This window comes from Cyprinus carpio, chromosome A25, assembly GCF_018340385.1.
Source record: "Cyprinus carpio isolate SPL01 chromosome A25, ASM1834038v1, whole genome shotgun sequence".
Lineage (NCBI taxonomy): Eukaryota > Metazoa > Chordata > Actinopteri > Cypriniformes > Cyprinidae > Cyprinus > Cyprinus carpio.
The window spans coordinates 3,470,284-3,607,877 of record NC_056596.1 but is presented as its reverse complement, the minus strand read 5'-3'; the positions used below and the strand labels follow the sequence as shown (position 1 = coordinate 3,607,877).

At 35.8% G+C, this 137,594-nt stretch overlaps 2 long non-coding RNA genes, 1 other non-coding gene and 1 pseudogene across 4 annotated transcripts; 1 reads left to right on the top strand and 3 right to left on the bottom strand.

The window, feature by feature from the left end:
- Positions 1-21,576: 21,576 nt before the first annotated feature.
- On the bottom strand, positions 21,577-102,091 carry LOC109075544. 2 transcript variants are annotated; one of them, XR_006153583.1, is made up of 5 exons: positions 102,010-102,091; positions 78,805-78,953; positions 68,732-68,771; positions 25,503-25,669; positions 21,577-21,633 (listed from the first exon to the last, which is right to left on the bottom strand). It is a non-coding gene; the product is annotated as an uncharacterized LOC109075544 (long non-coding RNA). The 2 variants fall into 2 exon arrangements; XR_006153584.1 differs by lacking the exon at positions 21,577-21,633 and adding an exon at positions 22,369-22,755.
- A 4,656-nt stretch (positions 102,092-106,747) lies between these two features.
- On the bottom strand, positions 106,748-109,022 carry LOC122135718. The gene is made up of 3 exons (XR_006153648.1): positions 108,879-109,022; positions 108,293-108,582; positions 106,748-107,036 (listed from the first exon to the last, which is right to left on the bottom strand). It is a non-coding gene; the product is annotated as an uncharacterized LOC122135718 (long non-coding RNA).
- A 1,008-nt stretch (positions 109,023-110,030) lies between these two features.
- Positions 110,031-110,171, top strand: LOC122135740. Its single transcript, XR_006153662.1, has one exon. It is a non-coding gene; the product is annotated as a U4 spliceosomal RNA (small nuclear RNA).
- A 17,009-nt stretch (positions 110,172-127,180) lies between these two features.
- LOC109071573 lies at positions 127,181-129,300 on the bottom strand (annotated as a pseudogene).
- Between the last annotated feature and the right edge of the window lie 8,294 nt (positions 129,301-137,594).

The following is a 137,594-nucleotide window of genomic DNA, read 5'->3' as shown; positions in this document are numbered from 1 at the left end:
TTGTTAATATATAATTATAAAATATACAATTAATGATAGATTCAATTCTACTAGTAATACACATTAATAAATATATTGAAATATTAACTACTGTTGCTAGCAAAATATGATTTATTGTTTATACACACACAAACATTATTTTTATAATTACTAAATTTCTTTTTATACAGAAATTATATATTAAAATGTATTATACATGTTATTGTGTTATTTCATATTATATGATAGGACCTCCTTTATTATTCATGTGATTATATGTAAATTTGGAAGAGCTTATATATATATGTAATGTAATGATGTAAATTATTATTATTATCTTTTAGTAGAAGTAGTAGTAATTATAAGTATTTCTATTTTTATTATTATAATTAAATCAAGTGTGTACTGTTATAGTTACAAGTGTCTGCCCACCAGACTTAGATAAAACTATCAAGACCCTTGACCTGAACCTTAAGTGTAATAGATTTTGCTATGAATCATGGGTAATGTTCAGTCCAGATTCATCTGAAGCAGATATAAGAGCTCTTCAGGAGATTCTGCAGTTCTACAGTGAGAGTAACAGCCCAACAGGACGGTTTGCTGTGTGTCAGACTGATCTTTTCAGCTCATACACAATCACAGACAGTACAGTATCTGAGGCGAGCACCAATGTCTTGACCAAACAAACTTAAACTGGCATGTCCTGCTGCAAAGTTTCCAATTATGGGGATGAAAAATGGCTGGCTCTGATTGTGTCGTGATCGATCGTGACCTATAAATCTTCTGACCTACATACAGCCGTAGTGTAATGGGGTTAAAAGATCCACTTTCCCTTCAACCAGCCGGCTCTAAGTGCTTGATTCAACAGTTATCTACTAGCATATAATAAAAGATACAATGATTAAATTGTATTTTTGATGCCTTTAGCATGCAACATAAGGATTTCAAGACATTAAGCCTTGTTTTTGCTTGTGTTAAACATTAATCTAACACAGTTAAGTGAGGTTTATGCTTAAAACAAGAAACAAATGCTGCCTTAAGGGTAAGAAATGTACATTTAATTCAATATATATTTGCTGAAACTTTTTACATCAAACAAACAAAGCGTTTCAGCAGTAAACGTTGTAATGTGAAAGAGCCCTCAGGGGAATCAAAAAGAGACAGATTTGAGACTTCAGGACGACACATTCAGTTGATGAACTGAAATTAAGCTTTTCTGAAATGCACAAGAAAACACTACATTAACATTTAAAAAAAAAAAAAGTTGAGTTTTCTTTTTATTTCATACAATTGCTGAAATCAAAAGAATTATGAAATAAACAAAAAAATCTTTTGCTAAAATTAAAAGACTTTAGTAAATGTTATTTTTTTTACTGTTTGAGTGACTGTTGCATAACTTGATAAATTTTGAGCACATGTTGCATAACATGTTTTTGCACAAAATTTACAAAGAAAACAAAAACAAAATTTGCATTTTGCAAAAAAGTAAATGTTGGACTTTTCTTTTATTTAATTTAATTGCTCAAATTAAAAGAATTATGAACAAATTGCTCAAATTAATTATTTTTAATAATAAATGTTGGACTTGTCATTTTTAGAGTAATTGTTGCATAAAAAAATATGTGTGTGTGTGTGTTATATATATAATTTGAGCAAAGATTGCATAAAATATTTGTTACTAAAACCTTTAGAACTATAAAAAAATGCAAACATTTTACAAAAAGAAAAATTTAGTAAATGTTCTGCCTTTTATTTCAAATAACATGCTGATGATTATGAATCATGACATAAATTATGATTTTTTGCTGAAATGAAACAAATTATGAAATCAAAAATTCTATTTTAGTAAATGTCAGTAAAAGAGTAATTGTTGCATAAAGAAATCTTAACATGTACATATACAGTTTATTCAATCAAATGTTGTGTAAAATGTTTTTTTTTTGCAAATGCTGTGTGAAATACTATAGAATTTATACAATGTACATTATAAATTATTAATTATCATTATTTCATTATTCTATTGGAGTAAATTGACTAAAATTGACTTAAAATGCATATTTTATGCAAATAAATAAATACCAATTTAAAAAAAAAAATTATTTGTTTTAAGTATAAATCATGGAACAAAAACTTGTTTAAGGGTAATAAAATGACATTAATCCAAAATCCATATGTTTTTTTTTTTTTTAAAGTAAAGAGAATCCAAACTTTTTTCTAAAAAAAAAAGGCTATTCAGCAGCATTCGCCTTAGTCTGAAAAGGCCCTCAGGGAATAAAAACCCTGAAGCAGGCAGATTTGAGATTTAAAGGAAGGGGCAGGTGACAATGCATTCAGTTGTCAAACATGTCGCAGCCTCCAGAGCCGGTGGTAAAACACTGCAGAAACTCAAAGCACAAAGGGTGAAGGCAAAATAATTTCCCGTTATTATTTATGTTTTGCTAATTTAGAAGCTACCAGGGAGGGGATCAAACTTAAAGCACCACTGCAAACCAGATAAGCAGCGTCCTCTGTGATTCCAGCGCTCAAGAGGCCTTATCTCATTAACATTAAACCCTCTCCAGAATAAAACTTCTAAAAACACCTGTTTCTGCATTTTCCGAGCCCGTGACAAACACATTAAAAGTGAGATTCGAGGTTTTAGGGCAACCGAAGACCCCTGTGTTCAGATCTATCCTCTCCTACAACGGATTCCGCCAACAAATACAGTGAAAAACTCTCCTGCTGTGCTTCCTCAAAGATAAGATGCATGTTTTATAACATCTCTGTCAATGTCATTATATAAAGCCTGCGATAACAATGCAAAACGCCAAGGGACTCTACTCAAAGTTGTGGAAGGTTCTCTCAGGATTTTCAAGAGGTGCTTGGAGAAAGCGTGGCAATTGGGGACGGGCATCCTTCCTTGAGAAACGCTTTGTTTGTAGTCTCGCTGCCATTCAAAATTCATGCATGCAGAAGCGCATGCCACGCAGGGGCCTGATTATAGATGTTTAACTTCAGTGTTTAGCATATGGAAATCAGAAAGATCCGCATACAAGATGCAGGGCTCCCTCAGGACTGCACCAGTACTTTACTGTTACTTGTCCTCTAAAGATACCTGGCTCCGACCCAGATAAAACGTGGAATCGTCCTTCACCCCCCACGCCTGACTGAGGTCGACTGGAAGAGGAGAACGAATGTCATATGGAAATCAGATTCCTTTTTGGACAGCTGTACAGAGTAAGAATATATTTGAATTTACACCATTTAACACCATTTTTACCTTTTCATGCTACTTTTTTATTTACTTATTGTACAATAAAAGTGTAAATGTCTCCTATTTTTTTTATGTGAGCAGAGCAGAACAACTGAAATTTTGAAATTACAATTTTTTTGGGCAAATGTTGAACAAAACATTTTATTGCGCAACATTTATTAAGAAAATTTTATTGAGAAATTTAATTTTTTGAATTTAATTTTTTGTTGAATTTTTTATGTTGAATTTTTTTTATTAAACTTACTGAAATTAAAAGAATATGAAATAAAAATGTTGTTTAGTAAATTGTCCCGCATTTAAATAAAATTGAATTGTTGTGTTTATATATATATATATATAGCTATATATATATATATATATATATCTATATATTATATATCTATATATATATATATATATATAAAAATGTATATATATTGCACAACAATTTAACCAAAAAAAAAAAAGTAAATGCGTGAACCTCGAAGTCTAAATGTAAACAATAATGATGACGTAAACAAGTGTTTTTTTGAATACGATTTCTACAATTTACATACTACTTAAAAGTCAACGCTTAAGGGTTATAAACACAGTCACTCAGACAATGTACTCATGCATCTTAGTAATAATGACACAAGAACAAGTTGTTTTCCCCGGCCCTTGAAAAAAATGTAAACACGTTGATTACTGTGAAAATAGCAAGCACACACACTTGTGCGGTCCACGTGTGAAAAACGCTCAAAGAAAAGCAAAGCAGGCGGGTTAGTCCAGTTTGTCGTTCAAAGATGCTTTATGAAGCGCTCTGAAGGGGGGGACAGCGGATGAGATTTTTAAATCCTCATCTCACAGTGAGGTTGTAAAGACTACATCCTGGAGGGGGATGAAAGGATGGAGCGGGTTAGTTTTCTCCACGTTAAAACGATGGCGAATGAGGAGGGCGGGAGGGGGTGATTCGGAGGGGGAGGGATGGTAATCTCGAAAATACTGGAGGATACTCATAAAAACAGGAGAACAAGTCGAGAGAGTCGAGAAGCAGTATTTGCAGAGAAGCGGGGGAAGCTGATCTAAATCGCGAATGCTGTAGTGTGCTGCGGGAAGCTCTTACATTTGAAAAAAAGGTCTTTCCGATCGTTGTGAAAGTTTGAAATGCACACTGCATTTTGGAGTTTTTCCAGACGTTTCTAATGATTGGCGACATCAGTGGCGAGCTCTGGGCCGTTCAGAGACAAACAGAGGACGCATGAACCTTGAGCGTCGTTTGATATCTCACAGCTCTAATAAGCACACCAACACTAAACCAAAGAGTCTTATTCCACAGAGAGATTTGTAGTATTAATAGTGCTAAAATCTGTGGCCAAATGAGAATATCTGGGTGTGTTTCATTCATTTTCAGTATACCTATGGGGGAAAAAGAAAAACAGGCTAATTGAATATGAAATTGGTCATAACTCAAATGCAAAAATACACTTTGCAGAAAAACATCACTAGATGCAAACAAATAATTCAATAAAAACAAACCAAAATGAGAATGACCCACAAAGTCAACAACATGAAAAGGCATTAACCAACCCATTTTTACTTCCACAAATTAGTTACATATAACAAGCAATGGAAGAAGCATCGCTACATTTCTCCAAATCTGTTCCCCATAAAGAAACAAAATCTGTATACATCTTGGATGGCCTGAGGGTGAAGAAAACTTTTTCAGCAAAATTGTCATTTTTTGGGGGTCTAAGAGTTAAGAAAGTAACAGAGTCGTTTGTCTTTGTACAGTCATTTTCATAATCATTTCATTAATGTCTTTATTCCCACTAACAATAATATTCCTATCCCCCGACATGGCGCTTTGTCTTAATACATTATTACAACATGCTTTTGGTAATCATAGTTTTATCGAGGAGGTTAAGCATTAAAACCTACAAACAGAAAGGCTCCGTGCACCAATCACGCGGCGAGGCGGAGGAGTGGAGCTCATGCACTTCCTGCTGTCGTTCTGCCGCCCCACTAATCTGCTGTCATGTAGTGTGGTTGCCAAAACCACGTTCGCTTGAATAAATCCACATTATTTCACCAGCGGATTTAGATTTGGAAAGATTGCAGTTGCACTGTGTTTTAATATCTTAACATCTCTGTAAATATCTTCAATTGTTTCTGTGAGACGGCATTGGAGATTAAAACAGAGAGCAAATGAGGACTGCCTTGTCTCCTGATGTTACAAAAAAAAGATCTCAACAGTTATCAAAAACTGGCTCAGATTGGTCAGGATACCAAAGGTGTGTAAACATCTGAGATCTCAATATATCTCAAGTATTTCTCCTCCACACAACAAACAACATCTATGATATTCTAGGTCCATTTATTTTATGTCTCACCTCATCTGACTTATAGTTGATAGTGGGTAGGTTTTTGATAAATCTTTTCTGATTATTTAGATTCACAAGTTCTCAAACTGATTTCAGTTCAATTCTGATTTATTATACTTATAATGATCACTTTGCTTATATATAAAGAAACTCTCAACTTGTACAAAAAAATTGCTAAGAAAATACACAAAAAATAAGAAGGTCCAACAGATAAATAATTTTATAAATTAATAATAAAACTGCATTTTTTGTCATTCAAAATGTTATGATAACAATGTGTAAATGATCACATTATAAACTAATGAACCATCTTCAGTTAAAATCATTAATGTGGTGAATGAGCGTCTCCTGTCAGTGGGATTCAAGTCAAGTTCAGTCCAAGTGAGCTTTATGTCATTCCGCTTCCTGTGGGGACATTCATGAATCAGACTACACCAGTATGATTTTTTGATTTCACTAAAATGAACCAGAGTTCATAAGAGTCATGCGTTCATGAATCAGACTTACGCAAGTTGTTTTTTATGTCACTTACAAATGAAACCAGTTCATATGAGTGTCGAAATGTGTTTCACCAATCAGGAACTACCCCATTGAATCGTAAACATGTATGTTTTTGCTGTCACTAAAATGAACCAGTTGTCATAAGAGTCATGCGTTTCATGAATCAGACTACCCACAGTATGTTTTTGATCACTAAAATGAACCAGTTTATAAGAGTCATGAGTTCGTGAATAAGATACACCAGTATGTTTCTGATTCACTTGAAAAAATGAACCATGTTCAATTAAGAGAGTCAATACATTCATGAAGACTAAGACCCCAGTATGTTTTTTTTTTGAATCACTAAAAACATGATAACCAGGGTCATAAGGAGTCATCGCAGTTCATGAATCAGTCTACACCAGTATGATATGGTTGACTTTCCCACTGCAAAAATGAACCAGTTCATAAGAGTCATGCGAGTTCGTGAATCAAAGACTACACCAGTCATGGTTTTGATTCACTAAAATGTGAACAGTTCATAAGAGGTCATACATTCATGAAGACTTACCACCAGTATGTTGTTGACTCACTAAAATGAACCAGTTCATAAGAAGTCATGCGTTCGTGAATCAGATTACACCAGTATGTTTTTGATTCACTAAAATGAACCAGTTCATAAGAGTCACGTGTTCACAAATCAGACTATAAAAGCTGCGTTGTATGTTTTTGATTTACTAAAATGAACCAGCTTATAAGAGTCACATGTTCACGAATCAGACTACATCTGTTGAGCTGTAATGAACCAGTACATAAGGGTCATTTGTCCGTGAATTGAACTACTATAGTCCTTGTGCCTATTTTTCGAGTGCAACTCGAAGAAGGACAAAGACAAGAAACCGAGCGAAGAAATGTTTTACCCTGCCATTATTTCGCAGTACACAGCCTTTTTATACAAATCACATTCAATATGCCCCACAAACTCAGGCCAAATATGACTTCTTTCCTGTTGGGATTTATTAGCAGGGGGTGTGTAGACGAAAAAACACTTAGAATATGTCCTATGAAGATTGTGATTAATCGAAGGTAGATGATACTTGACCCGCCAATAACGGATAGACGCGACTAATTATAACAATCTCTGAGCTTTTCCTCCGCCGATAATAAATACACACTCACATATCCTCTAAAGAAACCATCTTGAACACTCATCAGTACACTTGTGTTTTGTTCTCTCACAGTCATGAACACTCATACAGACTCTTTGACCTCACAAGGAACACAGATAATCAGCGTGTGAGTGCAGCTCTTAAAATCTGAAGAGCTTCTGTCAGTCAGAGCATTTCTCCAGACCAGCATCTCTCCTGCGGTGAGCTTTATTATCATTCTTTTCCATTAGATGACTCATTTACTTTCCATGCATTTGAAACGAAGCTTCGCAACGACGCAAACGCAATCCTCTCATAGATTAGTCTGTCAGGGGTTTAGAAGTTACCACCTCGGAATTATAAGAGAACCTATTTATGTTATTCATAAAAACTACGGAAGTCAAGTATACAGTCTACTTTTATGATACATGTCATGATGGTCCTTCTGACATTTTAAGCTCAAAAGGTCCATCATTTCGATTATATGGAAAAGCACATTTCAGTACATCTATCCTTTTATGCTCCACAAAAGAAAGTCAGTAAAACAGCAGAAAGTGAGTAAATGAATTGAGTTTCCTGGTGAAATACTAAAGCATGATAGTGTTTTCTACCAAAGGCATATTTTTACTGTAAAATTACTTAACGCACAGCCTTGACTGGATTATTTGCTTTTAAAATGACTGCAAGCATGCTGCAATAGCAGACTCTATGTTTAATGAATAATAACATTTATTATTAGCTAGATATTTTAATAGATTTGTTTTCCAAAGAAAATGTCAGGTGTTTGAACAACTTGGTATACACAATATTTTACAGTAAAAATATTAACTAAACTAAACTAAAAAAAAATCTATATTTTATTTTAACCAGTGGCCAAGGCATCATTTCTAAAAGAATTAAAACTAAATGATTATAAACATATTGGGATTTGCATGTGCAGTTTTTGTCTTGTTAAAGTAATTACACACACACACACACACAAATAATTTTATATATATGTTATTATTATTTTATTCATAAAATAAATTATAATTTTCAATTAATTTCATTTATAATGTATAATATAATAAATTATTAATACACACACACACACACACACACACACATATATAGTAATTAATATTATGTAATAATTAATATTAATATTAGTATAATTAGTAGTATTATATTATATTATATTAAGTATTATTGTTATTATTATTTTGTTTTTAACATGGTATTAAATATGAACAAATAAAAATTGCATGTAAGTATATAATTTATATCTGTACCTGAAAGGAAACCCAACCTACAGCATGATATTTAGGATTTTTTCACCTATGTAATCGTCTTTTCATTCAAACTGTTCAATTGCTTAAAGTAATATCACAGCTCTCCTCAGCAAGACTCAAAATTAGACATATCATTTAGTGCAAAGACGTTACACACCAAAATCTTGAAACTTGAGGTTAGAAGTAATCGTCTTTTGAATTCAATGGGTTTAGAGTTTCCTAAGATTGTATTTTTGGGAGATGTTGAGGTGTACAATCAAGCCAGTAGAGCAGGAAATCATTTGACAGTGACCGAAATGTTTAGAAGATCAGCTCTGTAAAGGTCTCTGACCCCTAACCAGCAAAACTCTCCATCCAGACCCCAAAGTCTCCATAAAAACGTCTGCTGAGTGCTTCTGCTAATCTGTTCCTCTGCTCCTGATAAAACCCCCATTTTTCCACCTGAGCAATCCGAATCGCGGACCTGCCTGGCGTAAGAAGCTCTCGCCACCAACCTCGGAGCCTCTGCCATCTTCAGCACCCAGTGTGAGAAACACGCACGTTAGCGGGCAACATTCACGCGGGTCCCTATTCAAATTCAGCTCGGCGCTCAATCACCCTGTCTAACATCTGAACTCCCATTTTCTCTGCAGAGACGCGGCAGGAGCGTGAAAGCGTGTTTCTGACAGCGCAGACGACAGCTCTACTTCAACAGGGAGCAGAACTCATCCTTTCGAGGGAAGAGCGCTGATTCTCTGGAGGAGCGGCACATCAATTTCCTGTCAGAGACGCCTGTGGGCCTCCGTCGCAAGAGATAACGCAAGACAAGCAACTTATAGCCGCCCCTCCATGCCTGCAGAGCACAAACAAGAGATGAGAAGCTGCAGTGAGGGCGCTATTGAGACCGCCATCACTTCCTGTGAGCACACACTGCGGGCGCTGGGTCTGCCACAAAACATGTGGCCAGCCTGCTGCATGCTGGGAGCAGTTTACGGTTTTCCCCACTTATAACATCAGATGAGGTTTCTTGCACAATTTAACATGAGCATTTACACCCCTTTAGAATCAAGAGGCTGTTTCTGACATAATTTAGGCAGCATATTCTATAGATAATGAAGATAATAACGAATTATTTAAGACTATTCTACTATATGCATATGGATGGAGACTTACAAATTTTTGGTGACATTACAATGAAGTTCAGTTTGTTGACTTTAATGCAGTAAATAAATAAGAGTTAACTCAGTTCATCTTAAATGAACTGAAAAAAATACATAGATAATCATTATTATAATTAAATTATAAATACATAAATATATAGTTTTAATTTAGTTTATATTTAGATGTATTTAGTATTATATTTATATATATATATATATATATATATATATATATATATATATATAACGCTATTATTATTAATGCAATAAATAAATACACATTTTTTAAAAAAAGGTCTGAATATCTTATTAATAAAATCTTTCTTGTAATTTAGTTATATTTAAATCATTTTCTGTTTATTATATGTGATTTTTAATGTTATAAACATTTTTATAATTAAATAACATGCCTATTTTTGACATTGTATCTTTAAAACTTCTATAGGAAATTAGTTTTTTTTTCCTCACAATTTTCACCTGAAAAACTTAATTTGCCATTAATTTTCTTCTTTATTAATTAGTATGCAGGTTTTGATTTCAGAGGTGTTCAAGAAATCAACAGATATGTCTGGGATCGGCTTCACTGCTCAATGCAAAAACACGTTGTAAATAGAGATTTTCGAAGCTTTCCAGAGCGAAAACCCAAATATGCACTGGAGCAGTATCCTATTATTACAGTTTGCTGAATGCATGAGAGTCGGCAGCGCTGTGTAAATACCATGATATAGGAACATGGTTAACATTCAGTAGCATGGCAAAAAAAGTACTGTGGTCTTATCACTGAATACCATCACTGTACCATGGTACACTTTTGTAAGTGAATATGAAAGCAACATAGTATTACCATCTGTTACTACTATTGCACCACGGTACCAGCATGTCTTTTTTGTAAAAGAATGCTAACATCCCATCTGATCCAATCTTTCCACAAACAGGATGTTTGTCTGTCAGTTCTTTGGATACGCTGTCACCCGTAATGATTCGTTTTCAAGCCCTCATTCAGACTTCTGTGCCTTTTCTGCCCATGTTTAGAAAAGCTGTCAAAGTTGGAGATTGACAGGACCATCTCTCCAGCTGTCAATCAAACGGAAACCCATTTCCCCACCGCCGCGGCTTGCTCTGCTATTTCACAACGCTGGAATCATTGCACCAAATTGTTCTGCCAAAAACAACTGTTGTTCAGCGCACTCTCTACCACCACACTCCATACGGATGTCATACTGCTCACGTTTATCTCCGATTGGGCCTCCTTTCAGGCTCTTTGGCATTTGCAACAGATTGCCTCTCTTTTCCTTGTGTGTTTGTGCTCTCATGGAATCCTGGTTTCTGCAAGTACATGTCTGCAGACGCTGAGTGACTGCTGTACTGTCTTGTCTCTAGTTGACTTGGTTCAGCAAACATGACTGTAGAGCCACTGAAGTCGACACGTGTATAATATGCCATTCAGAGTATGTGAAGTCATTTTAGGTTAAGTCAGAAGAAACTGTCGTCTTTGGAATAACAGACTGAAGAATCATGCTCACAAATGTGCATTTGGAAGGTAAATAAGTCCATTTTGATTTCATGTTTGACTTTAAAGCTTTCTCAGCCATGAAGCACAAGCAGCAGAGAGGCGACTCGAGAGCCATATTAATCACAGAGCAGTGCGCTCTCTATTAAAGTTAATGTACGCTTAACACTTTTACATTTCGGTCACAGAAACAGCACCTCTAATGAGCCGCGACGCACTACACAACCGGCTAACTGCACACAAACCAAGAGAGAGAGCGAGGGATGAAGAAGTGAAATTGAGTTCTTCTGAGAGGTCTGAGTGTGAAGTTATGTAAAAGAGATGGTTCACCCCAAAAACGTCAACTCTGTCATCATTTACTCACCTTCAGACTTACACCTTCGTTAAAAACAAAAGGAGCTTCAAAAATGGTGATAAAAGTAGTTCATAAGACTCATATTCCAAGTCTTCTGAAGTCATTCAATAAAGAACAGGCTGAAAATAAAATTTAATTGTTCTTTAAAAAATATATATATTATTTTTATATATATATATATATATATATATATAGCAAGACAAAAACACAGACACATATTATACTGTATATATAATTTATGTGTATATACACATACATATAGAGAATCTTTTTTAATTGAGAACAAGACAAAAGAAGATTCAAAACAGATCATAAAAGTAGTTACATATACATATGCAGATGGCGGCGCGTCCACACGCAGCGGCTTCTCTCTGTCCCGACAGAACGGTGTTTTCGTGTTTTTTGTCTTGTGAGTCGCAGTGTTTTTTGTACGTCGTCATCGCGTCTATCTGTCTTTAAGCGCGCATACAGTCGTGAGTTTCTGCTGGATGTCGGCAGAGCCGCATTTTTAGAGTTAAACTCCGTGCACGCGGAACTGCTGCGAGATCTCGGACTTCTCCGGAGGCCTACATCATCACCGACCCCCCCACTACTGCATCTCGCCCACAGCGGAGGCGCCACAAGCGGCGTGAGAGGAAGCAGAAGAGGGGTAAGCGCGGAGGTATCCGAGCTAGGCTAACGGCTAACCCACACAAGCCATCTATCCCCACCATGGTACTGGCTAACGTACGCTCTTTGGACAATAACTGGACTACATCCGATTACTACGTTCAACTCAGAGGACTGTAAGAGACTGTTGTGTGTTTGTATTCACGGAAACATGGCTCAGCGACAGCGTTCCGGACTGCGCCATTCAGCTCGACCAGCTGACGTGCTATCGAGCAGACAGAGCTCGCGTCGCGGGAGGAAAAACCCGCGGCGGCGGGCTTTGTGTTTACATCAATGACGCGTGGTGCCGCGATGCTGTTGTGATCTGCAAACACTGCTCACCCCTGGTGGAGTTTATGATTATTAAGTGCCGGCCGTTCTATCTGCCGAGGGAATATACTGCCATACTGCTCGTTTCGGTTTACATTCCCCCGAACAACAACATCAGCAACAGGAACGATGCACTAAACGAACTGCACCAGCACATCAGTGATCAGCAGACAGCACACCCCGATGCTTTTTCTCATCATAGCTGGGGATTTCAACCATGCTGACTTAAATGTGTGTTTCCAAAAATACACCAACACATTAACTTTCCAACAGGAGGTAATAACATTTTAGATTTTGTTTATACCACACAGAGAGGAGCTTACAAAGCCCTCCCCCTCCCCCACAACGGTGCCTCAGACCACATCACTGTCATGCTAATGCTGCACACAGACCGCTCGTTAAAGTCGACAAACCAGTTCAGAAACAGATTCAAGTGTGGCCAGAAGGATCGTCAGAGGCTCTTCAGGACTGCTTTGATACAACTGACTGGAATATGTTTAAGCAGGCTGCCACTTACAATAACTCCACTGACCTCCAGGAGTACTCGGAGACTGTTACTGCCTACATCACCAAGTGTATTGAGGATGTAACAGTCACAAAAACCATAACTGTTCGGGCCAACCAGAAGCCGTGGATGACAGGGGAGGTCTACAGACTCCTGGAGACGCGGAACGCTGCCTTCAGAGCTGGAGATGAGGGGGGCCTGAGAAGAGCCAGGGCCAACCTATCCCGCGGCATCAGAGAGGCTAAGAGACAGTACTCCAGGAGGATAGCCCATCAATTCAGTGACAGCAGAGACACTCGGAGCCTGTGGCAGGGGATACAGACCATTACGGACTACAAGCCCCCACAGCGAACCTGTGACAGCAACATCTCTCTGCTGAACGAGCTGAACACCTTCTTCGCTCGCTTTGAGGCACAAAACAGCTCCACTGCACAAAAGACTCCACCTCCTCCCAGTGACCAGGTGATGATGCTGACCCCCGGACAGCGTGAGGAGATCCTTCAGCAGGATAAATGCACGCAAAGCTCCCGGTCCTGACAACATTCCTGGGCGTGTACTGAGAGACTGTGCAGCAGAACTCACTGATGTCTTCACAGACATTTTCAACATCTCACTTAGTCAGGCTGTTGTTCCCACATGCTTTTAAAACTACCACTATCATCCCAGTCCCGAAGAAGCCATCTCCATCCTGCTTCAATGACTACCGTCCTGTTGCACTTACTCCCATCCTCATGAAGTGCTTTCGAACGGCTAGTCATGCACCACATCAAGTCTGCCCTCCCCCCCTCCCTGGACCCATTCCAGTTTGCATATCGGTCCAACCGGTCGACCGATGATGATGCCATCTCAACTACCCTCCACTCAGCACTCACACATCTAGAGAAAAAAAGACTCATACGTCAGAATGCTGTTCATAGACTTCAGTTCAGCATTCAACACAATCATCCCTCAACAGCTCATTCACAAACTGGTCGAGCTGGGGCTCAACACTTCGCTGTGCAACTGGCTGTTGGACTTTCTGACTGGAAGACCTCAGGCAGTACGTGTCGGCAGCAACACATCCAGCACCATCACACTGAACACTGGGGCCCCCCAAGGATGTGTGCTGAGCCCCCTCCTCTTCACTCTGCTGACACACGACTGCACACCGTCACACAACTCCAACCTCTTCATTAAGTTTGCGGATGACACGACTGTGGTGGGTCTCATTAGCAACAGAGATGAGACAAACTACAGGAGCGAGGTGAGCCGCCTGGCCGGGTGGTGCAGTGACAACAATCTCTCTCTGAACGTGGAGAAGACGAAGGAGATTGTTGTTGACTTCAGGAGAGCGCACACTCACCTTTTTCCCTTGACCATCAACGGTGCGACTGTGGAGAGAGTGAGCAGCACCAAGTTCCTGGGTGTGCACATCACAGAGGACCTCTCCTGGACCGACACACCGCAGCACTTGGCCAAGAAATCACAGCAGCGTCTCTACTTCCTCCGCAAACTGAGGAGAGCCAGAGCCCCACCCCCCATCATGTACACCTTCTACAGAGGCACCATCGAGAGCATTCTGACCAGCTGCATCACTGTGTGGTATGGCGCCTGCAACGTGTCCTGCCGGAAGACTCTGCAACGCATAGTGAGAGCAGCTGAGAAGATCATTGGTGTGTCTCTCCCCTCCCTCCAGGACATTTATGGAACCCGTCTCACTCGCAAAGCCCTATGCATTGCAGGTGATCCCACTCACCCGTCACACAGCTTCTTCAGTCTGCTGCCATCAGGGAGGAGACTGCGGAGTCTCCAGGCCAGGACCAGCAGACTGAAGGACAGCTTCATCTATCTGGCCGTTTGGAAGCTGAACTCACTCCCGAACTTGCCCCCCCGTCCCCCTTCTGCCTCAGGCACCACTGAACTATGACCCCCCCCCCCCCCCCCAGGTCCCACATCCCCAGGTCCTTCCACCCCCCCCCTCCCTCTAACATACGATGTCATGCACCAGTCACTTTGTGCAGCAGTGGTCTGCTCACTACCTCATTCACCATGGAACTGACGTCATTCTACCTCCTCATCAGTCAGTTTAATAAAATAACTGCTCTTGAGCCCTTTGTCACTTGTCACTTTTAATCAGACTGAATAAGCTATTTTTTTTATGCACTAAAAAATCTTTTTATCTGCACTGTTTTGTTCACTGGTTTGCACTCTATCTGCCACGTGCCTTGCGCTGCTTTTATTTAACCTTATTTTTATTTTATTTTTTTTTCTATTATGTCTTTTTTTACATTTCTTATTGTATAGTTTTATCTTATATTTTATATTTGATCTAGATTTTTAGGCTCTACTGTTAGTGTTATCTGTATGCACCGGGGGTCTGAGAGTAACGCAATTTCGATTCTCTGTATGTATGTACTGTACATGTGGAAGAATTGACAATAAAGCAGACTTGACTTGACTTGATATGAAGCATACTCTATAGACTTAATACAGAGTGCAATTCTGTTCCCTTACATAGTAGACAAATTTATTAATTTCTTTATTGTTTGTTTGTTGTGTATATTTAGTTGATGATGTGTAATTTATGACTGAATGAATGAACGAAACTGATCTTTTCAGTTAATTGATTCAGTTCACAAAACTTAATGTGTCTTAATTATTTATTAAATGAATGAATCAGATCTACTCAATAAATTTATTTCGTTCACAAAATCACTCTAATATTTTAATTCAATAATTTGCCCGTTCATTCGTTTGTATATTCATATATTGTATGAATTCAACTCATGTTGTATATTCAACTCAGTGATGCAATGATCACTTTTCACATTACTCAGTGGTTAGGGCTGTGTGATATTGAAAAAAAAAAAGAATGCGATATGCGATGCCTTGTTAAAAAATGTGATATTCGATAATATATTGCTTAAAGTGTGAAAAATCTATTTCAATTATATTTTGAAATGAAAATGAAAATATAGTTTCACATTCTTTCTTGGAAATGAAAGAATCACTATAACCTCTGAAAGTGACCAGCAGTGTTTTAACATTACAAAAAAAGTAAGTCACAAATCAGAAAATGTAATTTTGCTATCAATGTGAACAAAAAAATTAATGACACTAATTTTACACCATTGTGACTTTGCTTTCCATTCACTTTAAGTACTTTTTCATATACTGTACCACAGCAAAAATTATAGTCTGAGAAAGTTCAAACATGACTAAAGGCAAGTGAACAGTCAGTAAAAAAAAAAAAAAAGAAAGAAAAGGGTGGGGGGGGGATAACAAATACACAATTTATAAGCATAGATAAAATAAACAATAGTATTCAGGTACAGAAATGTAATAATTAAGTGTAAAATAACACTGTATGAATTAAATTTAGATTAATCTTTGTTATAGCTGTTTTGTTGTTTGATTAACATTAGTGACATTCAGCAGCACGTACTGTATTTATAGGCTGCTGTTCCTTTAAATTACTGCACGAATCCAGTATAATGATACACATCCGATTCCTCTCTCAGCTGTTTACATTAATTTAAAACATAACCCACTGTGTTTATGAGAATGATCGTCGAGAGGGGTACTATTGACATAATTCTGTGTGTATGTGTCTGTTCATAAGGAGGAGATGTGAAAGACAAATCAACTCTGTGTTCGTGCGCCATCTGAAATGCGAGTATGTGTGTGTGCGCTTTGCACGTGTGCGGCAGAACTGAAGAGACGCTGTGTGAGATGCAGCTTGTGCGTGCGCTTCAGGTGTGAGTCAGACAGCAAGACCAGACGTCAAAGAGTTGTTTTCTGCAACTTATTATACTTAATAACTCTTTTTAACGTCAAGCAATTCTCTGCTATATACGTCAAACTAAAACGTTGACCTTTTGCAACGTTTTGATTTAAGTAACCTATTATTAAAATGATTCAATATGCAATATGCATAACACAATATTTACATTTGCGATATTTCCATATATTGTGCAGCCCTATCAGTGGTCTTTGCGTCACACAAAGCTATCGTATTACTTCAAAGTCTTTCTTGTTTTGTGTTTCACGGATACAGTTTGGGAACAACAGGGTCAGTAAATGAGGACAGAATTTCCATTATTTGGTGAATGAACTCTCAGTTTATGATAGCACACACATTGCGTACATTCACTGCAATAATTCAGGATATCTACCCCGTCATGAGAAATCTGGCATCAGCAGCATAATGATTTTCTCTTAATCTCGCCATCCATTTGAATCATTCTGTCATTCTCTCTTTCTCCACCCACTGCTGATGGTTTAATCATGACAGAGAGAGAGAGAGAGAGAGAGAGAGAGAGAGAGAGAGAGAGAGATCTTTTATCAGGAGCCTGTGTGGATTATGTGAGATTCTCTTTTCCTTCAGGTCTTTGGACTTTACATAACGCTTGACATTGTTTAAACAGAAGGGATGACATCAACATGATTATCACTAATTCAAGATGCTGAAAATCACCGATAACCCCTGACAAGTCGAGGATTGAGAACCGGTTTTTGAAAGCAGCTGAATCTAAAGCAGCATGGAAAAATAAAATGATCCTGATGAGTTGTGAGTTTGCTGTCTGAATCTAATGTGATGAGAGAGAAATAATGAGCAGCACAATGTAATAAAATACAATTAAACAAAATAAACAGACTATTTCTATTGCACTGTTCACAACAACAAAACATAGATCATGTCAAGTGTAGTCCCATTCCAGAATGAACGACTCAGATCTTTTTAACGAATCAACTCACAAACTCAATGTAAAATGATTCACATAATCACTGAATCAGTCTGATAGATTATTGATTTACTGAACCACAAATCATTATTTTCATTCATATTCAAATCAAAATATACAGTTACTGTGTTATTTGCACTTAAGTTTGAGACTTAATGGGCATAGCTAAAGTGATTTTATGCAAACAAGATGTAATTAAAAAAGAAATTAGGAACAGAGATTGTGTTTATTAAATATAACACTTAAAATTACCAAAAATGTATAGTTTATATTTTATATACAGTTTTATATAATATTTTTATACAGTATAGTTTTATTGCAAGTAAAATATTACGAAACTAATGTCTATCTATCTAGTTAAAAATGAAAATTAATTACCAACACGACGTATATATAGTATTTGGTTTATATATATATACTTCATATATAAATATAGATAGATAGATAGATAGACACAATTATAATTTTATATTTTTATATTTTAATATATTTATTAAAATGTATTGTATTTATTATATGTATTTACATTTACACACTTTCTAACATATATTATATATAAATAACAATATATATTATTTATAAAAAAATATTTTAATTAGAATTTATTTAAAAAATATATAATTCTATAAATCATTTTTTTTTAATTTATTGATTTTTTATTTTCAATTATTAAATAAACATTGTTTATATATATATCATATAACACAGAATAAAGGTAGCAATAATCATACACACACACACACACACACACACACACACACACACACACATATACCAATATATTCATATGTACTGTATACATATATATTTAATATTTTATAATATGCATGACATAGGCATCGATCTATATTTCTGCCAGTGGATGCCCAACCTCCCCTCCAGCGAGAGACCTCCGCTCTCCTCGGCATCTGTGTTCAATCCCACGGCTGTGAGCAGCAGATGTGATATCGGCAGGGAGGAGACGCTCGGATGTTGTTTAAACACAGAAATGAGAGACGCTCCGTCTCGCAGAATCACTGAGCAGACGTCACCCACATCTGCCCATCAGGACACGAGCACATGACGCGAGATGAGCAGCAGCTTTACTACTAAACAAAATTACAGCAGCTCTTCACTTTCCCCAGCTTGTTTAACCAACAAGACTCCAGGCAGCAGCCAGAAACCGGAAAAAAAAGTGAGCTTGGAGGGTTTCTAAGCCTTCTGGGTGAATAATTTACAATCACTGAGGGTCAATGGAATTAAACGATGGTTCTACAGTAAACACACTTCTGAGGCCACATGCTCACTTACTTCCTAGTCTTAGAGCACATTTACACTTACATACGGCTATAAATCATCTCGATTCAGTCACATTTACTGACAGAAAGCATTCCTCCTTTCTGAAAACATGTAATAATAATAATAATATGCCGCTAATGTTGCAAATTATACAGGTTAGTGTTTGAGACTGATTCAAACCAGTATCTCGCGTTTTCATAAGAGTCATTTGGTCATATCTAACTCATTTTGAAAACTTTGAAAAAAAGGAATTTCTTTCATAATTTGGAGTGAATCCCAAATTCAGTGTGTTACTTGCTGTTATTTGTGAAATTTACTAGCAATCTCCGAGTTAAAAGTCATACGCTACACAGTTGTTTTTTTTCACCCTTTAAAAACATAAATATACGTCACTTACACATTCTCTGAGATCTCAGTCACACAGTCGCAAAACGCAATGCAAGCGGTCCAAAAGCATACTCATGACAGATGTGTGGTGTGAATCTGAAGTGGGCTGTCAGGCAGAAGCTGCTTCCAGATGGCCGACAGACTCCTGCGCCCGCGACACTTCATATGACGGACCGGGAAAACAGCGCCAAGTCTGTGAACCGCTTAGCAACAGGGTAAATCCTTGACATTTTTAAAACGCTTTAGCTGAAGAAGAGAGAAATAAAGTGAGAGAGAGAGAGAGAGAGGTGCCTTTTTAAGACTGTCACAGTCTAATTCTGCACAATACTTGCTGCCAACAGACACATGCCCCTTTTCAGCCCAGATTTGGGGATAAAACCAGCGTCCTCCACTGAAGCAGCTAAATTATTTTTAGTATTAAGAAGGGAAAGAGGAAAAGGAGAGGGAGGGAGACAGAATTGTGTAGTGGGCCGCAGATTTTGCAGCGGTTACGGATTACTGCTTGCTTGTAAATCCCATCAGAATGGATTGAGAGAAAATGAGAGAAAGACAGAGTAAACAGTAGAGCTCCAACCTATCCGCTCACAAATCTGTGTGCCTCGACTTTAAGTGAGTCTCGCTCTCCTACAGCCGATCAAACTTTGACCTTCAAAGAAGTTGTTTAGAGGTTGCTCTTCTTTCTTTAATGTTCAGAATGTGAAAAGAAGACGAGAAGTGTCTGAGTTCATATTGAGGTCTCTGGCTTTGGTGTCTTATCAAATCTGAGCACAACTTGAGACATTAAGGAGATCTCTTCTGAAACTGTAGGGTAGGGGTGTACGATATCACGATTTTGATTAAAACGGGCGATTAAAATGACTCTACAATCTACTTTTGAGAAATATTGTAGTACTGTGCTACAGCGCACATTTTGTCAGTTGCAGTTCTGGCGCCTCCGTCTCAATATACTATATATAGTTTCTTTCTTGTGCTGTATCTTCTATTTAATTAAACACTTACTATATATAATCTAAGTACATTAAAAATAAAACACTAAAATTAGTTATATATATATATATGAATCTTTTAAGACAGTGTACAGCAAAATAAACATTTTTGTTGTATATATATATATATATATATATATATATATATATATATATATATATATATATATGATGCATTATTTAAATTACAATTACATTTAAAATGGAATATATATATTAAACAAGTGATGAATTATAATATGCATTTCATATTATTATTATTATATATTGATTATTTTTTTTTTTTTTATTTTTGCTTTTTTTGTTTATATAATATAATTTTTTTTGCTTATCGCATAGAATTATTAATTATATAAGCAATTTTGAGACTTCTCATAGCAACTAAACTAGATATTCATAAGCAAAACTGCATTGGACTCATATTCTGTGGAAGAACTGGTACTTGCGTGCTAGTCTATTATGACCAAAACACCAATTTCAGATATACTGTACCTGCTCCTGAACAACACGTAAGAAAGCAAAGCGCTGTTGGGCCAGTGCTGATCAGACGCTCTCTTCCACTGTTAATGGCCTGAATAAGCTACATATAAGCAGACCTCAGACGAGCTACCTGCTTTCACAGTCACAAACAGCATGTCCCGCACTCATTCAGCGGTAATCAAGCGCTCTCCTGAGGATTTTACCCAGCAGAAACATTTCTAGTGAAGCTCTGCCATCTCTGACAAGCAGCCATTTCCTCTCGTTGGTTTTGGAGTCTGAAAGCGACATACACAGAGTTTTTATGAGGTGTGAAGATGGGCTATATTTGATCACACACTGTGGCCCAAAAGGACTCTCGCTGTCTGTCTCATTCTGTCTCTGTGTGTCTCTCCGTGGGGCGCGACTGCAGCACGACAGAAACTACTGAAGCTTTACATGCTTCACTTTTACCAGCACATTAAAGGTTTGTCAGTCCCTTGAACCTGAAACCAATCACTCTTAAACAAACTGAAGCGAACCACACTGATGAACGACGATTAAACGTTTCTTCACCATTCGTTCCACAACTCACCATGATGACTTCAATCATCACGTATGTTTGACTGTGATTCATATTCAGAGTTCACTTATCAAACTGATGAAGATCTTATCAATTCATCTCCAAGCTGGTTAGAGTTACAGCTCAGCTTGACATCTACACTTTCATAAAGATTAGTCTAGACCTGAGAATGTATCTTTTCAAGCAACGAGATTTGAACAAACCTTGTTTATTGCTAATTAATGAGGCATCCAGCCACTCCTGTCATCTGTTTATTAACCTGTGCACAGAAGGAAGGAAAAATTTTGTTCAGACACTCACAGCTGTACATTCCTGAGTCCATTTATACAAAACATGTTAGTGAAGATTTATCAACTCAACTCTCCAAAATAAAGTTTTTTTTTTTTTAGCCTGATGATAAGAAGTTGCTATCAATTTCAAAAGTGGGGTTTTGCAGTAATGCCATAGAACAGCCACTTTGGGTTCTCCAAAGAACCTTTGAATGAACAGTTCTTAAAAGAACCATTTTCCGTTAAACATTTCTTATTGGCATTGATGGTTCGATGAAGAATCTTTAATATCCATGAAACCTTTCCATTCCGCAAAAGTTTCTTAATAATGGAAAATGGTTCTTCATTAGAAGAGGTTGTTGAATTTTTTTTATTATAACTGTTATAATTCAAGCCATAACAATACTTGTCTTTTATAATTTCTTTTTCTTGGTATACATATATCAATTTATTATACTTTAAATAATTGTTTCTAATTTTTCAATGATTATTATTTATTATTATTGTAGTTATTGTTATTGTATTGTGAAAACTAGCCATTGAGCTAATTTGGGTACATTACATTTATGAATGTTGATTAATGTACACTGTCCCTTTTTTTGAACTAAATACACAAAAGTTTTTTTTAAATAAAATAAAAAAATAAACATTTCTCCAAAGTTCAAACAAGCCTTTGTCAAGCCATCAAGATTCACAGTTTTTGTCTCGACTAACTTTGCTTATCTATTTAAAAATGACATAAATTTACATTAGTTTAATTTCAGTTTATTTTTACTTCCTTGCATTCAAATTGCAATTCTGCATCCTGTTTCCAATTCAAGAATTCAACTGCAATTTAAAATGCATTCTCAGTTCAGTTCCAACAGCAGCGTGATTTGAGGAATCATCTGTGTCTGTAGCACAAAATGTTATTAGTGTTAGGGATTTGAACAATAAGAATGAGAAACAGTGATATTGATGCTTGGCATACCGAGAGCTGCCCAGACCAGTACAAGAGGTTTGAGAACGTCCTCCTAACTTCACATGAAGAAGCACGTTAATGCTAAATCTCACCAGTGGCCTGAACTCAGATCAGGGCGAGGTGAGAGAAAAGCCAGATGAGAGGAGAAGATCTGAAGAGAGGGAAAGAGAAAGAAGGACATGATGAGATAAGAGTAGAGATGGAGAAGGTCTGGATGCCGCTGGTTTTTTTTCACTCTGAATCTCACTGAACCAGAGAAGAAAAATCAATCACTGATACCTGCACTGACCAAACATATCGATGGCTGACAAGATTAGCAGGGATCAAGCTCACCGTGTATGTGTGTGTGTGTTACCGGCTCCACACATTCAATCATCGCCTCGTCCTGAACTCCCAGCAGAAGAACAGCAGCCCTGAATGCCTCCAGCGAACAGATAATCATTTACCATTTCTAAAACAAACGCTGCTAATTAAGTGGCTGTCCTCTCTTTAGTTGAACTCAAAGCTAAGTGAATGCACTGCAAAGGACAGTCATTTTAGAGTGAGTCAGACTACCTCTTGTTCAAATTACTGCATGCTGGTAATCAACAACAAAAAACTTTCTCCTCATCTGCACTTTCCACTCCTGTCGCCGGTGGAGAGTGTGTTGGGGAAGATACTTTAAAACTGCAGTCTGTCAAGCTACTCATTATCTGAAGTGAACGTCAATTGACATTTGCAACCCATTTAACTTACATAATGAGATGTGTGACTTGACTTTATCCATCTGGAATCGAATGGATAGTGAAAAATAATCTTTCTTTATCCATCTGGAAAATCTTACCAACTATATAAAGGGGTCATTTACAGCTGTTTATCATTAAACCAAAAACATACTACAATAATTAAACACTACCAAATAAAGAACAATTTTTTTAATGACCTTTAAGCTTCTACATTTATTTTTCCAGATTTTTTTATAGTTCTGAAACCATGGAATATAATTTGAGTCAATATTATGTTAACACACATTCATTTTAGTCTATTTTACACTGACAAAATGTCATTAATGTAACTTAAACTTTAACAAACTAAAACTTAATTAAACTTCCAAATATTTCAACCAACAACTTTTGAACATTTTAAACAAAAAATAAGTATTATTAATATTAAAAGTGTATGAAATAAAATAATATAACGTTCAAGAGATGATGGCTAAAAACTTTCTATAATGTTTTTTTTACCACTACAAACTCACTCTGACTCCATTCTTATGTGAGATGCCCACTTTCCAGCATCAAATCAATTCCTAATGAACCTAATGAAGTCCTATCCTACATACTGTATCAGAAATAAATCACACAACAAAAATAGGTTGCATATGCGGTTTCATACTGACTTTAACCACTGAACCCAGAGCTCAAAACGAGCATCCCACCTCCAAACTAACAAGCCATTGCCTGAAGACAGTGCGCTTCCTGACAGAAACCCTCACTGTGAGAATCACTCCAGACGGCCGACAGGTGTATCACCTTGAGACCCTGAATACAGAGTGTACGGGAGGCAAACAGACAGACTTCACTCTCACAAGGCGTCTGAAGCGTTTTGTCTATGATGCTCTCGTTCCTCTCGCTCGAGGCTGCTGGACTGTACCTGAGAAACAGCTGCGGAGCCTAGCCTGAGTCAGCCCTGATCCGCACAAATAAAACACAAAGCCAGCACATGCAAGCTTATCGATATTACAAAAAAAAAAAATATAATGATATGAGCAAGAACTATTTCTCATTTCCTCTCTGAGACCCCAGGAGTTTCGTCCTGTGACTCCCGTCAGGGAGATCGAGCGGCACACGCGATCAATAAACAAAATCCCCATGGACATCTGTTTGGACAGGTGCACTGATTAAGAGGGGCACGTCGATGGGCATCTCCGATACAACACCAGAGGAGACGGCATCATGGGGCCACGGGCCAGATGGTCAGAGTAAACCAGGTGCACCTGAGGCTGAGCAATACAGTGATTTTACCATGCAGGGCTCAAATGAATAGTTCATGCAAAAATGAACATTTGCTGAAAATGCACTCGACCTCAGGCCATTGAGCATGTAGATGAGTTTGTTTATTTATCAGAACACATTTGGAGAAATGCAGCATTACTTTTACATCACTTGCTCACCAGTGGATCCTCTGCAGTGAATGGGTGCCATCAGAATGAGAGTCCAAACAGCTGATAAAAACATCACAATAATCCACACCACTCCAGTCCATCAATTAGATTAGATTAGATTAGATTAAAACTTGGTTCTGACTAAAATACAAGTCCATAATCCATAATATTGCTTCTTCCTGTGCAAACAAGGAGAGAAATATGCACTGATCAAGCACTGTGAAAACAGGCCAAAATAGTTCTAAAACAAAATGATGATTTTGATGTGAGAGGAAAACAGCGGGTGGACTTTTTTCCACTGAGGGTTAGCATTTTATGCATTATGAACTCATGGATGGATTGATGGATGGATTTGTTCCTTGAAAACACACAGCTTTTCTCTTCACAATATGTTAACTGTTTTTTGTTTAATAATTCAATCAATTAGATGTTTTCATCAGCTGTATGGACTCTCATTCTGACGGCACCCATTCACCGCAGAGGATCCACTGGTGAGCAAGTGATTGCAATGCTACATTTCTACAAATCTGTTCCTAATAAAGTAACAAACTCATCTACATCTTGGATGGTCTGAGGGTGAGCACTTTTTAAGCAAATTTTCATTTTTTAGGTGAACTACTCCTTTAACTGGTGATGTTCAACTGTGAGTGGTTTACTGCATTATAAAGATAGAAAGACAAAAATGTTCACTAAAAAAATGAAATTCAGAACAATAAATAAAATGAGCAATGAGCAAAGTATAGCTCATTGTTTACCTGCAGGTTGTTTGGTTGTGTTGTAAAGGATTGAAGCAATTTGGTGCATTAACATAGAGCTCAGGTGGAGACGTCTCGAGGTGAATTTGAGTCCAGATTCTGTTGTCTTCTGGCCCTGTTCTCTTCTCTTCTCTTGTCTTGTCTTCCTATCGTTGGTCTCAATATATCTGTTGATCAAAAAGACATCAAACCAAAAAGAAATATATTAGCGCTCTAAGCTACACACAGGCCAGCGATGTAGCGCTATTTTGTTCAAACGTAGCTCAAATATGATGTTGGTGAATTTAAAAACATTCAGTGCATCCAGTGTAAACCAACCGATTCCTGAACAAATGACTCTGCTAAGCCAGTTCTTCTAAGTGAATCTAAACACATACAGCACAAAAAGTGTTTCAGACCAAAAAAAAATCATTCCTGAACAAATAACTCTTATTAACCAATTCTTGTTCTCTAAATCAAAACAAATATTGTTCAGCATAACCAATGCAGACCAAATGATTCCAAAACAATTGACTCTTATGAGCCAGTCCTTTACAGTGACTGAAAAACACACACAGTGGTAACCCAGTGTAGACCAACTAATTGCCAAACAAAATTAACTTTCTTTTGAAAGTCAATGAAAAAACATGACTCTGAGTCGTTTGTTTTAGTAGTGAATCAAACACATACGTCTTACAACTGACTCTTTTGTACTTAAGACTTTTGAGAGACTTAAATCATGTGTGTACCTCATGACTGTTAATGTAGTTGATGGGAAATTTATTTCCATCATTTTCCAATTGAATCACTTTGTTTCCAAAATATTTCTTAGACTCATTAAAGGGATACTCCATACTTAATAACTTACACCCACATCGTTCATCTTCAGAACACAATTTAAAAGATTTTCGATGAAAACCGGCAGGCTTGTTACTGTCCCATAGACTGCCAAAGTAAATAACAGTGTCAAGGTCCAGGAAAGTATGAAAAGGCATCGTCAGAATACTCCATCTGCCATCAGTGATCAACCGTAACGTTATAAAGAATACTTTTTGTACATGAAGAAAACAAAAATAACGACTTTATTCAACAATCAATCGTTTTCACATCCAAAATATCTTAAATTGTGTTCCGAAGACTAACAAAGTTTTACAGGTTTGGAACGACATGGGATAAGTGATAAATGACTAAATTTTCATTTTGTGGGTGGTGTAACCCTTTAATAGAACCACTGAATGGTTAAATTTTAAGAGTTTGCCATTTCTAATCATGAACATGCAACATGACTTAAAGGCAGAGCCTGTTTCTGATTGGCTAAGACTTCTTGGCCACTCCCCAAATCGTTTTTTAACATCTGGTCACAGCATCTTGATCTGTCACAGAGACGGATCTGATGTCTCGACACACCTATTTCAGCGATGTCTATTGTGGCATCACCAATTTCAGATATAATAATTTCAGATCAGGTAGTGGAGAAGCTTTATCTGTGACATTAAAGCCATTCCTTAAAGCACCTTCAATAGGGCAAAAGCATTATGAAGGATTGTTTGAAGACACTAAAATTATTTGCAGAAGTCATATCTCCTCTCTCGAAGTGTCAATCATACAATTCTTCCTATTTTTTCTGCACATACCCATAAGAAACATCACAATATTGTATATTAGTGTTGTTTTATACGGTGGTGCATTGCTGCCACATACAGTACATATCACTTGTGTCATAACAACAAGATGTTTATAATTTTAAACTTTATGATCTCATAATAATAAGATGCTACTGTATGTCATTAAAAATTATGCTATGTGTTAAAATGAAAATTTTCTTGCTAAAAAGACATTTTCTCATAATATTTTGTCATTAAAACAACCATATTTTAACAAAATAAACATAATTTCTTATTTACAATGAAATATTTTCCTTGTAATCATGAGGACATTATGTTTATTTGTTAAAATATATTTTCTATAATGTTTATATTTTCATAATAATGAGATTAATTTTCTTTTTAAAACAACATATTTTCCCATATAATCAATGAGATGCTATGCCATTAAAACAATATATGTTCAAAATAATAATGAGATTTATGCAGTTAAAACAATATATTTCTCTAATAACATTTAAATGACATTTTCTCATAATATCAAGATATTATGTTGCTTAAACAAAAGATTTCTCGCAGTACTTCCTAGGTACAAGGTAAAAAGGTATTTCATTTAAATGATATATCATACAACATAACTGAGCATAAAAATATATATGTATGTGGCAGCAATGCATCACTTTAATTTTAGTATCACAGAGATACTCCGTTTTTATTTTTTGTTATAGTTTTTTATATTTCGTGTGTTTTTTTCCATTTAATTTTTTTTTTAAAACAATTCTATATTTTTTTTTTATTAATATAAATTTTTATTTCAGTTTCAGTTTTAGTTATTTTTACTACAAAGTTAAACTAAATGAAAATAAGAAAATGTTGCATTTTGGTAACTAGCTTAATTAAAAAAGTTTTTTTTTCACGTTTGATTTTTAATTCAGTTAACATTTATTTTATTTCAAGTAACATTTTTTAAAATTGTTTTAGTTTTAATTATAATATCCTGCTGTATATAAACTACAAGTAGACCAGAGTCTGAGCAAAATGCTCCTTCTGATCTCTTTCACAGCCCCTCACCAGAAGGAACAGGAACGTTGGTACGCGTTCGATCTGCGTGATGGGCCAAGCTCACGCTACCAACCGGTGCGAGGAAAGGAAGCGCTCCCATGGCTACACAGGATGAGATTGGTTTGCTTAGCCGCCGCGTCCGGTCCACTCACGCCCTAATGTAAAGAGACAACATGCTGGAATTAATCAGTGTGTCAGAGAGGAGGGAAAAGTCAGGAGAATTTAATTTGAAGACAAAAGAAATGAAAGCCATTTCTTTTTTTCCTCCTTTAACACACATATCCCCGAATCTCCAGAGCTCAGAGGACACGGAGTTACACCAGACGGCAACACGCAGACATTTCTCAGCGAAGAGACAGCGATTTTTTACCAGAGACGGAGTGAATGTGGGTGACAGAGAGTGACAGAACACAGCAAAAGAGACAAAAAACTCAAGGCATCTTCTCGCTAAATGTTTCCTTTCAGCTCTGCCAGAAAGACACACGTCAGACTCCGTCAAAATCCATCACACTTTAAAACAATCAAGTTTTCGTGTCACAAATCCTTTCAGCTGCTCTGCTACATGAATATGCTTTCTGAAGGCATGAGTAAAAAATTACTGTTATTTTACAAAACCAGGATCATATTCAAACTCAAACTTCCAGGTTAAACCTCAAAACAGGCAATTCACACATACTTTTAAGTATTTATTGAATATATATTGCATAAAAACTGATTGGATTTCAAGCCTAAACTATAATATCATACGTATAGTACGCATATTTGGATACTTTGTCATGATGCTACTGATGTACAGACGTGTACATTTTTATTTTGAATTCATACATTTTAATGTGGTAGACGCCGATTGCAAGATTTAGCATTTGGTTGAAGTTAATTTTAAATTGTATTTCTGTTTAATCATTGACGGACCCCTGTGATACCGTTGCGGCCCCCCTGCTGAAAACTCCTGTGGTACACCAATATTAGTACATACTGGCCACAGCATAATGCATTTGATATCTCAGACCCCCCATGTTGTGCTTGTATGTAAACATTAGCATCTATCTAAATTCCCCTGTTGAAAAAACAGCATATATGCTGGTTAGGTATGTTTTGAAGCATGGCAGCTGGTTTGAGCTGGTTTAAACTGGTCCTTAGTTTGGTCACGAGCTGGTTCTGAGCAGGGGCTAGGTGATTAGGACAAGTTTGTAACCAGCTTAAACCAGCAAATATGCTGTTTTTTTAACAACACTAGTCATTACATGAAAAAAAAAAAAGACTATTCGGTCTTGAATCCACTTCACTTTACTTCATCTAAACAAATAACTCTTATTAATCAGTTCTTGCTGGTGAATCAAACAGATACAGCCCAAACAGAGCAGAGCACTTGATTCCCAAACAACTTATTCTTTCAAACCAATTTTGTTAGTGAATCAAAACACATAAAGCAAAAAGAACAAAAGACTCGCAAACTGGTTCTTATTATTGGATCAAATGCATACAGCACAGCCAGTTCAGACCCAAGAATTTCCCAAAAATGACTCTTTCAAACCAATTTTGTTAATGAATCAAACCAAATACAGGCGTAAAACAGTGCAAACCAAAATGATTCCCAGCACAAACAAATCCTTAAACCAATATTTGTTAGTGAACCAAACACATTCAGTACATCACACATAGCGCAGACTAAACAGTTCCCAAACAAATGACTCTTTTGTATCAATATTCATTAGCAAATCAAACATATACAGCACAAACAGTGCAGACCAAATGATTCCTGAACAAATGACTCTTTAGAACAGATTACTGTTAGTGAATCAAACATGTACAGTACAGCACAAACAGTGCAGCATAATGTTTCCCAAACAAATGACTCTTTTAAACCGGTTCTTATTAGTCAGCCAACCAAACACATAGAACACAAACAGTGCAAACTAAATTATTCCCAAACAAATGACTCTTTTGAATCAATTTTTGTTAGCAAATGTATTTTATGCACCAACAGTCTTTTTCAAACCAATTCTTCTTAGTGAATGAAACACATACAGCACACATAGTGCAGACTAAATAATTCCCAAACAAATGACTCTTTTGAACTGGTTCTTGCTAGTGAATCAAACAAAGCAGAAACAGTGCAGACCACATGATTCCAAGAAATGATTCTTATGAACCAGCTCTTCTTAGTGAATCAAAAACATACAGCACAACAATCAGTGTAGTTATAGAAATGTATCTTCAGTTGAAACAAACACATATCTTGCAGCTTACTGTATTTTGTTTTTAAGTCTCACGAGATCAGTTTGCTTATTCTTCTTGTAGTTTATGGGAAATTATCCCATTATTTCGCAAAGGAATCACACGTCTTGTTTACAAATATTTCTACCTCAAAAGCACTACAAAAATCATTAACAGAACCATTTTAGGAAATGGAATCTGAATCCCAGAGGAAAACACTGGGAAACCTTTAGAGCACTAGTTTTGAACATACTCTGACTTGAGATGTGCTAACCTCGCATACTGTTTGAGTGCTGGTTTATGTATTATGGGATTCAGCGTTTCCCCTCAAACAATGTTCCTGCTTGATTTACTCTGAAACTGCCAACATAAAGATAGTTTTGGTCTCAGAAGGGAATATAACAAGACATATAATCCAGATTCTGGCCTGTTTCTCGTTTGTTTGGTTTTACCTGAGGAAACGCTGGCCAGTGATGCCGGGGTGATGTGAGATTCAACACTGGGTTCAAACACCAAAGGTTTGTGAGGTGAATGGCTGAGCAGAGACGCATGGTGCTATAATGCCACTGCTGGAAAGTGTGTGCTATCACAGATAGAAACCCTATACTCTATTCTGATCTATACAGCACAACAGAAAATAACACTCTGGTAACTCTTCAGATAAAGTCTTCACAGAATCTAAAATTAACTTTGCAACACCTGCTACTGGCAGGTGAATTTACAATCCTTATAAAATATTTCAGAAATTCAGTAGTAAACAAAATGTAAAATTTATTTCATATATAATATTTACTATAGACTGTACATTTTCTCAGTTCACCTTACCTTCATGGGTTTTACTGGCAAGCATACTGAAAATAGTGCAATCAATCAATAAAACATTTGTTTAATTTAAATGTATTTGATTTTATTTAAAATATCATAAAAATAATAAATATTAGGAATACAAATAAAATAGAATAATTTATTTTATATATTCATATATTTCATAAATAAAGTATTTATTCAATAATAATAAATAAATAAATATTAAACAAATATAATAATTTATTTGTATATTTATGTATTTATATTAATTTATAAACAAATGCTTATTTAATAACAGTTATAAATAAATAAATACATATTAAACAAAATAGAATTTATTTTTTGTATTTATTTTTTATTTTTTTTTATTAATTTATTATATTATTTTTAAATATGATTATTCAATCAAAAAAAGTAACAAATAAATAAATAATTGAGTTCTGGAGAAAAGTACATCCTGGAAAATTTTTATTGTGTACATTTTCTACTCAAGTAAATGTTGTTAATTTTACTGGTAGTTTAACTACAAGTATCATGTTGTCGTTCTTAATAAAATTAACTGTTGACTGATGGATTATATTTAAAAAATGTTTTTTTAAATATACTAATTCATATTTCTGTGATGGACTTTTATCATTTAAGCAGGTTTTTTTCACAACACCGTTTTTTGACAAAAAAAAAACATCGCCATCTACTGGCCTGGCATGATAATACAGCGTTTTTAGTCATTTTCGCGAATCCATGTGAATTTTGACAACACTGTCTTCTGTATGCAAAACTTTCCAAATGCAAAAGAAAAATTTTACATTTTAGGACAATCGCTGTCATTTAAACATACCCTAAATTTGAAAGTCTGAATCTGGAATGCAGCTAAAACTAAATGTAAGAAAAAAAAGAATATGGAAGTAACAGTAAAATACTCCTAAATAAGGTTAATAGACTTATTGAAAGTTTTCAAATAACGTTATATCACAAAGAGCTTCAAAAGCCTTTAACCAGTGCTGGCTAATTGAACCTCAAATCTAAACATGCCCCTTGTTATGCGTATATTTATGGAATAAATGTTCAGCCGTATGTCAGGACAGAAATCCAGCAGATGGTTCATGTTCTTTCACAGTTATACAAGCAGCAGAAAAACTCACTCACTGCTTGGAAAGTTTGTGTGGGAATGAGTGTGTGCAAAGAAACAAATTCCCAGCGCAATGTTCGGCGAGAGTTTCTGTTTCATTCCAGCCCATCGGTTAGGATATCTCCTGCATGAAAAACCATCGGACCCCCTGCGGCCTCCAGTGAGACGAGATCACTCATCGTGTCCACATGGGACTCATCAAGTTCCCCAGATGCGGCCCTGGAGGTGACGGTCTGGCGCCTTCTCTTACTCAGCTACTCAGCGTAAACAGTCAAATCTTTTCTGCTAAAAAGCAGGCGGAAGTCCAAAGGCAGTCAAAACACTACAGCAGCTACTTCCTGCCAACAAATGTCTGGCTATAACTGGAAACACACTGGCGCTGAGGCTCTGTCAGCTGATGTGGGCCTCGCCGAGGACAAGAGTTCACTGAGAGTGCAGGAGAGAGAGAGGGAGACGTGAATAATTAGCAGTGTTTGCTACAGCTCATGCTGTGGGTTAGAGATCACAACACACTCCTAACACAAAGTGTGCTTAACTGGCATGTGATTCTCCATACACAACTTCAGAGCCAATCATTAATGTATTAACTGCTATGCAAATAAATACAATCCATTAAAAATTAACAAGCAAACAAACAAACAACAACAATTATTATTATTATTGTTGTTGCTGTCTTTGACGATGATAATAATAACAATAGTTTATTTTGTATATATTATGGATATTTATTATTTATTTGTTTATTTATAAATAAAAATAATATAATTAGGTGATTTTGGGATATTTATTATAATTTATTTTGTTACAATTTTAGTTAACAGATAAACATATATACATATCTCATTGTAATAATAATAATAATAATAATAATAATAATAATAATAATAATGTTTACTTTTGGATATTAATTATTATGTATAGTTTATTTAGTTTTTTACCATTACTATATAAGATAAATATATACATATTATTGTTATATTACTATTATTAATCATAGTTATTTATTTGTTTGTTCATTTTGTTACTATTACTATTATCACCAACAAACAAACAAAAATTAATGTGAATGAATGAATAAAGCCTAATAAAATATTTATAAAATAAAAATATAAAGAATAAAAACAATAATTTGTTTCCTATGCATTCCTTATACTTTTATAAACATAAAAATCTAACTAAATAAAGTAAATATTAATTCACTAAAATGATATATTATTAATTAACATAAGGAATAATATAAATATATGTAAATATTTTTTACATTAATTCCATCTATTTTTAATAAATATAAAAATGTAAAATAAAAGCAAATACAATAGGTATCGTTCAACAACATTTAATATTATTAATAAATATAAGAATTATTTATACATTTATTTTTATAATTATTCCTTCTATTTTGAATGGCTTCATGTGAGTTCAGAAGAAAGCTACGTCTTACAATTTTCATTGAAGTTAAATTAGTTATAGTAGTAGTTTATCTGCAAGTATTATGTAAATAAATAATTCCATAGATGACTTCAGAGCCAATCATTAACAAACAAAGAGCTACATAAACAGAATTCTGTGAAGGGAAACTGCAACAAAAACATGCCAAATTTAGTTAAATCTTAATTAAAATGCATAATTATGTGCATCTAATTCAGCCACACGAGTGAGAAGTGTGTGTGTGTGTGTGTGTGCTGAATCTGATCCATACTTAACGCTCTGGACGTGGCGGGCACAGACTGCACGCCTGAGATCTTTTTTTTGTTCCGCTGTGTGTGATTTTGGCCGCTCCCCAGAGATGAGCGACGGACATCAGCGCTCTGCCAAACGGGCGTGGCCTTCATTACCCAGCAGCCCTTTTGCATCTAAACAAACTGTAGAGGGCAGAGCGAGAGAAATGCAACAGATGCCCACTTCACCAACATCCGGGCTCCTGAACGCAAATGAATAAACAAACAAACCGAATGCTGGGGCTGTAAGTGCGGGCAGAGAGAAATCAGCGCTTGGCGGCACTCCACAGATCCGACAGCTGGCACCGACACCCTCCACAACCCTGGCAGACACCGCCCCCTTCTCAAGAGACCGCGGCCGAAAGAGAGAGACAGGAAGTAGATAACATTTCTGTGTCTCTCAGCTCCAAGTCTAATTAACACTCAAGCACATACATGTCGGCTAAAAGTGTGTGTGTGTAGGAGGTGACTGTCGGAGAGATGGGTGGATGAGCGCAGCCTCGTCTGGAGGTGAAACAGTCTGGCGGGTGATAAAGATGGATGAGAGGACGGCCGGAGCCAAGAGAACATGGCCAATCGGGTGGCGGGTACACATGGCCATTTCTATTTCTCACACACGCTCATTTACTGTTGCACTTTCGGTTGACATATCAAATATTTGTCTTCCTGTTTCATTTATTCGCCCTGCTAATTATTAATGAACTGCAGATTGCACTAATTGCTTCATCACTTAAAAAAAATTATCTCTCAACGCCAGAGTAATGAGGATCATCGTTTCGGCAAATTTATCGTGAAATATGAGCTAGCTACAGCTTGAATGCAGTGCAAAATAATTTAGAAAACATTAACATGCCCTTCTAGTTATCAAAAGTGACTCACCTTAAATGTCAAAACATGAAAATACATCAGTTTTTGGGAAAATTACACAAGATATGATCAAAACAGGGCTTCAATAAACCGCTTCAAATATTATCCAAAAACTATCCAAACTTACTCAAAACAGTGTGAAAATACACTGCCCGTCCAAAAAAAAAAAAGTCACCACCTGGATTTAACTAAGCAAATATTTAAGATCTTCCCATTGGATAATTACTGCATGGAGGATTATGTTATGTGCCCAAAGAATGAGGTCAGCTGACTACCTGAATATACTGAATGACCAGGTTATTCCATCAATTCATTTTTTCTTCCCTGATGGCACGGGCATATTTCAAGATGACAATGACAGGATTCATCAAGCTCAAATTGTGAAAGAGTGGTTCAGTGAGCATGCAACATCATTTTCACACATGGACTGGCCACCACAGAGTCCAGAGTCAGACCTTTACCCCGATGAGAATCTTTAGGATGTGCTGGAGAAGACTTTGCGTAGCGGTCCGACTCTCCCATCATCAATACAAGATCCTGGCAAAAAATTAATGCAACTCTCGACGGGAATAAATGTTGTGACATTGCAGAAGCTTATCGAAATGATGCCACAGCAAATGCGTGCCATAATCAAAGCTAAAGGTGGTCCAACGAAATATTAGAGTGTGTGACTTTTTTTTTGGATGGGCAGTGTATATAAATATGTAAAAATACATTCATATAAAAGTCTTTTGTCAAAATTAGATGAAAATAAAGAAAAAAAAAATAGAGATTTAATGCGCAGGTTATGTAATTTATAAAATATTAACAAACACTTCCAACTATTAAAAGTGACTCAAGCAAAGTTTAAAATTCAATAGACTTGAAAAATTCTCTTTAAATATGACATTTAATTTGTAAAATATCAATCCAATCCAATTATAAAAAATGTAATTCAAAACTACTATAGATATATATATATTATATATATATATAGATATATATATATATATATATATATATATATAAAACAGATTTTCTAAAAAAAATTACTTCAAACATGAACTAGCTATATCTTGAACAAACAGTGAAGAATTCAGTTAATTTACTTTTGATAGTTGCCAAAAAGCATCAAAAATATGTAAATCCTGAAAATATGTAAAACTAACTAGTTTTGGGCAAAATAATAAAATATGAGATAGCTAAAGTTAATATGAAAATATGAAAACTGACTAGATTTTCTGCAAATGTATTTTCTGCAATTCATATACACCAGTGTTATTTTAGTATTCAGTATTTAGTATTATTAATTTTGAATATAATATAATATTGAATTAGTGTTCATTTGTATATTTTTCTTTTTCATTTTCATTTCAGTTAACATTTTTCTAATTTAGTTTTTTTTAACACAACTAGCTGAAATAAATATATACACAAATATAAAAATCTATTTACAAATAAAAATACATTATATATGTATACACACATATACATACAGAAATAAATATTCATATTTTTTTAATAATAATAAAAAAATGTCAAAAATATGTAATAGGTAATATAAATTTGTCTAAAAAAAAAAAAAAAATTCACTTCAGGCACTTAAGCAGAAGCCTTAACGTCAAAAGTTTTTTTTCTTTTCTTTTTCTTTTTCTTTTTTGAAAAACATGAAATGAAATGGAGTGAAATGAGTCCACACATGCCATGTGTGCTAAAGGACATTCTGGTCTGTGCATGACACGACGCACAAATCAAGCAGATCCCAAGATGCCATGCAATGAGATCACACGGCTTCTGTCATTTCTTTCAAAGCTCGTTTTTCTGGAGGTTTTACATAATATTAGTGTCCACATTGGGTTCTGCCGCCTCTATCATTTAGACCCAGGCTGCCTGGAGATCTACGACATCACTATTAGACTGTGAGCCAATTAATTTAATCTCTTCTCCAGCATTCAGATATGAAAGAGCTGCCATCAGGAGAAGGGAGCCACGATTTCTACATCTCGCCACATTCCAGCATCTGCCCCCCAAAAATGCAATTACACGGCTGCAAGCGTGCGAGCAAGACTGGGGGGGGCAGATGGGCGAGCGCATGGCGGCCTGGTTTCTGCCTCTGTTAATGGCTAAGTTGTTTTCTGGCTCTCTCCACCATCCGAGAGGGAAGAGCCCGGCTCTACAGCAACTTCAAAGCAACGGTCAACAGTCTCTCCATTTCTGCAGCTGATTGCTGAACAACATCCACACACACACACACACACACACACACACACACACACACACACGTCCTGCACAGCAACCAAGATTTTTAGAGCAAATACACACATAAAAAGGCAACACCCTTCATTTTTTTTCTTCCCCTGAAGTCAACTTATAATGTTATTCAAAGTTTCTTGGACCAAAAACTGCCATAATTTACTTAATTTAGTGTTGTTTGCCAAGTTAAGCATCACTCTTGCAGGTGCTCATATAGGGTTAAAATTAATATGTATTAATCTTTGCCATATTTCTCATGCTGCTCTGTTTGAAACACAAATGAATCTGAAATCATATTGCTTGGTAACAAAAGAGTGAACTTTTAGTTTTCTCTGGGAAAAAAAAGTACTATGGAGAGAGTCAAGTCATATTTATACTGTAAAAAATGATTGTGATTTTAACAGTAAAATACTGTAAAAATGCTACAGTAAAAAAACTGGCTAACAGTAAGTTTCCATACTATATATGGTGAATAAATGTAATCAGAATCAGAATCAGAATCAGAAAGAGCTTTATTGCCAAGTATGCTTGCGCATACAAGGAGTTTGTTTTAGTGACATAAGCTTCCAGTACACAGAGACAACAACAACACAGAGAGAAAAAAAAAGTAATTACATCCAAATAAATATATTGTATGAACAGTTGTGCTATAGATGATAAGAGTAAGATGCAGAGATGTACTTGGATGGAGGGGTAACAAATAAATAAGGATATTGCACATTTTTATTGCATAAGTGGGGGAACATTTTAACTGTTCATAAGGTAGATTGCCTGGTGGAAGAAACTGTTCTTGTGCCTGACTGTCTTGGTATTTGCGGCTCTGAAGCGCCGGCCAAGATGGCAAAAGTTCAAAGATGGGGTAACTTGGATGCGAGGGATCCAGAGTGATTTTCTGAGCCCATTTCCTCAATCTGGATGTATACAGTTTTTGAAGGGTGGGCAGGGGAGCACCAATAATCCTTTCAACATTTATGTAAGGACTGTAATGTGTAATGTTAGAAAAACCACAGAAACGCAGTTACGCTGCAGTAAAGCACTTCATTGTAGGCCTACAACGGTGATTATCTCTTCAGCGAAAACAACAATATAGAATATTAATAACTATGACTGGATGTAACGATTAACCGCGAACGGTTGAAAATCGATTCAAATATGTGATGATTCAAATTGGTTGAGATGCTAAACAAATCACGATTCAGTTAGGGGCAGGAGTTTATATGAATGTATGTCTGAGCGATTCAGTTAGGGGCAGGAGTTTATATGAATGCATGTCTGAAGTTATCTTTAGAAAAGTTTAGATGTTAGATAAAGCATATTAAAGTTCATAAGTGCAGTGCTACTTCGTTTACAGGGGTAACCAAGGAAACGCTTCAAGCTCCACCTGCTGGCAGAGAGTGTATCTGTGTCTCGTTCAGCTCATCTGCTGTTTCTGTTTCATGCTGACATTTTTATGTATAGTTTGACAAAACTTAAGTCAAACCATTCTGTTTTTGCTTAAAATTTCGAAATGATACAATCTCATTTAGATTAAAAACTGCTCATTTTTCATGTATGCAGCATCTTTTTTGGATAATGACTAAAATACAGTGGTTTCCTCTAATTTTAAATGGAAAGAGCACAGACAAAGCCTTATTTTGTTTATATGAAGATATTTCTTTCATTTGTGTTACTTTTTTTTTAATTTGGGGCTTGTTTTAAAATTTGAATTTAGTTTTGTTATTCACATTTACATTCTATTTAAATTTTGTCATTTAGAAGACCAAATGACATTATCCAAAGCGACTTACAAATGAGGACAAAAGAAGCAATCAAAACCAACGAAAGAGCAATAATATGCAAGTGCTTTATTAATATATTATTATAGGGTTATATTTCAATTTCACAAAGAAATGTGCAGCATTTTGTCCAAGCAATAATAAAAGGACACATTTAATTTATAATTTGTCAAATCTCATTTTGTAAAAAAATTAAATAAAATTTGTGAATTGAATCATGAGTTGAGTGAATCATTACATCCCTAGTCATATACATAACATGATAATGAGAACACTATTATAATAAAACACTGTGAATTTTTAGAGTTTAGTTGCCATGTTTCGCTGCCCGATTGTGGGCATTATGCGTAATTCCACACATTCCCACAGGTTTCATGATTATAAAGCGGGAAATTCCCGCAAACATTTATGCACTAGAGCATGTAGGTAGAATCCAAACAGATTATAAGAGCATTTTAAAACTTTCTGTGAGACAGAATTTCACAAACAGTGTGAGTGATTGCAGGGATTGAGTTGCACCGCGTTTTCTACTGCTTTCTTAATTTCTAAAGATGTCTTAAAATCCATAGATGGAATATCATCGATGATATGCACGCTGAGATGCAGGATTAGATAGTTGACTGGATTGTTGATAGAACATCATTTAATGTCATGCCAATTTAAACATTCAAGCTATTTTAACCGATAAAGTAGCCGCGCACTCTCTGAGAGGAGGCCTTCAATGCGCTCTGAGCCAAAGCGATTTTGATTTTAATTTTATTTGATCAAAATAATTTCCTTATTGTCCGATTATTCCATTTTATTTATTTATTGGTGGATGATTTATTATTTTTTGTATGATTTATTTTATGTTGTTTTGTTGTATGATTTGTTGTTTGTATTATTAAGGTATTATTATTATTTTTTTTTTTTAAGGCAATAGATTTTTTGGAAACATATTACAAAGCAAAAAATAAAAAATAAAAATGTTTGTGGGCTTTTCGAACTGAAGTATGTCTACAATACATCAAAGTCTTATTTCAAGCCTGAAAAAACCTGATTTCCATGACGCATCCAACACATAGGCTCATCTCTGCTTCATTTCTTCATCTAATCAGGACGCTTGACTGATTCTAATAGGTTTTAAGAGAGAATCTGACGGCACAGCACACAAAGACGACTGACCACTGCTGTCTCCTTCCATCCTAAGGAGCTTATCAAGGAAAAACACATTAAAAATGCAAGTTCTAACACGTCTGACACAGGGGTCAGTGCAGCTGAGAGTCACGAGCTGTTATCAGGACATGTGTGTCAGGGTGCCAGATTATGGAGATTATTTTAGCCGCTGGTTGATAGAAATATAAACATCACGCCAGTCATCTTCAGGGTCTAATCTGCTCTCGGGACGGTACAACAACGGACCAATAACCAGACTATCAAACATCTGCTATTACTCAGCAGGGCTGGGTATCAATACAGATATCTGAATTCAATTCCATTTAATTCCATTACGAATCATTTGAATGTATCTCAGTTAAAATGTCCATTTTGCTAACATACATGTGAAAAAAATTATCTCAGCTACTGTAAATTACACAGAAAACCTTTAAAAAAAAATCATATTTTTTTAACAAAAATATTAATAAGGTAAAAAGTATAAATTATTATTTAAAAAAATATTAATTGTTAAGATCCCATAAAAGAGTATAAAATGGGTCTAATGGCTCCAAATGGATCTATATAATGATTCATTAAAAAAATCAGCTCAAAATAGATATTTGTTTGTAAATTGGACAACATGTGCTTTTGATTCACTAAAAGAATCGGTTCATAAGAATCATTTGTTCATGAATTGGACAACACTGACTGCAGGATATGTTTTTGATTTACTAAAAAGTACTGGCTCATAAGAGTCATTTGCTCATGAATCTGACTACACTTGTTGTTTGGTACGTTTCTAATTCACTAAAAAGAACCAGTTCATAAGAATCACTTCTCGTGAATTGGATTACATTAGTTGCCTAGTATTTGGTTCATAAGAATCATTTGTTAGTGAAATGAATTGTTTTTTTTTATATAATCAAAAGATTTACTTTGAACTACAATGGTTATGTTGTATGTTTTTGATTCACTAAAAGAACTGGATCATAATAGTCATTTGTTTGTGAAATGGACTACACTGTGTGGTATGTTTTCAATGTAATAATAATAATAAAAATTGTGAGAGTTGGATTGTAGTGGTTGTTTTTTTGTGAAATGGACTACACTGTGTGGTATGGCTCTGCATTTAACCCATCCGAAGTGCACACACACAGAGCAGTGAACACACACACACTGTGAACACACACCCGTAGCAGAAGCAGTGGGCAGCCATTTTTATGCTGCGGCGCCCGGGGAGCAGTTTGGGGTTCGATGCCTTGCGCAAGGGCACCTAGTCATGGTATTGAAGGGTGGAGAGAGAACTGTACATGCACTCCCCCCACCTACAATTCCTGCCGGCCCGAGACTCGAACTCACAACCCTTCGATTGTCTGGGAGTCCGACTCTCTAACCATTAGGCCACGACTTGGGTTCCATTAGGCCAACGACTCTCTAACCATTAGGCCACGAAAGATGGTTCATAAGTGCCATTTGTTAGTAAATTAAACTACACTAGTTATCTAGTAGGGCTACTCACTGTTTTCTTCTACTAAAAAGATTTTGTTCATAAGAATCATTTGTTTTGTGGGTTGTGCTCGATGTTTTTGAAGAATCATTTGTCTTTAGTTGCCTTGTGTGTTTTTTTTATTCACTAAAATGAATCAGTTCACAAGAGTCAGTTGTTTGTGAATTGGACTGGGTTGCCCTCAATGTTTTTGATTCATTAAAAAGAACTGGTTCTTAAGAGTCATTTAATCATGAATCATACTAATCTAGTTGATTTGGTCGATAAGTTTGTTCTTGGGATTTTAAGAATCAATACCAGGTTTCAAATGAAGATTAATCAGAACAATCTATAATATTTCCCACCCCTACCAAGTTAATTTGCTGTCAGTGCAAACGCACCTTCAGACAGAAGATTCATGAACATCTGATGCACATTACACAGAAAAATGACAAGAACTTCCTTCTTTGAGAATAAACTCCTTAGTGGACTACACTAGATTAGATAATTCTAGTCAAGACTACCTCACTCATATCTGGTCTTCCTTTGCACGCCTTGCGTCTCCATAGACAGGTCAGGGTGCAGAGCTTCAGGGACATCCGACAGGAGCGCCACTCTCTGGGGTGCTTAAAGAGGCTGCGAGATAACGAACTCTTTATTTTGGAGTCTGCAGTCGGAATCCTCAAAGCAATATTCACCCACGGTTCCCTGCTCACAAAAGAAAGGACAGGCGCACTGCAGCCGCACACTAATAAAAGACTGAATTTAACAAACAGATGCAGAAGTCCACCTTCACAGCACTGACACCAGAGGAGACAAAATACTTCAATCAACAGCTCTCTTCCAGTGACCTCCGCGAGTCACGGTATTATTTCACACTGCCTTATCCATTTCAGACACGCAGGACACCATGAGAGAGAATGTATTTCCCTTTGAGTGCTGACGGATAGTGTTTTTACAGGGTTCACACACACAGAAAGCATTTTATGGATGAGGTCTGGAGCTGAAAGACCTTCGACAGTGGTTTTCGCTGTGCGGCCCTCCGTTGGCCCGTAAGATCGGTTTCCACCCTGTTACTGCGCTTCAAGTTCAGTCGGTTTTCTTTATTAAGTCACAAAATAAAAGTGAAAAAGTGCTTGAAGAAAACTAATCTGCACTGGAAGAGAGAAAGATCCAGAAAGAGTCTTCATCTTAAAAGTTTGGGTCTGGTAAGCTTTTTTGAAAGAAGTTTCTTCTGCTCACCATGGCTGCATTCATTTGATAAAAAAAATACAGTAATATTGTGAAATATTATTACTATAACATAACTGGTTTATATTTTAATATATATTTAAAATGTAAATTATTCCTGTGATGCAAAGCTGAATTTTCAGCATCATTACTCCAGTCCTCAGTGTCACATGATCCTTCAGAAATCATTCTAATATGCTGCTGAAGAAACATTTCTAATCATTACGAATGTGGAAACAGTTATGCTGCTTAATATTTTTGTGGAAACTGTGATACTTTTTAGGATTCTAGGATTCTTTGATGAATAGAAAGTTCAAAAGAAAAGCATTTCTTTGAAATAGAAATCTTTTGTAACATTATAAATGTCTTTACTGTCACTTTTGATCAATTTAATGCATCTTTGCTGAATACGATTATTTTCTATCAATAAATTATACACACACACACACACACTTCTTACTGACCCCAAACTGTAATTGCTTCATATTAGTTTTGTGAAATGTTTTCAGTAGATTTCAAGCATCTAAATACTTTTTGGGGACACTTGATATATATATGATATGAAATATTAAGTGACTTATTAAATGTTTATATATCACAACATCCATCTGCACTACTAAAACAGAATTAATCCTAAAAACCTGTCATCTGCTCAGGTCATTCATAAAAATACCATTATTTTATTTCGTAAAAATCAAATTAATTGAATTGCAGATAATAGACATCCCATTTAAAAAGTCAATTTCAGCTGTTTTTTCCACTGTGCTGGTCTCTGCTGTCTGTAAAATCCTTTTCAGTGTCACTGCATCCGTTTACTGCATTTCAAGTGCGTCTTTGCCACAAGACCTCATTATTAAGTCACAAATAAAAGTTTAAACATCATAACTATCAGTGCCACTCAAAAAGAAAACTAATTAAATAGCATCTCAAAGCCACCTCACTTAAAAAGTCATTTTCATCAGTTTTCCAATGTGTCTGTCTGATGGTCCGTGAGATGCTTTTTTTTACCCTGTTACTGCATCTGTTTACCAGGTTATTCATGCATAAAACTGCCACACAACATCTTTAGAAACAGACAGTTTTCTTTTAAATCACTTGACTTGCATATCACAACAGCTATCAGTGACAAAAAAAGAAAAAAAGAAGCAATATTAAAACCAGAAATCTAATCATAAAAGGCGTTATGTGATCAAGGAGAAAGACACAGAGACCATCTTGACTTCTAGCTGTTATTCCACAAGCTGAAATCTTTAATAAAATCACATGAATTTAAACAGCATGTCAAAGCTAAACATTTATGAAGTCATTTACAGTGGTGCTTTCTACTGAGTGACTCTGAGGTGATAGGTAAGATCATTTTCAACCCTGTTACTGTGAACATAAACCACCGGAAAACCTCTATGAAAACCGACATTGTTCCTGTTATTTAAATAACATGTCATTGATACCCATTTGGACAGTCATTTTCAGTGGGGATTTCCACCGTGGGACTCTCCGGTTTTACGCAAGATCTTTTTCAACACTGTTACTGCATCCATTTGCTGTCGTTCAAGTATAAACCACCACAAAACCTTCATAAATACAGACATTGTTCATTTTTTAAGTAACCTTTATGTATGAAAACAGCTAAAAGGAAAAAAAAAAAAAAGAGTAATATTAAAAACTCTTCATCTCCCATGGAAAGTGAAACAATGGCAGCCTTGGCTCCTATTGTCATTTCCACACACTGAAATCTTTAGTAAAAATCACATGAATTTAAACAGCATGTCATAGATACCCTTTAGACAGTCATTTTCAGTGTTGATTTCCACTGTGTGACTCTCCGGTGGTACGCAAGATCTTTTTCAACCCTGTTACTGCATCTGTTTACCTTCATTCAAGCATAACCACCACAAAAACGCCATAAAAACAGACATTGTTACTTTTATTAAGGCACTCTTTACATATCACGACAGCTATCAACGGGCCCTTACAGAAAACGAATGGTAAAAAGCTGTCATGTGCTCGAGAAGAAAGACATTGAGGCCGTCCTGTTTTCTAGTTGCCATTCACCTCCACATGCTGGCAGTTTTATTATAATCAAATGAATACAATAGCATCTCATAAATACCCCACTTAAAAAGTCATTTTCTCCGGCTGCAACGTGTTTTGCTGTCCATCGCGGTGAGGCGTGAACGAGCAACATGTTTAATTCAGATGCAAAGCAATTTGCAGGCAGCTCGTTCCCTCACACACACACTTTGTGAGGACACAAGCATCTTAAAGTCTTCTGCCAATGGGATACTAACCCACAGACTTTTTACAAAAAAAAAAAAGAAAGAAAAAATACTAGCAGAGGAAAAAAGTCTCACACTTATGAAATGGAGTTTCATTTACTGTACGCGAGAGTCATTTCTCCATATTTATCCCAGTGAATCGTGTCGCATTTATTACCGCTACGCTTGCCGGCACTCTATTACAGCAAGGTCCAGATTCAGCTCTGGCAGGAGATCGGCTCGATGATAGAGAAAGTTATTACAAAGATTTCAGGCGTGGGGGCGGCCAACCCCCAGTGTGGATGGTTATGCTGGACCGGAGCATCGGGAAAGAGCCCGGGGGATGAGAGAGAGCTGAGCGCACACAAGGTCGACGATCCGGGCAGGTGACAAATAAGAGGAACTCACAGCGAGAGGACAGTAACGCAAAAGCCATCATTCTTCACGATTAACATTCGAGGCACACAGCGGTACGCTAATGGTTCGAAAATATACTACCGCTGTCTTCACTTTAAAAAGGTCAGCGGTTGACCCCTACATGCTGAATATTGAGAGGAGGGAGGGTTAGCATGCTACTATCACCAATGACATATTAAATGGACTGAATCCCACATACTACACACAGTAATAGTGGTGCGCCATTCAGAACTGAATTAACAATGGCTTCTACATTGCAGGTCAGTTCCTCAAATTGACCTGAGGTTGCAAACAAGATGCAGAATCGCAATTTGAATTTCAATGTCAGGAAGTAGAATTCTGTCAAAAGAGACAAATAGACAGACAGACAGACAGACAGACAGACAGACAGACAGACAGATAGATAGATAGATAGATAGATAGATAGATAGATAGATAGATAGATAGATAGATAGATAGATAGATAGATAGATAGATAGATAGATAGATAGATTGATTGATAGATAGATAGATGTACGGAAAGGATAGATACACGAATGGATAGATAAAATGATAGACATAAGGAGAGACGGGGGATAGATAGATAGATAGATAGATAGATAGATAGATAGATAGATAGATAGATAGATAGATAGATAGATAGATAGATAGATAGATAGATAGATAGATAAAATGATAGACAGAAGGATAGATAGATAGACAGACAGACAGACAGAAGGATGTACGGAAAGGATAGATACACGAACGGATAGATAAAATGATAGACAGAAGGAGAGATGGGGGATGGATAGATAGATAGATAGATAGATAGATAGATAGATAGATAGATAGATAGATAGATAGATAGATAGATGTACGGAAAGGATAGATACACGAATGGATAGATAAAATGATAGACATAAGGAGAGACGGGGGATAGATAGATAGATAGATAGATAGATAGATAGATAGATAGATAGATAGATAGATAGATAGATAGATAGATAGACAGACAGACGGATAGATAGACAGACAGACAGACAGACAGACAGACAGAAAGAAGGATGTACAGAAAGGATAGATACACGAACGGATAGATAAAATGATAGACAGAAGGAGAGACGGGGGATAGATAGATCGATAGATAGATAAAATGATAGACAGAAGGATAGATAGATAGACAGACAGACAGACAGATAGACAGATAGATAGATAGATAGATAGATAGATAGATAGATAGATAGATAGACAGACAGATAGACAGATAGACAGACAGATAGATAGATAGATAGATAGATAGATAGATAGATAGATAGATAGAATGAAATACCAAAGGACAGAAAGACAAAAGGATAGACAAATGAATAGATTGAAGAATGAACTGATGGACGGACAGATAGATCGATAATTTTTTACAGGGACAAGTTAGTAAAAGATTACAAAGCCAAAAAAAAAAAATTGTTTAATAAGTAAATCAAATGATTTTTGATTTGGAAAGGCATCTCCTGCACAAAACGACTATCACACTGTTAAATTCCAACAGAGGGGCGGCAGCGGTGTCAGCATCCACCTCTGGATCTACACAGGTCTACAGCTCATCTTGTGGGCCTGCCCAGTTAAAAGGGTTCACAACCTCCACGTAATCCTCAGCACAAGCAGGTTCAGTTCAGCACAGGTCTCTGTTTCACTCTGATAGCGGTGGAGATGAGTAGGTGATCACCGTGTGTGTGTGGATGTGTGAGCGAGCCGAGGGGAATTCAATCTCCCTTGCAGGCACGAGCAGACAGGCAGGCGGATAGAACAGTGGCATCCCAGAATAACCCCGGAGGTATCCATGAATGAAATGACAGGATTACACAAGCATTCGAAATCCCGCTGAGATCCCAGATAATGCTGTTTACCACTGTGTGTCACACCCGTGACGGTGGGAGGAGTCAAACTGTTTGGCTAATGAAAATATGGAAGAGCTTTTCAGAGCCGCCGAGCAGAAAATTCAAACCTGTGGGTCGAAAACGTTGGCGCGAGAGAGTCCAGTGCTGCGGTTATTGATGCAGTGATTTCCTCTGGAAGCCTGCTAAATGAGGGCAGCTTCATATGGCTTTACAAATACCAATAATCTGGTGTCAACAGGACCCATCGCTGACAGTAATTTGTGCTCATGCGAGACTCTAGCTCTGAGAATAAGACATCGTCAGACCATAATTACTGAAAAATGGCAGTTACAGAAACCGTTCATTTAATGCTATATTCGAACACATGCAAAACAAAAACACATGTGAGACAGCGGAGCCAAGATACATCTGAGGAGAAGACAAAATGTGTGTGGGTGCATTTATATCAGTTTGCCAACAAACTGAAGCCACTGTTGGTCTATATTTCTACTTTTACCATGTTATTACTTTTTGTTGGTGTTGTTGTTTTGGACATAGTATCATGGAAAAACACTTGCACTTAGAAAAAAGTATCACTGTACTCCTATTTTGGGCATGCAATTTGGTAGCATCATGGTATTCTTGGAAGTACCATAGTAATGCCATGGTACGTGAAGTTCTGTACCCTTACAAAAGAGCAGTTTATAGTATTGTGCAGTACCATTAATTATTACTTCCTGTCAACCAACAGAAAGTCATCAAATAAAGAGGAAGTTGAGCGACATGGTAGTCTTCCAATATGTGTTGTCCTTCCATGAAAGACTCAAAGATTTCAGTATGTTGACAAATAGATGTTAATAACCACATTAGCACAATGCTAAAATGTGGAAACTATGCCCAACTATTGCGTCCTGAGGGCAAGAACTTGGATCTCATCAAACTGAACAGGAAGCTGAGAAAATGTCTTTATGTCAGCTGAGATTTGTCAGAAAACGAACAAACCTTTGAGTCTTTTCCTAGATGTTAACAAAAAGTTCAAACATGAAAAATGTTAAAGTATCGCTTCCAATAGGAAGTCATCAAATGGAAGAGGAAGTTGAGTGACAAATTGAGGGAAAGCACTGATGGCTTCCGTTTTACCACCTTTCAGGAAATAACAGTTCAGATTTGTCAACATTTTAGCATTAAACGTGACCTTTTACATCCATTTGCCAAAAGCTGGATACATATGAGTATGTATTTGAAGGGTATAGTGTAGGGCAAATCTCCATTGACTTCAGGAATGCCCCTCAACTTCCTGTTGAGCCTGATGATTTCCGATTGGACCCCTGTCAGGAAGTGATAGTTTAGCTTTTTTTCTGCCTGAAATGAGTGTATTTACATTCTCTCTGGTAACGCTATATATTTGTCCTAAATGCTCTATTGCTGGAGGGATGATTTCTGTACAATAAACCTCAATGGCTCTGAATCACTCAGGCATAGAGGTAATAACAGCCTCTCATATCAGCCCATGGAATGCAGCGACTGGAGAAATGCAGTCATGTGAGCGCCCAGACAGCGCCTGCAGTGAACAGACTTGTCATTCAGACAGAACCAGAAGCCACAACAAAAACAGAACCTGGTCCTGATCCAGAGGGACTTTCTACTCACTCCAGCTGCAGATGTTTCCCATCACAAACTCTGTCTGAGAGAGAGGAAAACAGCAGAATGTGACTGAAGCCTAACACACTAGGACAGGACCCTTTCATGATGTTAAATCAAAATCATCCACTTATGCATCCATATTACATGATCTTACGGTTGCGATTTGTTGGTGCATGTTATTCTAAATAAAAATAAAAAAAAGTCAGAATTATTTAATCAATCAATATGCCTCTGAAACAACTTTGTTGTCTTTGTTGCCCTTGTTTTTTTAACCCCTCTCCAAATATTTAGCCTTATTCTGGTACGTAAATAAATAAATGAATACACCTAATATTTTGTAAATAAATAATTAATAAATAAATACATATTTATTACAATTATTTTAAATGAATGTATTTTTATTTTATTTTAAAAATACAATATATATATATATATATATATATATATATATATATATATATATATATTATATATATATATATATATATATATATACTTACATACACACACACACACACACACACATATATATATGTACCATAAATAAAAAATGACCATACAATTAAATCTCATTGAATAATATCTATATAATAAATTAATTTCCTATTTAATAAATTACAAATACATGTTTATTTAAAACATTTAAATAAATATATTATTCAAAATAAATAAATAAATAAATAATTTCACAATCCAATTTAATCTAAATGTATAAAATTGAAAGTCAGTTTATCTAAAATGTAAATACACTTCTTATTTCATAAATTAATAAAAACATTTAAACTATGTATAATTAATATTTTCAAATAAATGCATACATACATAAATTAACAATCCAATTAAATCTCAAATGATAAAATCTACTCTACATTATTCTTTGATACATTTCATTTTCATTAGATTATGCAAGTCGAATTTTAGGGTTGCAGCTTATTTATAGTAATAGAGCTAATATTGATTATTAGCTCTATTACTTATTAAATTATATTATTATATTATTAATTATTATTAAATTATATACGATTTTGTCTAAAAAACACTAAAAGCTAAAATACAGCTTTTTAAATGCTAGTGTTATTGAATTATTAATGTGTTTCAGTTTAATGTGTTTCATGTGTTTCAGTTTAATTGAGTGCAAGATGACAGCAAAAGCAATTTTTCAAAACAGGGAAACACAAGCAAGCACAATTAAACATCCAATAATGACAAATACTTAAAAAAAAATCTGGAATATCATCTAATAACCAATATGGTACCAATATATTGTGCATCCCACCCAGCCTCTGATCAGCCACGTAAAGCACACAAACCTTAAACGTGCAGAAATATACAGAGGAAATGAGAAAATTCCAGCTAGAAAGTATGTGTGTGTTTGTCTCACTTGACTTTGACATGAAAGTTCTGTGCCGCTGCTCTAGGCCGTCAACAGATGATTTTGGAACAGCTCAGCAATGTCCTTTTGTTTCAGCGCATAAAAACACAAACCTTTCCATTTTCATGTCCCTGAATATTGCTGATCTGAGAGGAAGTCATTTACAGCTACAGGATCTGGATTATGTAAAGGATATAGAGCAGTGAAAAAAAATCCTCTCAGCTTCCACTGGCAGACTGTCACTTCACAAGCACAAAAAACACACAGAGCAGGAGATTAACCATCAGCAGACGAGCCGTTTTCAAGCTCTGGCCTCAAAACTCAACGTCCAGAGCTGTACTTTAGTAGAAAAGCTTGTCCTTGTCTTAAAATGCTTTGATACCGTACTTGCTTCTGATTCAGACAAATTCCAAGGATCAGAAGTGACATGATGCTTTACAGTGAAAAGGGTAAGGCCCGACCGATATTGGTTTTTTGAGGGCTAATGCCGATACCGATATTGGGGAGTTAAAAAAGGCTGATATCGATATATCTGCCGATATTCTTTATGTGTATATTATAGTATAGTATAGTACCAGTCAAAAGTTTGGACACTTTCGTGTGTCCAAACTTTTGACTGGTACTATATATAGAATGCAGTATATACATAAACAGAATATATATACACATAAACAGTTTTTGCAGTGACCACTCAAATGTGGTGATGAAATACTTAGAATGACATTACAAAGATATGTAATGGAGTCAGGGTATTTAACAATTTAACAATACACTTTATTATCCAAAATGAGTCTGACAGCAGTGCACTGAACAGTTGAAGTTCATTCAACTTTATTTGTACTTTTCTGTGTTTTGTTTTTTTCTTTTGATGTTTTTTTATTTTAGTTAATTTCATTGACGGATTTGCGCTATGCCACTGTCTTCACACACTGACGAAAGTGTTGAGTGTGACATAATATACCTCAGTAAATAAATACTATTTAAATTCACGTCTCGCACACTTTAATGACCTTTGTAACTCCCAGACTCCGGGGGCTATCGACATGGGGGAGGTCTCATTTGAATCGGCAAAACGATATATCGGTCGGGCTCTAGTAAACAGCACAAGCCACACAGTTTGTTAATGAAGATGCTGTATTGATTTTGATGATAAAAAAAAATATTCAGACATATAGGAAACTGAATTTATATTACCATTTATAGTTTTAACAAAAGTATAAATAAAAATAGTAAACATACCTTTCAAATGTATTCTATTAGTATGTATTACTTGTTCCTGATAGCTCTTAAAAAATAAATAAAAAAGAACTAAAATTAAAAAAAAATTTCCAAAGGATATTTAATTTATTACCATTTACAATTTTAACAAAAGTTTTTTCCAGTTTATTGTATTAGTATTTATTAATCGTTCCTGATGCAGTCCTTAAATAAACTATTTAGACATATAATCTACATATAAATCTGTAATAATTTGATTATTTTATGCATAATTTTTTCAATGGAAGTTGCATTTATTACCATTAACACTTTAACAAAAATTCTAAATTAAAATCAATAAATGTCAGTTTTTCCAATTTATTGTATTAGTATTTATTGCTTCTAATTTATCTTTGATACAGTTCCTATTTTCCATAATCATATTTCCATATTTTTCGAATGAAATTTCAATTTATTACCATTTACAGATTCATAAAGCAACGGTAACAAGATAAATTGATATGTAAATTTATTCCACACTACTTCTGTTTATGAAGGTTTCTTATTTAATCAATAAAGGTAAAATGTAATATTATATGACTTACTAGCTATATTCTGCCTTACAAACTAACAGAGCAATCAAATTAGATACAAACCAGTAGTGGCTTAAACATATAACAGCCAGAATATTATAGAGGCTCAAATATGGGCTTTTTTTATTTTTTATTTTTTAAATGGACCACCTGGAAACTGCCTCACAACACTTCCAATTGTGTTGGTGTTTTTGCCCATGTAAACCCCACTCATTTTACCTTAGAGAAAGTAAAAATTGTGTTGTTCTCGTTGAGCGTTCTTGCAAAACTGTGGACATAAAAGTGTCAGTCTCATAATCAAATTCAAGCATATCAAATCTCTCCCCCAATTAAATTTTCCTTGAGCTGCAGCAGAATCATTTTGTGAAGTGCTAAAAGCTCAGGTCAGGTCTGGATGTGAGCCGTACCATCTGCTGGCAATGTGCTTCAGCAGAACCGCAGAGCACACCACCAAAACTAACACTCACATTGTTAATTCAGACGTGACAGCTTGACTGTTCCTCGTGCTTGCTAGGTATTACACAGTTTAATCGCTTCGCTCTCAAAATGACAAACCTGTCCTCGCTGAAGCATCCTTCCGGCTTGCGGCAAGGCGCTTAGCATACATGGCAGCTTGGAGGAGGAGGAGGAGCCGGTCGCCCACCGGTCAGATCCGGTCCTGCCGCGCCCTGGCACAGCCACTCGCGGCCCATCCTGCCGTAACAGCTTGGATAGTCACAGGGGGTGATGGGATACTGGAGGGCCTGGACTTTGTGTCGGGGCTGGGGGGAAGGAAAGAGGTGTTTTCATAGCATCCGCCCTGCAGAGCGCACAGTTGTAGACGGAAAACTGCAACAGCTCATGTGATAACCCTCGGACTGCAGAGCTAGAAGGTGTTTTCTTACAAAGTTGACCCATGGTAACCTTAGTTTCGGTTAAAACGCCATACTTAATATAGTTATTACTCTTAGCAATCATACTTGTGATCGACAATAAAACGGGCAAGAAATCCCACCGACTCAAGGGTGGGTTCTTTTGACTCGGACCAGTAAGAAACCACCTAGCAACCACCCAGAAGGCCTTGGCAACCATGCAGTAATGTGCTAAAAACCACACAAAACACCTTAAGCAATCAGAGTTTAACAACATGGCAGCAACTAAAACAGAAACGATGTGAATACAATCACGTTGACTTCAATAAAAATAACTGGGAAAAGCTGGAACTACAGTAAAATATATTTTTATGACTCCAAAGCTAAACTAAACTAAATTAAAATAAAAAAAAATGCCACAAAAAATGCGAAGTCAGAAAAAAAAAAATCTAGAATCTAGGCGGGAATTCTAAAATAAGATAAATTAAGTATAATAATAAAATAAAATAAAAGTAACAACTGAAAACTAAAAAAAAAAAAAAAAAACTAAAATATTATGCCTTACAATACTAAAACCAAAATAAAAACTAAATAAACAAACTAGAAAACAGAAAAAAAACTAAAAAGGAAATAAAACAATGAAAAACACAATGATAGACTGAAAAAAGAAAAAATTTACTAAATTAAAATATTAAGGTAAAATTCTAGTTAAATTACTTTGTCCTAAAATACTAAAATCAAAATAAAAGCTAGTTAAACGAACTAGCAAAAAATAAATGAATAAATAACAATGATACTGAAAACTGAAAAATCACACAAAATTAAAGACAAATTGGGGGGAAAAAAACAGAAATAAAAACTAAATGAAAAATTCTAATAACCCTATATGGAGGACTTATATTTTTCTTCTAAGTTTAGCTTAAAAAAAAAAAAAAAATATATATATTATATATATATATATATATATATATATATATATATATATATATATATATATATATATATATATATATATATATATATATTTATAAGAATATATTTTTATCACAATAAAATAGGGATGACTTAGCTATAGTGCACATCAATTTTCAGCTAACAGAAATAGAAATAAAAATTCTTGTAGTAACTGTGGGATTCAGGGTGAAAATATGGTTACCATGGTAAATCGTTTGTAAAAAATTAAATAACTACTGCAATCATGAGTGCAATTAATATTCATACACAGCTAGCAGAAAATCTGTTAAATGAGGTGAGGCCAACCGACACAGTCACTGATCAGGGGTCGAAGCATGATAGAAATTGGTTCATAACGCAAGAAAATTGGATTAATTGCATTCAAAAGGTTTCGTGTCACAATTACCTTCACGGATACATTTGAAAGCACATATTACCCATAAACAAGACCATTTTCACTCAGGTAACCTGAACATACTTCAGAGTTGGTCTCCGGGCTGCAACTACAAACCATGTTTTTCATGAAGAATATCAGGCGCTGGGAAATGATTCATTTTTATAACCACCGACAATGATTTGGTTCCCTTTCTTGCACTCAAATGAAGTGATGGAAACCGCTCTATTAGGCCCTGAATAAATGAGGTATGGTAATATTCGTTCTGGTTTTGCCGGGGGGCAAATCGTCATTCACCAATTAGCCGAACAGCAGGACGAGGAGCCCGCTAGGGGGGTGGGGGGTGGGTCTAACCTGTTATGAAAAAGGAGAAAGTCTGCGAACGGTTTTCATTCCTGTAGGTTCGAGAGCCGCGACTGACAGCAGGGGGAAACCAGGCTGCATCAACCTCTGTGCAAAAATGATGAAGGAACAAAGAAGGGGTGGGGGGGGGATACATGCTTTTAAATCTATGACGCAGATTTCACATGCTTGTGAAATTAAATGCTTCTGCATCTGAAGTGAAGCTTACGCCATCATACTCTTTTGTTACAGAACATTATGTCTATAAAACAAGAGCTTCTTTAAGCCTGCTACTGTTATAATGAATATAAACAGATTTACATGTCCTAACCGGGCGCAAAACAACATTTCGATTGACAAATAGGTCGTCTGTCCACATTATAATACAAAAATGCTGCACAATGTAACAAAGTATAGTGTTTAGTATACAGTTACAGTATGTGGAGTGGAACTCTGGACCAATGAGATTCTGCTGTGGGCGGGGCTACACAGTGAGGCAACCTATAGAAATGGAACCCAACTGGTCAATAAAACGACCTCTTTTGGATTCCTGTGACAAAAATTCTGATTTGGAAGAGATGGCATTTAAAATTGCTCTGTCACAGTGCTGGACTGGTACTACAGGAAAAATGGGATCCTCTCAAAGAGCTTATGTCAGGAAGACTGGTTTGGACCGGTTTTACGAATGCCAGGGAGATGCCAGAAAACAGTTCAAATCGGCAAACAAAAGCGAAAATGGTTGGCATTACATATCATAACCAGTTGCAGCATGGCAAATTTTCCCAGCCAAGTGTTTTCTATCTACACTGAAAGTGAAAATTCTGAGAAGCAGCAAAATCACAGATTATCAGAAAATATTTGATGTTTTATTTAGGTTTAATAAAATAAATTATGAAAATAGAAAAACTATTAAAAGAAAACAGAACAAAGTTGCAAACCATAAAATGTTGTCTTGTACTTCACTACAGTGTACTAAAGTATAACAAATAAAGTAAAATGTAAATATGAAATGAAAAAACTTATTTCAGTTATTTGCCAAGGCAATAATTATTTTTTAACATTTTAGATTAGGTTGAAGTACTACAATTACATGTTTAAGCTTTAGTAATTTTGTTATATACTTTTGTTAATTTTGTCATTTTATAATTTTTATGTTATTTATATACCATATTTTTTAATATTTTAATTAGCTTTATATTTACAGTTTTCATTTTAATTTTAGTTTTATTAATTTAACTGAAGTAATAATGCTTCAGTAGTTGGTACAAAAACTTAGATCAACATTATCCCTTGTCTGTTTTTCACTTTGTGCCTATTAAGACTTAAATCACTGGAAGTCGACAAATCGAAGTCAATAAATGTCATTTGTAACACATTTTGCAGAATATTTACTATAAAAAAACATGCAGGGCGGAACCTAAGAGTGGGAAAATGCATTAAGACAGTAAACAGGGTCAATTTTGATTTGATTTGTTGACATTTTAAACCCTTAAGTATGAAAAACAGCTGCAATGGTCTAAAAAGGGAAAATACTGGGTACCTTTTCTATTTTACATCCAAGGTGTCATTGGTTACAAGGTAGACCGCACAGCCAGAGGTTTTTGAGATTCATACCCAGTGTATTTTGGGGCCGGCGTCCAAGCTGCATAGTGATTTTTCTAGGCCGCAGGGAAAAATAAAAGAATATAAAGCTAAGAGATTGAGTGAGAGATGTGCTCTGAATGAAACAGGTCACCATTTCTCCACACCCCCCATCCGCGCTGTTTCCCTCAGGATGTGACAGCCAAACAATAGCAGCAAGAAACGCCTTAACGAGGAGAGAGAGAGAAACGGTGAGAAAGAGAGAGACGGAAAGAGCGACTCGGCTAATTACGGTGCACCTCATTTCTCTGACCCCCTCTCAATTTGTGTCTCTCTCACTCTCCACGTGTTGGAGAAATGCAGCCAGAGGAGACTTGACAGTGGCAGCACTCCAACAAGCCTGTGGAAATCACTCAAGCACAGTGACAGAAAGAAACTAACTAAAATTAGCACCAATACTTATCGAACTACATTTTTTCAGTTGCTAATGTCTTTTCACAGTAAATGACGCTTTTCAAGCAGGTCACTTTTTCCCATGTGTACTAGCAGCAAAAAACAGCAAAAAAATATTTGACTCAAAACAACAATTCATACACAAACCTTCTGCCTGATTTGTAAACAAATCATCCTTTTGAGTTGAATCTTTTCAATGAATCAGCTGAATCATTCACTCACGAATGAGACTAATTTGCTTTTAGTTCTTGACACAGTGATTTAGTTGCAGCAGCTGCTCACTGGAACAGCCCATGACAATTTTAGATCAAAAATTGATTCCAATTTCAGAATCAGAAACTATAAGGTCAAGAATCAGATACTTTTTGTAAAATTAAAATTTCGATTCCGTCTATCGATTCCGGTGTCTATCCATCTATTGATTTTAAGCGCTCCAGTGTTTGGCTACACTTGCGATCAGCAAGTAACACTAACAGCTAACTATAATATTTGTGACAAGCCAACACGTTGTGTGAGAGGTGTCACCACCAACATGAAAAAGCACTTTAAAGGGGTCATATGATGCGTTTTCAATTTTTCCTTTCTCTTTGGAGTGTTACAAGCTCTTGGTGCATAAAGAAGATTTGTAACGTTGCAAAGACTAAAGTCTTAAATCCAAAGAGATATTCTTTATCAAAGTTAAGACTCTGCCACACCCCCTAAAACGGCTCGTTTAAACACGCCCCCACATATCTATGTCACTGTGTGGGAAGATTTGCAAAACGCCGCCCAAATGTTCACACAAAGAAAGAAGGCGTACCTTTTATTCTCGCTGTTGCCGCCGGTGACATTTCATGGAGAAGCTGTGGGTTTCATTGTGATAGTGAAACTGTTTTGTTTGGCCTTCCAAAAGAGGACAATATCTGCTTTGTCATGCCTAGAGCTGATCCATGCTGGTTGCTGAGGAAATACATCAACTTCGTGCTCACCGTGGACGAAGCTGAGTCCAGTCCGGGGTCGTCACATGTGGTTGCCGTGAGCACCGGCAGCTCCTGTGTCGAATCCGCCGGCCGTTCCTCATAATTCACTCACATTTCACTGCTTATATAATCTATATAATCGTGTATGTGACGAATAAAAATCTTGACTCTTATAGCCGCTGGCTGCGGCTCACTCAAGCCGCGGGCTGCTTGCTGTTTCTGTTTGTATGTTAGTCTGTGAGTTTGTGAGTAAAGTCTGGAGCTTCTGACTCAATGTGTGTAGGTTTTTTTACTTATGTTTAGGATTTGTCTTTTTTTTAGTGAGTGGTGGGTATTGTTTTTTGTTTTTTATTTGTTCACAAATGCAGACAGGGTTTTATGTTTACACGGCTAAGCAAAGCAATGTGTAAAAATACAGTATAAGTCATTATAATCAGTAATTATGTCCCCAGTGGATACAACAACTGCTTCGTTTGGAATGGATTTTATTGTTTTTGTCCGGTCATGCCGGTGTTCTGACTGGGACACGCCATAACAGTATATGTTGAGGGGCGTAACATTTCCCTCAGACACTTGAAACATTTGGCCAATCATAACGCACTGGATAGCTGGCCAATCAGAGCACACCTCACCTCACCTGAACTTTTTAAAAATCGACACGTTTCAGAAGGCATAGTGGAGAAACAATAATGTACATTATGTGGAAAATAACGTGTTTTTTTAACCTTAAACCGCATAAACATTTAATTACACCAAATACACAAAATAATGTTCTTTTTAGCAGCATCATAGGACCACTTTAATTAAACAGATCGCGAACACGATTCAAACACCAATGTGATCTTATTCCTAAAAGCCAATGATTCAGCTGTTAAACCTTTGACGTGTGCAAACACAATGGTGTGATGCAATCAACTCTCTGTTCGTCTCTGTATGATCTGAACATTAAAATCTGCATTCACACTGCCGCTGACCTGAAGAGAGCAGCTGTCAAGTATATGTATGAAACAAAACAGTCTTTTCAACCACACAGTATCATTATTTCTATGTTACAATCATTCAAATAGTCACAGAAGTACAGGGATAAAAGTTTATAGTTTGGATATAAACACTGATGTGTAAGGTATTAATTCAAATAGAGTAAACCACCTTTTGAAAGTAATTTGAAATTTCAAATAAAGCTTTATCGATTATGTTGTTACGCCAGTAGGTGGCGAAAAGGAGCTGTTAAACATGTATCTTTGAATCATTCATTCAAGAGATTGTTTCAAAAACACTGATTCATCCAATAATGAAACAAGTTAATCTTAAGTGAGTCATTGAATCATTCATTCAGAAATTAAAATCGCATGTAATTTATGATTTTTCTTTTTTAAAAATCTAAATTTGTAAAGAATTGTGCAGCTCTATTTTGCACACAAACAGCTCTTAATTGAGTCCAGTTTTTATGTAGCCTGCTGATTTTTGTTCATGGTATTCAGTTGCAACTAAATGTTTTGCAAAAAGAGACACAGAATAAATATGTTTGATATCTAAATGTTTGAATTTTTTTTTATCCACATTGGAATCGAAACTGGGAATCGATAAGCAGAATTGGAATCAGAATTATTAAAATTCAAATGATACCCAATCCTTTTTAGAAGACTTGAAATATAGCAGATGATTCAAATGGACAACTTTTACTATCATTTTATGGTGCTTTTACTTTAATCCCCATTCATTGAAGATGCTCGAAAAGCAACCAGCATAGTTTTTAAAGTTTTCTTTTATCAAAGAATTTTAAGGTTCCACTGCAACAAAAAAAAAATTCATATGGGTTTTTACCAACACATATTCAACATTTTTGGGTGAACTATTTCTTTAACTAGCTTGTAGCTTGGCAAGCTCCATTTTCAAACTAGCATCCCAACATTGCCAAATCCCACACACCCCTGAATGTGTGCATTTGGAAGACAAATGGAAAAGCTAGGTGGAAAACAAGATTCAACTCAGAGAGAAAAAACGATGCTAAACATCAAAACAGTAAAACACATAAATGAAGCCAAAGTTGGGGTCTGTTTCAGCCGCCTATATTTTCCGAGTTTGCCAACAGCGAGCATAAAATTAGCATTTCAATACCTCCAAGAGATATTCATTACAAAAGGCTGAAACCTACCATCACTTCTCATTTTTATAACCTTCTCTTTCATTCTTCTGCACTCTGTCTCTTTGATAAGCACGTGGAAAAGAGGGGGCGTGTGGAAGAGCAGAGCTGGAAGGGAAATGTTTAGGAGAACAAGCGGCACTTTGTTGAAGGGGCGCTGCTGTTTTGCTGACTCACGTAATGATATCAGCTGACTATCAAACACAAATTGGCTGGAAAATATCATTACAATGAAACTACTGTGGAAATGAATGTCTAAAGTGGACTGTTTCAATGAGTTTAAGCCATTGAGAGCTTTGAGCTGAGAGTGATTTCTTAATAGAAATTCAATGGCTGAATATCAACAGACCATTCGGATGTAAAGGGATAATTCACCAAAAATTAAAATTCTGGATAAACTACCCATTTAAGACAACAAAGCAGCAACAAAGTAACTAGAAGTTCTCATTTTGAATGAAGGTTGGCTATCTGAGGCAGTACATGAGCGACAGCAACCTTTGATGATTCAATAAAGCTGAGTAATGATCAACTTTATGCAAAAAACGTGTGCTGACTGTACCAATGATTTACAACTTAATGCAGTCAGAAACGGGAATTTCAAAAAAAAAAAAAGAGAGAGAGAATTTAATCTCACGGGAATAGATTTATTGATGCATAAAGTGAAGAAACCCACAATTTGCGATTCTTGTGACGCTTTGAGAAGGTAAATTTAAACTACAATATGACCATAACGATAAACATGCTATATGTAGCCTATGGCAAAGCTGTCAAGCTTTTAACAAAAGCTACACTCTAAAAAATGCTGGGTTGTTTCAGCCCAACTTGGAGTCAAATATGGACTAAACTGTTGGGTTAATTTTTTCAATTAAATTTTTAACCCAAAAATTTGGGGGTTAGCCCATATTTGACCCAAAGATCGGTTGAAACAATCAGATTTACCACAGTTTTTCTGTGAAATTACGCAAATGATTTCAGTAGAAATATGCACAGAAATTTCCCATGCCAGATTTCACACAAGGGATTCAGATCACGCAAAATTCCAAGCTGCTTGGTTTTAAAGTGACTACTGACAATAGATAATTGAACTTTTTTCCTGCGAAATGACAGAAACTTCTGAAATTTCTGAAATGGGACTGCACCTGAAGGCTGGAATACACTACACAACTTGCAAAACTTTTAAAACACTAGGCATCACGCACTTCCGACTTTATAAATAGTTACAGAGGAATAGCTTGTCATCATATACTAAACAACTGAGGATCACCAGACTTTAAAGATGTTCTGATCACAACAAACTCACGCAGAAACGTGCCTTGTTGCTAGGAGACACCTGACAATCAAAAACAATGTGTGTTCTAAAATCTGCTCAAAATATCAATGTTTGATAACCTCCAACAGGATGGTATAAGTCTGAAGCTAAAAAAAAAAAAAAAAAATCCAGGATGGTATCAAAGTCTGAAGCTAAAAAGTTCATTACCATCATAAACTACATGATTTTCTATGAAATCTATCTGTCAAATCAAATCTGCAGACTGGTTCTGACTTTCGCGCAATTAGCATCAGTTTGTCCAGACTGTAAATTGGGAGGAAAAATCGGGGGAAAATCATGTAGTGTATTCAAGCCTTTAATTGTTAGATGTTCCTACTCTGACTGTATAAGAATCAATATCTGCATTTCCACTGGTTGTAAGGCCATCAAAGGCCGTACAGTAAGTGAAAAAATAAACAAATACAAACAAAGCAGAACAGACACATTTGCACTAAAATATATCACGTTTACTCATAGTTCACTGCCTCACACAAAGCTTTGGAATCATTCAAATCCACAAACCGTTGTGAATCCACCAACTATTTTCCCTCCAAAGCACTCACTGTAGCAGCTTAGGACTTTGAACAGACTTTGTGGAGAATCTGTGAGTGGTCTGCGGTCTTTAAGCTTGCTTTCAGACTTGGTTCGTGCAAATATGCATCATCAACGTGAGTATGCACCGTCAGCTGTTCGCAACATGAACTACATAATGATTTAGTTGAAAAGATGACATTTGCACTGTTTTATTCATGTGTTTGTTGAGTCGGATATACCACTAAAACTTTACACCGGCTACACAGAGAGAGAAAGAAGGGCACTTTTGGCAATGTGTTGCAAGAGACGTGAAAACAGTGAAGGCAAATGTATTCAGATGAGAACTAGGCTACTCTTTAATATGACTAGGAGCATGGATGCATATTTTAATAATTAAATTATGACATTCAAGATTGATTGTGTTCATATCAACCTTTTCAAGCAGAACCAAATGAACCGAACTCTGACAAATGGACTGCGTCAAAATCTCTAGTACGAAAGCACTGTAAATAAAAGTACATAAACCGTGTCAGATCAAAATGCCAGGAGTTTGACTCTGGTTGTCTTATTCTGAATCGCCGCTTTCTGGTGAATATTATGAAAGAGTCCAGGCTGAGCAGTTTGAGCGGTTCAGGAGCTTGTTTGCTGTTTAATAGCTTGTATTTGTTTGTGTTTCTTTTCTGAGGTGAAACACAGGAGGAACTGGCGCTTCATTCACACACAGCGCTGGCAGCTCCACCAATTAGCTGCTCTCTACCCTCACACACACACACACACACACACAGAGTCCTGACCCTGGCTTCATTATAGCAGAGGGTTGTGTGACCAGACCCCTCACACACACACACACACACACACACACACACACAAAAAATACTACGATGGCAGTTATGATTTTGTGGGGGGTGTGGAGCTGATAAAAAAAAAAACACACACACACACACACTATGCTAACTGCAACAGGTGCAGTGGACCACGGCCATACAACCAATAGACAGATGGAATGAGAAGAAAGGAGAATGAGAAAAGGATGAGAAGAGTTGGGATGAGAAAACAAGAGCCCAGAAACAAAGACAAGAGAGTGGGACATGAAGAAGCAAGAATGAAGAGGTGAGAAGAGATGCAAAAGAATTAGATGAGAAAACATGAGGATGAGAAATGAATATATGAGCACATATAATGACAGATGAGAAGAGATGAAATGAGAAAACGAGAGGTGAGAAGAGCTGAAGAGAGATACAATGACAAAATGACAGATGAGAAAAGACAAGGGGAGCTGACCAGACAGGAGAAAAGATATGGGAAGCGATGAGAAAACAACTGAGAAGGCATGAAATGAGAGTATGACTGATGAGATGAGAAAATGAGAGGTGAAAAGAGATATGAAAAAAGAGAGAAATAGATGAGATGAGATAAGGACATGAGAAGAAATTAGAAAATGAGTTCAGATGAGAAAACAGGAGAAGAGAGAAAAGGGAAAAGAATGTTGAGAAGAGGAAAGAGAAAAACTAGAGATAGAAATAGATAAGATGATGAGGTGACAACATGAGGAAGAGATGAGAAAATCAGGTGAAAAGAGATGCCAAAAACGAGAGCTGAGATAAGAAAAAAAATGAGAGGTGAGGCGAGATGAGAAAATGGGATGGAAATTAGAAATAAATCAGATAACATCATGAAAAGAGATCATGATCAGAACGAGAATGAGAGTTGAAAAGATAAAAAAATCAGAGATGAGAATACGAGAGTTGAGAAGAGATGAGAAAATGAGAGGATGAGAAGATGGGAAAATGACTGATGAGAAGAGATGAGAAAATGAGAGATGAGAGGATGAGAGGATGAGAAAATGACAGATGAGAAGAGATGAGAAAACCGAGAAAAGAAGAGATAAGAAAACAAGAGTTGGGAAGAGATTAGAAAACGAGAGATGAGAAGATGAGAAAATGACTGATGAGAAGAGGTGAGAAAATGAGAGATGAGAAGATAGGAAAAATTACAGATGAAAAGAGATGAGAAAACAACTAATGAAAAGAGATGAGAAAACAAAGGTTGAGAAGGGAAAACGTGACAAAAGATGAGAAAATGAGAAATGGGAAGCTTAGATGAGAAAACAAGATGAGACTAAATGAGATGACCAAACGACTGAGAAGAGATGAGGTAAGACTAGACCAGAAAAGGGATGAGAAACCACGAGATGACATGAAAGGAGATAAGATAATTGAATGAGAAGTGAATGAGAGTCCTGAATAACAGAATGAGATGACCGGATAGAGACAAGACGAGGCAAGATCAACGAGATGAGAACATGAGAAACTAATCAGGTTGAGGACCAAAGAGACGGGATGAGAAGAGAATGAGAGATGCAACACGTCCTCTGGCAGCAGCGTTAGCGCTGGACTGAGTGTGTGAGAGACAGAGAGAGAGAATGGAGGAGGATTATTATGGAAGGCTTAATTAGTCCAAGCATTAGAGTATTCACATGCCAGAAATAGACAAAAACATCTGATTAGCATTCACAATTTTCTTTTGAAGATTTCTGAGAGTGTGTGACGCTGTCTGGAGATTTGTGATCACACATGCTGTGTGTGTGCGTATGTGGGCGAGTAAATCTGATTGTGTTTGTAACCAAATCTCTGTTCTGTTCCAGTGAGGGTTGAGATGAGAGCTCATCTCCCATTACACTTTTATTCCGCGATCAATCCCTACAGCTGGAAACACTCTCACACACACACACACATACTCGCAGCACATCTGAGCTTTTCTGTGTGCATTCGAGTGTTAGTAATTGAACAATGATGTGTGAGAGTGTGTGTGTGATTGACCAGCGATCACATGCGCCCTCAAATAAGACCTACACGACCACCGCTGACATTCATGTGAAGACAGAAGATTAGAGAGGAGAAGAAGGGCCAGAAATGATGAGACTGGAAAAGAAGACATGAAGAGATGAGATCAGAAAACAAGAGCTGTGAAAAAACAGGCAGATACAAGACGAAGACATGAGAAAAGCAACAAGATGAGAAAACAAGAGAAAATAATGAGAGCTATGACAAGTGAGAAGTGTGAAGAGAACATGAGATGTGAAAACAATGAGGAAAATAACGAGAGTGATGAGAAAATAAAGAAATGAAATGAGAAAAAACATGAGGCCAGAAGACCACAAAATGAGTGAAAACGAGGAAACAATGAGATGAGAAAAAAACAAAATAAGATGAGATGTGAAAACAGGAACAAACAATGAGAGTTGAGACGAGTGAGAATCGAGTTGAGAAAGGTGAGATGAGAAAAACACATGAAATGAGACAAGAAAAACAGAAAAGGCAAGAAGATGACAAACTGGAAAAGAAGAGAGCAGGAAGAACTGTGACAAAACAAGCAAAGACGACAAGATGTGAGAAAAGCAACAAGACAACAAGAGATGAGATGAGATGTGAAAACAAGAAAAAATGAGACAAGATAAGTGAGAAGAGCAGAGACGAGATGAGATGAGATGAGATGTGAAAACGATAAAATAATGAGTTGAGATGGGTGGAGAAATGAGATGATAAAAAGGAGATAAGAAAAGAAGTGAAAAAACAGAAGAGAAGAGTGAGAAGAGACAAGAAATTTGAAAATGGTAGCTGAGACGAGCGAGAAATGAGACGACAAAAAACTAGATGAGGAAAAAATGAGATGAAATGAGAAAAAAAAAATTAAATGAGGCCAAAAAAGACCACAAAATACGAAATGATATCAGACTAAAGAAAAAAGACCTAAAAACACAAGCTGTGAAAAACAAGGAGACAAGAAAAGAACAAACAAGATAAGATGAGATGAGATGAGATGAGACATGAAAAAAGGAGTTGAGAAGAGTGTGAAATGAGATTAGAAAGATGATGAGACGAAACAAGATGAGATGAGAAAAGACAAGACTATACATGAAAACAGGAGTTGAGAAGAGTGTGAAATGAGATTAGAAAGATGATGAGATGAGATGAGATGAGACAAGACGAGATGAGACAAGACGAGACATGAAAACAGGAGTTGAGAAGAGTGTGAATGAGATTAGAAAGATGATGAGATGAGACGAGATGAGATGAGACGAGATGAGACAAGACGAGACAAGACGAGACATGAAAACAGGAGTTGAGGAGAGTGTGAAATGAGACTAGAAAGATGATGAGATGAGAATGGGTTGGGTGGGGATGAGATGAGACGAGATGTACATGAAAACAGGAGTTGAGAAGAGTGTGAAATGAGATTAGAAAGATGATGAGATGAGACGAGATGAGATGAGACAAGCCGAGGCGAGACGAACAAGATAAACAGGAGTTGAAAAGAGTGTGAAATGAGATTAGAAAGATGATGAGACGAGATGAGATGAAACATGAAGTGAGACCAAAAGACCACAAAAATGAAATTATATGAGACTGGGAAAGAAGAGATGAAGAGATGAGACCTTAAAGAAGAAGAAATGAGACTAAAAGACAAGCTGTGTCAAAACGAGCAGAGACATGAGCAAAAGACATTAGAAAAGTGTCAAGGCAAGAAAATAAAACATGAGAAGAGACGAGATCAGACGAGTAAAATGAAATGAGTAGAAAAAAGAGATTAGACAAAAATGTGAAAATGAAAAAAATAAGGGGGTGAGACAAATGAGAAACAAGATGCAAAAAGAAAAAAAAAATTCATGAGAAAAAGATGAGACGAGAATTGAAGAGATGAGAAAAGCAGAGACAAGAACAGATGAGATGCGAAAACCAAAAGACAGAGAGATGAGAGGAACAATACACGAGACAAGAAACTTACAGAGAGATGAAGCAGCAAAAAGAAGACAACAAAAAAAAACATTATGAGAAAAAAAGATGATAATTTGATAAGAAATATAAGAGGTGAAGAGAGACGAGAAGAGCTGAGAAGAAATAGATGAAAATAAATGATAATAAGAGCCAAGGCGAGAAAATATAAGTACTGGGACACATGGTAAGAAAAGAAGAGAGCATAAGAAGAGATAAAAAGAGCAGAAGTGAGACGATAAACAATGTGAAGATAACGAGACGAGATTGGACAACAAGCAGAGGTAAGGAGACGAGCAAAGTAACATAATAAGAGACAAAAGTGAGATACGATATGACAAAAGTATAGCAGATAATGAGAGACCAGATGGGAAGAGAATGAGAGATGAGACGAGACAAGAGCGACTGAAGGAGCCAAAGCGGAGCAGATGGAGAGAAGTAAAGTAGAAAAGGAGAGCGGCAGCTCGGTCTCACTCATCTGCTGCTAGTGGTTTATTGATCGCAGACAGCGAGTCTCAAAGTCATTTATCATCAGCTCCTCAAGCCCCTGTATGTGTGTGTGAGGGAGATAACTCCTGCGATTGCGGCCATAGCATCCATTATTCCTCACAATGGGCTGTGCCTGGACCTGCCCGACAGCTTGACACACACACACATACACTCGCTCCCCCCGACACAACGACAAACGGCCTCTTTCTGAAAATAATAAATAAATAACAGCACATATTGTTTCCCAGGCTTGGCCGAACAGCGAGAGTGAAGCTGCTCCACTGCTGATAGCGAAGCAGAAGCCTGAAATACAGCCAGAACGCTGGAAAGTGCTGAGGTTGTGTGTGTGTGTGTGTGTTTGAATGTTTTACACACTCAGGTTATAGTACATCATATTGAGCCAAGCTTGCTGAGACAAAGAAGGATTAAAGTTACAAAGGAAACAAGTCAAAATGCACTTGATTTGTTTTCTTAATAGACGTTCCTGGTCTTAATGTGAATGATTCATTGGTGCACATTCTTCCAAAGAATCTAGTTGTCTTTGTAATCTTTCATCACAATCTAACAACTTGCTCCGCCTCAGAAATGACTTTTACAGGCATAATAATGTTAATTAATTACCAAATAGATACACTAGAATTCAAAAGTTCAAAAGAAATTAATACCTTTATTCAGCAAGGATGCATTAAATTGATCAAATTTGACAATTTCCATTTTAAATAATTGCTGTTCATTTTAACTTTCTATTCATCAAAAAATCTTGAAAAACACACAAAAAGTTCCTCAAAAATATGAATATGAATTTCAACATTGATAATAATCAGAAAAGCTTATTGAGCAGCAAATCAGCATATTAGAATGATTTCTAAAGGATTATGTGACACTGAAGACTGGAATAATGATGCTGAAAATTCAGCTTTGCATCACAGGAATAAATTACATTTTACAATATATTCAGATGGAAAACCGTTCTTTTAAATTGAAATGATATTTCAAATATTACTGTTTTACTGTAATTTTTTTATCAAATAAATGCAGCCTTAAAGAGCATTTATTTTAGCATATAAAAGACTTTGTTCAAAAACTTCTGGCTTATTTCTAGAATGTATTAGCCACTTTTCATAATCCAAAACAATTAGCAATATATAAAATAAAGTCCCACCCTACATTTTCTTCCATTTCACTTGGAAATTCACCACAATCAAGAAGTAAACACATTCAATTATGCATGTGTGGCATATTTCTAGGTAAATCAAAATACCTAGTAGTAAATCATTAACTAAACAAAGCCCCGCCCACATAATATTTGATTGGCTCTCGGAATTCAAGGTTTTGAGGTTATTGGATATGATTTTTTTCCCCACATGTGCAAGCTTGATTCATGTCAGTGGGGGAAAAAAAAGCCATTTCAGAGGCTGATATGGTCATTTCTAGTTTAGAAATCAGAGAACCTGATAAAAAAAAATGTACAACAAGACCAAAGACATGAACAAAAAAGAAAGCAAATAGGGTCATCTTAAGGAAGAAACCTGATTTCAGTCACTTTAGAAAGGCAGTTTAGCATGCTGTCATCCTCCACTACGCTGACTAATCAAACCCTCAGCTCAACGCTGAGAGAGCCAGTAAGGATGATTGAATGAGAAGGGAGGGGGAAATGATAAACATTTGAAGCAATCAGACACATTCTCGTTTTCCTTCCAGCAGCTCTTCCCGCTACGATCCAGAAGCCTGATGTGTGTCAGAATGAATAAAGGTCGTGCTGGAACCTAACCAAGTGCTGCATAGCCATTTCAACTAGAAACACCGGACGGGCCACCAAGCCGTGGCTCGTCTGCCAATAAGATGAAGAGCACATCTGAAAACAACCATATTCCTACCTTACAGTTTGCCGCCCCAGAGGAAGATGAGTGGGAAAATCTGAAAAAAAAAAATAAATAAAACATTTCTTAATCAGTATTTGTCTTGCTTTCCGGTACAAATGTCTAAACATCAAGGTAAATTTACTTTAGAAGCAAGATTGCATTGGATATTAAGATTTAATTCAAGATATACTCTCTTAAAAGTAGTTTAGTTTGTCTTACCCCAATGGCAAACTAATTTTAAGCATAAACTTGCTTGCAAAAATTGGATCGTTCACCTAAAAACGAATATTCATTATTTATTCTACCTAATAATTTTTCAGTGAACTACCCCTTCAATATCTTCCGCAATTTTGCTTCTCAAGTAAATTTATCTTGCCAAACAATGAGAGAAACGAAGGAAAGAGAGAGATATGTGAAAAGGGATAAATACAGGGTAAAACAAATCAAGAAAAAAAGTTCTCTCACACCATATGCGCCATTGATTTCCTATTCTCTCGGAAACATTTAATGAGCTTAAGGGGAGAAGGAGAGATTGAGGGAGAGAGAAAGACACAAGGAAGAAAACAGATAAAGCCTCACAGAAAATTCCCTGAGAGAGCAAATCATTCAGGAAGACAAGAAGGTGCTTAGCAGAGGAACAGGTGTTGGATGTGACGATTCCCACGCTGGTATCGGAGCCAAAACAAGCGGGAGTCCGTCAACAAGGAGCAACGCTAGACCACATCTGTCTGCAAGTCATTCCCAGAGCGTCAACACATCTCGCAACAATGGAGAATGAATAGAGCAAGAGGAATATGACTCTTTAAATACTTAGGTGAGGGATTGGCTAAGGATTAATTGCACCTGCTAATAACATCAACACACAGTCTGCGTTGTTTTTGCACCCAATTCACTAAACGAAATTACGCAAATCAGTTACGGTACAAACACATTAAAAAAAGTGAAAAATGCAACTTGAAAGATGCAATTCCACCTTTTCCAGGCCAGTTAGTGGTTTAACCAGCATCTGGTTAAACTAGAATAAACGGGTTAAACTTCTTGAACTAAACTTTTTAGTGAACTGACCCTTTGTCTCACTCAGTGTAAGCATGGTTTTAGATTTCAATGTTTCCATACAAAAAACAACACAGACAATCATTACAAGTCCGCTGATGCCCTAATCAAGGACCCGCCAAGAGCTTGTTTTAGCTGTGAAAACGATTTAAAATGTTGAAGAGCCATTAGAGAGGCAAATTGTGAGTAATGTGAGATTCAAGCATTCACCCAAACGCCGCCCCATCCTCCAGCAGTGCAACAATATGAAATCTGCGGTACATGTAGCCATTACAGTGTCCCTCAGGGCTCGGTATTGGGCCCAGTGCTGGATTTCAGTCATGTGCAGTACTGCTTCATCCTTTCATTTGCAGCCCCAGTGAAACCGCATCCATGTCGCGCTAAACGTTATCAATCAGCTAACAGCAGCCTGTTTACAATCACTCAAGGCTCAAATGGTATTAAAAGCTGCCAATGCAAATGCTTAACAAATACAGTTTCAACTTGTCCCTTATCTACAAGCGTCAAGCTGTCTAAAGTAGATCTCAACCAGGAGTGGGCCGTGTGAACATAATTTTAGTGTACAAGTAAATATTTACTACATTAACGATATGCGTCACAATACTCACTACAGTTCAAAAGTTTGGGGTCAGTATGTTTTTTGTTTTGTTGTTTTTGAAAGAAATTTGTATTAGTATTCAGTCAAGATGTGACAGTAAATACATTTGTTACATTAGATTTATATTTAAAATAAATGCTGTTCTTTTGAAATTTCTATTCATTAAATAATCATGATAAAACATATATTTTCCACAAAAATATGAAGCAGCACAACTGTTTTCAGCATTAGATTTGAACAACATGAGCATATTAGAATGATTTCTGTGACACTGAAAACTGGAATTATGATGCTGAAAATTTAGTTTTACAACACCGGAATAAAATACATTTTCAAATAAATTCAAAGAGAAGACAGTTATTTTTAATTGTAATAATATTACACATCATATTTGTTTTATTTGTATTTTTGATCAAATAAATGAATCTTTGGTGAGCATAAAAATCTTACTGATCCCAAACTTTTGAACGGTTGTGTTGTTTTTGCTGGAATGTGAAAAAAATTAAAATAAAAATAAAAATCCTAATCAGTATTTCGTGTCTTAAAAGAATACATATTAAAATATTCAATGATTTTCTCATGCTACTATAATTTTTCTTCTGGTATTTATCATACCACCTCACTACTTATTTATTAGATTTATTCATTCAAATTGGATGAGAAAAATAAAATAGAATTCAATATAAAATCTTCCAAAACAAGGTAACAAGTAAATTTATCTTCCAAGGATGATTAAATATTTTTTTAACCAAAAGTACAGAAGACAAAAATACTGATTGAGAAAATGAGGTTGAGATTACACTGCAAAAATTACGTTTCTCACACAAATGTGAAAAATGATGCGAAGGAGATAAAAAGGAGTCTTTAATGATGCGATGAAGAGAATTATACAAAGGGAAAAAATGCGATGCAGTCTGCAGGCAAATATCCGGATAGAGTGGGAATCCACAGGAGACGCCACTCTAAAGAAAGTCAAGTGAGAGAGAGAAATTAGAAGGTGAGAGTACAAGTGAGAAAGGCGAGCGAAAGAGGGATCAAACCTTACTACTCACTGGAGTGTCGAGTGAATTCGCGGATTCACAGTTTGGGGTCTGTGAATGCAAGCCTGTGAATATTTATAAAGGAGAGTGAGCGAACAAGCCTGAAATGAGACGAGAACATGAGCCGGAGAGACATCGTTTTCTTAAGTGACATGATTTCTCCTCTCGATCATGAATGAAATTTCTTGAGTGTATATATGTAGCTGAGAGCTGCTGCCTTCGGAGCGAATCTTAGAGGATTTCTAAAGCCGAACAAGCAAGGAGGTAGCAAAGGGCATCCAAGAGAGAGAGCCAGAGAGCATTTGAAGGAATATGAAAGCCTTGCGCCAAGTGTTTTTTCCGCCCAGACACTACAATACACTGAAGCTTCATGTAAATGCATGATCCCACAGTGGGGAAAACTCTCACCCTGCAGCAAGAGTTTCCTGTAGTTTACCAGCCTACGCTCAACCCACCTGAATATTAACCTGGTGTTTGGATTCGCTACACTCGCAGAACTCGTTCCTCCATCAAGATCCTTTCAAGTTGTAGATGTCAGGAGCTTTTGTTCAATAAAGACTTCTATCGGCCAGTCAGTGAATGCCGCTTTCACCAGAAATCAGTGCAGACTTAGCTTGAAAACATAAACTTGTGCTTGTTCGACAGACACTTCAATGGCCCATGAAGGATAATTCAGGAGAGCTGTTGGGACACCTGCTAACACTATGGTGACATGAACAAACCAAAATCAAAGTGTTCTTCACAGCTGGAGAGGGTATGAGGAGGAAACAGACCCTTCAATGAAAAATTAATGAGAGAAACTCTCAACATGGTGGCTACAGAAAAGGAGGAGAGCCAATCAGCTTATCAGCCATTTGGTCACAAGCCAACAGCAAGGTGTTGTTTTGCATTGAACAGAATACTACAATACTATTACTGAATACTGTGTTTTGTTCACTGTACACAGCTCAAGTATTAAGAATTATGCCATAGGTGTGCATGCATTAAGTATTATTATTATTATTAAAGTATTAAGTGAAATAGAAGGTATGTAACGCTATATTGTAGTCACATGACTTCATATTAAGTGCAGTGGCATACTGCATATTTGTGCATTATAAATACATTTATTCATAAATTTCTACACATACATTATAATTATTTATATATGCACATATAAAATACATTAATAATAATAATAAAAAAGTGTATATAAGTCTATATTAGTTTATATAATATATAATGTACATTGGTGTGAATGTATAAATGTATGTTATTTATTTATTAATTATATCTGACACTGTGCTTTGTGGTATACTGAACATTTCGGCACATATTTTGCATTCACAAAACATGCATACTGTGCATATATTATGTCATTGTTAATACAGTATGATGCATGCCAAATAAATAGTTCAATATATAAATATCATACTATTTTTCTATAATATTTCATAGTAAAAAGTAATTCATTCATAAATACATATATTCATTAACTTATGTATACACATACATTATTAATATTTATATTACATAAATATTATACTATTTTACTATAATATTTTACAGTAGAAAGTATAGTAAAATTATATTGACTATAATATAGTAAAATGATAATAATAATAAGATTAATTACTTAGAGAATGACATAACTGCCTCTCTCTCAGTGTAGCCACACAAACACGATCACCTGAGGAAAACAAACCTCCCAGCAGAGTCAAAATATCGGCATCCAAAGAGCTCAATAATGGTTTTGAGGGTTTGTGCCACTCATTAGCACTGCGCTAGTGGTGGAATGTGAAGATAAGCGCTGGATCGGTGGCCTGTGACACGCCGCTCCTTATCTGACGGACCCATCGAACAACTATCAATACAGGACCCAGAAAAATCCGCAAGACCAACACCTGTTCGATCAGCCAACAGCACGCGACAACCTGATGACCTGCAGGACGGCAAGTTAGACAGCCTATAAATACACAAAGCAAAGGATGAGACATGGACGAGCACACACAGAGACCTCTGAAAGCAGATCAATGCCCTGTGACCGAGGCATTATGCTCTGAAGGAGAAGCACACAACCTTTCTGCTGAGAAACGCAGGTCGTTTGCACACTAGTAAAAATCCCACGCCACAGAACGCTGTGAATCCACTTCCTATGCCAGACGCTCCATTACAGCTGCTTCTAGTTTAGTTTTTTTACTTTAGTTCCAGCTCTGTATAAACACGCTCTCTCATTTTCAATTTGAACCACTAGACCTTGATTAGGACAGGTGTTTGATTAGCGGTGGAACTAAACTCTGCAGGAAACTAGCGCTGTGGTCCAATTTGCATAATATTTGCCCTAAAATAGTATTATACAATAACAGTTCAGAACAGTATACTACTCTTACTATTTCTGCAGTATACAGTACATATATTGTGCAGAATGTACTAACCCAGTTTATATAAAAAAGTGAAAATAAATTGATTTATGCTAATGAGGTTAGCGAAATGTTGTGACTAAAAAGGTTGCACTTCAACATGTATTTTTCATGTACTAACCTAAATGCTAAGTATAAGTATTACATTGGATTTTATGGTAATGGATTTAGCTCATGCTAGCCTTGCAAAAAGGCTATGCAAAAAGAAACAAACTATAATGTTCTTTTGCTAATGTTCACATGAAAACAGAGACAAAATGCAGTAAGGTTGTTTAATGCTAGGGTTCAAATCCAAATGGAAACAATTTTACAATAAGTTAATTTGGCGAATGCTAACATTCACATGCAAACAGAAACAATGTAATAAGGTCGTTTAGCTAATGCTAATGCTCGCATGCATGGAAACAATATACAATAAAATCACTTAGCTAATGCTAACGCTCAAATGTAAAAAGAAAATTTGTAATAAGGTCGCTCTGGTAATGCTACATTCACATGCAAACAGAAACATTGCTATAAGGTCAACAATTTCAGTAATGCTACTGTTTGCGTGCAATTTGAAACAATATGCAATATATTTGTTTAGTAAATGCTAACATTAACATGCAAATGAAAACAATTTGATAAGTTTGTCTAGCTAAAGCTACCGTTCAAATGCAAACAGAAACAATATGTGATAAAGCCATTTAGCTAATGCTCACGCTTACCTTTACCAAAAAGTAGTATACTTCAAGTTTATTTTATTAAGTATACTTAAGTAAAGTTCAAGTATATTTAGACTTTTTGTAAGTATAAGTCAAGTATACTTAAATGTCATTTTAAGTATATTTCTGAGAAGTACATAAAAAGTAAACTAAAAGCATACTTTCCTATTTTTAGTTTAAAAGAAGTATACTAATAGCACACTTGAATAAACTTCTTTTTCGTAAGGGTAAATTTAAACAAACAATTTGGTTTTGTTAATTCTAACGTTCGCATGCAAATGGAAAAATATGCGATATGTTCATTTAGTGAATGCTAACATTCACATTCATATGGTCATCTAGCTAATGCTAACGTTCACATGCAAACAGAAACAATATCCGATAAAACCGTTTAATTAATGCTAGTGTTTAAATGTAAACAAACAATTTGTAATAAGGTTGTTTCAATAATGCTAATGCTCACATGCAACAAGAAACTATATGCAATATGTTAATTTAGGAAAAGCTAACATTCATTTGCAAATGGAGACAATGCCATAAGATCGTCTAGCTACATGCAAACAGAAACAATATATATGATAAGGTAATTTAGCTAATGCTAATGTTGGCGTGCAAATAGAAACAAATAAAATGGTCTGTGACACTGGTGTACAGTCTTAAAACATTCAAAAGTATGTATGTACTTTTAGTGCAAGTATGCAAATTGAGACGGTGCTGTTGATTAGCTAGTTCAGGTGTGTTTGATTAGCCAGATCTGAACTCAGCAGGAAGGTAGATCTCCAGGAGCAAGTCTGCTCTACAGCATTGTTCAAAAATAGACCATGATTACCGCCAATGGTGAAGCAGATTTGCTGTAGGCTACAGTGTTTGTTTGAAATAAACATCAGCTTGGAGGAATCCGCCCGCATGAAAGATGCTGTTTCAAAATGACTGGAGCAACAGATGCATGCACACTTATGGCACAAATGACTCTGGGTTGTTTTGAATAAATCAGGTTATTGATTTATTGACTTGTGATAGTTTTAAAAGGATTGCATAGCTGATGTATTAAAATGTGTAAGTATCCATTACACCTAATGGATCACATGCTATTCGGGTGAAAATAAAGAGGCTGGGTGTTTACAGACACACTCAAACCCAAACATCTTGTACTTTTATTATTCCTGGCGGGGAGGAACTTCTTCCGCTCATGGCGGCGGAGTATTCTGGCCCCGAAAACTCACCCGGTTTCCTGTGAGAGCCCACAGTCGGCCGAAAAAGAGAGAGAGAAAGAGAGCATGTCAAGAAGTGGATTTTTTCTGCTGAGCGCCATCTGGAAAAGGCGAGCTAGATAAACAAGAACGCCGCTCGTATCCCCTCCTCACACCATGCACACGTACACACAAAGCCTTTTGGATCGTCGGGGATTCTTGCTTATCAATTTCCAGCCAGATACAAACCCAAAGATGAGAAAATGCACAATAGCAAGAGCAGACGAGCGAGAAATAAATGAGAAATGCAGGTTTTCAGGCAACAATGGCCCGACCTAAAGCGCTGATGGCTTTTTTTTTTTTTTTTTTTTTTTTTTTTTTTTACAAAGACCTTTTCGGATTTCAGTCTGGTCAAACTTTAGCCCACAACCCACATGGAAAACGATGAGATCCAACATAGTCTCAGACAAAAGAGGCCATAAAAATGAGACCTTGATGGCGTGGTGCAAATCACACAGCAGAAAATATCACACTGAAGAAAAGGGTTGGTGTGAACCTGAAAAAATTGAATATTTGTATTTATTATATTATTGTTTATAAGATGATATTGTCATTTTTTTTTTTTACAAATTAAATACATATTTATAGATTTTTGTTTAGCGTAATTTCTCTTTTTAACCAACTTGCCCAGAAATTAATATATAAAAATATATTTATATAAAAAAAGTAATAATTTAATTAAATAATTATATTTTGGAAATTTTAAAACTATTACTACTACTTATAAAAAAAATAAGAAAAAATAATTTATTAAAATATAATACAATTATAAAATAATACAATTATCAATTAAAAAAAAATTAAAGAAATTATCAATTTAAAATAATAAAATGTATATAATAAAATTAAAAAAATACATTGTTGGGAATCAGTATACTATAAAACTACTACTGCTAATAAAAATAAGAAAAATTTGATTAAATGATTAAAAATGTAAAGACATAATAAAAAATAATAAATATGAAATAATAAATTTGAAGTTGAAAATCAGTTCACTACATAACTACAACTGCTACTACCACAAAAAATACATACTTTAAAAATATAAAAATTGTAATACAAAAATTATATTAAATGATTAATAAAAATAAAACATTAAAAAAATTACTAATCAGACAGACAGACAGACAGAGCACACTGGCCATTGAACTAAGGAGCTGATTGAGAAACCACCAAACCATTGTATTCCCACTTTATCCTACAAACTCAACTCTTCCTACACCTTCAAAACAGATCTAACGGTGTAAGAAAAGAGATGACACACCTCCCTCCAAACACACACACGACCACGTTCTGTATCATCAGCTGACCTGTACTGTTCAAGCATTGAGGGGCTCAGGTGGCAGGTGAGATCTGGAGGCGTTCGACAAATAAAGGCAGTCAGATAATGGCAAGCCAGCATCTCCCAGAAGAGGACGTGGACATGGAGGAACAGGGCAGCTGTCCATTTACATTGAATCACAGCTGAAGAGTTTGACCTGATTACTAACCTGCGTGTTCAGCCAGAGCTCTGAGGACATGTGACGACACCAGAGACGCCAAAACCACGAGACAGTGAAGGCCAGCGACACGGAGCTGCAACTTTGTATGCATATCTTTAATTGAGAAGATCAAAAACGGATGATAACGTGAAATCACAGAGCTTGAGGACACGTCTGTTGTCTACCAACGGCGATTCCATCAATCTCCAAGCAACTAAAAACTAATTATAGCTGAACACACACAATGGCTGGATTCCAATTTGCATACATCCACCAAGTATGAAAAGTATGTACTTGCTGGTCAGATTAATATCCAATGGAAATGTAATTGTAAATAAAACCTATGATTAAATATATATTAAAAATATATATATATTAATTTAAAAAAAACTAAAATAAACGCTTAAAATATCATTATAATTAAATAATAAGATGTAAAATTAATAATAAAAAGCAAAATAAAATACTACATAAATAAATAAATAAATGCTATATAGCTTCACAATGTTGTATTAACATTTTTAGGTAAATATAACTTTATTACTGTATGCAGGTATAAATAAAAATAATGAAATATCATAATATCAATAAATAACATCTGCAATTGCGTTCTGTTTGTTTAGAAGAAAATGTGAAATTTTGTTTATAAAAAGCATCAATGTTTTACTTCTTGTGTGTAAAAAAAAAACAACAAATAATGCTTTTAAGCATTTTTCTGAATATAAAAATATTGAGATGAATATCATCACAAAAATGATTACATTTAAGCCCTACTATGAAAAGTATGTACTATGCTTTTCAGATTCATATCCAATAATTATAAATGAAAATAAAATAAACAATAAAATAAAATAAACAATAAAATAAAAAATAATAAAGGTTAAATAAATAAATGCTTTATTGCTTCCCAATGCTGAATTAAAAATATTTGAGGTATATACTGCTGTTTATTACTGTGCACAGGCATAATTAAAAATTATTAAATATCATATCATCAATAAATAGCATACTTCTGTTCATGTAGTGGAAAGTGAGAAAAAATCTGTTTGGAAAAAAGACTTATGTTAAATTTTTTGTTTTATGTCTTGCTTGAAACAAAATAAATAAATAAATAAATAAATCACATGTTTAAATATTTGTCAGAGCAAATACAAAAGTATTTAGATGAATATCATTAAAAGAATGAAAAATGTCAAGATTAAATTTACAGTAAACCCTAGTAATTCTTATCTAGAAAGCATGGAAATAGTATGCAATCTGACCAAGATTTGGAAAGCACTAATCCTAATCTTAATCCTAATCACTAAAAAGTATGGATAGTTTTCAAACTGGGATTGAGCCACACACACCCACCGACCTAAAAATCATGTGGTGTTGATCTCATTTTTGTACATATTTTTGTTGTTGTTGAGGAAAGGTCCATAATAACTCCACTGTGTGGCATTCTGGTTTACACAACATCCTCTAACAGCATGATATTACCAGAGAGATAAAGAGCCGGCATTCATTTTTAATGTCAGAAATGTAATGCATTATGAAGAGTCTAAACACAGAAACACACACCTCATTAAGCCATGCAGGAAACTTCTCTGATATCCCTGAGCCCGTGTAAGATCCGCCGTGCCACGAGACTAATGCCACTAATCGTCTGTCTGGAAAGCTCACCGATACCCTCAGGTAATGGGGCAATACCTCAGGAGACAGCAGCCCTGCTGGAGAAATCATTTGTGGAGGTCATGGTTAAAATTCGGCTACAATGAGAGTGATGCAACCTGACATGAGGCGACAAAACCAGACTGACTGCGATATATAATCAAAGAGAAACTGCAGGCATGTGATGCAGTTCCTCACACCTTGATTGATGAATGCTTTGGAATCCTGTTGGAAACAATTTTTATTAATCAAATGAACATTTGCAAAGCCCCACTCCCTTGATTACTGCTACAAATGACAAAGCAAACCATAGGAATGAACTATTATGACACATTAGTTTGATCCACAATTTGAACTTCTCAAGATTTTTTTTAAAAGATATGGAAAAGGAAAAAAATCTGTAAATAAAATGAAATAAATATGTTAATAAATAAAACATGAAATATAAAAATAATATATAAATAATGAACAATAATCAATATATATTATAAATGGTAATAAAATTAATAAATAAATAAAAAAGGAAAAACTAATTATTGATTAATATATAATAAATATATATTTAATACAACAAAAGTGGAAATATAAGATTAATAAAATAAAAAATAAATTAAAATATATAATTAATATAACATTAGAGGAAATATAAAAAATTGTTAAAAATAATATATAAATAAAACAGGAAATATAAGTAAATGATAAACATTTAATATTAACGAAATAGTGAAAATATAACAAATAATACAAATATATATAACTAAACAAAATAGGAAATACAAATTCATAATGAAAATACATTGTTTAAAACAGTTCAAACACAAATATCTTCCATAGAATGAAAAGCTTGTCTCATTGTGGATGGCAACGGTTGCTAAGGTAGGATTGATCAGCAACATTTTTAAGGCGGGGCTTAGCAAAGGGTAAATTCCATTAGGTGTCACTAAAGGCAAAAAAGTGACACTTCATCTCGAACAGCCATGAAATTTTCAGTTCTGAGGGTCATTTGTGAGACATTCATGTTAAAAATATGATCAAACTGAGATTTTATCCATCGCATGCAAATATATTTAAGTACCACAAACTACAAAAACAATCTTCCAGTAAAAACCTCATTTAAAACATAAAAATGACAATTTTGTTAGATTTGAACTTAAAACAACACTATCTTATGCAACTTTGCTTCTCAACTTAATCATCTACATATTTTCACTTTGAAAACAAGGCTTCTATTAAGGAGCACAACATCTGGAAAGCATCAGCTTCTATTCTGAGCACCATATATGCATAAAAAAACATCTGATAAACATATTAACAAGTCACAAATATTCAAAAGCATCTGTTAAATGTCTTTCTAACAATCTACAGGGAACCTTTCGAGGTGATGAGGCTTCGAGGCTTCGTTAATTACAGACGTGCTGTTGCATTAAAAAAAAAAAAAAAAAAAAAACGCAGCACTTTAATCCTGTTGATGGTATTATAAAAACATATAGAAATGTCGGGGCCTGTCGACATGGTTCAGTGCCCAGGTGTCTGGAAAAGTGATTCTTGTCCTGACTGAAATGATTTCTGCACAAGCTAAATACATTGTACTCGTGCTTCTCTTCAGAGGGATTTGGGAGTTTTAACTTGGTGGCAGGTGGCAGCGGCCGTCGCTGGCAGCCTGTCGAAATCTTGCCATGACTGATGGCATGTAATCCCAGTACAGCGAACACGTTCTTCTGCATCTGGAGACAAACAGGTAAAGATCTGCTCGCCTCGGAGCTGCTTCAGGATTTGCAGTGACATCAGAATGAGTTAAAAAGGCCAAGTGTGCTATTTTTTGGACGTTAAAATACTAAAATACCATTTAAATGTGAGAAAACAACTACAAGTAAATGATTCTTGGCACGTGTGTTTAGGGCGGAGCTATCTGTTTGTCCAACCAATAGGAGATGTTTGGGAAAACAATTTTGAACCGTTTATTGCATTTTTTATCAAATATATTTGGTGAGCAAAAGACTGGTTAAAAAGCATGTTGTCTGGAAAGCATCACAATGTATTTTTAAAGTCATATTGGTGTACAACCATCAAATCAGCAACTGTTAATGTAACTAAGCTAAATGTTGTTCTAACATCCAAAAGGGACTGTTTTAGCAATGAAACACTGATGCAAACATTTCTAAAAATTAGAGATGCACCGACTGCAATTTTCTTGGCCGATTCCGATTTTTTTGTAAGTGTGATCTGCCGATACCAATTTTTGCTGATTCCGATTTTCTTTCTAAGAACTATAATTGACAGCATATACAAACAAAAATGTACTTTTCTGCAAAATTTTAGTTTCATAATAAAATAAATTATTAAACACTATAACTTCCCAAGTTACAGGATCTTCTCTCACTTAAACAACTCTCAAAAAATAAAAGTGCCTTGTTACTGGAAAGAAGTATAAATAACAATTAACTGAAAATGAGTTGCTCTATAAAACACAACAACTTTATAAATTTACCTTTTTCTCTTTTTTACTTGTTTTACAAAAGTCAAAAGATCCTATGACTGAACAAAACTGAAGGGTACAATACTCTTCCAAATAATAATAGTGCAGTAAGTGGGTAATAATTGTTGCCAGCTTATAGGCAAAATGGTACTTGAGCATTAATGGCAAGTGGTTCCCCTGTGGATTATTTTAGCCCTTCAAGTTTCACAAATAGCAAACTTAGTGTCTTCTTCACTCAGAGTAAAAAAATATCCACGCCAACAACATGTTTGCATTAGGGCTGGGTTTTGACCGAAAGTTCATGATTCGATTCGATCCTCATTCACAAGCTTTCGATTCAATTAGATTACCGATTCAATTCAATATTGATTATTTTGGATATGTATTGGATATACAGTACTTGCCAAATTTTCTCAAGGAAAAAAAATGTCTCAACCAATGCTGTAAAATATACATGAGAGTCATTTTGTACTACATTACTATAATATTGCATGTTCAAATTGACTGATTTATAAGCTATAGCATACAACTTTTAAAATTACACAATGAATTTTTTAAAATAATAAAGTTACAATTGCATAATAATATTTCTAATTCAATTCGTATTTTTTAAATATAAAATTGGTGGATGTCATAAAAAAATTGATGGATTTATTCAAACATAAATTAAGCATAAGAACAGTAAAAATTATAATGAATATGTTATATGGTGCATATATTTAGCAAGATGACCCTCTCTACAGTTTATTTTTCTATCTGACTAATGAGTTTATGGTCACCGAATATGTTTGTTTCTGAGGTAAAGGTGAGGTTACGTGACATCGTTTACAAGCTGTTATACTACGTCTTTGCGCGGCTGAAACACTGATTGAGCGATTACATGAGACAGGATACACGTATCGTAAAATTGTACTCTTTCTTTTAACTTCCCTTCGGATGTTTAGTTGTGACTCATGAGTTGTGACTCATGCTTCTGCGTCTTTTGAACTGAGGCGCTACAGCGATCTGTCACTCCAGATTAAACAGTGCCAAAACGGCATTTATTGTTTGAATACTGCAATAAAATGGACATAAATTGAAACCTGAGACTTTGTTTCGTATTAAAAGCACCAAACCACAATGCTTATTGCAATTTATTGGATGGGAGGTGCGCTTCAATGTTCCATGCATTAACTGAAAACAGGCTAGACTAATTGATTCTTGGGATTTAAGAATCAATATTGTTCCATAAAAAAAGAGAAGCGATTATTATCGAGATAGCGATTTTTTTACCCAGCCCTAGTTTGTATTCGGCTGTGAGTGCGAGCACGGCTGTGTCGTCAACGTTGCGGACAAGCTCGCGCTCACATGTAGACATGTAGACGGATCGGCTCAAAATCAGAAAGACGTGAGACTGATCGGTGCATCTCTACTAAAAATCGTCAAAATAAATGTGCACACATTAAAAACATGTCTCAACAAGATGCATGTGATATAAGAGGTGCTGAATTTGTAAAGCCATCATAGAACTCCGTTAAATGTAATTCAGAAATATCTGTGAAAACCATTATGCAAATAAAGGATGTTTTTTTAATGCACTGCCATTTCTACACCTCAGGTGGCACCAAACGGAGCTGGAAAGGGTTTGTTTGAGCGGTACGACTGTGCTGCACTGGAACAAGTGCCATGAGTTTGGGGTAACCGGTTTGATTAAACAATGGAAGAAACTATTTTTAGTCCTTTTTTACAGGTCCACTTGATTCTTTTAGAAAATCACATACTTCACCCTTAAAATGTGTTCTTTATAACACAGCCTTTTACCTGCTTTAAATGACTTTTGTATTTAAATGCATTTTCCCCTCCTGAGATGTTCATTTCAGCACAAAGGCCATTATACCATCCGTTTTGTAATTTCTGCAGCTGCGTCTAACAGCCGGCCATAATTAACTTCAGCATCCAACTACTTAATTCTCAGAATGAATCAGCATTTGATCATTACAGAACACATTCAATCCAGAGACGCCTAATAATGACTCAGCTTTCTACAGAGATAACATTTATAATGAAAACATGAGAGCTTCATCCCCACTCTCCCATGGTTTGGGTGGTATAGGGTGAGCCTGATACCCGCCCAAAATTCCACCTAAAGGAGTTGAATCACAGAAATTAGGATCTTTTATTTTGCTCTTTTGAAGGAAAAGAAAAGAATGTTCTATGCAGACATATTCTGATGATCAACACTGCAATTGTGGAAGTTGCGAAACCACAAAGTTCCACAAAGGCAGACTTGAAAAGGATGCTGTCTGGAGAGGCATGAAAGAAGCTCTGAAATCACTCTCAAACGGAAAGGAACGAATCAGGAACACAGCATATCAAATCTGAGACGAGATGGCGGCATGACAGAAACGTGCCGTCAAACAAAAGCCAATTGGATTTTTGATTGGCACATAATGCGCATTATGGCGACTGTAGGAATGGAAGCCCCGCCTTCTAGTTAAAAGAGCCAATCACATTTGTTTACTCTAGAACACACATGCAAATTACCTTTACCAGCATGAAAACTATTATTTTGTGCATAATTTTGTTTTGCATAATGCACAATTTATGTTTTTTATTCCAAACACATGTGACCCATTGCCATTTTTTACGTTTGCAATGAATATGTTTTGATATGAAAAAATTAACATTATGTTAACACCCAAAATAATTATCATAATCACACAAAAGTTTGCATCACTACGGTGATGACCAAAATGAATGTTCTACAAAAAGTAACAACATTTTTTTTTTTACTTAAAAAAAAAATAAAAAATTAAGGAAAAATTAAGAAAAATATCAGAGAAAAATCAGAAGATAGAAAAATTAAGAAAAATATAATCATGTTTTCCTAATTATAATTTTCTAATTAAGAGAAAAAAAATTATAAATCACAATAAATATTAAGAATATATGTATAAATTGCATATAAAGCATTAAAGAATCCAAAATGTCTCAGATTCAGATTATTATCTCATTTTAAATGTTTTTTTTTAATGTAATTTTGTAAAAATCCACAGAACGCTGCAGCAGGTTGTTAGCCTGTCAAATGGTTTTACCCCATTTAGACGCAATAAACATTTCAAAAAGGACATTTTTAGAGTGCAAACCTTTTTTATTTTTCATTTATAAATTTTGACCAAAAGATAATAAGAAAATATAGGTTTTCCTAATTATAATTTTATTACAGATTCTGATTTTTTTCTTCTCATTTGAAATGTAATTTTGTCCACAGAACATTGAAAAATCCTGTCAAATGGTTTTAGTTAAGATTCAATAAACATTTCAAAAAGGACATTTTAAGACTGCAGACCTTGTAACTGTAACTCTGACCAGGAACAGGAAACAATTTGGCCACTGACTGAAATGACTTGACTTACATACTGATTTCATTTTGCATTTATCTTCTAATAAGTTGTTTTCTAATAAATAAATAAATAAATAAATAAATAAGTAGTACCAGTTCCATTTAGCATATTTTACTGCCATATCAAATCATTTTCGTGGAATTTTGTTTATTTTGTTCAAAAATCAGTGTAGAATTATTAATACCCTTATTAACATGCACACACAGTAGGGCTGCACGATTAATCAAACCTGATTTTCTTGCGCATTTAGTCAGTAAAGCCGGTTATAATCTCCATCACTTGCTTTCAGGTGGAGCAATATTTACTACACAGAGCCGTAGTTCTCTGACAAGCTATGCAAAATCGCATTGATAATCGTAAGATTATAAAATCGATGAAATCGTTCACGATAATGACAGCTGTTTGCGTATCTTCTCAATGAACTACGGCTCTGTGTAGTAAATGCTGCTCCATCTGAAAGCACGTGAAAATACCACATTTAATAACATGTTTTTACTCCAAATTCACTTCATAATGTCAGTCGAGTGTTTGAAATAAATCCTCAAAGAATCAACGAAAGCATTTAAATCTTCTGTTTATTCAGCTGCAGCTATAGACATTTCTTGGATTTTCAGCATGAGAGCACCCTCTGGCCTTCGGATGGAGATTTACTACTGATCACAGAACTGAAAGATAAGCATGACAAAAGCAGCTTCTGCCTAATCGTGATTTTCTGCCTTTGCAATTTAATTTCTATTAATTGTGTAGCCCTAACACACAGACAAAATCAACCTTCAGCTGTTGTTTTTTTTTTTTTGTGGTTTTTTTTTGCAAATAATGTGTAGGAAACCCTGTGCAATATGATTACAACTTGAAAAATGGACTTAAACTTGAAAAAAAAAAAATATATGCTACGCAGTGCGTAGTGTAGACTTTTACTAGCTAAAACTATTATCAAATTATCCAAAATATTTAATAAACAAACATGAGAAGAGCAGACATTTTTGAAAGACAGCAGTTCCAACTCTCTCAGGTCCAGATTCCTGTGCTTTCCTGAGTAAGACTGTCCGTGCATGTGTCATGGCAGTGCAGTGTGAAACAGATCTAACATGTACTGAGGATGACAAGAGAGACAGAGATGCCAGACCAGGCTGAGGTGTTTTCACTGAGATGTTTGCCATTGTGAGTGCCTCTCATCCTAGCGCTCCTCACGGCAGAAATTCATTCCGAATGCAACAAGAGCCAGGATTCAGGCAGACTTTCACCCTCACCTCTCATTAGAGAGGCAATATTGTTAAACGAGAGAGGCGTCTTTGCAGCATTAATATGAGGAGAAATAATCTGATTTATTTGCCCACAGCTACAAATTTATCACCAGCCAGGAACACAACACAAATCGCTATTTCAGGAAGGAGTAGGTCACACACACTGACAAAAAACAGTCTAATTGATATTCTGAACTGACTTTGTTAATTAAAGCACTGATTATCGTGCCAAATGGGTCATGACAACTGGAGGCGATGGCTTGTCCTTTAAAAGCAATTGTTAAATTTTTAACAAATTGTCTCCGTTCCCAAGAGTCCTTATCGGCGGTGACGTGACAGAGTAAAAGAAATACCGTGCTCTCAAAAAATGGCCAGAAACCCACCTTAAAGAATTCACTCAAAAACCTTAAATATCACTTTAATGTACCATAAACCAACTTCATGTTCAAATATGCCTATGTTCCTAGTATGCCTAAAGTATTACATCAAACGACTTCAGTAGTATGGTATTGGTGGAAAAAACAGCACCAGACATTTTATGTCACATGACAATGTCATCATGGCGAATCTAGTACATTTGGACTGTGTTCATACTGCACATCTCAATAATTTTTATTATTAACAGTAGAAAAGAATGTTTTTCATCAAACACAGCACATACTCTGACAGTATGTGACTGCTCAGGTCTCATTTCTAAACTTCTTTTAAAACGTTTTATTTAGAATTTAGTATCTAAAACATTTCTTTGGTATTTTTTGTCAACTAAACTAAAAGTCGAATCACATAAAATCTAAATTATTATGCATATCCATTCCCATAAATTATTATGCATAGCATAACTCAAATCAGTTTAGTTTTCTGTAGTATGAACAGGAAAAAAAATGACTTAAGATATTGAAAAGTAGGATTTTTGTTATGCATCTCAGTTTGAACAATCAAGATTTCATCATTCCATGTATGACAGGTTTCACCTTAGTGTAAAAAAAAAAATAAATAAATAAATAAATTTTCCCATAATTGTGACTTTATATGCTAAGTAAAATGCGGCTTTATTTCTTATTTTTATTCTGTTGCAGAAACAAACATTCCAACATTTGCCACCCTTTCCCATTTTTATGTTTACAGTGAATGTGTTTGGAAATGAATACTGACCTCATGGTAAACATAAATAGTGTCAAAACATGTACCGCTTATAAAAAATAAAAAAACTACACAAATTTGTGGTATTAATATGATACCAATATGAATGTGCTAGCAAAAGTGATTGAGGATTTAAGGTTTTATTTGAATCTGTAGCACAAACAACCTGAGACTTGTTAAATATTAAAGTTTACAAAAAAAGAAAAAAAAAAAAAAAGAACACTAACATTGTGATTCTTGTCATGACTAATAAATATATAAAGGTTTCCAAAATTCTAGAGTCAACTAAAAGCAAAGATGAGCATCTTCAGTTTGAGGTCTCTAATGGAGTCAGCAGGCAGATGATGTACAAAGACTCTCCTCTCGCGCTCATAAAGCGTTAGTGAGAGAGTTAGTATTGGGTGGCCTGTCTGCAGTTTGGCCTCCAGCCTTTCTTTTATAGTCACAGAGAGAGCGAGAGACACAGAAACAGGCTAACGCTAAGATAAAATGTTGTGTTCAGAGCTTGTTTTTGAGGCCGAGTGACACAGAGGACATTCAGAGAGCTTAGTTTGTGCACTTGACTTAAATAAAAAACACACCCGGCTTTTGATAAAGCCACTGGACGCATGTGGATGCAGATGAGAGAGCGGTGGTTTGATTTGAAGCGGGGGTATCCGTGCCCTTGTCCTATGACCGTGACTCTCTGCGGTCATCACTGGAGGAAACAGCTCCCCACTCGTTGCTGGAAAGAGATGAGACGGTCGCCGTCAGCAGGGGTCCGGAACCCCTTCAACCGACTCTACTAATCACAATGGCTAGACTGACACCTCCACACATCCCGTACCTGGTAATGAGATCACTTCCTTTGATACGCCAGCGTGCCCGTGGGGAATGTGTGGAAGACACAAACACGCTCTAATGTGCTTCTGCACGTGCTCGGCTCAAGGACGGTCCGCCTGGTTGAGGCGAGGGCCACAGAGACGCAGGTGAGATTGGATCGAGACTGAATTATTGATCAGCTAACAGATTTAGCGATGAGGAATTCATGGATCTGTCTGCTACACAGTCCCCCCCTCGGGCTGGGGAACAAAAACCCTGGACGAGGAAAGAATTCGCAGGATTTATAAAAGCAAAAAGAAATTGGGATTGTGAGCGTGTAAGCTAATACTCAGGTAAACAAAATCGATCAGTGTTGTTGTGAATGAAAACAGCAGCCTGAATGTTTGGCTCCAGCTTTCAGTCAGAGCTCTTGTCGGTTGAAATCGAATCCCCAGGTCTTAAAACCTATCAGTGAGAGAAAGGTCTTGCCGCTGGGCTCGACAGGGGGGCTAGCCACACCATTAGCCTCTCCACCGCAATTACTTCTGGAGTTGCAGCGTTATTTTTAGTTAGTCACTTAAAGCGTGCGCTTATAGAAGCCATTTAACCCAGCAGGAGTTTTGACCCTTGTACTTAAAAGACAGGACATTGCGGTAGAAATCAAAAGTGCTTCACAAAGCACCCGTTTGTCTGGGACTCTTGAACAAGACCTCAGGATAAACTCTGGTCACTCTCTCAGTCACTGACTGCATGTCACACAGCACAAGCGTTTTGTTTAATGAGCTTACAGGGAGATTTCTAATGAGATCTGGTGTCACTGAGGAAAGTGGCCAGCACAGACCCAATTTGGAGCTTGAATTTGCGCCACCAATCCAGCCGCTGCACTGTTTGGATGCTTTAAATTGGAGTGGAGTTTGTTAAAAGTGCCTATGGGACAGAAAAAAGCACATGTAATCTCTGTAATTTCTCTGAGATAATGCATAGAGCAAATGGACATTTTTTATGCTTAATCTTACGTTTTCTTCAGACGAGATCTGAACAACGTGAAAACTTTTCCAAGAAGAAAACATCAGAGATCTCAACATGAACCCAAATACTTCCCATCAAACCCAATACCAAATGATCTCAACATTTCCAACAAGCAACTGTCAGTAATGTCTCAAACCCAATAACCAAACAATCTCAAACTTTTACAAGAAGCAAATGTCAGATATCTCAATATAAATTCAAAACAAGTCTCAAATCCAGTACCAACTGATCCTAAACTTTGCCAAGAAGGAAACATCAGAGATCTCAATATGAATTCAAACAGTTCTCATCAAATTCAATCCCAAATCATCTCAAACTTTTCCAAGAAGTAAATGTCACTGATCTGAATATGAACTTAAGTCCCAAATCCAATTCCAAATGATCTTAACTTTTTCAAGCAAACATCAGATATGAACTCTGATACAATACCAAATGATCTGAGCTGCTATTTGTATTCATTTTAACTCTAAACTCATACTGTATGTCATTAATGGTCTCAATGTGACCTTTAAGGAGAAACATCTCAGACAGAGCTGATATTTAATGAGACCAAACTAAGAACTCCATTAGTACTTACAGTATATGTGTACATTGAATACTCATAACAGGCATTTTTCAAATCTACAGATTCATCTCAGATTCAAGTCATAACAATATTTTTTTTTGTCTTGTCAAATAACCTGAAGTCTAAGAACAGCAGTGAAGAACCTCTCAACTCTGAGAAAAAACCCCATAATCAACTCAGATTCAAATTTCTCACACTAAAACCCTGAGCATGTCTGAGAGGAGACACAATATATTGTGGATTATGGTGAAGTATCATCCACCCCCAGACCAATAAAAGCATCTCCGCAGGAAAACTGAAGAACTTCAGGTGAAGCTTCTGACTTATGTTCACCAGCAGCATTCAAGAAGTTTTCAGACTTTACTTTTCAAAGGAAAGTTAACAGAATCGTTAACAGAATGCTGATATGAGCCGTAAATGTTCTGCATACATCCATAACAGTCACATTAAGGATTGAATGTCATTTTAGTTTTTTTAGTTTTTTTTAGAGGTTATGCAAATTAAGGTAGTGAAAGTACATGATGAAAACCAGGCTGTTTTTATTATTACTGCAAATAAACATTCAACATTCAAGCATTCAACTCAGTATGATCAGTATCATATATCATATCGAAATCTGATCGGTAGGCCACAATATGACAAAACTGATTTAGCCGTTTTCGCAGACAAACAAGCTAATCTCATGCAGACCAGCCTGCCCGCATTTCCTAAGAGAGCATCTGGAAAAGCAAAATGCTTATTTCCCATTTAGCCATGTGTTAGCTTAGCGCCAACAGCGTATGATAGCTGCTTTCAGGAGCCAAGAGCTCAGTCGTAATGCTTCCCGGACCCACCACAGCCCTTCTAAAGCTAATCACGATAATTAAATGTCTGAACAGCGACAGATTAAAATGATGCTAACCTCAAGCACATGCTAACACCTTAACTATGAAGTAGGAACTGTCTGTGTGTGGGTTTGAGAAGTGGGTTATTTCCTGGATTTATGTGTAAAACTATGTGGTGTTGCATCAAAAGCGGAGTGGAGTGTTTTTAGCATCTGTGAGCGGTTGTTAGCATGTGTTTAGACATGTTTATGGGGTCTGCGGCACAGACTGTGATGTCATTTGCTTAAAGGCAGCCGTTTGTTTTAGTCAGGAAGTCAGGAAACTAGTCCAAAGAGACTGAAGCTTTGCTAAATGTTAAATCGGAATTCTGAAAGCTGCCTAAATGCAAAGGATTCTATAGCATTAGCAAAGACCTGGGATGTGAAATACACAAAAGAAAAGAATAAATCTCACACATCAAAGTGACACAGAGATGCTTGTGTATTCAGCATATTCTTGCAAAATACCCTGATATTACAATGGTGTTTTGGGTATGTACAAAGCTAAAAACAAAGCATGTTGACATACTTAGCAAGCATTGTTTAAAAGTATCAGTCTTACTTTGCTTATGGTAAATCCACATATGTGCCATATCAAAAAGATTGTATCAGAAATATATGGTAACAAAAAGGTACAATGGCATTACCATATTTTGTGCACAAATACAAAGCTACTACCATAGCATTTTGACATATTTAGCATGTATCATTTAAATTAATATTGCGCCATTCCACATAAAATACTGTTTTGTGTCAGATGGTAATAATATGGTACTTCGAAATACATCATGGTACACATATTCATGTACTAGAGTATTTACCAAAATCTAAAACTATATGTTTTTGGACATATACCAAGTTAATTTTGTACCATTCTCACACAAATACTGTAAAGGTATCAGATGGTAATACTATGACATGTTGAAATATACCATGGTACTGAAATTCATGTACCATAGTAAAATCATGTTTTTGGACATATGTACCAAAGCAATGTTGTACCATCGTCACAACAATACTGTAGTGGTATCAAACAGTAATACTATGATACCCTGAAATGGTACTGTAATTTATGTACAATGGTATTTGCTAAAAGGTACCATGGCACTACTGTTTTTTGTTTGTTTTTTACATGTACTACAGTAATTCTAAGAATATCATGGTATTTGTTCAAATTATTATAATAGTACCATGGTACATATCCAAAAAACATGGTACTTTTTTGTATCCAACGCATATTTAAAGTACCATGTAAATACTATGGTACACAAATTAGTGCCATGGTAAATTTTAAAGTATTTACAGTACCTGTAGCACTTTTGGTAAACAAGTGTAAACAGGACAGGCATGAGAAATGTGTGTTTATATAAAGAGCCACGGGTCAATGTGGCTGAGTCTCGACCCAGATGAGTCAGATGGAGTGGGGTGCGTGTCCAATCGGATCAGGCTACGCACACCCGGACAGCTGGAGACACACTGAAGACGCACAGCTGTAACGACACCATCAGCCAGCCACGGATTCGAGAACAGATACTGAGCCCGAGGCACCGCGACAGTCAGATAAGGGAGGGGGAGAAAAATACAAACAGAGAGCATTACAAAAGACTGAAAAAGAGAAGGGAAGTGAAACCGTGGAGTTGTGAGGAACAAGAAAATTAGGAAAAGAATATGAATAAAGCAAAAAGGCCAGGAGGAAGTGTTTTTGACTCATTTACATGCTTCTCTTTCATTTAAAGCTGAAGTGTGTAATTTTTTTGGATGTTAAAATGCTTCCTTCTGTCCCAGTTTAATATGCTGAGATGACTTTAAGCAAGACAAAAGTCTGTTGGTTTGAACATCAAGAGCAGCACTGGCTCAACCAATGGTTAGAGCTGGAGGCGGGGCTATTCATTTGTCTGACCAATGGCAGTCAGGGGCGTGTTCAGGTATAAAATTTAAAAATGTGTAACATATCAAATTTGCATTTTGATTACACAGTTTTAACAAACTAATAAACAATGTGATGCATATGTGTTAGACAAAAATTATAGTTTTTGACAAACTAATAAACAATGTGATGCATTATATTTATTCAAAAAATAAAAAAAAATAGATTAGAAACAGCATAAATCTATTGTGAAACGATTAAATTTATTTAGTGAAAAAAAAAAAATCCAGCTAGTTGTTGAACAAGCAACATTTAATTAACTAAAATGTATGTGATTAAAACAAACTGTATTAATGAAAAATATATATAAAACTGATTATTGTGCTTTTAAAAAAACACTGAGTTTATTAGTACTATCACAGAAACCTCACCTGCTTCATTCATATGACTGACAAATATGCATCTCATCTAGTATATTGGTTTAATTCAAGTCTTAAATGTATGCCTAAATACTTTTGAGTGCATATACTACACTGTTTTTCTTTAACAACGTTATAAAGAAAAGGCAGGAAGGAAAAGAGACACTCAGATGCCAGTGCCGTTAAAGAGATCAGGAAGCAAAACAACAAACACGAAAATCAAAGGCCTCGTAGTCTCGGAGCGGCCTCTCTGTCTCTCTGGTTTCATGCACATAACTGGAATTCCTGGACGAGAATCAGCTCTGGAATGTTTCCGCAGAGAGTCCCAGAGCAGCACAAGTCTTCCCCTCCAGCTCCACGAGCCCGCGGCCTGCTGCTAAAGCCGTCAGGGTCACCTCCAAACACACGTCTGGGTCCCCACACATGCTACAGGCACCAGAACCACTACTAGTCTGAAAGTATTGACTCATCTCCCCACATTACAAATGACTGTCATCAGCGTTATCGCATATAAAAGGTCATAACCTCATAGAAAGGGGAGATTAGAGGTCTCATTTCAGAACAATGGTTTCAATTACAGATGGATTGCAGGTCTATTTTATAATTCTAAAAGCAAAAAAGCCAGAAACCTTATTGGCAAAGCCACAACATAAATATTCCTTTTGAAAAGTTACTTTATATATACACATACATGATATATTAGGGCTGGGTATCGTTCAAAAAAAATTTCAATATCGATACCAATACCTTGACTTCGATACCGGTTCCTGAACGATACTTTTTTCGACACCAATTTTATGAAATCCATTTCAACAAAATTACATTACCTCAAAAAAATAAATTAATAAATAAATTTGTAGAGGTTTTTGTCCGCTTTTTCAGGAGACAGACAAGCCTTCTCTTCAATGATGATGTCCTCAGGACTAATGTCCCTATAGGCTACGTTAACACTAGTGTGTTTTTGTTTTAAAACGCATAGCTTAGATGGAATCATTTCTATTCACTTTCCACTGATTTATGCAAACTGATTAGCTGCCTGTTTTTTCTCTTCCGTGATCGCTGTTCTGACACAGAGGAAGCTCATTCGCTGCTCATCTGTCATTCATTTTACGCATTCATAACCTGCCCTCTCTCCGACGACGAACATGCGTTACTGTGCGTTCACACCAGACGCGACTTGCTTGGATAATTATGCCTATTTTGATTTAGTTTGGATATTTTTTATTTTGGGTTTTGGTGGGTTCATTGGAGAGTGGGCTTGTCTTCATTCGCGTGTGAAATTCACTTCACAACAGACGCAAATTCACGTCATTGGAGGGGCTTCTGCCAGTTGAGTTCACGCAGCATTGTGATTTCAACCACCATTTATTTGGATAATTTTCCAAATATTACTGTTATAGTGTCATGTAGTTTTAATAGTATTTCAGGCGAGAATGTAGTTGTTTAAAACTCAAATATGCGGTTTATTTATAAAGACAGCGCCTATTTAAAAATGTGTTTCGCCGATTTCGGAGACGGTCAGCTCCACGTGATCAGCGGGAGCTCAGTGCTCATGTTTATCGATGAGAGCAGTCTCGACTCGGCTAGTCCTTCTCTGACATTTGCCGTTGTTGTTTTGGATTTCTGCCTCAACTCGCTACATCATAATCACGTCACTACTAGAGCAAGCTCCTGATTGGTTAACACGGCATGAATTTTTAGCCAAAGTTCAGATTTTTCAACTCCAGCAATTCACACCCAGTCAAATGCCCGAAGCGCTCCATCCGCGCCGCAGGATGTCTATCGCGTCTTTGCATTGACTTGTATCGAACACGATTCCCAGCCCTACTATATATACACACTCAGACACGTATATTTTTACAGTCTATATATAAAGTTTTCAGATATATAGATAGATAGATTAAAGTTATAAAGTATAATTTATGGAAATGTATATAAAGATATGTGATTTTTTGGTTTTCAGTTTATATTAAATATTACAAATTTAAAAATAATTAAATATTAACAAATATTAAAACAATTTACATAAATGTATATAAAATATATAAATGTATGTTTTATATACATATTTATTTATAATTTATACATGTATAATATGTAAATATTATAATATATTATAAAATGTAAAAATATATACAAATTATAAATAAAATCATACATATTTATACATATAATAATTCATTATTACATACAATACATACAATTATATTTCCAGTATTTTTTATTTGTTTTATATAAAAAAATCTATCTAAAAATATGTAATTTATGCAACATAACCATAAAATACAACATTAAAACATATATATATATATATATTATAGATAGATTTATATATATATATATATATATATATATATATAGATATATATATACACACACACACACACAAAATAAGGTTAAAGTTATTGTATTGATACAGATACTTATGTCAGTGGTTATTTATCTGTGAGAAATTCCAATATTTTCTAATAACAAAATATTCCACCCCGAGCCTGTTGTTTGGGTTTGGTAACACACACATCTGCTGTTGCTTATGTATTTACAAAAATGCAATTTTCCTATTCAGCCTATGGCTTGTTAATAATTTAGCACCAGGCCCATGCAGTTCATAATCATATAAAAACCATATATTAAAAAAAGAGCATTTAAGGATATTCATGCTGGCCTGAGCTGGTCTATTCAATAAGGATGGAAAAACAACAGCGTTCCCATGATACCGCGCCATGCTTTTAAGACATGCTGAAAATACTGTGTGAACCAGTTCTGCTTTTCTTTGAGTGTCTTTCACACTTGAGTCCAAGGAAAGCCACCGTAAAGCCTCGGATTAATGTCTGAAATAAAATATTGCAACCACCTCCTCCTTTGGCAACCGACTCAACTCCTCACAGACTTCTTGCCAGGTTGCCCCTCCTCATTTCCGTCTTTTTCGCTCAGGTTGCCATGACCTTGGTTTCCAGCTGTTTGGCAAATATCTGACCCTTCACTCATGCGTTTTTGGGTCCACCGGGACTCGTCTATTCCTTAATTAACAACCTGGAGAGTTTCCCCCTCCTCAACACCCTAAGAAACCCCACAAACATCGCCCGCATCGCCGCCACATGGAACCCCACATTATGAGAAGTATAGCGTCAGTAATTAAAAGCAATCTCCGTGTGAGGCAAGCGCTTTTGAAGATTGAACAAGACATAACTCAGATCTGTAGAAATGAATTACACCCTTCAGTGCCCAACTGAACTCCTCGCTGGAATAGAAAAAAAAAAACAGAAACAAAGGTGAAGGGAACGCCGATGTCACGCACATCACGGGGATCTATCATTTTGCACTTATCCGTTTGACTGAGATGGGTTCAAGCGTAAAATCTCTCCCCGTGCAAAGATAAATAAAACACGCTTCAGTTCACCTGAGCTTATGAAATAATACCCCAACCCCCCCGTTAGTTAAACTGTGCTGGAAACATTTTGGCAGCCTTAATATAACATCAAACTGTCCGACAAGTCTGATTTTTATTCTGATGATAGGCAGGCCCAGACACATTCTGCGGACACATTTTGGTGCAGTTTTCATTTTTGAAGGCAAATTATGGATAAGAAGTGTACCAACATGGAAATTATTTTCACATAGCGGATAACCGATAAATGGCCAATATTTTACTTACTTAAATAAATAAATACTGAAACAAATCATGTGTACGCTTCATGTAAATTTTGTCATCACAACATAATTATTCCTTTTGAAATACACCACCTATTTCAATAGCAATTAGAATTTTAAAAAGACAAATTAAACAATTTTTACATTTTAAAAAGTCGCTATTAGTTGATAATCGATATGATGCCGATATGTGCATCTCTACAATAAATACTAAACGTGGTAAAATGTATTTGAATTTTAGTAATACAATTTTATGGATTTTTGAAAGCATTTTTAATAACAAGAATAACTTAAGATAATATTAATAAAAAAAAATAAAAAAAAATGATGTAAAGAATTTAAATAATAATTCTATAATCGATAGTGTGTCTAAATATATGCATTTCTATTAATTTAAACATGGTCAAATGTATTAAAGCTGAGACTTACACTCTTGTTGGTAGCTACAGTAAAAGCATTTTTAATAACAAGAATACCTTAAAACAGTATTAATACAAAAATAGTAAATAGCGGGGAAAATTTTAAATAATCAGTCTATAATCAATATGGTGCTGATATGTGCATCCCTACAATTAATTTTGTAGTGAAAATGTGTTAAACCTGAGCACTACTCTCTTATTGGGCACTATGAAATTAGCCAAAATATTTAATCTTTGAACACACAAGGGGAAAAAACTATCTAGATCTGAATGACAGGCGTCAAAGTCTGTGAAAATCTGCAGGGCTTTCTGCACAGTTCTGAAACCTCATTTAAGTTTTGAACTCTTGATTTACGCCACTCAACCCAAGTTTCAAACACAGAAAAGTAACAGCTCGTGCCTAAAAACTTGCTTTCTAATCTAACAAAAGGCCGTGTTTGGAATTGGTGCTGTTCAAGTGGAAGCAGACTGGATTTTCCACTATAATAGTCAAGGACCTGGCAGTTTCCCAGAATGAGGCAAGTCTTAGACTAATTAAGGCTGTCAATGGAGGCTCTCCTTTTATTCACGAACCGGGTTTAATCCCCGCTTGCCCCATTTGCTCCAGAGGGAGCGCCCGCCTGGGTTCAGGCCAAATCTCTATCCATACAGTAGAGCACTTCTTTGGCTTTGACACGGATGCCATCGCTCTGTCTTGAGGGGGAGAGCACTGGCTGTAATGTTATGCCACAGTTTCAGCCCGCACTGAAAGCATGTTATGCTTGTAACGAGACTCTTTGAAGCAAAAGCCGGAGATCTTGTTTTCCTGCTGGCGAAGGTTTTGTGTGCATGTGCAAAAGTCCCTCCCACACATTCCAGTATCTTATTTTCCCTAGAACACTGACTTTTTTTTTTCTATTTTTTGATGCATTTGCTTGATCTGTTTTTTGTTGGGGTAAATGTTTTTTGCCAGTAAGAAGATGGTATGAGGTTTTGAGGAAAAAAGATGGAGGAAGTGAAAGAACAAGAATGGGGAAGAAGACTTTCTTGGTGTAGTCAGCGTACAGAGGTGTATATATATGGCGCTGGAGCAACGTTAAGGCCGTATGCTGCATAAAAATCCCCAGGCGGCACAGATCCGTGGCCAGCTGTTGATTAGCAAGTGTGAGAATGAATGCAATCTCACCTTATGCCCATCATTTCCCATGATGCTGTTGTAATCTGATGTAACTCAGCTCTTAGGGGGATTGGGGGACTTAAAACTACTCACTCGACTTCACACATCATCAAGATGGCATAATAGCCAGATTAAACCAAAGATGAGACCTTTTAGGACTGACTCACATGCCTAAAGACAATGAGCTGCTGACAGCGTAAAATGACAATTAAAAAAAATATAAAAAATTACTATTATGGTTGATACCAATAATAGTAATAATAGCCAATAATTACTTGCATGCTATAAAAATCTATTCTATTGTTTATTTAAAAAATAAAAAAATAAAAATATATTCTAATGTTTATATTTTTACTCATTTTACACATAAAAGATTATTTTGAAATTTGCTATAAAAATGATTACAATTAATAAATGTTAAAATAGCTTGTATACTGCATCAAAATCTCTTCTGAAATTTGCTGCAGAAATATTTAAAAAAATTAATTAAAAATACACAGATTTTTAATAACATTTAATATTATTTTGTCTAAATAAATTAAAAACATAACACTATAACTAGCACTCCAACATTATAAAGTATAATATTAAAATTACACTTTAATTATAACTAAACTATTACTTTATAAAGTAAGATATTAAAAATTGTTCTGAAAATGTCTAAAAAATAATGGCAGATAACAATAAATAAATAAATTAATTAATTAATTAAATGTTAAAAATGTGCTATATATTGTGAAATGTGCTATAGAAATATTAGCCTAAAAAAGTACAAATATACAGAATAATTTCTTATTAATTAAATTATTATTTAAAATTTTGTAAATAATTATTTAAAACAAAACACTAACTGCCATCCCAACATTATAAAGTACAATATGAAAAATGGATACTCATTTTTAGATACGAAATATTACATTTAGCAATGTTATTAAATTATTTGTAATTTTAACATGAAAAAATTGAGGAAATAAGCATGCACAATTAAATATAAAATATATATACTGAAATAAAAAAAACTATATCTGCCGATAACCGATATGGTACAGATATATTGTGCATTCCTAATCAAACATATTGCATGTATAATAGAAACAGGACTCTGTGAAATAAGTTTTATTTTTTCCCAAAGTCCATGTTTTCTATTATAATTGTTCCATTTTAATAGTATAATTAAATTTAAATTAACAAAAAGGAATTTAATCATTTATAAAATGAAATTAACAATAATAATGTCCTTCTAGTGTCTTTATTTATTTAGAGTTGTCTATTTAAATTTTTCTGGATTCTGTGTTTTATGATTTGATGACTTTATCATCAAAAAAATAAAAAATACACCTTGGTAATCACGCATAAATGTGGAGTGGGAGTGTCCAATGAGATTTAGCTGTGGGCAAAACAAAGCATTCAGGTTTACAGTAAACAACATGTCTGTCACTTGCAGCAGTTGGTCAGAAAACCTGGAAGTGTCACAATTTATTCCATCACATCTACTTTACCTATTTATTAGACCATGCGCTGTTAAATTGAAAACTATTAGAAGAATCTAAAGTAGAGGCTTGAGTGTCGCTCTCCGCACTGAAACATCAGGATTGGGTTAAGAAACACTTGCCAAACTTGTTCAGAATATCCGTGCAAGAAGGCCATTTCAGAGCAGCCAGACTCAACACACGGGTACGAGAAAAAGCATCCGACTTTTCCAAGAATCTCCAATATCAGCATGCATTACTTTAAGTGCAGAGCAACCTGACATGTTGAAGGCAACAAAAATGGCCAAAGACGCCCAGACTCAAGCTGGCTACATGAGCACATGCTTTAAAGCCCTTTAATCGGTCAAACCACAGGGGAGAAAAAAAGATGTACGGTGCCATTTCTTCTTTGGCAAACTATTCTGAATGATTCTTTGTTGATAGAAAACCAGGCCCCTCAGAAAAAAGGAAGTCACGGGTGCCGCCGCAGAGGAAAAAAGTGAATGTATGACATTAAACATCACCATCCTGTTTTCCTCCAGGCTAGCATCAGACAAATGCTACTTCTTTATTTAGCTTCTGATAAACACAAGTGCTCCGGCCAAGTGCTTTCGCTGACAGCCCTGCAGGTGATTGTGGGTAATTGATGATTTCTGAGCGGTAAAAAACCCAGGGACCAGTTCGGAAGGTGAATGAAATCATTCAGCTCCGTGCGGAGAGGACATTCATCACGCGTTTTGCAGCTCAGATAAGGGACAGTTGCTCTATTCTAAACGCTCGCAGGACGGCAGATAAGCCCGAGAGCTGTAGGCGGGAACAGGACCTGATTTCACGCCGGCTACGTGGAGTGTGTGTGTGTGTGCAGATGGTGTGTATTTATGAACATGCTGCCTTCCGCTGTTGGGGTTGTTCTTTTCACCACACCGCACCCACCCTCGGCTCCGTTGCCCCCACATGGAGAACGATCCCGGCTAATCTGGACTACATTTGTCGCATTTTTTAAAAGCATTTAATGAGGATAATCCCCAGGGATGTCTCCTCCCTTTCACTGCATAGAAATACAGGAAGAGCCCAATAAAAGACGCAATTTAAAGGCACAACAAGGCGGTACAATGTAAGAGACGCACAACTTCAGAGCTCTGGCTGAAAGGAGCCACTGTGCAGAGACAAACAGCAGGGTTTACACAGTTAAAGACACAGAAAGAGCTTGTCCGGACCTGTTGTACTCTGCACTCAAGCGCACATACGATGCAAGTGAATAATGTGGGGAAGAGCAGAGAATACAGAGTCCTCTGATGTTAGACAAGCACAGTTTAACCCGATACAAACAGAACAGACAACTAGTGGTTGTGAATCACAACACTGTGGACTTAGAAGAGCAGAGCAAAGATTAAGAAACACTATAAACCAGATCCAACCTATTAAAAATCAATCATGTCCAATAAGACAAATCAAGGTCATAACTAGTAGTATTCTAATATTGTGTTATTGTATAATTAATTATTTTATTTAAATATTGATTGAGAAAAAAAATGGTTGTTAATTTGGCATTTTTTTCTTAATTTCACTACAAATATTTGGGAAAAAGACTAGCCATAAATAACTTACCTCAAAACAACTGCAAATTATCACCATGGTATTCGGGACACACAAGAATCGGATACTCGTCAACCAGAAAAGACACTTTATAGTTAATACTAAATTTGAAACTGTTACTAGTAACAAATGCAAAAACTATCATTTGTTGGCGGCAACAATGGAACAGTTACTCACCACTACTGTGATAGTGACTGGATACTAGTCATCATTACTGCAGGATATATGTACGTTTTAACAGCTTTTGTAAACGTTTAAGAAACCATAAAAGTAATATTAGTCCAAGTAGCCTAACTTATTACGAATAGGTTACTAACTGGGCGCGAAAATTGGTAATTTTGGTTGTCTGCTCCCCTCAAAATAAGTCAAAACAAAAGTTAGGTGTCTAAGTAAACTAAGTATTAATTTTTCATACTAGTATATATAGGTTTACATAACATTTCAGTACCACGAAAGTAGATAAGCCTACAAGTTAGTCAGGGTGCTAACCGGGTGACACTTGACGTTCCTATAGCAACAATACGCCGCTCGAGCACTTTCCGTTATCATTATCGGACAGTATATAGACAAAGTAGCCTAAGTAGCTAATCAGTTCAACATATATTTACAAACAAACACAAAACGTCTTCAAGATAGCTGACGGTTAGCTACAAGACATTGGCGTTATTGCGCGAGAACCGACTGCATCCCGAAAACGGTAACGTTAGACCCTCCTAAAAGTCACACACTAGTTCGTACACTGCATACTAGAGTCTGCTGAATACTTACTAGAGAAATTATAAAACATTACCTACTAATATTAAACAAAAGTAAGCTACCAAGGACATAAATAACGATAGTTTCGATTAACGAATGTTAAAACGGCTACCGACCACACATGAACGCAATCGCTACATCATCTCACATGCAACATGCGTCTCAGTCCGGGATACGCGTCCCGTCTGAAACCGAACACAGCCGAGAACTGCTGGAAGGGAGCCTATTAACGCACAATATTCCACGTCAAACACAAACACAGACACAGACACAGACTCTCACCTCGGCAGCGTCCAGACCGCGGATTCCCTTTAGATTGAGAGGAATAGATTCCCGGTGCACGGAAAGTTCACGCGCGGAGGGAGGGTATGTTCAAGAGATCTGAGGTTCAGGGGTTCTGGTTTTCTGTGATTACAGTTAACTATGGCTCCACGCCCAGGTATCTGATCACATGATGCATCCAGGTGTGACTGGAACACACACATACATCTACACACACCTGGAGGTCTGATCGCGCTCGCCTCCTCCTGCCCGGTTACTCGCGAACGGAGGAACGGAGCTGATGTGCGTGTGTGTGTGTGTGTGTCTCCTCCCCTTCCCCGCGCTGAGAGCTTTAAACCACAGAACCAGCGAAGATCTGATGGAGGAGAGAGCTCGATCTTAAAGTGCTTTTAATCTAGTGAAGATTCGTGAAGAGAGCACATCTTCCAAATGCAATGATTACTTTTAAAGCTATAGTCTGGCACTTATAAAAGTACCATCGTATTACTATGTTTTTTTTGCAATGCTGATACTATGTTGTTTTAGACATGTACAATGACAATACCATGTATTTTCAAGATGTGTACCGCCATAATATTTTTTAAGTGCCTTGGAATAGCCTACTATATAAATACCTAATGAAAATAGCACTATGATATATGAAAGTACCATAGTACTTTCATTTCATTTTATAGTACCATAATCATCAACTTACATTTGAATGAAACATCTCTCTACACACAAAAGTGCCATAACCATGAATTACCATAGTATATATAAAAGTACCATAGTGCTTTCTGTAAATAAATATATATCTATCTATCTATCTATCTATCTATCTATCTGGACCATGTTTAATATGAAAGTACCATGATATTACCCTGTGATACCATGGTACCCCTACTGTTAATGCTATGCTATTTCAGCAAAACTCAAACAACTTTCTCCTTTTTGACAGATCAAACTCCATCGAGTGTATCATCTGTCAACAGTTCAAGTCACCTGTGAAAGTGTAACAGAGTCGCATCCATCTCCCCGGAGTGGGACACGGTGTAGTTTATTCCTGTCAGGGGTTGTACAATAAATTATCCTATTTCTGTCACCCTGTGTGGGGAAGCAAAATATGAAGCGTTCAATCAAACACCAGATGTCAAACCCCGATCTCTATATGGGATTCTGTTGTATGGGGCTGTAAATTTGAGAGCTGCTTCTAAATACTGTCCGCCTGAATTCTTGTGCAGGGCCCAAGAGACTCCAAACAGCTTGTTACATGTACTGCATATCCAGATGTCATCTCCAGATCAGTTTCCACGTGAGGGAAGAGAAAAGTAAACCTAGTTAAGTACTATTAAGATCTTTTGCATTATTTTTATTAACGATTAAGCCCCAATTCTCACTACCATAAACAGTCTAGATGTTTTACTTTTAAGTTTTTATATTTTAAAAATTAATAATATAATGTGTCAAATATATAATATAAACATTAATAATATAATATAATGTCAAATATATTAATATTTTATTATATATTATAACAGAAAACTAAATAAAAATATATAATTTATATTTTAGAGAATTATTTTTTTGGATTGTGCATATTTAATATTATTTTAATAATATAAAACAGTGCCTATTACAGAGATTGAGATTACATTTTTTATTATTTATTTATGTTTTTATCTTTTTGCATTACAGTAATGAGAATGTGAGGGATGCGCTTAACTGTGTTGAAAATAATGCCACAGAGCAAAAAAAAAAAGCTAAAATGTATATTTTATATTCATATTTGAATATTATTTAAATAATAAAAAATAATTCCTATTTACAGAGACTTTGCATTACAGTAATGAAAATGGGAAGAAGGATATGATTAACAATCATGAAAATAATGTCACAATGCAAAAAAAATCATATAAAGAATTAGGAGGGATATGCTTAATTGTCACATTTTCTTTGGGCAAAATATTATTTTATACGTCTTTCTTTTGTTGAAATATGTGAAATATGATTTGGACATGTTCTTTACGTTATGTTTTATAAGATCTCTTTATTTTGACTGAATCCTGTAGCTGTACAGAAACAAAGAGGCCGGGTCCTCATTGTCTACAGAGTGTCACTTTTGGTGAGTGATTTATGGTTATGCAAATATGCATGTCTGTGAAGAGAGCAGCCACTGCCCCAAAGACTCATGGGATGAATCAAGAGTGGCAGCCCTGAGTCAGACTTAAAGCTGAGGCAGCTGTACACAAGATGGAAGTGAGAGAGAGAGACAGGGAAATGGAGAGACAGGGAAATGAAAAAGAGAGAGATTGAGTAATGAGATCCGTGCAGAGAAACGGCCTTCACTGGCAACGGTGTGAGTGATGAGTTACAGGCCAGAGCAGACAGACACATGTGCGACTGGATTACTTTAAGTGTGACTGGATTGTTAAACAACACAGTTCTGCACAACAGCAGATCGTGACGCTATAACAAAAATATTTAAGCCAGAGGTTAAATCCAAAAATAATATCTCTTAAAAATAAGGCTAGTTATAGGCAGTTCAAACAAAAAGTTTCATGCTAATATAAACATTATTCATTCAGAACCATGGGCCTAAGTAGGCTACCAAAATGTTAACGTGCTACTGTATTGTTTATGTTTGCATTGAAGTTCATATGGGAAATCAAATATAGAATATTGTACACTAATTTATATTAAGCCATAACCTTCAGCTCAGCTGCTATTTAATTTCGTTAACCATTAAGGACAGCGCTAATGGATGCTGAGAGACTTAAATATGGCCCTGTATGACATGATTGGCTGCACTTTATGTAATGTTTACTGCTGTTTGCTGAAAGTTGTGTATTTATGCACACTTTATTTGATGTTCCTGCCGTTTTGCACTGAATTTCCCTTCGGGGATCAATAAAGTATCTTTTCCATCTGTCTGTGCTTACGTGCGCGCACTCGACGCCGTTAGAGAGCCCTCTACTGCTCACCGTGCGTCCTAAACCTGAAAAAGGCCTTGATTCAATTTAACTACCCATAAAAGAGTGAATCCCTCATCCATCCCTTTTCAAAACCTTGGGACACAAAGTCAATACGGCCTTACTGCAGATTCCGTGTTCATAGCCTGATTCATAATGATTTACTTCCCTGACAGCTGAATTTTCCCTTTATGAAGCTTCAGACTCGATGTGAAGGATCTTGGCGCCTGTAAATCGTTCCAGTCAGGTGGCTTCCCGGGGCCGGTGGAAAGATTGTGTGGCAGATGGAGGCTCTTACACGCAGAAAGGTGGCATAGCGTGAGATCGAGGAGTTGAGAAAAACTCATCACACATTCTTAGGCGGCTTATTTTAGACACGCATATTGCTAAAGCGCTGCATCTGATTCATCACACACCTCTGCTGCTCAGAGACTCCAGTCCCGCTGGAAAATCGAGTTTCGATTGGTACAAACCAAGATCCTTAAGAATGCAGGGGTCTTTCACTCAGGAAATGCATCCCTCTGTACTGTTGTTGATTTTTGTTTTAAGTAAAACTGCACTGGACTCATGAGTGCCACCGAGCATAGTGGGCAAAAAGACAAGCCGAAAAATGCCCAAAACTCATCTGAAACCAGACCAGCTGGACCAGGCTAAGACCACAACCGGCTTAGGCCGGTTTAAGTGGTGGTTTGCAGCAGTTATGGCCATAATACATGTCCAAAACTTTATTTTATCATAGTAAAAGTCTGTAAAAGCACTGTACACTGAAAAAAATTATACGTAAAATGTACTTAATTTGTCTTTTTTTTAAATTTTTTGCACACATATTTAAGTAAAATTAAAAGTAAAATCTACTTAACTAAGTTATGTAAAATCAGCAAAGGACATTTAACGTGGCCAGTTAGAGCCTGAAGAGTAATTTCTACTTAATTATTTTAAGTTTATTATGCATATACTATACTCAAATACATTTCACTCAGTCACAGTTTGTATACTTTACTCAAACAATGTAGCACCAATAAAACCATGCTATTAAAGAACGTGATTCACTAACAATTATGTAAATAAGCATATAGATTTCTTGTTATTCTTTTTAGGGTAATATATTATTTAGATTGAACTCAAATGAACACAGAGACTCAGTTCTTGGTACACATACACAATGACGCTAACAATCCGCGGACAGTGTTTGAGTATGAATGGGTCATTTTGTGTAGAAAATGAACTTCAGATGTCACAAAACAGCAAGTTACTAACGCTAACAACAAAAGCAAGCATAAAAACGTAAAAATTATTAATTATTCATGCCCCAATGCATGATGGGAACAGTTTGGTGGTATGAATTAATGTTGATTCAGCGACAGTAAAAATATCCTTGATTTCAAGAAAACCAGCAATTTAAAGTTTTTATATTTTAGGTTACTTTTTGTTTTCAGTGTAAGACTTATATCCTTAGATTGTATATCCTTCAATTTTATTCCAGTCATTTTAAAATAAATAAATAAAGTTTTCAACAAACCAATAAATAAATAAATAATAAAAATGGAATTTGTTACCTTTACATTGTCCAACAATTTTATGGATATTTCCTTTAACCCTGAAACACAACACATTTTTTTTTTTTTTTGCAGTGTACATATACAAACCCACAGAATGTTTTTTTACAGTGTATTTTTGTTAGTGAATAACTATGGTAAATTTCATAATGGCTGGCAGCTTAAAGATTGTGTATGGTCATATGACAGTATGAAGGTATTAATGTGTTTGTGTGTGTGTTTGAAGACTGAGATCCTGCTTTTGACCAGCTGCATGTGCTAATTGTGTTGTGCAGGTATGCCCACCTGTCTGCTTTGAGATCAGCTCCAATCATGCGTCCACACTGGCATCTGTTAGTTTTGTTCGTCGCGTGTGTTTGAGAGTTGTGTAGAGTTTTGTCGCTTTCTGACTCAGTGGAGTGAGAGATGATGAGACAGATATTCACTCCTCCACTCAACCTGATTCAATTCTGCTTCCTTATACACCCAGAACTAATGCAAGACTTCTCGCCGACTCATAGATAAATAACCTGTGTTTGGGAAGCTGAAACGGAAATGCTAGTGTTATATCTTGGTAGTGATCTCAAGTTCACAGAATTGACAGACACTCACACTCATAGATAACTAGGCTGTTCTCATCACTTTGATCAAAAAAAAAAAAAAAAAAGCATCTTCATCTTCATCATTTATAGTCTTTATTTGTATATATATATATATATATATATATATATAATATATATATATATATATATATATATATATATATATATATAAAGTCTAGTACCTTGCTCTAGGGTTTTGCTTTGATCTCGTCTGTGATTAGTGTGGTTTCTTTCAGTTCTTATGCATTCTTGTTACTAGTTTCATTTGACTTAAAGTAACTTTAACTAAAAATGATGATAATTTCATAATAATACAATTATAATTATTTATAATGTAATTATATTTTATACTTCAGAATATCAATGTCACCTATTGATAAATAATTTTAATATTTTATTGAATATTTATTTTATTATATTCATTAGTACAAATAATAATAATAATAATTAATTTAGCTCTATAATGCAATATAATTGCTCCATAATTATATTTGTTTTATAATAAAGTAACTAAAGTAAAATTATTATTATCTTTTAATTATTTACTTTATAAGATCACCAAGTAACTTATTTATGTTAATAATAATAATTATTATTATAAAACCTAATTAATTAAAATTAATTAATAATTAAATTAAATAAAACTTAATTATTATAAGTAACTTAATTTAATACATCTATATTAATTTGATTATATTAAATAAGAATAATGAACTTTGCTCTAATGCATTAGAATTGTTCTATAAAATATTGCTTTATTTTTATAATATTAATAAGTAACTTACTGATTATAACTATAAAAGTAAAATGTTTGCTCTATAGTGCAATACAATTGCACCATAAAAATATGTAATATACTATTAATGAATTGATAATAATATTAGTAAGTTACTTCTGCAAAATAATAAAATATTTTATAATAATATTTTACATATGTTTTATAATATCATTATGATCATAACAAAATTAATAATTATAATAAATTTATAATGTGAAGTAACATACTTAGTACTACTACTACTACTAATAATAATAATAACATTAAAAGAATGTTAAAGTTTTAGCAAAAACTATTTATATCTTTCTTTCATTTTTTTACAATATTAACCAGTAACTTAATAATAAAGGTAACTTTATAGCTTAAAGTATTTTTTTAGTACTTTGCTGTGGAGTTATGAAACGGTGGAGAAATCCTTACATGACATGAGGGATTTTTCTGCTTCAATCCTGTAGGTCTCTCATATAGCAAGCGTGAGCTCTCGTGTGGGCATGGTGTGAAACCCCCAGCGATTTCACGGTGCAGCGGGTACGGCGTGGGTGAGGCCCGGCCCGGCCGCTCAGCCTGATGCACCGCCATCATTCTGCCATCTGTTAATCTCTATTTCCAGCCCTGAGATCCGGATCCAAATCAAAGCCGGGCTGACAGGGCCCTCGGGCGCCTCTCATATGCTGTGAACTTCAGCGTGCTTTCTCATGTCAAACTTCCTCCTGCACCCAAACAGAGGTAATACTGGTCAAAAGATATTTTAAAATAAGTAACAGAAACTCCACATAGCACTGGCATCACATTTTTAAATCCTCTAAAAAAAGAGATGTCCAGAACAGAAAGTGTGCAGTGACATCAATGACAAACACTGTGGATAGAGAAAGCGTTAAATCAAAGACAGATGTGTCCTATGGAAACCAGAGGATGCATTCGGTAGAAGAGGAAAGAATGGTTTGAGTAAGTTCTTATCTGAATGATTTCTGAGTTTAAAGAGTTTCAACGTGCGCACAATACTCACGAGCTGCGGATCCTCGTCATGACTGACCGTTCTGCTGATCATCAAGACTTCAGCCTGTCAAAGTGCTGACATCACATCACCACGGCGATCAGTCGCTGTAGAAACAGCATCAGCACAATGAAAAACATCAGAATGACAGACTGACTGCTGGGACCATCACACCAAAATAGACATCCTGACAACTCACTCCAATGGTGCTTAACAAAATGAATTGATAATAATAATAATTATTATTATAGTTATTATTATTATTATTGATTACATTATTATTATAATTATTATTATTATTATTATTATTATTAATAATCACATTATAATTATTATTATTATTATCAATCATATATGGGTTAATATGTTGGTTAATATTTTTAAAGATGTACTGTAAATCGTATTTAATTTATTGTCTTTCATCAAAATATCACTGCTATATAATCAAAAAGGTGAATTTTAAATAATTGTACATAATGGCCCATGGTGCTGTGCTAGCTTATACAACGAAAACACAATTTATTAAGAAATATCATATATACGTTTCTTCCTTAAAAATAAATAAATATATAATTTAGTCAAACTTCTCTACCGTTTTAATTAGTGATACTGTTTTATGTTTATTAAGCTGCTTAAAACAGCAGAATATATTTCTTATGCAAACAATGAAAAAGAAAAATCGCATTTACAATAAAATTAAAACGTATTTCCTATTTTTATACTTACACAATAGTTAATACATTAACATTAAAAATAAAATAACAATAACAAGTTAGCTATTCAATCATTCTACATGTATAAACAATTATGGATGGATTTCTGTAGCTGCTTTTTGTGTGCATCACATCTCATAATTGAGCCGTTGCTGACATCTAGCGGTGATTACATTTACTGCACCAGCGTGACGCTTACGTACCCGTGATGTCACCTACGTTTCTCCAACGTCACTACGTTCCCATGATGCACCGCGAAAGTAGGTGAAAATAAATTTTTAAATGCTGTTTTTGCTTATTTGTACTTTTTTAAACAAAGCACTAGACTGCTATGCATACTCGTGTCGTCTTCGCTTCTCGATCGGTCATCTTGTCGTGAGCGTCAGTCGGTCACCGTCTCTGTGAAATGATTCGTGTTTGAACTAAAGCTGACTTTAAGTTATTCCTCTTCAGCTTTGCGCAGTGGCAGTATCGTAGCCTATGAGGTTTATCCGAGGCGCGATTATTGCTAATTGAAAACTTTACCCAATACCCCGCCATGACGACTTGAAATATAGTCGGCTTTGGCAATTTTTGACGGTCTTTACGGAGACTGGTAATTTTGGTAAAGAAAGAATGTGTGTATTAGCTGTGTTTTATAACAATTGTGGATTAGACATTCTGTCTTAGTTTAAAGCTGTTTATTTAGCAAAGTTTTCTTGTAGTTTATTTGATATTTATTTTACTGAAGTTATAACTGATGTAATACACATTATTATTTATCTTGGGTTGAGCATATATTTTTTGTTTGGCGGGAACAGCAGCTACGCTAATCATCTCTGTATTTGTATATCTGTTTCTGTAACTTATAGGAATTACACCAGCTTTAGGCTGGATCCAGCTCTTACAAAGACCTGAGGAGAGATGATACACCACTCTGAAACAACATAAACTACCACATTTTGCTAAAAAGTTTGATTGCAACGTATAATCATTGCCGTTGTTCTGACGGAACACCACCTTCGGTTAATGCGCATGCGCAGCAGTGAAATTGGTGGAATTTAACTGAATAAACTGTATTTTTATTAAACCAGGGGGTATCAAAACAGCATACCCCTTTATAAACTGTATTTGTATTAAACCAGGGGCTATCAAAACAGCATACCCCCATTCAAAGTAGGCTAAATTGACAGACTCCGCTATAAAACTCAACTTCCGGTATGCTATTCTGACAAAGTATGCTACATCGACAGAACACCGTTAATAGTGTTCATCGTCTGTCTGATTACGCCATATGACAGAGTCACCACTGACGAGGTAATACTAAATATATTGTATCGTCAAAAACGCTATACAAATAAACTTTAATTGAATTGAATATAATATAAAGATCCTAGTGATCTTTAAATTTTTTTTTTTTAATAAAATCATGGTATTATTTTCTTTAAAAACGAGATGAAAGAAAAGAAAAAAATCTCTAAAGGGGTCATGAATTGAGAAATCAACTTTTACTTGAGTTTTTGATATAGAAGAGATCGTTGTACTAAAAGACTGGAACGTGCTTATCTGTGATGTAATAAATCAGGGGTGGCGAACGTCGGTCCTGGAGAGACGCAGCCATGCTGTTTTGCTTAAACCCTAATCAACCACGCATGAACAAGATAATAAAGGTCTGAAGGGTAACTAGGAAGCGACAGGCAGGTGGAGCTGAACTCTTCAGGGCTGCAGCTCTCCAGGACCGGAGTTCGCCGCCCCTCTAATAAATAGAAGAATATTATCAACGACTAATTCTGTAGCCCCGCCCACTGATTCGCACATGACATAGTACGGAAATAACTTAAAGTGATACTCCACCCAAAAATGATTATTATTATTATTTTTTTTTATAAATGCAAAAGCTTCGCTTGTCTTCGGAACACAATTTAAGATATTTTGGATGAAAACCGGGAGGCTTGAGACTGTCCCATAGACTGCCAAGTAAATAACAGTGTCAAGGTACATTAAAGGTATGAAAGTCGTCGTCAGAATACTCCATCTGCCATCGGACGTGCAATCTGGGTTATATGAAGTGACGGGAACACTTTTTGTAAGCGAAGAAAACTAAAATAACGACTTTATTCAATAATTCCTTTGTCAACGGTCTCCTCTGTGTCTCTCCATATCACCGTATGCTGCGTATGCTCTTCTGTGTCATCCGCACCACAAGGATGCGCTGTTTCTACGTGTATTTAGCTTTGATTTGAAAGAAAAGAGCGCATCCTTGTGGCGCGGATGATACAGAAGAGCATACACAGCATACGGTGATTCAGACGGTAATTGTTTCTCATGTGGACGTCTGTAAAAATAAATGTACATATCACCTCAGTGATAAAACTCATGGATTCGGATGGCGATATATTCACAGAGGAGGAGTGAGTTCTGTGATCCTATGAACCTGAGAACGGGCTGCTCAAGTGACCAGTCACAATTGTCTGCTGCAAATAAAATGAATTTTATTTACAAATGTATTCTTATTATTCCAAGCACATTTTATAATATATAATCCTATTTATTATTTGATTATTTAAATCTCCTGTTTAAAAAGGTGCTATAGTTGTATATAATTATATGCGATATAGTTATGTAACCTATATATCCGTTTATAATACACATTTTAAAACTGTATTCCATACCTACTGCTGCCATAATAAAGACCCATTTCGAATGTTTGCGTGCTTTTCTTCTCTTTCTGCTCCCAGTTGCTGTGAGCAGTTATGAAGTATTGTTCTTTTCAATACTTTCCAGCATTTCAGAAATAAATATGTATGCAAATTACACCGAGGTACAACGTACCTTACGGTGTTCTGGACATAGGCGGAGTTTCACTTTTATGCTGGGGGGGGATGTATTTAGCTTTGATTTGAAAGAAAACAACTTTTTTATATGTTCTACATTTTATATGTTTATATAACATATATTCAACATTAAAAATACATAAAATAAAATGACTCAGAAAAGCCGCCTCTTTTTCCGAATTGCGATGACCAGGGGCGCCTGCAGGATTTTTTTTTTGGGGGGGGGGGGGGGGGTAACAAAATGGTAAAATACATGTATAAAGAGCATGCTCACAGATGAAGACGGAGAACAAAACAGCTTTGGATGAAGTGGATTAGAGCCCTGCACGGGCCTCAAATATACAGCGGTTACGGAAAGTATTCAGACCCCCTTAAATTTTTCACACTTTGTTATATTGCAGCCATTTGCTAAAATCATTTAAGTTATTTTTTTTCCTCATTTATGTACACACAGCACCCCATATTGACAGAAAAAAACAGAATTGTTGACATTTTTGCACATTTATTAAAAAAGAAAAACTGATATATCACATGGTCCTAAGTATTCAGACCCTTTGCTCAGTATTTAATAGAAGCACCCCTTGGATCTAATACAACCATGAGTCTTTTTGGGAAAGATGCAACAAGTTTTTCACACCTGGATTTGGGAAAAAAATGATTTTAGCAAATGGCTGCAATATAACAAAAAAAATTAAGGGGGTCTGAATACTTTCCGTACCCACTGGTCCTATCTAGTCTTTTTTTCCCAAAAAAAAGCTTAAACTACTGTTTCAACTGTTCAGTTTTGTATGTAATGGAAAAGTGATTATATTTCATTTTGGTTTTATATAAAGTCAATTTTGAAAAAAGTTTGGAGCATTTTTTGTTCGTTAAATGTACGTTTTTTGTAATGTAAATTATAAGGACCAAGCAGCCAGAGGCATAGTGAATTGATCATATATATTTGATCAATTTAGCCTTCTCAAATCATCACGACTTGCCTAAAATAAAATCTATATATAAAACATTTCTAGCATATCACAATGTTTGTTTAAAGGTTTAACCTAAATGTGCGCTGTTAGAGCATATCCAAGTGTTTGAGCGGAGAGTGGAAGCGCTTTGCAGGACACCGAGGCACCAGCGCCTTGCATTTTTTCAGTGGAAACAAGCAGTCATTTTTTCTCATAAAAGTAAGAGTAATACATCATTCTAAACTATAAAGGGTCTAATTTTATTTGTGTGGACTCACAATATCAACAAAACGTTGTGTGTGTGTGTGTGTGTGTGTGTGTGTGTGTGTGTGTGTGTATCTATATGTATATGTATATATATATATATATATATATATATATATATATATATATACGAATATATATATATATACGAAGCTTTAAATTACTACTTTAAAACAAAATAATGCAAAAATAGAAACTCTTTCATTATGTAATTTGTTCATTTCTCTCTAAAGGCACATCCAATGAGGAGATGGCGAGTCATTTTTTTCATCTCCATAATTGATGGATGTCTTAAATATAATAATAAGGAAAAGCCTAAAACTGGCCCGATTATGATTTGCGTTTTATATTATAATTCTGTCCAATTAAAAAATAAAACACAAATTATAATGGCATATATGTAAAACGTTGCCCTATAATTGTATAGCTGCTTAGATTTTTATGTTGCTCTGTTCTGAATACCTTAAAATTTAAAGGATTTGCTGCATTTTTTTAAGGTCCATGCAGCAAATGCTTTACAAACTGCTTTAAAAATTACTTTCTTGCATTCTAGACACTTTTAAAGTACTTTTCACTCTAAAGTTGTAAAACATTGTCATGAATTTGTTGTATTCCCATTTGTAAAATAGCCAACAAATTGTTGTGGGCTAACCCGATCTGATGAAAGTGCGTATAGCACGATGTTCTGCTTCTATTTGGCGTAATATTTACAGATTCTCCTAATAACTTAAACTTTCAGATGAAGCTGAACCAGTGGGCAGCGTCAGTGCAAACTGCACTAGTCTGAAAAAGTTTGGATATTTTTATTTCGTAGTCTACTTCGTCTTTAAGTTTCTCAAGAGTAATCGGCGATACGATCACACATTTCACAAGATCCACTTCAGCTGTCACAAGCCCAGGGTGAATCTTTAGGCTTGCGTATGGCTTAAACTGAATACATGCATCAAACGCCAAACAAAGAAAAGTGATATGAGTAATGGGGGGCATGTGCCCCAGTAGAGCTTATGTCTAGCAATGCCCCTGCTCTGAAACATGAGAACACAAAACCAAACTGATGAAAGCGTAAACAATCCTAACGTGTCATTACGTAACATCATACTTTCAGTGATTGTATTTTCATGAGGAAATTATGTATGCATTTTCATTCATTCACAGGCTATGGTTGCTATAACATTTTAGTTCAAAATTGTCAGTGCCATTGTTTAAACAAAACGCTCTATTGACTAAGGTTTCATACACGTTCAGTTGTTATGCTTTCAAATTTGTATTTATGTATGTATTTTTACAGTATATCCACCTCCTGAATTACTACACCACTTGTGCAGTCACAATTCTATAATGGTAATTCTATAATGGCCAATGTTTTGTGTGTAATGTGTGTGACATTTTTTTGGTATGACATTAAAATTCCTTTTAGAATAATTGAGTATAAATAGGATAGGCAAAACAAATGTGATAATTTTTTTTATACCTTTTATTTATACTTAACTGTTGACACGGAAATGACATAGAATTTACAGTACAAATATTTTGAGCGTCCCTCATTTTCATATCTTTCTTTTTTTTTATAAGTAATCACAATTGTCCTTTATTTTCCTTTTCTGAAGTTGGCAACCCTACCTAGCGGCAACAGTTTAAAAGTAGTCCAACATGTAATCCTGCTGCAGGTAGCCTAGTTAATGTGTAAATTCTTAAAGGGTATACCTCAGATGCCCATTTTCCAGTTAGTATTATTTAGGGTGTCTTCATGAAATGTCTGTAACATACTTTCCTTAAAATTCCTCGTGTAAACAACTCCCTTATTACCTTGTCAAAAACGGGGTATTCCAGAAAGCAGGTTATGTGACACCCAGGTATGTTTAAGGATAAGGAAGTGGATAAACTCAGCTTTCGGTTCCAAAAACGGAGGTAACTCTCAGGGTATGCAAGTAGCCATAGCTACTTATTCTCTGAACATAACCTGCTCCGGAGCAGGTTTAGTTTACTTCAGAGCTATCAGCACATGTGTGACCTATTGACGAGACTCCAGTAGGCATAGCAGATTGCGTGCGGTATGATATTACAATATATAGATATATAACATACAATTTTATAGTGGGTTAATCTCATCAGCGTCAGTGAGGCAATAAGCCTGCAGCACTAGCCGGTGTGTTCGACTAGAGGCGCGGCACAGATCGATCAGTGTTTGACATCCACGAGAGCAATTTGAAAGTGCACAGAGCAGTCTGCACTCTTGTCAGGGCCGTGCACAGACATTTTGAGGGGCAGTGGCTCAAACCAAAAAAGGGGCACCAGTGGGGTGGGTGCTAGTTAATACAAATTATCCCCTGTTACAAATATACAATTAAAAGAAAAGACAGCACACTCTGTAATAATTTCAGACTTTATTGTAGATGTTTTGATAAAAGTGGGCCCTCCCTCACTCTCTGAACCTGCTTCTGCCTCATCTTCAATGGAAGTAGGGGGAGAGTGGGGTAAGTTGAGCCACCCCCATTTCTTGGCAGCTGTACACTTTTACTGTCTTGTGACCATATATTTTGGAACCACCCATCATTTCTGCCAGACTGTGAAAAGGAGAAACTGCTGTTGGGTAAATCAAGTCAGCATTTTAACTTAACTACAGTGCCTTATGTTGGGGTAAGTTAAATCTCTGAATTATAAACTGTTATTTTAATGTGATATTAAATGTGATATTACTGGTTTAGTTTATCAATACGTACATATTATTTGTTATTTATTTGATAGGGACAGTGTACAAGTGCACCAAATCCTTCTCTGATAAGAACCAGAAAAGGCTTTTCATCGCATTATAATCAGATATATATTTCCACCTGTAGTCACTAATGTCTCTGTTTAGTCTGTTTTTAGGAAGGCTACAGCTTTGGTGTTCAACATTTTTCAGAAATCCAAACAATTAAATATTGAAATTTAAACTTTATTTGGTTGGTTGTATGTTGTTAATGTTAACTTCATGAAAATAAATATGACTGTTTGTAAAAGGAAATTATTAAATACATTTTTTAAATCAGATTTGGTCAGATGGTCACTTTACACCCAGATGGAGCATCTTACCCACTGACTCGACTCGGGTCAACTTACCCCTAAACCAGGGCAAACTGAGCCATGGGAACACTTTTTGATAAGAAGCCATATTTTTAGAACCCTTTAGATACATTCTGATTATTTAAAATGATAGGAATACTTTCATTTGGGATAGGATAGATACATTCATTGTACTTCTTCATCATTTATAATTATATTGAGTATGATAAAATAAAAATATATGATTTCTTTTATTTGTGTTAGGATTTTAATTTATTATTCTACAGCATAAATCTATATTATATACTAATAAACATAATTTATAGAACATTAATATTATTTTTTAACTATTTATAGGCCTACTATTAATATGGTTTTAATAAAATATGATGTGTTATAGATTACTAGTATCAAGACAAGTCATTATAATGGGAAATATACTTAATTATACAGGGTTTAAGTTTTGAAAAATTGTTAATTTTTTTATGTTGTTTTTTATGTTCTCTTTTTGTGTTTTTGTTTTTGCAATGTTGAACTACCTTTAGCAGCCTGCCTTGTCTCTGTCTCTCTGTCTCTGTCTTCTTTTTTGCAAAGGCATTTTTTTTTCTACAAAATGTGCCAACAACAGATAATTTTGTGTTATTTATATTAGATCTGATCTGGTACAATAATTTTATTAGACATTCTAATTCTAAGAAAGTGGATATTTTGTTGTTATCACTTTTAAAAGACAGAGAGCAAATCATTACCGGCAGAAATACAAAAACAAACTACCAAATTACTAATTCAGCGAATCATCCACTAACTGTAATGTAGATTGTAATGCATCTACGAGTTAATGCAACGAGCTTCGGAACTGTGGTCTGTTGCGGAGCGGGGGGGAAAACACGGAGCGGATTAGCGGAATCAGCGGATCTTTAGCGTAGCGGGAACAGACAGCTTTGAGCTGGGGTGATGGGGGATTGGTGACAGGGGCAACTCAATCGATGAGGGAAAAGGGGCAGTAGCTCTGGCCACCGGGCCACCTCCCTGTGCACAGTCCTGGCTCTCGTGGTACTGTAATGGTGCTTTTCCACTGCGTGGTATTACTCAGCTCAGTAAGGTATGGTACGGCTCGGCTCCGCACAGTTTGCATTTCCACTGCAGTTTAGTATCGCTTTAGAACGTTTAGGATTATTTACATGTCGTTATAGCTGTGCCGCCTCTACTGCCACGACTCCTAAAAAAAACTTCTTCATTCCGCGTCGCTCCATCAAGCCCTCGCTGGATCCACTCCTTTACTATCAACGAGAGGAACGTCTGTACTTCCGTAACAGACATCAAAACTATTTGGTTGTTAAAAAAAGGTGCGCTCATTCAAAACAGTTGTGTTCGATCATTGGCTGGCTGGCTGTGCTGATTTAAATCTAGCAGTTCTTTTGTGTTTGTTTCTCAAGTCATTGATGCATGTAGCGATGATTCTCTCCAGCCAATCCGTGATCAGCAGAGCTTACACATCACGTTTCGGTAATGGTACGGTTCACTTAGAACCTCAACCAAGGTGGTACTAAAAAAAAGTACCAGGTACTGTACCCAGTGGAAACCCCCCCAAAAGTGAACCTACCGATCCGTACCATGCCGTATACCATGCAGTGGAAAAGCGGCTTAATACACCCATTGGTCTCCATAGTCGGTCCACATCAAGTTTACACCAGTGTCGGCTTGTCGGGGGAGGCAGGGGCGGGGGAGGTTGGGGAGGAATTTTTTGGTGAAAATTTTGAGGTTTTAATGTGGATGATTTTATGTATTTGTTTTTGTTCATGTCTCAGAATTTAGATTTTTTGTTTGTAATTTCACAGCTGTAATACCATAACATGTTACTGAAGTTGGAAAGTGCCGCTTTTCTATCGCGAATGTGGCGAATCTGCTGATGTAATTACAACCGCTAGGTGACAGAGAAGGGGAGGGGGAGGCCGGGGGAGAGCTGCAGCATCAAGTGTTCACTTTCAGAGCTGAGAAGTGTTGAGAAAAGAAACCTTGCAAAGGAGGCTAGCCTCCCTTCTGGTATATAAACCGATCTTCTTGTATAAGTAAATTGGTTGATTTTGTTTTGTTAGTTTGAAGGTGTCCCGATAATGTACCAAGTACTTATGATGAGTAAGTGACGTTAGCAATATTGAATATTTGATCGCCAACAGATTTACCAAGCTGTCATTCAAACAGTATATATACAAATGAAAAAAAAGGGAGAACACCCCTCAGATGGATATAGGCTACATCAGTCAGCTAAAATAAATGGCACAACAGGCATCTCTCTTTTAACACAGACTTTTAAAGAAGGGATGGATGTTTGCTTCAAGTGATAGGACAGGTAAGTGAAATTATATTATCTTGCTGTATGTGTGTCGTTTTCCTTAAGTTTTCTGACTAAAAGCCACCAAAAAGCCATTTTAAAGTGGTTAAGCATATAATAATAATAATAATAACAATCGGCAGGGATCCCCAGACCAATACAATTCTATTTTAAAACCCACGAGCCGCCACTGGTTTACACCAGTTACACTCAGAGATGTGTCCCATACATGAGGCTGCCAGCCCCCTTAGATGTAAGGCTACATTTACACTGGTGCATTTTTGTTGGACATATAATGCTACTAAAAAGAACATTATTTTGTGTATTTGGTGTAATGCAATGTGTTTATGCAGTTTTAGGTATTTTACATATAATGTACATTATTGTTTCTCCTCTGTGCCCCACCTTTCTGAAACGCGTTGATTTTTACAAAGCTCATTGTTCTGAAAAAGGGAGGTGTGCTCTGATTGGCCAGCTATCCAGTGCGTTGTGATTGGCCGAATGCCTCAAGCGTGTGACGGAAATGTTACGTTGTCTTAACATACTATGCTGTCTCCCAGGCCAGCAGCACGAGACTCAGTCCAGCTGCTCTGCTCGTGCACATCCAATCATCGGTTCTCTTTTAGTAGTTCGCTAAGTTCGTTTGTTGCATCCAGTGGGGACATAATTACTGATTATAATGACTTATACTGTCCTTTTTACGCATTGCGTTGCGTATCGTGCAGTGTAAATATAAAACCATATCTGCATTTGTGATCGGAGAAACAACAAACAACAAGCCTTCTCTACTGCTCAAAACTTGCGTTTGGATCATCAGTGGCAAATTATTTCAATATAAAAAACGTACTTACAGGCTGTGAGTCAGAAGTGCCAGACTATTTGGGTTGGACTGTTCTGGAACAGTGTTGAAATACAACTTAACCACTGATTCTAGCCGTGTCCTCTTTTGGAAGGCCAAGCAAAGTAGTTTCGCTTTCACAACGAAACACACGGTGTCTCCACGACATGGTGGCAGCGGAGGCAACAACAATACTACAGAGAGAATAAAAGTTACGCCTTCTTTCTTAGCGTGAACATTTGGGCGGTGTTATGCAAATCTTCCCACACTGTGATGTAGAGATGTGGGGGCGTGTTAGAACGAGCCGTATTAGGGGGGTGTGGTTGACTCTTAACTTTTATAAAGAATATCTCTTTGGATTTGAGACTTTAGTCTTCGCAACTTTTACAAATTTTATTTATGCACCAAGAGCTTGTAACACTTCAAAGGGGAAGGGAAAATTGAAATAGCATCATACGACCCATTTAAAATGAAAACGATCTTCGTCATACTGGCATTTCCACTGCGTTTCAAGCCGACTTTCCAGTATCTCTAACAAGCGACAGACCGGAAGTCATTCATTTCCAATTGGAGAGTGCGAGAGCTGCGTGGAGTTCCGATCATATGTAGATGTCTGTTCATACTACACGACCGAAAGCGAGTGTTATGTGACCATTCATGCAAACTGTAGCATCATGCTACATAAGACAATAAATAAGATTTATGTTCTGCTTTTACTCAAAACTCACTTTAAACCACCATCGAGTGCTTTTAATAACTTCCGATTGCAGTCTAATGTGTGTTTTGGCCATGTAATGTTGCTGAAATTAAATATGTTATTACCTCTGGGTCAGAGTAGCGATCATGGAAGAGAGAACACAGGCAGACAGCGCTGGAAGCTGCTAATGCTCATCAGTAATCAGTGGGAAAATAAATAGAAATCATCTGACTTCTGATGTCTGAGCAATGAGGTTTAAAATGAACATGCACTAGTGTAAATGTAGCCTAACAGATGTGTAAATGGAAGACTATTTGAGCTTTATTAAAACTATTTGCATTGATTTGTGTTGGTTACATTTTGTTCCTTTGTGCAGTGGCTCAGCAGGAGATGAGTCTTTGAGTTTGTATAAACATCAACAAGCTGAAAAATAAAACCAAAGTGTTTTTATTTCTTTTTTTTTAGATAATGTAATTTTGTTACTGTTACAATTGATTTCATAAAATTTGTTATCGAAAAAAGTATCATTCAGGAACCGGTATCGAAGTCAAGGTATCGGTATTGGTATCGATATTAAAAATTTTTGGAACGTACCCTACCCTACTCATTACCAGTTACTCCTTTCAGTAGTAATATTATTAATGTACTTATTACTTTCTGGCAACAGTAAATAGTTATATTACTAGTCACTCTGTCATGTCTTTGAAACACCTCTCGGGCATGCAAGTGCAGCTCCTATCTCTTTGAAACATCAAATTCTCCAAAACCGTTCACAACAATTGTCTCATAAATGTTGTTTCTTCTGCTCAAATAGCTTTAATAAGTGTTATTTTTTTGTGCTCAAATAGCGTTAAAAGCGTATTTTTCATGCTGTGAACACAGACCAGCCTAATCTTATGAAAACTGTATTGATGAAAAGAAGCACACAGAGTGGCCAAATTCTGGTGTCCGAAAACACACAGAGCACACTCAAAACTGCTAAATGTGGACAAACTGGGAACCCCAATCCATGTAATAATCTACACCAGCACAAACAACCTGAGAGCCCAACAGGATAGGGTGGCTCCATCACTACAAACAGTGATGGAAAAGGCCTCAACCACCTTCCCAAATGCTAACATCATTATCTCCTCACTGCTGTCCTGAAAAGACTACCACCCTGACACTATCCAGCAGATGAATGCAAAACTCTCTCACGCCTGGGCTGCGAATGTGAAAACCCAATGTGCACCTGACACACACCACCCAACCCTGGACCTCACATGCTTCTACGACCATGTCCATCGGTACAAAACAGCTGTTCCTCTCTTTGCCGAGACCCCTAAAAAATGTGGCCCTGAATCAGAACCCAAAACAGCATCTGCAGGATCAACAACCTCCACTCAGACCTGTAAAACACAGGGTACCATCAGTGACAACACACAGAAAACTGCAAAGGCCTTTGCATACTTAGTGCAATAATTTTTAATTTTATCTTTAAAGGGGTCATCAGATGCCCAATTGCTATAAGTTGATATGATTCTTTAGGGTCTTGATGAAAAGTCTATAACATAATTTGGTTAAAATTTCTCAATGGTACTGTAAAGAACACCTTTTTTACCCTGTCAAAATGAGCTCTGTTTTTAGCAAGCCATTCTAGTCCATTTTGCTTTAAATGCTAATGAGCTGTGCTGACCCTGCCCCTCTCTTCTGTGGGGTGAGAGCAGTACTGTTTACTTTAGCTGCAAAACTTGCGTGCATCTTACATATTAGGAAAGGCGATTTGCAAAGATTAATAAAAAACCTTATACTCCCTTTTTCTGTAGATGAAGTTCGATCACGAATGATTTGCGTGAACACAGACGCATTTAGGCAGATTGGGGATCGTGCATTCCCTTCACAATGAAAGTAACATTAATCCTCTGTGTCTTCAGGGGCTCAGATGTCAGAAGTAAACGACGACTACTATGTTCATTATTACATCCAACAACAAAAACACCTCAATCGCTTAATCGGAGACATTATTGTCTTCCACCAATAAACATTAACTTGTTACAGTGTTTTATAATTTATACTGATAACTACTATATATGACAATAAAATAAATAATATAATAACCATATTAGAATAATATAATATTACCAAAAATAGTTGAAAATGTCCCATTTAATAGGTTTGTGTTTTAAGTCACTAATTCAATTTTTGTTCTGTTCTCTGAAAACAGAAAAAAATCTCTTAATGAGAACAGTGTGTTTTTGGGAATTGAGTGTTTTTAAAATACAGTACCCTATGTAAACACAGAGAGTAGGAGAGAAGCAAACTGATGAACAGGTGATACTAGGCAAATGCAAATGTGATGCAGTGACATTGATTTGCTAATTTAGCGACTTTTCCATTGAAAATAGTTGGCCAGACTGGGTAGAGCACATAATGTTATTGCTTTGCTCATAGAGTATTTAATGCTTAGCATTTAGCATTCTAACGTGCTCTTTTTAACAACCTACAATCTTATAATTCAGTTGTGTAACACAAGACGTTAATTGTTGGACTGGAGTGGTGTGGATTACTTGTGGAGTATTGTTAAGTTTTTATCAGCTGTTTGGACTCTCAGTCTGACAACACGAGGATCCGGTGTCACTGTATCTGGTTGTTTGGAGATTTTACTCCTCTCAAAACGGTGAAAAAATAAAGTTGAGAGCATTTTATACTGGCCCAGATATGGTCAAGTGTAAAATGGAATGTGTAAACTCAACTGGATAGCAATCCTATCATTCGTGAAGTGCACTGTCCTCAGAACATTTAAAACAATTATGTTAGACCACGGGGAGTTTTTATACAAGAGATAAATTAAACGAGTGCTGACTCTATTTCACAGAGTAAGTTAGTAATAATGCTGATTTGTTACTTGAGCTCATTTGAATGTGATCCAGATCACAAGACACTTATGGGGTTTGTTTCCTGATGAGAAAACAATAACTTTAAAACAATGCTGAATGCATTTCAACTGAAATTGAGAGTAATCATGCTCAAAAACAGTCCCTAAATCCCTAAATGCAAATGAGCTGTTTTTTTATGCAAAACCTCTCAGGCAAATACTCATAGGGAAATATGGAGTTGGGCAACCAGTGTGCCGACAGAACAGCATTCTACAAATAACACATACAGGGTATAGTTTGTGTGTGTTTTTTCATGTGGGTTTTTTTTTTTAGCGTTTTTTACACATACAGGGTATAGTTTGTTTTTTTTTTTTAGTGTTTTTTAATTAAAATTAGGCATATGCTATTTGTACTAAGTGCAAATACCAACAGATGCTATTTACTCCTAATCATCAACACATATAGTGCAAGTTTACCCTTTGTTATTCTTCTAGTTATTTACTTATAGCAGCTAATGAATCGGAAGTCTGACATTTGCAGAAAATAGCTTACTTCTGCGGTGGATACGTAAGCTGACCACTTTCTGTTCAAGAATAGGAACAAATAAATAATTTTCTCAAAAAAAAAAATAAGATGACAACAGAGCATTGACTCTTTATTGGCACTACAATGTATTAAGTGACAATATTGATCCAGTAAACATGCAAAGGTGAAGGACTGATGACACTTTGACTTTTTGGTGACAACTTTGCAGGACTGTTGATTTTAACCAATAAAATACAAATCTGACTCTTATATAAATAAATAATATACAGGCTACACCATCAACCGTTATTAAAAAATATTGTTAGGAATTTTTTTCTACCTCAAGCAAAATTAACTGCAGTTTAATTCTGCACTCTCAGAAAAAAAAGGTACAAAAGCTGTCACTGGGGGCAGTAAACTTTTTCAAAAGATATACTTTTGTACCTTTTAGGTACTAATATGTACCTTTAAGGTGCCATATAAGGTAAGGTAAAGGTAAGGTATCTTTATTTCGTACCCACAGGTAATGTTTTGTTTTGCCGATAAAGAAGAATTCGGCGTCATCCAAAATAAAAACATAGAAGACATAAAACAGCTGCTGCACCATAACACATACACATCCTCTGTCCAAATTAACTATCAAATACTAAAAACATCTGTCTTACTCAAATTATTTAAAATTTCTATTGCCACTGGAACAAAAGTATTTCTGTACCGTCTAGTCTTCCATCTCGAGGCCACAAACCGACAACCAGAGGGAAGTAACTGAAAGTCATTCCTTAAGGGATGCGACCGATCATTCAAGACAACATTTGCTTTCCAGTACAGCTGATTTGTATAAATATTTCCCAAATTCCATTGATTTACTCCAATTATCCTACTCGCCCATTTAACAATTTGGTTTAAGGAGTTCTTATTCATCACTGACAGGCTTCCATACCACACCACAATGGAAAATGACATAATAGATTCAATAAAAGCAAAGTAAAACAAAGTCAGCATGTGTCTATCAATGTTAAATTTAGCAAGCTTCCTAAGGCAACTCAAACACCTGATGAGCCTTTGTTTTGCAGACCATGTCACAATTCAACTCAAATGACAGTTTTGAGTCTATGATTGTGCCAAGATATTTATAACTCTCCACACGATCCCACAACCTGTCCTTTTAATAGTCGTAGTATGACGTGATCAACAGCGTGTGTGCGAAAATCAATAATCATGTATTTTCGTTTTTAGTAATATTTAACTTTAGATAAGAATCATCGCACCAGGTCCACAAAATCATAAATCAAAATATCCTGTTTCATGTAAGCTTTTGACACATATTGGTGTACAAAATATATAGTAATGGTGAAAAGAACACAGCTTTGGGAGGGGATCCTGTGGATAAACATAATACATCTGAGAAGCTACTATTCACTTTTACCCTCTGCATTCTGTTAGTTAAAAAGTCCAGTATCCATCCCACTAAGTTGTGGTTCAGCTTGTAATACTCTAGCAATCTTCTGGCTAGAATGAGGTTGTATAGTATTAAAAGCAGAAGAAAAAAAGTCAATGAACAACAGTCTTGCACGGGTATTTTTCCCCTCCAGATGCTTAGTCAGTAAGTTTAGCAACATAAGTAAAGGATCCCTCAACACTTCTATTCGCTCTATATGGAAATTGCATAGGATCGAGGGCTTTGTCCAGTCTTACTCAATATCTCAGACTTCACCAATTTCTCAAATGATTTCATTACTAAGGAGGTGAGGGCAACTGGTCCTCAGATCATTTAACGCTTTAGGGTTATTGCATTTGGGAACAGGAGTAATAGTAGACTTTTTCCACAGGGTAGGTACCTTCTGTGCTTGTAGTGACTAATTAAAAATATCAGAAAATATTGAAAGATAATTGCTTTTGCACAGTGCTTTAATACTCTCCCACATATGTAGTTTTTGGACCAGGACTCTTAATTCATCTTAGTTAAGAGAAAAAATTTCCTCCACTGCTGCCTTTTCTAAGACTATGTGGCCACAATCATCCAATTACACAGGCATTGCAATTCTTCTACTTCAATCTTTAAAATCAAAACTTTTCAAATCTTGAAAATAAACCTATTAAGAGCATTTGAAAGGTCATCATTTGATCTAAAACCGTCAATACACAAAGTGCTCTTATTCACATTATGCTGTAATCCCACAATTTTCTTTCATGCCAGACCAAGCTGAGCCTAAATTATTGTTTGCCAAAATTATTTTCTAACTTAACTTTGTATGCTTGCTTATCTTTAAGGATCTCCGTTCTAACCTCCTTCCTCGCTATTGCCCTCTCTAAACCTTCCCCCTGCTTGCAGGCTAGTTCAATCCTTTTTGTTTGTAGTTTGTAGGGTTTGGGTTTTGATATGTTACATAATCATTTTAAGTAGTAATATCTTTTTTTCTGAGAGAGTATACAGTAAAGCAGGTGATTTACAGGAAACTGCAAAACTTGTTTTCAGCTCACTTGTTAATGTGCTATCCCAGCTCAAAGTAAGAACAAAGTAAGTAACGAAGTAAGAACACTTTGCTAACATTCCCATTATTTTATGAAAACATTATTTCTGAATGAACACTACTTTTAAATGTTCTAAAAATAAGTAATAACATTTAAAATGTTGAAATATGAAATCCCAGCATTTGCTAAACTGTAAATGTGTTGAGTTTTATAAACTAATGTTTCAGCAACCTTCATTCAGCTTTCATATTTAGCAGCATACACTTTTGTATGCTTCACTTATGAAAATTGTGCATGATCCACTTATAAAAAAAACAATGTAACACTTTCATTTTCACACTGCATGAACATCTCAAATGATTTTTAGAAACCAGTTCCTACTTCATGTGCATAAATTAAATTTCATGTAAAAAAAAAAAAAAAAAAAAAAAAAAAAAAAAAAAAAAAAAACACGTTTTGGAGTGGATATTAAAGGAAAGGAAAGGAAAGTCAAACCCAGTCAACCAGTTCTCAGTGAACAGACCATGAACTAGACAAAGAAAAGGCTTTTTGAATCAAAGAAAAGTATTTAGATTTTTGTTTAGTTTATGTTTTGTTCTTTATTTTGTTTTTTTTTATTGTTTTTTTTTCTAGTTGAGGCTTGTGTTTCCACCACGGACGAAAAGATTAAAAAGGTAATTGCAACTTTTTTTTTGGTATCTCGCAATTCTGAGTTTATATCTTGTAATAATGGGTTTCTATCTCACAATTCTGACTTTTTTTCTCATGATTTAGAGAAAAAAAAGGTCATAATTGTGATATAAACTTACAATTGCAAAACAAACAAACAAACAAAAAACTCAATTGCAAAAATTGTGCAAAACAGAAAAAAGAATATAGACTTATAAAACTTATAACTTATAAAAAAAAGTTTCAAGAGATTTAAACAAAATCTGAGAAAATAGGTCAGAACTGCAAGAAACAGTCTAAATTGTGAGATGTAAAATCAGAATAGTGTAGAAAAAAAACTCAGAATTTTAAAAAGTAGCAATTATTTTTTTATTTTTTTATTCCATGGTAAAAAACAAGCTTTCATATGAATAAGTAGATCCAAACCTTTTTTTCGTAGAGTAAATAAAAAAAAATATCCAGTGATTAATAAGGTGTGAGGAATGGCATGTTTCACCTGAAATGCTCCTTAGTATTTGATGCATTTCAGATGGTTCTTGAAAAAATGGTGGGTCATTTTCGGCCTCTGAATCACTTTTGGGAGGATGCCTGTAGGAACCGTACTTGTTCGTGGGACCGTGTTTTTGGTGACCAATTCTGAAACCTTTGCAGGTGGCAACTAATAAATCTCCAAGCCCGTCAACGAAGAATTCTGTACATAGTTGGGGATAAAAAAAATGAAAACAGATTCGTGTTTTTATTCTTGCTGAACAAACACTTATCTCAGCTGACATGATCTCAGTTTGTCAAATATCAAACTATAGTTCTTGGACAATAAATCAAGATTGTCTGTACCAAACCAATGCTTTGATTCAGCTAAGACCTAAGCCTGGATACCATTTATCATTTCACAACAATGGATGAATATAATATATGTCAAAACGTATAGTTTCACTTTAGGCAGGTCTTTGGGAAACTTTAATAATAGACCTCATCTAAGACAAATCAGTGACTTCTTCTGATCTAAACGTTTTGAGGTCCACTCACCAGTGTGAGCCACTCTTTTGAGGAACGGGTTCAAAACCGACCCTCCGCACAGCCTCCGTCCGGCCCAGGAAGTAGTTGACGACTCCATCTGCAAAGAAGCAGCCATCGAAACCCGGCAGGGGTGCATGGGTACGACTGACACGCGTGATACAGCCGCCTTCCTCACTGTTCCCTTCCTCGTATTGCAACTGGAAGGCAAACTGATTTCCTTCTACCTGACCACCAACCTGATGCGGAGAGAGAGAGAATGAAAGAATAAACTACAAAAAGAAAAGAAGGTCAAAATCAGCCAAAGTCTCTCACAAACATAAAAATAAGATCTCTATCTTTATCAGATCTTTATTGGACACAATACAGATCTCTATTGTCAAAAACAAAAAGTGGATCCCATTGCAAGACACAAATAAACAAAAAAATCCATATTAGGATTTCAGATCTCTGTTGGTTTGAAAAATATTTATCATACTTTAATGAACTATAAACATTTATTGCACATGCACATGCGAAACAGTCCATAAATCACAGGTATAATAACTCACAGTTAAATTATATTTTTTTTATTCAGCAAGGATGTATTAAATGGACCAACGGTGACAGTAAAAGACATTTATAATGGTAAAAAAATATTTTGTTTTTTTTTTTCAGCAAGGATGTATTAAATGGACCAACGGTGTGAAAATAAATATACCACAGTTTCCATGATAATATTAGGCAGCACAACTGTTTCAATATTGATTATAATAGAAAAGGTTTCTTGAGCAGCAAATCAGCATATTAGAATGATTTCTAAAGGATCATGTGACACTGAAGACTGGAATAAATGACATTTTAATGTATATGAAAACAGATTTTAAATTGTAATAATATTTCACAATGTTACTGTTTTATTGTATTTTTATCAAATAAATGCAGCCTTGGTGAGCTTAAATTGTAATAATATTTCACAATGTTACTAAATAAGTTCAAGATGATAGATTTAAAACAATTACCACATCTAGTTCAGGAACGGCTTCCATAAATGTTCACAAAAGCTCTCAATGCGCGTCCTCATTGGGAACACAAAGTCATCATCCACCCACAGGAAGTCTTTTGTTGTGACCTGCGACACTGCCAGATTTCTGCCTGCAAACCAGCCCTGAAAAGCCAAACAATGAAAGTAGGTAAATCTTTACACGTCAGGAAAATTACATTAACATTCAATCTGAAAAACCTGATGTTTGTACCTGTGCCGGGGGCATTATGTAGTGCTCTATATTGTCACCGACCACCTTCTCTGGGTTCAGACTGTCATCCAGCAACAATGATCTTTATTTTTGGGTAGTTCTGACGGATACTGTTGATGAGGACGTTTAGTTCTTTGTATCGCAGAAATGCTTTAATTAGCACAGTCACCTGAGAGTTCACATCTACAGAGAGAGAGTGCAAGACAATTATGTGCCCAGAACAGGTCAGTGTGGTGATTGTGTTCACATGATACAGATACCGTGATTACACTAATGCTAAAAAAAGTGCATAACAAAATCACTAAAACTAAAATAAAAACTGAATATATAAAAATTAAACGCTGTTCAAAACATTAATAAAAAACTATAACTGTATATAAATGAAACTAAAATAACTGTTTAGAGCTAAGCATACACTGCACTCTAAGAAAAGTGGGTATAAAAAAATATTAGTAAAAAAAAATGCTATGGTCCAAACTTGGTGATCGGTTTACACAAAGTTTCCTTTACTAAAATGTTAAAACTGGGATATTTCATGTAATTTAAAAAACTTTCGGAAGAGATTTTAAAAATCTTTTTGGGAAGAGAAAAAAGACCAAGTGTCACCCAGAATCCCTTCTATGACATTTCACATTTGTATGGTTTTTCATTTAAACAATTGTTTCCTAGTTTTTGTTTTCAGTTACTGTATGTGCATTTGGGGTTTTCTGTTACGACTTATGTTGTTAAATGTTTTTGAATAATATTCATGTCATGTTTGTTTACTATGACAGTGTTTTGTATTAAGGCTGATTTTATAATTCTGTGTCAGAACCTACGCTGTCGCCTTTACGCCGTAGACCTAGTGATGCGCGGGTTTTTGTCTCATAACCTGCGGACCCGGGGGCCGGGTTGGGGCGGGTAAAGAAATTGGCCATTTTTATTGCAGGGGCGGGTTGGGGCTGGTCATTAAAAACAAAATAAAATAAAAAATCCATGTATGGTTGCATGCAATTCCCTATAGCCTATATTAAATATTTGAATATATAATTTATATTGATATATTTTATTAGGTTCTTTGATAAGGTTACAATACGAAGGTCTACGTAGCAACTTAACTTTGAGTGATTGTCCCTGATGTGCGGGTCGTCTCATAAGCCCGCGGACCCTGCAGGTCGGGGCGGGGCGGGTAAAGAAATTTTTACTTTATTTCATAAAAGCGGGACCCGTGTCAACTATCGTAGACTCTGCGTCAGTTTTCATTTATACTTCTGCGTCGTTGTCTGTGTCGGTGTGCAGTACACATGCAAACCGCTAGTCTGCAGTGTTCACGGGCATGTTGCTGGTGTAACCCGCAGTACCACGACAAAATCCGAAGAAGAAGCGGCTCATGTGAGAATGATTAGCCATGATGGCGGCAAATAAATATCAAATCATTGAATCAATATTTAAAACTACAAAAAGGAGACAAAAACGGAACAGGAGAAGATATTGGCATTCTTTCAATCTCACAAGGACTTGTACCATTAGCAAGATCAACATTGTTTTGGTTTGTCGCGGAATAACTAGTGATGTATATAATGCCTATCGTAGTATAATAACTAATAAGACACTTGTTCTTTGCCTTTTTTTATTTTATATAAGAAATGGTGTGACATTAAAAATATATGAAAGTGCACATTATAAAACACACACCAAACCCAGTAACATACAGAAGAAGGGGTTCTAGCAGACAAGTCACACCTTTTGGAGAGGTGCACGTCCGGCTACGGCGTAGGGTGTGTGGTGTCTATGGTGTAGGCTGCGGCGTAGGTCCGACCGACGCAGAAGTATAAATCAGCCTTTATTGCTGCATGAACATTTTTTTATTTGTTATATGCAGGGCCAGCCCGCGAGTCAGAAGTGGCACCCTCAACAATTTTAGTAGCCTACTGATCGATCATCAAACTGATTTAAAATAAATGTTAGATAGTAGAAAAATAAAATTAACCTCAAACGAAAAATCATAAGATTTTGAACCATTATGTCATGTTGGGACTAATTTAAAACACTTTCTTGCATCATGACATTAATTTATAATGACATCATCATTAATGCAAAATCAATATGCCATGGCGCATGCAGTGTAAAATTAGTGGTTGCCCTATTTGTGTGCTCTTAAAGGTATACATTGTGTAAAAATTAGTGGAAAAATAAAATTATTAGGGGGACAAAAGGCAGGAAGCGCTGCAAAGCAAGAGGAGCAGAAAAAAATCAAAACAAAAAAAAAAAAAAAAACTAGAGGGTCCCAAAATCACAAGTTAACGACTTTGGTATTAGCCCTTGAGGTTTTACTGCAGTATTTTGAAAACTAGCCTTTTTAGAATTCATCCTAACTGACAACACTCACACAGTGACACGTTTTTTGCTTGCGTTAAATGCTTTAACTTAATTTTACTTTAATTGTCTTTAAAATAAATGTAAGCCATTCTGTAATGTTGTTTTAATTTCAGTCCACATTACTGCTTGCTTTTACATTAAACTAAAAAGTAACATAAATGTATCTTTGATAAAAGACCAAGACTAGGACTATAATCTTTAGCAGTCATAAAAATTGAAAATACTTAAGGGTTTAAGGTATGTCATGTTTTTTACTGTATGCACAAAATTGGAAATTAAAGGTAAGGGTAAATGCCTTTAATTGTCTTGCCCCTTTGTTGTCTTTAACTATTTTGGACTTCATATTGCTCATGTTTTTTTATCTTGTGTTGTAATAATTATTGTTCACCTGTAGGCATAGTTCACAGGCACATAGTAGCTCATGTCTGGTCTCCTTCAATTGGCTATTTTAACAGATTCACTTATAAAAGACCTACAAGGGCGCGTTCATTCTCCATTTTTTTTTTTATCAAATTTTATTTACTATACTCCTTAGTTTCATGTTCATAACCTATCTTATCCGTCTGTTTGTTTTATAGTATAACGTTTTGAAAAATCTGCATTTTTCAGAATTATTTTTTAGAGGGGGCGAAACTCTAAAATTCTGCACCTAGGGCCAAACCAACAGCACCTGGGCTTTGGCCAGGTTATCTGGCTTTTCTCAATATAACTCTGTGTTTTTGTTAGGTTTAGTAAACAGTAGAAAGGGGGTAGGTGTAAATATTACTTCATATCAGTCAATAAAATGTTCTGTTAGTGCACTGTAAGACTTTTTTTTTTTTTTTTTTTTTTTTTTTTTTTTTTTAACAGTGTGAATTAGGAGTATTTGAGCCTCACTTTTTCCCAGTCAACAGCAGAACATGAACTGATGAAAGTCATGAAATCTCAATGGGGAATATGACCCTCATTGATTCTCAAAAGAGAAGTATGCTAAGGACATGAATGCATGTGTAAAGTCAGTACATTCAGATTAATGTGTTTTAGATTTAAAAAGTAATATGACTTTCTTGGAAACTTAAATCGTATCATAAAAGGTTGTTCCATTTTGTGACTCATCATATTCCAAGGGCTTGCCAAGTTCACAACATTTGACGGTATTGGGACATTTGAGCAAGCAAATGTATCGACAACAAACACAACTGGGAAGTAAAACACTCCAAAGTGGCAGCACCCTTACATGCACCCTTATCCACCTATCTGGAATACTGCTCTGGAGTGGTATTTGAGGCTATGAGTATCCCATCATGCATCATGTTCTGGAAATAAATCGTGAGACTTTTGCAGAGATCTCACAAAGTGCTGCGGAAACCTTTCCAGTATAACCTAAATATCAATAATAATAATTTGATACTTCCTGCTATTGAGGAAACCTCCCCCCCACACACCAAACACTCACACTCCTCACCCCTCCTCAACACTACATCTGGCTTACAAAACAAAATGTAAACAAAAAAAACAGTTCACTTGTTATTTACATTTGTACTAACTGTCTATGTTCATCCAGAAGAATACTGAAGGATACATTTGTACACTGGAAATATTTTTCTATGCACTTTTTTACTGTCCAATGCACTAGTGTGTAAATGATGGGTCATAGCTTCTGTTATAGTGTGCACAACACCTTATTACCTATCCACTGGATAGTTATGTTCACAGTACACCTATCCTGTATATCTTTTGATAGTACTAATCTGAAATTATGTCCGATAGTATGCCTTATTCAGTATTTATTTACTTTTGTAAACATATTGTAGACACTGTATATCCATGTACTTATGCTTAGTGCGCACTTCGTGGTTGGAAGCTAATGCATTTCGTTTGATTGTAACCTTACATGTGCAATGACAAATAGAAAGTAGAATATAATCTATAAATCTAATTTTAATTGTAGTAAAACAAAGTGTTGGACGTTTAGGATTAGTATGTTTAGTGGTACACTATTTGCAAAATGATTTTTATCACTTAATTAGAAGAACCACCAATTATTTGAACAGGACGTTGAGAATGCACAAAGTATTGAAAATCATAATAAAGTTCTGTAAACATTTGCATTTTTGTGGGTCTTTGGACAAGCCCCAAGTCACTTTGAAAAATGTGTTTTTTTTTTTTTTGTTTTTTTTTTTTGTTAGTCAGGTCCAATGTTATTTGGAACCTAAAATTCTTCAAAAAAATTCTGTGTTCTGCGGAGTAGAGGTACTCAAACAGGTTATAGACTGACATGAACATATAAACAAGGTTAAAATCGTGGTGCAGAGGTCACAGTTTACATATCCAAGGTCTTTTCGGTCTGGATGTTGGTAGATGGTTGCTGGTGTAGGTCAGGTCTGCTCAGGCAGGTCGTTGAAGATGTTGGAGGCGGCTGCTGGAGGAGATGCTAGATGTTTAGCATTATGGCCGTCCAACTGCTCTCATTCCTGGACATTCATCACGGAAAGCCACTCCATTCTGCACCCTTAGAGAAAACCTTGAAGAGGATTTTAATAATTTGAGCTCATGTTAACTATTTCACATGTGATAAACTCCTTTTAAAAAATACATCCCATATAAGGTAGCGCAGGTCGATTTGGTCAAAAAACATGCTGCGTTGAAAGTCTTCTTCACATCCCAATAGCAATCAATATGGTTATTGGTTTTAAAATGTATTTGTGGGTGAGGGGGGCGGTGTGATTCCGGCAAGCTCTTGCAGCGGGAGAGAAGAGTTGCAAGACGAGCGGTGAGAAAAGGGGTTCAAATGACAAATACTGACAAAACCCCTGTGTCTTGTTCCAGTAAATTGGCGTGGAAGAGACGGTCATAATGAGGCCTGGGAAAATTAAGAAGGCAGGGCAGAGAGGGACAGACTTCTGATTTGTGTGTGTGTGGAGACCAGTGAGGCTCTGGCGAGCACCATGTACATGCCTTATTGCAACGGTGTTTATATGTGAGCGTGTACTTGTTTACCGAAACCTGAATAAAAATCATCAGCAGCAGTCAAACCGATTCCTGGTCCTCCCTCTCGATAATGACTTTGTCTGTGAAATATATATAATCTGATTTCCTGATTTGCAGGGAGGGGGGATCTTATGATTTTCATAGCTAGCTTGACTATTGCTAGCCTCTAAAAAAAAAATTCACACGACCCTACCTTTTCACAGGCGTGAGATCAAAAAGCTCCACAAAAGGCATCAATTAAAAGAAGGAAAAACAGCCAGGACCCCCATCCAGAGGACCGTCTGTGAAACAAAACCAATGATTGCGATCAGTTATAACATTATAAACAACCACCACCTTCGTGACAACACACTATTCAGCAGGACAAACCGTGTAAAACCGCTCTCTTTTGTGTTTGCAGAGCTAGACCTTTAATAATGATACATTTCTTTAATTAATGCGAACAACAAAGATGAATAAAAAACAAATGACAGTCTTATATTGTATGGGATCAGAAGATTTTATGAACAGAATATTAAAAAGAGCAGATTTATTTAAATTGCATCTTTTTGAACATCCTAAATGTTTACTTACCACATTATGAATTTATCAATTTAATAAATCCTTGTTAATGAAATTAGACAATTTTCTTTTTTTCTCTTTTACAAACTCCACTTCCCTACACAACTGTTTAATGGGCAGCGAATCAGCAGTTAGGGTGGGAATGATTGTCTGAAGGATCATGTGAATCAAATAGAAGAGACTGCATTCAAAAACCTTTTAAAAATCTTGAGCAGTAGGTATGTCTTTTTCCCTCTGTAACCTTATGGAGGTGCATTTAAGAAACCGGCGCTCATAGCAGTCAACAAAACGGATTAGACAGGAAAAAAAGCGATCCACCCGGAATTTTTTGAGTGTTTTATTCTGGAGTCACTCTTGATCCTCTCATTGGTACTGGCGCGGGGAGTGTTGGCCGGTACGAGAATAAGAACATCATTTTCTTTTCATGATCTGAAAGACCACAAGCCATTTTTTTTTATTTTTTTTAAAGGCAGTTCATCAGTCAGGATAGAATGACTGTGTTGTGCACACCTGAAGAGATCTGAGCAAATGTGAGTAACCTGATCCTGTGTTGTATGAACTCTTTTGCCCGGCCCGTTTCTGCAGGTCGGTCCAACTCATATTTTGACACAACCTGGTGTGCTGGCATAGTGTTTTGGCAGGTACAGGGTGTTGGATTTCTCATTGCCCCCCCCCCCCCCGCAAAGGCCCGATCCTAGATGTGTAAACAAGCAAACAGATGAAAAATCAGAAACGAGGAAGTCATTGCTTTAGGGTTTGTCATAAAAACTGAAAATTAATTTACTTACTGTGGTTTGGGGAAAGTATGGGATCTCTTGGGTCACGGCAGAGCAATTTGAAGATCTTGAGGAACGTTGATGTGATGTCAGAGGAAAAAAAAACTAATTTGAGAGTACAGTTTGCATGGACTTGGTTATGTTCTATAACACAAATAAAACTTAAGCAGGAGTAAATTAGGCAAGCAAGGCAAGACCAAGGTACTTATATATAGCACATTTGGTAATTCAAAGTGCTTTACATTAAAAGAAAGTAAAATAATTCATAAAAAAATTATAATCACTAAAAGTAAAACAAGGATATTTAAAAAAAAATGGAAGATTTAAAAAATTGAATTTTAAAATGAATTTAAGAGTTAGAAAATATAAAATGATTATAAATACATAAAATACAGGTGAAATAAAGTTCGGACATCGCACAGTGATCATTCAACAAAATGCCACGGCCTAAAACAGATGAGTTGTGAGTCCTGAATGTTGGCATTGAAAGTGACTAATGTTTGAACACCCAAAAAAACAAAAATCTGACTCTCTGGAAGCTATGATTCCAACTGGCGGCGGGCAAAAATACTAAAAGCAAAAAGTCTACCCTTGTTTTTGTTGTGATACATTGAGTATTTCTAACTGAATAGATCCTACGGATATGAGGTGGTCTGTTAGGTTCTTTATTCTGTGAGCATATCTGCAATGTATTTAGGTCCTAGCCCCATTTGAGTGATTTATAAATGAGTAAAAGTTCTTCAATCCTAAATGTAACGGGAATCCGAGTGTAAGGACCTGAGGACTGGAGTGATATGACTAAGATTGTAAGGTTTAGTATTCAGAATCCTGGCAGCAGTGTTCTGGATGAGCTGCAGGCTTGTCTAATGGTCCTTCTTGGGAAGGCTGGTGAGATGCGAGACCAGTTTTCACTAGTCTAACCCTGCTGGTTAAATAACAAAATGCTCTGAACAAGTTTCTACAAGTCTTGACTGGGAAAACAAAAGAATTAGACACAACATCTACTGTACTTATGGATTGGAATACCACCCCAACATAGTATCAATATCTTTCCACACCAAAGTAACTCACTTTGTGTATGTTAAAAATGTTTAACGGGGGTTAGTTCACCCCAAAATGAACATTAGCTCATAAATTGACGCTTCCTCAAAGTCATCCTAGGTGTATATGGACTTTCTTCTTTAGACGAATCCATTCAGAGTTCTATTAAATAATTGTCGATGCTCTGTCAAAGCTGTTAACTGACACTTCAGCTGCTGTTGCAGTGCATTCAGTTCCGAAAAAAAGAAGGTTACATAAAAAACAGCGACCCATACATTAAAAAAAAATAAAAAAAACAAATAAAAGGGTATCCACACAGCTCCGGGGGATGGGTGAACAAAAAGCCATCTGTTAGCGAATCGATGTGTTTTGTTCAAGAAAAATATCAATAGTCATTAATGTAAATAATCACTTTAATGCAGCTTGCCTTCAACAGGTGAACATGGAAGCAGATCAGGGGCTTATGACGTCTGCGCGGGTGAGTCTCATGACAAAACCAAAGTTTGTTAAACAGGGCTAGTAGGACTAGTCTTTGCATCTGTATGTTTGCATGTTTGAATCAGAGAAACTCTCTTTTTCGTAGAATAGAATTGGTGGCACGTC